This window comes from Talpa occidentalis, unplaced genomic scaffold, assembly GCF_014898055.3.
Source record: "Talpa occidentalis isolate TD23 unplaced genomic scaffold, MPIMG_talOcc4v2.1 talOcc4.9, whole genome shotgun sequence".
NCBI classification, from domain to species: domain Eukaryota; kingdom Metazoa; phylum Chordata; class Mammalia; order Eulipotyphla; family Talpidae; genus Talpa; species Talpa occidentalis.
This window is the reverse complement of record NW_023605305.1, coordinates 39451123-39595301: the sequence shown is the minus strand read 5'-3', so window position 1 is coordinate 39595301 and position 144179 is coordinate 39451123.

The window sequence follows — 144179 nt, the reverse complement described above, 5'->3', positions numbered from 1 at the left end:
ATCAGGACTTAGAATGGGTGGAATGAGAGAAATGGAGGCTTGGAGGCACGGAAAGAGGCAGTAAGATAGCAGCCTTCCCAGGTGAGAGAACTGAGGAGCCCAGCCAGGATATCTGATAATCATCAGTTTGTCCCCTATACAAATCCTATGGAACACTATGGCCAATAATGTTGGTTAAAACAAACAGACAAGTAAGTAAAAAGGCTTTATAAATATAGGTTAACATATCTTGGCACTGTTATTTTCCTTTCTAGGGTGGATGATCTGATCTCTAACTCAAATTCTCCTCTGAAGAGCTCTAATTCTTGGTTTGAAATATCTCCCCTCCCCCTTTTTATGAATGTGCAAATGTTAAAATGCAAAGGTGAACTGAAAAGCTCTTTGTCTTCAGAGACTGAAATATATTGCCCTAATATTAGTTGGTGATATTGCTCCTGCAACAGCTCAACAGCTGTTTTCCTATTAATATATGTGCAGTTTACTTTGTTTAGCCAGGCTTATACCAAAAGATCTTACTGGAATGGAGAGTAGAGGCCTCTGGGAGAAGGAAAGAAGAAAGTCCAAAAATCTTATTTTAATGTGTGGTCAAATTGCCTATGTCCTAGAAATGACATAAACACATTTTACAGAAAACTTTACCAGCTTTTTGGAGTTGATGTGGAAGGGGTGGTATTTTTTCCTTACAAAACAATGCTCCTAAAAACTGTCCTTCACTAAGAAGAGCATGACTTTAGAAGGAAATGTCTCATAAAGTTTTGATTTTTTTTTTTTACCATAAGGCAGTCTCATTTAAATCAAGTGCTTATCGGGACCTTACTTGACATAGGTATAAGTCTAGGTACTTATTGCCCAACTCAACTTTGGTTCTAAAGATCTCAGCCAAGATTTGCAAGATATTCTTCCCCACTGATAAGAGGACGCTGTCCTCTTCTACCTCAGGCATTCACTGGTTTAATAAATATTTATTGATCTCCAAATCTAAACCAAACACTTTTCTAAATATTAGCGATATAGCAATGAACTAAAAAAGACAAAGTAATCATCAATCTAGAATCTGTTATATTTATAAAAGCAAAAAAAAAAAAAAACCCACTCAAGACAAGGGGTAAAGGCACAGGGAGGGCTATTTAGAAAGGACTGGACAGGGGAATCTTCCATGATGATGTGAAATCTGAACAGATGTCACCTGAATGAAGTGAACAGGTGAGTTCTCTGGATTTTTTTTTTAACTGTTAGGTGGTTTTATTTTTTTAATTAATTAATTATTTATATACTTATTACATCATTCTTCTTCTTCTTTTCTTTTTTTACAGTGTTTGCTTTCTTTTCTCAGGTGCAGTACCTATAGAATTTCCACCACCAATTCACCCATTCACGTCACCATAGCCGCTTGTGCTCTTCCAGGGAATGATGTTTCAGACAGAACTAAGAAGATATTCAAAGGAACTGAGGAAGGAACATACTCAGAATGTTTGAGGAACAATAGGGAAAGCAATATGTGTGGCAAACAACAACCAAAGAGAAACTGACAGGTGGTGAGTCAGATAGGAATGGGAGACTGGGTCAAAGTGGGTCAGTATTATTCTGGGTTATGTTGAAAACCATAGTGTGTCTTGGGCAGAGACATGATATTATCTAACTGATTTTTTTGAAAGATTGTTCTAGTTGCTATTTTGAGAGTGGATGGTGGTATGGCAAGGGTTGCAGCAAAGAAACCACGTAGTGGCTTTGGTTGCAATACAGGAGAGAGAAGATGGTTAGCTGAACCCTGGGGAGAGAGATTTTTTTAAAAAATGGTGAGCGAGGTCATTTGATGGTTGTATTCAAACATAGAGATGAGAGAAATTTTTGTTGGATTTGATTTAGCGCACAAGGGGGAAAATGCAAATCAAGATTGAACTCAAGTTTGGGGTCCTGAATAACTGAAAAATGTAACTATAATTTGAAAGTGGAGGAAAGCAGGGGGTATATGGGTGGGTAACATTTGGGGAGGAACACTGTTTTCCTATGTAAAGTGTGAGATGCTGATTAGATACTGGTGGAAATAAGGAGGGAATGGTTAGATACATGAAACTAGAGTTCAGGGGACAAGTCAGGATTGAAATATAAATATGAGAGTTATCAGGGTATAGAATATATTTGAAACACATGGTTAGATAAGATCACCTAGGGAGTGAATGCAGAATAAAGGAAGAATTCCAAGAAAGGAGCCCTAAGGCATTCCATTACTTAGAGGTTGGGAGTATAAAAAATAATCCAACAAAGGAACATGAGAAATAGCAGTCGGTGAGATAAGAGGAAAACCAGGAGAGGAAAGTCCCAGAGGCCAAGTAGGTAAATTATTTCTATGAGGAAGGAGATTCAGAAGCTGGCAAATAGCAGCCAGGGCTCCAAGAGTAGACATGAACAGGAAACTTTCCAGATTTGAAGGGCCATGATTCAGTTATTTCCCCTGAGGTCTGACTGTCAAAAGGGGGTTCTACTGAAAGTTACTTGCTGTTGGGCACTCATTCCCAGAGTTAGCTCAGCTCTCACTGAATAATGCAGCTCTTGTGGGTGCCTCAAGGCTGACCCTTCTAGTTTCTAGGTATTTCAAGCTCTAGAAGAATAACAAGCAACCATTTAAAAAGAAGGAATGATTGAATCAACTTCACTTACTTGAGGATTTCTCTTACCCCCTCATTTTTATTGTCATTGTTGGCATCTTCATCAACTGATCACTTTTTGGTAAGTTCTGCCTATACCATTGAACTAAGATATTTCCAGACACTGTATTAATCCTGACAACAATCTGATATTTTTGTTTCTATTTAAATACATGAATAAAGCTGAGAAGGGTGGGGAAAGTGCTTGTAAATGATGGAGATAGAACCTTAGGGTGTCTCGATCCTGATTACATCTCTCAATCACTCCTTTGGTTCCAATGTAGTGAATCCATGTACCTGGTTTATTGTCAATATTCTATTTCATTTAAAGAAATGTAGGTAATGGGAACTTATCAGGATTTTGAGGCAAATTATCTGTAATCCTTCCCCAAACCCTTATATCATCCATTTCTTAGGATAAAATTTTCTCTAATTGCAAAATTTAAAAACTCCCCCTCTTTAGATATTAACATTTTTACATGGCACTCTCGCCATTTCCACCTCCACTCCAACTTTCAGGAATTTCTCTCCTCGACTGAAGAGGGTTTTTATTTGTTTTGTGGAGGGTGGGAATGTGAGATAAGCATGTTTATAGTTTTTATTACACAAGCAACACATATTTTCTCATTGTTTATATCACTGCGCTGAAGACAGGCTTTCAATTACTTATGACTTATGGACTTGGTTGTAAACTAATTTATATTTATTTTGCAAATATATGAAAGGGAGAAGGTGATTTTTACCTATTACATCTGCTAGTTTTGGATCTCCAAAGATGTTAGGATCCATCATTTCTATCCTTGTTAAATCACTGTAGTTATAGAATATGTATGAATTTTGCATTCTATTTGGACTTTACTAATCATTTCCCTCCATCTCACATTCATAAGACAAATAATTGCACTACAGGTTATCATTTCATCAATTTGGGATTCAGGTAGTTTACCAGTTTTGGTGATAGAAAGTGAAAAAAGTGAGATTTGTGCTTTTCAACCAGTACAACTGGGCTATACTGAATTTACTTCTTACAAGATATCCATTTCACTTCTCAGTTTAACAAAAACCAGAATAATATTTTAGTAACCATGGAAATTGTATCCCACCATTATTTTTGGTTAATGCATGTTTTTTGTTCTAGTAGTAGGATTTTTATTTCATCATAAACCTTGCATTAATATTCCAGTGACTTTTTTTAGAGGCCATCCCTCAAAAACCAATAGGAACATGTTAATAACTTGATGGGGGGTTGAGCTCCAGTGAACTTCTCATCATTTCCAACAGTTCAACAAACATAAATTCAGAACTGCCTTCTTAGAATTTCCTTTTCAACATAGCAAGTACTTTTAGAAGCTAAATTTTCATTTTAAATTTCACAATAACATGACAGCAGGTTTCCAGTGCTCGATATGCCTGCTCTAAATATCACATGCTAATACCTGTGGACAGACACAAAAAGACACAAACCAGCCACAGTTCTCTGAACTAAAAAGGGAAATTCTATGAGCTAAAAGCAACACCAGGGCAGAGGCAAGTTCTAACCTATAGGACCCTTATTTTACATCCTTCTTCCGTCCTTAAATCTGTCATTTAAATCTTTTCTATATAAAATAATAAATAATCTGACACTCTATATTCATCTCCTTTCAGCTTCTTACAAAGCTAACTCCTTCTTGCCTTTCAGGTCTCTTCCTTAATTCCCTCAGATTGATACTAAAAAAAAAAAAAAAAAACACCAACAATTGATCTTCCAAGAACAAAATGAATTTGTAAGTATTAAAATGAAAAATTCATTAATGATAATCATAAATTCAGTCTTTTATAGTTTCAAGTTTTCCATAATAAGTATTACCTCTTTAATTTGAGAAAATGGACTAAGTTAATACATACTAACACCTTAGAGGAGTGCCAGACACAGAGTAAGTTCTACTTGACATCCCTCAAAAACACTGAGGGTTGGTTCCCACTATCAGTGATTCCTGTGGCTATGCAAATGTCATCTGAATACTACATCAAAGCCAGGGCACAGGAGTAGTACCACAATCATGTAGGCTCCCAAGCTTTAGGATGCAGTTGGTCACATTTGTGGGTAGTCCCCATGATAAAATTTCTTATGTTGATTTCAGTTATTTGTGGTGCTGCTCATTCATCATTATCATATCTATTATTTGTAGACTAATGAGTGGTGTATAGTGGATACTTACTCTCATTATTTTCACTAAAACAGCAATAATGACATTTAAATTGCCCTGCAGTGTACAAAGTAGCTTCATTTCTATTTTCCAAGATAACAGAAGAATTAACCACAATTTCATTTGAAAATCTATGCTCTTGCTATCATGTAAATTCAGCTATTGTCTTCATTTATTCCATTAATTTGTCAATTACCAGGCATCACACATATGGAAAGGTGAATGAAAATATGCATGGTCCCTACCCTCTTAAAGCTTATTTTATATTAGGAGACAACATTTAATTTATTATCCAACATGCAGTGGGGGAAATGTACAGTTCCAAGAGAACACAAAAGCAAACAATCAAGAAGTCTATCCCTGTCGACAGGGCAAGGTAGACTTGAGTGTTCGTAAAAGAACTATTACTAAGAGTTATTATTAACATAGCTTCTCTACCATGTCCACAGTTCAGTCTGGCTGAACTAGAATGCTGATTCCAGAATGCTGATTCCCCAGAATAAGGAGATATATATAAATATATATATATATATTTGTTTTTTAAAGATTTATTTGTTTATTTATATAAGTACTGGGTACAGTCAGAAGCTCGGGAGGGTGAGAGAATTCACCAGAGCCAGAGAGGAGAGCAGAACAGGCAGAGTGACAAAGTACACTGCTGAGGGGAACAGCAGGCGGCAGGAGAGGTCTGCGCGCCATGTGGGACCCTCACCTGGTGGCCAGGGATCGAACCAGTGCTGCAGAGCTTCGCAGCCCAGCGGTCAACCGCTGCGCCACCGGGGAGGCCCAAGAATAAGGATATTTTTATTGAAAGGAGCCTTTGTTCTAAATTCCTAAATTAGTTCTATAACATATCAGTTTATACTTTGTTTTATGAAACCTTCTATATCGTCAGAAAAAAAGATACATGTTTTGCATTCATTCCTCAGTAAGAACCACATGTTACTGTTGGGGCAGAAAAAAATAGACACAGCCAAATAGGCTGTTATGTATACAGAGTGAAATGCTTTCCAGCAGGTTAATATTTGGGGAGGGGACACATCACCCCCTGATGAACACACTCTGCTGTAGCAATAGTAGAGGGTTTTACATAAAATCAGATTCCAGTCATGTCCCCAGAGATCAGGTCATATATGAAGCTGGATATTGGGAGAAAAATCATGCAGTACATTGCCACACAACTCACCCCCTTTCACATTTTCCAATACTCTTAGCAAGTTACAGTTAATCAAACATAACTTAATCAAATTATATAAGAATGCATTTTAAAAATGAAGGCATTGGAAGTAAGATTAAAGTCCCTTTGACAACCAACCCTATATCCTTTATCATGTACCATCGAGAGAGGCAATCACTGTCATTGGTTTGATGTGTTTCTTCCAGGATCTTTTTCTCTAAATTTACATTTACATAAGTGGGTACTAATTTCTCTGATTTTGTTTCTTTACACAAATAATATTGCATTGTACGTATTTTTTGCAACTTTACCTTAATAAAGATTGTATCTTACGGATTTTAGAATACAAATAGATGTACCTCATTCATTCTCATTGTTGCAGAGTATACAAAATTGAGAGCATGACAGTTATTAATCCCCCTATTGATGGGCATTTAGGTTGTCCATGTTTTTTTTCTTTTTATAAACAATGCTGCTGTGAATATTATTGCAAATTGCTAGACCTTTTTTTAAGCAATCATAAATGGAAATAAGCTTGTGAAAACTTTTATTGTCTGTCACATTATAAATTTATTACCATGATTGTCATTGTTAAAAAAGGTCAAAAATCAGAATGGCATAAGCATTGACCAATCAGAAAAGATGCCAGGGGAGACACCAGCCAGAGGTGTTCAGTATGTTGTACTTGCTTCGTTTGCCCAAATGCCTGTACTGAGATTGGGTTTTCAGTGCTGGCATTCAAGAAACATTTTTATCCTCTCACATATTTTCTTCACATCATATTTGGCTAACAGTGGTGTTCATGTAAGGCCAAAAATACGTTAAGTCAAAGACTGTGCGTGTGTGAGTGTGTGTGTGTGCATGTATGTGTGTGTGTGTTCACAGAACTTCATTCATTAGAGATCATATAAAAATAAACACTGATTATTTTTAAGAAATGGTATAAGTTAAGTTAAATATCTAAAAGAAAGTAAATGTTAAGCATCTTTAAAGGACGATTTTTAAAAGAATGTGGCATGCAAAGATGAGTTGGTATAGATCTCATAAATATTAACTATTTTCTAAACATTCTAGTCCTAACGTTATGTACAGTTTGATCAGGAAATAATTTCTCAATTATTCAAACTTTTGTGCAAACTTTTTCTAGAATTTCAATGCTTCTTATATGTTGGGTCAGTTCTCCTCCAAAGTGTCTCTAAGTTTTTAAATGTAGCTGTGTTTTCAAGTAAATATTCCTGTGACTACTCAGATTTCATATTTGCTTTAAAAACATCAAAACTTCAGTAGTCTTCTTCCTAAACACACTTCCTAAGGGTGTTTCTTTTATCCTTTCCATGACATAGAATCAGAAAAGAAGGATTAGAATTCAAAAACTGGGCCTCCTCGGTGGCGCAGTGGTTGAGCGCTGGGCTGCGAGCTGCCCGCAGCCTCTGCAGCGATGGTTTGATCCCCGGCCTCCGCGCGAGGGTCCTATATGGCGCGCAGACCTCTCCTGCTGTGCCAGCTGCTCCCCTCAGCAGTGTATTTCATCAGTCTGCCTGTTGTGTTCCCCACCCTGGCTCTGGTGAATTCTCTCACCCTCCTGCGCTTCTGACTGTACGTAGTGCTTGTATAAATAAATAAATAAATCTTTAAAAAAAAAAATTTCAAAAACCCCTTGTAAACACTTCAAAAGAATCCAAAAGAAGTCCTTCCCTGCTTAATTATTAAAAAAAAAAAAAAGAAGACTATCTCTTTAGTTTTTCTTTTAGAATAAAAGGAAATGGGAATAGCACTATGTATTGAAGTCTATAAAACATGTTTGCATCCACCAAATGGAAGTTCTTAGCAAAGTAAAATAATATATCACAGGACATCATTTCCTTTAGAATACTCTAGCGATGGTGCCTACACTGACATGTGGAACTACTCTTGCCGAAACTTTCATGCCATGAGAAAAATTTAAAATAAATGAGGATTTTCAAAAATGACTATTTAAGAGCAACCAAGAGAAAAGATTATGGGTCAATCATGTTTTCCCTGCTCTTTACCCCATTCACACAGAAATATAATTGTTTTGTACTTTATGACACAAAAGCAAATCAAAACCATGTACATCCGAAGTGTTCACAGTAAAGGGATCTTAGGAAGCAATTTCCAACCCTATGATTTTAGAATCTATTAAACCTCTTGTTCTTATAATTATCTTCACATTTTCTCCATTACTTTACATAGATAGCAGAATAAAGAAGCTGCAATTTTGATTACAGGATTGTTTTAATCTCATTACTTCTTCATATCCACTTTTTCTCTTTAATTTCTAATTTGAAACATATTAAAATAATAAAAAAATTTCAATGATTCTAACACTAATTATTTGACAGGTCTAAGATCCTAATCTCTCAAACATCTTACTTATTTCAAGGAAGCACATACAATTTTAAGCATCAAGACAAAAATTAATTTTAATTTATTCTGTAAATGAAGAGCATTATATTTAATTTGATAACACATCAGTCTATTCAAACTGAATTTGAAGGGGAGAAGTAGTACACTTCTGGAAACTTAAATCTGAAGTTGCTTACTCTATGCTGTACTGATGAATCTGATGTTTTTTCCTACATTTCTTGTTGGTATTTATTCTGCAAGGTATGAGACAGGTGTGTTCATTGGTGACACATAATTCTGATCCAGGAACCATATTAGTTTTTGGATATAAAGAAAAAAAAAGAACTCTGGCTTAAGATGCTTACAATGTAATAAAATACAGCATGACATGAAGACATATAGGAATGACATGTTAGTGGAATATGATACATAGCAATGACTTCTTACCTCCAAGGGACACCTTGGGAAGGACATCAAAGGAGTAACAGTTTATTAGAATGAGTAGAAATTATAATGAGTAGATTTCAAGATATATTGTCTATTAACTCAATAGCCAGCTATTAAATACCATTTTGAGTATTGTTTTGCCTGCATAGATGTTTACAATACCCTCCTTAGTATTTGGAAAGCTGTCTGTACAGGAGGCTGCCACCAGGGGCAAAATGCAAGCTAAGAAAATGTCTACTTTCCTACACCTTCCCTCAACACCTGCTCTCCCTTTAGCGAAAAAGCTGTGATTTAAGCTATATTATATATACATAATAGTGTGCAAAAATAAATCACTTTCAATTTATGTTTGTATATTACGAGTTTTGTGTATATATGTGCATGTACGTTTTTGTTATTAAGCCAAACTCTAGTAATAGGCATTCAGATAGACATACAAATTAAAGTTCAGGTATTAAAAACAGGAATAAAAGAATCTCCAACAAACAATTTGACATTGTTAACTCAATTTAAAACAGAAAATTTGCATATAATAATGGGGTCAAATATAAGTAGAACGTACATTATCCCTCATATTTGATGAGAAAGTGACTTGCTAAGACTGCAGCATTTCACAAAGGAAGTTCTGTGAAGTTCAGACTTGGATTTACCTACTTTTTAATTCATGAATTCTTTAGCATGTTCCATTATTTTATAAACAAATTCCTAGTTCTATACTATTATAGGTGAAGGTAAAAGTAAAGAATATAATGTAGAGGAAGGTATGTTCCAATTCCTAACATTAACAGCACTTCGGTAATTTCTCTAAAATCAAAGGCTCAATATATCTTCCAACATTATTTTCACAATCTATCTCCATCTGTTTCCAGATGTCTTTTGAGTCACATCTCCCCTAAATCTAAATGCTATAATTCAGGCTACTCCCTGGGGACTAGTAGGACTAGTAGAGATGGGACCCAAATGGAAGTGGAGGAAATTTCACTGTCTATTGAAGCAGCAAAGCATGAACAGGAGCTTTGGCAAAGCACTTGTAGCTCCAAAGATAATAGTCAGCTAGGTAAAGCACTTATCATCTCTTTCCTACATTGGACCAAGGTTGGAAAAGGGGAAAATAAATGCAGTCATCTTCCATCTAGAAGGATCTATGCAACTAGAAGCATCTTAATATAATCTTGAAGGGAAAATGCAAGAATGTGCATTACTACATTATTTCAATTACATTTGGCCTTTTGCTGCATTGAAAAACTAAGAATATAACTTTGCTGTTATCTGAGGTTTCTCTTTGTGAGGACACTGGAGGCTCACATCCACTGATCTGAAGAGGGAAGGTCAGTGCCTTAAAAGGAAAAATGTATAGAGGAGAGATGATGCATTGGTCACAGCTAGACAATGCTGTGACAAACTCATCCTGCTCCTACCAGTAACTGAGCATTGCAATGATTCATTCACTGATATGAAAATTCCCTTTTATTAATTAAAGAAGATTTTGAAAAGCATAAGAGAGAAACCACATGATTTGGTCCTGGTCTGACTTTGCTCTTCTCCTCTACCCCTATCATGAGGCTGCACACACATGAGATCTCAACATACTAAATTGGTTCTTACACTTTGCTTATCTACCTTCCTGAGATGCTACAATCTTAACACAGCTGGCTTTTTCTTCAATATTTAGTTTCTCCTCTATTGTCACTTTCACAAAGACTTTTCCTGAACTCTCTAAAACATCAACCAATAGACTCAAAAGACACACAGTCACTTTCTTTTTATTTTCTGTCTAGCACTTGCCTTACATCTCTCTCTCTTTTTCTCTTCCCTCTCTCTTACACATCAACCATTTATTGTCCAGTCATCTATTATCATCCAGCTATCACCTATCATCTATCTACCTATTATCCAACTGTCTATCTATCATCAAACTTTACAAAATATTTGTACTAGAATCTAAACTCTATGAAAGCCAGGACCTTTTCTATAAGTTATCTGTACTATTCCTAGCATGTAAGACAGTGTATTCCTGACATAGCAGAGCACCCCAAATTTAAAATAATTTAGAGAGTGATTATCTAGTGTTTTCTGTTTTCTATACAAGTGTTAATAACAAATTATTCTTATCTATTCCTCAAGACTTGGACAGTGGGATCTCTAGCTAAAATATTTCTGTTCACTGTCTAATAAAATTCTGCCTAGGATGCAATAAATGTATATATAATTTAAAAAATTGCATCCATTTGGGCTTTTTCATAAAACATTATCAACCTTTTCCCAAATTAATGAGTTATTAAGATTTTAGTAATGTGATGATGTATGACTCACCAAATATCTCAAAATTCTTTTTCCTTTGTTAAATAAAATCTAAGGGAAGTGACTAATTAGTCAATTTGAATGATTTCCAAATAATACCACCAGCCTGTGTTTGTCTATACTACCAAGGTGAATTATTCATTAGCATTTATGAGAAGTGCCTGAAGAACACTAGCAGTGGGAGTAAAACAACCTGGAATGGTTTTTAAATGACCTTCCAAGCAACTTGGATTAACACTGGCATTATTCTCCCTGTACAAATCGAGTTAAAATTTTCCATGTGTCAGGTCTCAGAAGAAGGCAGTGACAGAGTGCTGTCTTAGAGGAGAAACGACCTTCTGCACCTCACACAATTAGATTTTGCTCCTTTCTCTTGTATAGTGTCCGTGTGCGTCTATGAGAGAAAGAGAGAGGAGAGGGAAAATAAGAGAAAGGAAAGTCAAAAAGAGATACAAAGGAGGGAGGAAGAAGACAGGGATGAGAAAAAATATCTACTATATATATATTTATATAAAGAAAGGAAAGAGATTGAACATGAAGGAAAAAAGGAAATACAAAAAAATAAAATCTATAACAGAAAGCAGAAGTAATAAAGGGAGGCCTGAAGGGGTGGGAAAGAGGGGAGATGTAAGGAGGAAGGGAACTGTAGATAGAAATGGCAGATTCAGAGGCAGGCTTGCTTTGAGTCGGCACGCTGGGTTGCCACACTCCTGGGAGTTCTCCTAGCCATGCAGGGTCACCTGCCTTAATACTGATTAAAAGTATAAATTGCAACACAAAAAGAAAGAAACTAATTGTCATGTTTCTTCTCTCCTGTGAGGTCACATTCCCGAGTTGAAGCTGAGCATGCTGCTAGGCACACCCCTCTTGTTTAATAAAATTGTATTAACTTTATCCCTGCCCTTGATTTGTGGCTTTCTCACGTTGTGAGGAATAAATAATAAATGATTGTAAAGCACTTGTACATATGAAATGCCACATAAATGCTTAATAATAATCAGCTTAGGCCAGGAAGCCAGGGGCGTTGAATAGAAATCATTGCACACGGCCATTCTTGTTTATGTGGCTAAAATCATCCTGTGTGCTGTCTCCACTTCAAATCATCCCGCAGATTTAATTTTCACCCATTCAAGAATCCACTTCTCTGCAAACCAAACAACCTTTGTTCCTCCATTCCCACGTAATGTCATGTCTAATGGTAGACTATGGCTGCAACAACCCATCTTTGCCTTTTCATTTCAACATGATTTTTGCAACTCTCCTTCCCTCCATGTTTGCCCTTCCATATCCCCACCCGTACTATTTTGAATTATCATTCCTACTCCTTGGAGATGCCTGTTCTACTCTAGCTTTCCTTGGGAAAATAGCCACTTCCCATTCTAGGACTTCTCTGCAATTGCTTTTTGGGAGTCCACGTTGGCGATGTTGGTCATTCCTTCATGATCTTTATTCATCCATATATTTAAGCATTTATTTACTCAAAACTTATTGATGGAGGGTTATTCTTGGCATTAGAGGTATAGTGGAAAGCAAGATAGAAAGAGTTTGCATACTGTCAGGAAGATAGGCAGGGTACTCTCCCATAATTTGAAAGATATTGTGATCCCAAACAGTGAGCAAAGGGTAGTCAGAAGGTATTTAGATGGAGCTGGAGATTCTGTTAATGTCTCAGTTGATATTTTGGTTTTCAAGTATATTTAAAGTCTTTCTATGTGCTACTTAACATTTCCAAAATTCTCTTGGCTTGACCTGGTTGTGGACGAAGGGAGAGATGCAGACCCTGGAGTGCAGGGCAGGCTGGGCTCTCCTAGTCACCTAGTCACCTAGTCACCTGGAAGAGAGGGCACGCTCCATCACCATCTGCTTCACTCACTTGCAGGTGGTCGGACCCAATTCTTTAGAGCTGGCAAGAGTTACTCTTTTAGGACTTCTCTGGTGGCACAAGGGGTTAAGATGCAACCTATGAAGCTATGCAGTCACTGCAGCATGAGTTCGATCCCTGGGTAGGGAGCTACCCACATGGCACAGCAGATCTCTCCTGACTCGCCTGCTGCTCCCCTCAGCAGTGTATTTCAGTCAATCTGCCTGTTTTGTTCTACACTCTGTCTCTTGTGAATCCTCTCACCCCACCACTCCCCAAACCTCTGGCCTATACCCCAGCTCGTGTATGCATAAATAAATAAATCTTTAAAAAAATAGTTACTCTTTTACTGACACAATTGTCCCTTTTCATCTTGGAATCTCTAATTTCATGGTTTAAACTTATATTATTATATTTAATGAAAAAATACATGCCTATTGTAGAAGAAATAATAAACATAAAAATAAGCCAAAATAAATTAACTGCTATCATGCCACCTTTGAAGACCATTTTTATCATTTAGTGTATATCCTATCAGAGTCTTTGTCTTCTTATATTATATAGAATTGTGCTATAAGGTACATATCCCTCAATTCCATAGTGTTACATTTCTTAACCTAGGATTATATGATACTCTGTAAACATACGTATTGGTTTATTACCTTTTATACACAAATACATCAAAAATAACTTTATATTAAAAATGGCTTGAATTATGATTTCACATGATCCCTTCACATTCTATTACACATATGATTAATTCCAATTTTTAGATATTACATGCATTGCTGAAATAAATGTCCTAATATTACAATTACTGGGCCTCCCTGGTGGCGCAAGGGGTTAAGACGCAACCTATGAAGCTGTCTGCAGCCACTGCAGCATGAGTTCAATCCCCAGCCAGGAAGTTGACCCACATGACACAGCAGACCTCTCCTGACTTGCTCACTGCTCCCCTCAGCAGTGTATTTCAGTCAATCTGCCTTTTCTGTTCCCCACTCTGTCTCTGGTGAATCCTCTCAACCCCCACCTCTGGCCTGTACCCCAGTTCTTGTATGTATAAATAAATAAATCTTTAAAAAAATAAAATTAGAATTACAGTGTAGAGGTATATCCCTGCATGAAAGTTTTTGTTACATTGCCAAATTGCACTCCAGAGAGACTGAACTGGCTGCCACTCGTATCTCCAATCTATCAGTCTCCTACCCACATTCCTTATCCTCACTTATCCCCACATAAACCTATGGTCAAAATAAAGTAGTTGTAAAGAAGAGGCATTTGAAGCTAAACACTTTTAATTTTTCCTCTATTTTCTCTTTTGTTCCCTTGTGGTATAAGAATTTGTGGGCCTTGGGTTTTCAAACAGGTGGAGAAGGCTGTAGGGTGTATAATTGCTTTTGGTGAAACCATCAACGTCCACGTTTAGTTCTTCCTGCTCCACTTCCTCCAATTCAATTAGGCTGTTCTTACCAGGGGGAGAATTTTCAAAGCATCAGATGAAGTGTTACCTCATGATTAATAATTCATGACAAGAAATGAAGATTGAGAAAGGTAATAATGCCCTCCAAGCTGTTTTTCTCCACCACTCCCTTGTTCTCATTCACATAAAAAGCTGTGTCTCAATTGTTAAAACAAACATACAAAGTTCCACAGCTCCATAAACCAAAGATCCAAAGCAGGAATTCATAAACTGTCTTAAGTCTTAAGCCTCCTCAATAATCTCACGAACACTATCAACTCTATGCTAGTGGGAGAAAAAAGGAGAGCAGAACACTGTAGCATGCCCAGATACCAAGCTTCTAATTCCCATGGGTCAGGCACCCCTGAAAGATCATCCAGGTCCTCCCTAAGTCTTGTGTCAAATAAGCAGCCAAAAATGCAGGGAAATCTCAAAAGGAATAAAAAGTAAGGTGGCCACAAAGTTTTGTGCACCTTGCCTTCCACTTTCTGTGCCTAAATTTACAATGAAACAAAGAAATTTCTTCATTTGTGATTCATTTTGTTTTTTAGGTATTTTGTAAGGGGAGTAGAGAGAGATGAATATCAGAAGAGCAGATTTTGGTAAATGCATGTTACAGGACAAATCAAATAGGGGTAAGGGTGGAGACATGATTGATGTTTAGATCTATTTGTAAGGCTGCAGTTTTCTCTTGCCAAATGCTATGAGCCATAAAGTGTCCAAGGCAGTAGGTCACACCTACTGCTTCATGCTCTACTACTTGGCATTCCTCTAAGTTCTTCCTCAATTGTCATATCTCCACAGGCCATAACAAGGGACAACAGTCAGTAGCAATTCAATTTCGACCTCCATCTGCTGGCAATAAGAACATAAGGGGGAAATTAATGTACATTCACACACTTGTCATTATAATAGCCCAAATTTGTTTTTATAGTATGACTTTCTTCCAAGGAAATCAAAAAACAATTTACATTTAAATTCCTAAACAGCATCTCACCTGGTAAATGGCTAAAATAACCATTTCCATTTTTTGAAGGCACAGAGATGCTAAAAATTTGTCAAAGGTCACATAGCATTCATTTTCAAGGTGAAGTACAGTTATCAAAATCTTGGAAACCATTGTGGCATTCCTTAGAAGTTTGTTATGTGTAAACCAGAAAGCAGGTTATTTTAACAGTTAATCAGATTGTATAGACTGAAATATTTGCATTCTACTAACAAATACAGTATTTTTTCATTCATTTCTTTACCTTTATTCTCTTCCCAAAACCAAACATAACTCACATTTTTCCTTTTAACAGCTCTGTGATCATAGACAAATTTCTTTATCTCCCTCTGCCACCACTTCTTCCTCTGTAAAATGGAAGTAATAATAGAGCCAACTCATAGATTTGTTGTGAGAATTAAATTGAAGAATCTTAGAAGATTCCTCCCATTTATTCAAGAAACACATATATCATAGTTTGATATTTTTTATAAGACTGGCAAAAGATGAATACAATGAATTAGTATTGCTTAAAGGAAAAAGGGTTGGTCATAACAATAAATAGCATATCTTTTTATTTTTTTTTTTTAAAGATTTATTTATTTATTTATGTAAGTGCTGGGTACAGTCAGAAGCATGGGAGGGTGAGAGAATTCACCAGAGACAGAGTGGAGAGCAGAACGGGCAGACGGACGAAGTATACTGCTGAGGGGAGCAGCGTGCCGCAGGAGAGGTATGCGTGCCATGTGGGACACTTGCCCAGCAGCAGGGGATCAAACTGGCACTGCAGAGGCTGCCGGCAGCTTCGCAACCCAGCGCTCAACCGCTGGGCCACTGGGGAGGCCCAATAGCATATCTTTTTAATGTATATCATCTTGAAAGAGCTTCCATTTCCAATGGCACACTTGGATAGGTAGTTCAAAAATTCAAGGATATAGCTACACTACTGGACAAATTATCTTGTGGACAGTCATCCATTCCCATGGATAAAGGAAACAGTCATAGCCAAGGTCACAGACAGTCCAAAGAAATTATCTTGCCAAACATCCAAGCAATTGGAGGTGCCTTGCGGAACTATTCAAGAGATAACTATGAATACATGACTTTCAATTATATAAGACATAAGTTCTTGAAAGCTTATCAGAGGATGAGCCTGACCCATATGATGAAAAATAATGTGCTATAAATAAATGCAAAAAAAAAAAAGAAAAGCAATGTACTGAATATATCAAGGTCATTGAATAAATTATGTATTCCAATATTAATAATTTTTTGGGCATATTTGCCTGTTTCCAGGTTTTGCCAACTTATAGTATTGCTTATTAAATATTTGCTATTATTGTATATTACTTATTTATTTATTTATTAAGATTTATTTATTTATTTATTTATTTATTTATTTATTTATTTATTTATACAAGCACTGGGTACAGTCAGAAGCGCAGGAGGGCGAGAGAATTCACCAGAGCCAGAACGGGGAGCAGAGCAGGCAGAAGGACCGAAGTGCACTGCTGAGGGGAGCAGCGGGCGGCAGGAGAAGACTGCGCGCCATGCAGGACCCTCCTCCACTGGCCGGGGAGCAGCCAGGGATCGAACCGGCGCTGCAGAGGCTGTGGGCAGCTTCGCAACCCAGCACTCAACAGCTCAACCACTGCGCCACCGGGGAGGCCCTATTGTATATTATTTAGAAAAAATAAAAAAGGTGTTCCACAATACACTATGCTTTCACTTTTTATATAATCATATATGACACCAGCAAATAAGGGTGGAGAAATCACTAGCTAGCACTAATGATTCCACCATATATAGTCACTGTCCCCTATTAATTTCTTTACCTTCATTAGCTTATCAATATGCCTTAATCCTATAAAAATGTCATCAGTGAAATCTGCCTACATGTGTTTCTTAGTCCTAGTTGCATATAATAAAAATTGAAATTTGAAATCTGAATATTTTTTCTCCTTCCTACTGTCATTATCCTTCTCATAAAGAGGCATTAATCTTAAAGTTAACTTTGATTTATGAAAACATTATATCTAGGAGCTGAAAATAAGTATATAAATAAGGACAACATCATAATACACAATAACAATAGCTAGTTCTGATAGTTTGTGTTGTGCTATCACGTGATCTAGTGATAGATCACTCATGAACAATTTGATTAAAGCAATTATGAGAATATTAAATGAGGAAAGTTTGAAAAACCTGTCTTTCCTTGTGCTTATCCTAATAAAGACATAGAGAACTTTCCAAACAGAAGATAAATATATAGTATAGAGTTTAAATAATACATAGCATGTTGTCATGTCCAATGAACCTGCTTCACCAGATACTTCAGGTTGATCTTAATTCTCTAGCATAGGGTGCTCAAGTGTGATATAGCCTGCCCAAAGGGGAAATCCAAGACATATATGTTGTTAAAATGCTAATGAGTCTCAATGTCAACAGTTGCAATCATGTGTAAAGAGGCAAGTGTCTCAAGAGCATCATCAGTGTCATAGAGCAGAGACTTCAGATAGGACCCTTCAAAGGGAAACCAAGTTTGAAAAAAAATGAAATACTTCATCATATTGCCATTTGTCAAGGGATGTCTGATTTTTGCCTGCCACCCAACAGAGGCTGAAGATTAGAGGCTAGAGCAAGGCTATTGCTATTTATGTATAACCACTGGAATCTTGTATTTTATATGATATGCAAATGATACTACAAATGGTATGAATAGGAGACCTAGGAAGAATCAGAGTACATGGAAACCAGAATGGACAAAATGCAGACATGATGACCAAAGACACTTAAAATTCATTAAAATAGGTTGAGTAACACCAAAGAATTTTATAAAAGGATCAACTCTAGTAGTGTCTAGTGTCTACAGGTGCTATTCTTAGTCTTAAACTAAGTACAATTTTATTCATGACTCAATTGAATAAATAGAATGAAAAATTATTAAATTCACTGTAGCACAAAACTGAAAGGGTGAGATAATATTTTTAAAGACAGAAATTCAGTATGGAAAAAATTGGGATGAAATTTTGATTTAAAAATGGTGAGTAGAAAGGCTTTGAATATGAGTTAGATTTCCAGCTTGAAAGAAAAGACATTCTAAAATGAATTTAATTTCAGAGTTAAAAAATAAGATTATTTACAAAAGTGTGAATAAGCATAAAAGAAACCAAAAAGGATTGCCAAATATCCCAGAGAATAATAAATGCTCAACTATTCCCTCTACCTCTGAGGTTATGAGAGAAGCTGAGTATGAGATAACTGATGTACAGAAGAATGTCTGGAGAGAATCATCAAAGTGAGAGGAGACTGCAGGGAGGGACAAGAGAAATAAACACTCTAATCTCATTTTCCTCCCTCATTCCAATCCCCTAACATTTACCAAACTCAACCGAATTTCAGAGATGTGATTCCTGGGCTAGACGCAGAAATCTTTATTGGTTTACAAATATGATTAATAATTTAGATACTATCCAAAGTTTGAGAATCACTAAAGTGCAGTGTAAAACTGTGTCTTGCTTTACTCCAAAGATCCGAATTTTTTTTTATGTAAAGGAACATATAATAAACATTTTTGGCTTTGGGTGTATAGTCTCTGAAACAACTACTTAATTCTGCCTTGTAGTATGAAAGCAGTTTAAGCAAATGGGCATGGCTACACTAGGTCTCCAGCAGGCTGAATTTAGCCCACAATCTATAGTTTGCCTGTTCTTGATCTACTGTGTGAGAGTCAAATAACCCATGCAGTGTTGTGTTCTTTAAAGTTCTTGCTTTTGAAAAGACAGACTTCCCAAATACCTTCTGATAGTTGATGGCTGGTGTATATACATATGTAAGTGTGTGTGTGTGTGTGTGTGTGTGTATGTGTGTATGTATATATATTCATCATATACTTAGAGTGTAAATATACTATTATAAAACTTAAAAGGTTTTAAAATATACCAATAATTTTACACTTACTATTGATAGAGTTTACAGGCCTGGGAAATTGTTTCATACCCTCAGTCACACGAAGTGAAATTTGGCAAAAGTATCTAAAAAGGGTAGGTCAACCAAAGAAGTAAGCCTACTGAAGTATTACAGAGAATGTTAGAAATTTTGTTTATACTTTCATCAAATTTGTTTGAAATTTTTATATTCAAATATTCAGTGTTGTGCTTTAAGAATTTGTACTGAAGTATATGCAAATATTTGCAAATTACATAAAGTATTAAGTTTTTTGGGGGAAGCAGCCTGGAAAAGTAAGGACTTCTAAAAATCCATCCTACCATAAAAAAAGGGGAAATCAATAATCAATTGTTAAGTAATCCTTATAGAGCTCCTGAATTTAAGCAAAATATTACCACTATGCAATAGAATTAAAGAAATACTTTATTATTTAAAATGTTTAACTTTCAACAAAAAATTACCTGATACATGAAGAAACAGGAAGGTTTGTGCAATTTATAATAATTTTAAAACATCAACAGAACTATTTCTGAGCAACCAAGCTATTTGACTAATTAACAAAAATTTTAAATCAGATACACATACGTTCAAAGAAAGAAATGAAATAACATTTGAAAAAAGCTAAAAGAAAGTATGACAACAATGCCACACCAAATAAAATATATGAGCAAAGGGAATAAAAATTACCAAATTGAATAGAAATACTAGAGATGTAAGGGATGATAATTAAAATATTCACTAGAAAGGAGCTGCAGTAGATGAGAGAGAAAGAGAGAGAGAGACAAAGAGACAGAGAGACAGAAAGACAGAGAGAGAGAATCATCATTTACAAGGAATCTTCAGTAAGAGTTACAGCTGACTTATCAGAAACCAGAAAGGCTAAGCGAAAGTTGGTTTATATAGTCAATGTTCTGAGAGAAAAGAATGTAAACCAAGAATTCTATAACCAGTAAAATTATCTTTTAAAAGCTATTCCAAGATAAACAAAACTGTGGAAATTAATTGTTGGCAGATATGTCCTATGAGAAATGCTACAGGGAACCCTTCACACTAAATATATATACATATATATATATATATATATATATATATATATACACACATACACACACACGACAATAACTTCCATCTACCTGAAGAAATAAAAAGCAAATATATTGTTGCTTATAATTTGTTCTTTTTCTTTAAAAAATCTGCATACAAAGATGTACTTACAAACAAAGATGTCATTTGTGTGTTAATAAAGCACAGAAAAGTGGGAAAGAAATTGGACAATATTGGATCTAAATTTTTTGATACTATTGAAATTATCTGGTACCATTCTGAGATAGATTGTCATAAATTAAGATGTTAATTGTAACCCCAAAGAAATTCAACAAATAAATGGTATAATCTACAAACTTCAACATAATCAAATTAAATAATGAAAATTCAAATTTAATGTATCAAAATGCATTGGGTGCAGCTAAATCAACTCTTAAAGAAAACTTATAGCTTAAATGCTTATATTAGAGATGATCTAAAAAATGGCCTAAGTTAAACTGATCAAGAAAAATAATACCAAAAATTACCAATAGGATGAAAAATGTATTGTTGTCACTATATATCTTAGTCTTAGTGTAATATATACACGTGTTGACTCTCAATGATGAACATCTGAAACTTACAAAATGCTATAATGCAATGTTGCTGCAATAAAATAAATAAGTACATATTTTTCAAAGGATAATAAAACAATAGTATGAACAATTTCTTACCAAAAAGTGTTTTGACAACTTATATGAAATAAGCAAATCCTGGGAAATAGAGGGACAGTTGGCATTAAACAAAATTGAAAATATCTTACATTTAATAAGTAAATTCATCTCCGAAAGTTTTCATAAAGAAAACTCCAGGAAGAAAGAGTTTTATTTGTAAATTCCATCAGACATATAAAGAGAAATAATAGCAAATTTACACAAAGGTTTATAGTAATTAGAGAAAGACGGAATCGTTGCTAATTCACTTTATGAAGCAAAGTATAATCCTAATGCTGATATCTGATTTGGACATTATGAAAAAGAAAAAAAAATTACAGATGAATATCCTTTGTGGACTTAGATATAAAAATACTTATGAAATACTTATGAAAATATAATTGACTCAAGTTGCAGGCTTATTCAAAATAGCCCAAATCAGAAATAGTCAGATGTCCATAAATAGGAAGATAAATCAACTCTGATATATTTTATAATAAAATATTACTCAGCAATAAAAAGGAAATAACTGTTGAAACCTATGTCATGGGTGAATATCAAAAACATTATGCTTTCTAAGAGAAATACATGCTGTGTGGTTCTATTCATTTGGAGTTCGAAAACCAGCAAAACTAACCTGTGATGGAAAAAATAAGAACAATGTTGACCTCTGAGGACATCAAGGGGAATGAGGGACTGAGAAGTCCCTGAGAGAACTTTGCTATATTTATGTTCTATATCTCAATAGAGACTATAATCACACAGCATTTGTCAAAATCTACTGCATGTTCATTTGAGATTTATACATTTCACTGTAAATAAATTTCACATTGAAACGTGCAAAAATATTGAACCCTAGTTAATATATAGATTCAAAATTATTTAGGGATAAAGGAAAATTTGTAATTTTGGAAAATGAAGGTGGGTTGTTGAATACGTAGACATGTGATAAATGGCTACATATGTCACGAAACTAGTGTAGTAAAATGTTAATTTCAAACATACAGCAAAGACTACTATTTGCTTAAGTCTTTCAATTTACTTATATTTGATATTTTTCATAGTAAAATGATGGAAAATAGTTTGAAATTCCACAGTTTAGATTGTGGGAAATTATTCCTTTAGGGATTTAAAAGACCAAGAATCTATAGAATGAATCTTAATATAACTATGGTACTATGTTTGAAAATTATATTAAGTGAAACTATGAATGGAGAATGGTTCTGAGGGAATTTCTAAACTTCTTTTCCAGTGTGTCAACTAAGAACTGGTTTCCATTCAGTGACTTTATTTTTGTCATTTAACTCTTTCATCTGTTAGATCTTTGGGTGACAAATTCAGGTTATTTCTCTTTCTGCTACAGCATCACAAACTTCCTCTAAACAAATGTCCATTTTTAAAAATAACAAAAGCAAAACATTCTGGCCTAAGTTTCCACTAGCTGCTCAAAGTCCCACAAGCAACTTGCTAAGTCATTAACAATTCTTTGTTTGTTTTTCAAATTGGACTCCACTACAAAAAGTAAATGGATAAACAAATAAACAAACTAATAAAGGAAAAGAACAAATTAATAGATACATATAATTCAGCGAAAGCCAACAATCCGGCCCTTTTAGAAATCAACTGCCCCCAGTGTCCATGAGCAGTTGGGTAATATATCAGCATCTTGACCTGTTGTATACAAATGAGTCTAGTGCTTACATCCTGGCTGTCCTCAAATCCATAAGCTAAACTGAAATCATCTTGCTCAAAGTTAAGTAAACACAAAATGTCAACATGTAACTTATTAAAAAAAAACATGTAGTATAGAAGTATAAATTCAACCCATGATTAGATTTAGACCATCACAAAAAAAGTCAATAGCTGTTTTTTTGTTTTTATTGTAATATGAAAAGACATTGCTGTATTTTATCTTAGCATTTTCTAGCACCTGACACAAAACAAATTTAGATACTGTTTGAATGGATGAATGAGTTTCTCTTATTAAAAAAGATGACTTTAAGATGATATGAAAATGAGTATAAACAGATTAAATCACTGTTGAAATATGGAAGTCACTAATTGATACTGCAGAAAATAAAATAAGCAATTCAAAGGACAACCTTAATTCATATTTGTAAAGTGAGAAAAAGTGAACAGAAATTTAAAATTGGAGACAGATATAATAAACTTTCCATATTTTATAAAAGACTTTAAAATTAAAATGAAAAATGTCATTAAAAGTAAATTAATAAAAGAGGATTTATACTTATAAATATCCTGGCATTTAAGATATTTAAAATATACTTAAATTTGGGGTCTCCCTGGTGGCCGGGGTTAAGTCTCAGTGCTATTATGCTAGCTCCAGCCACTGCAGCCCAAGTTTGACCCCTAGCCAGGGAGCTAACCCACATATGGTGCAGCAGACCTCTCCTGTCTCTCCTGCTGCTCCCCTCAGCAGTGCATTTCAGTAGATCCACCTATTCTGCTCCCCACTCTGTCTCTGGTGAATCCTCTCACCATTTCTGGCCTACACCCCAGTTCTTGTATGCATAAATAAATAAAAATTTTAAAAATCTTAAAAATATATACTTAAATTTAAAAAGAATCAATAGCATTTAATAACATATAAAATATTACATATATTTACATATCGTATATTGTCCTTTTTTTCTCTATTAGAATGTAAGTTCCAAGAAAGCTAGAAGTTTTGAATTTTGGTTCATAACCCCAACACTAAAAATACTATATGAGTAAATATGCAATTAATATCTATTGAACAAATTTACTAATTTTTAATTAATTTTAAAACTCTAAGCTGGATTGAGAGACCATGATGATGGCATGTTGATCAGTGGAGAGTCAAGAATATTTTCAACAAAGAAATTAAAACAAAATTGATCTCTAAAACAAGAAATTAAAAGAAAATTGATCTTTTAAAGTAATATAGTTGAAAAAACCTTTTTATTGTGCCTAAAATTCTACTAATAATAAGCTGCCTGTTGTGGACAAAGATAACAGGAACAAATGTCAAGTTTTAGCAAACTCTAAAAAATCTTAGTTCATAAAAATTGCTTAATGGGGCCTCCCCAGTGGCACAAGGTGTTAAGTCTCAGCACTATCAAGTTATCGGCAGCCATTCACTGCAGCATGAGTGTGATCCCAGGCCAGGGAGCTAACCCACATGGTGCAACAGACCTCTCCTGTCTTGCCCACTACTCCCCTCAGCAGTGTATTTCAGTAGATACGCCTGTTCTGCTCCCACTATGTCTCTGGTGAATCCTCTCACCCCACCTCATCTCTGGCCTACACCCCAGCACTTGTATGCATAAATAAAATAAATCTTAAAAAAATTACTTAATGAATTGATTTGGATAACTGAAAATTTATCAAAATTAAACTCAGGAAAGAGAAAGAAGGCCATTAAAAACTGACTGGTAATTTTGAAGTTAATCAAAGTGACAGAACTATATGAATCACAGGACAATCAGCATGGAGAAAAAGAGTTGATGCTGAATAGTCTGGTGTATTGAAATCCAATAAGTGGAGTACTCAATGTAAAATTAATCTAGAACAAAGAATAAAAATGCATATATGTACACACTATGTATAGTGTGTATATTATATGTATGTGTGTATATACTCATTTATATACATATAGTATAGGTTTATATATAGAGAGAGGTGGATGGATGGATGGATGGATGGATGGATGGATGGACAGATAGCAGACAGTGTTAGAGTGACTGCTAGAGTGACAATGCGTGTGTGATTACTTTTACTTTTGGAATACTCAATCAAAGCTTTAGAAGGTGGATAAAAAGACAGAAAAGGTGCAGAGGGAAGAGGATGGTAGAATTCTCTGAACCCCATTAGCAGCTTTCTTTCTTCTGATGTGAAAGGTGTCAAGCAATGTGGAAATATCTTGTCAGGTCTATTTTCTCTTTTATTCCAAATCCACTAGTGCCTTTTGTTTTCTACTGAGTGTCTAATAACAGTTGTTTTTTTTTTTCCCTTTCTGTCCAGATTTCTCAAAATGGCGCTTATTTGAGTTGTATCTGTTAAGAATTTTCCTTGTTACTGAGCTAGGGTTTCATTGAGAAGCAATATCCAAAGCACTTTAACAGTGCAAGCAGTATGTTTAGGAGGTAATCTCAGGGAGTATTAATGAGTGGGGGAGAAAGATTGGAGGGAAAAATAGTGTAAGGGTGCATTGGGACAGTAATTGGGAACCAATTTCAGTCAAAACGTTCTGAGGAACATAAAAAATAACATAGAATTAAAGGAGAATGATCAGAAACATTTATCTATAATCTTTGATTCCTAGTGGTTAGAAAAATGCCCCTGGGGCCATTAACACCTGGGCACCTCCTAGTTTCACAGGATGGTTGTTCATACCAGCTTCTGTAAATGAGAAGGCAAGGCAGAAAATGAAAGACATGGCTTCACTGGGTCTTCATTTGAGCAAGATACTGTCAGCAAGACAAGGTGGATGGGCTCAAGGAGTATTTATGGCAAATATGACTGAAAATAGAGGTGAGACAGAAGGGCTGTTATTTAGGACATAAGGAGGAGCCTGATAATGCTTTGATAGGTCTTCTGTTATCTACAAGTTATATACCGCATGATTAATTCCCCTGTACTCTACTTTTCCTAGTTTGTCCCCTCCAATCCCCCTTCTCCTTCCACTAGTGTCAAACCTACATTTAAGTCTTAAGACTCCTGCTGGCTTATTTAGCTCCTTCCCCTTTATCTTTTTTGGGGGACACAGAAAAATCCCTAATAATTCCCTTGCACTTATAATTCTGTTTTGCTACTGCTTACCTAAGGACCTTAACCAACAGAAAAGAAAATACAATTCAGACAGATTACTTCAGCGGCTGGCTGGAAAATGAATTGAACATATGAGGAGGCAGGGAGATCAATAGAATGCCTTTCCTGAAAGTGGGTTTTAAAATAGTTGTTTAGGGCCTCCCTGGTGGCGCAAGGGGTTAAGATGCAACCTATGAAGCTATCTGCAGCCTCTGCAGCATGAGTTTAATCCCCAGCCAGCCAGAGAGCAGCCCACATGGCACAGCAGACCTCTCCTGACTCTCCCACTGCTCTCCTCAGCAGTGTATTTCAGTCAGTCTGCCTGTTCTGTTCCCCACTCTTTCTCTGGTGAATCCTCTCTCACCCCCCACACCTCTGGCCTATACCCCAGTTCTTGTATGCATAAATAAATAAATCTTTAAAAATAAAATAAAATAGTTGCTTATCAAACTTAGAAATACTTAAATTTCTAAATTTTCATGGCTTAAAAACAAATTTCTAAAAAAAAAATGTGGGACATGCATAAAACTAGTAAAGAGACCAAATCCACTAGGCACAAGAGGCAAGAGTGAAGTAGCTAACACTAAGAATGACTTTAGTAGTTGAAGGACTGCTATATAAATAGGCAGCTGGCATCATTGCACTAGGATCAATACATAAAAATTGTAAGGAGACACGCTTGCTAAAAGATAAACTTTAACAATATATTTACAGAACAAATGGCCCCTTTGTGAAATATTCAAAGACTTGACCATTTTGGAAGGGATGGTCACAGAAGCACTGGGTAGATGACGAGAGTCTAATAATTTGAGATAGTTCTAATGCTCGGTTTGCTGAATTTATAGCAACTTGAGTAACACAGAAGAATGTACTCTTACATCTCCTATTTCTTTAATTTTCTTTTTCCTAAGATCATTTGTGGATGCGTGGTGATGTCAACAGGACAAGCCTGCAAGAAAGCACAGTCTCTGAATACGCCTGTTTACTGTGTCTCAGGAAGGGCATAAATCCATATCTCAGTGGAGAAGAACATATGGCACCCAAAGAAAGGAGGAAAATATATTGGTTTGAAAACAACTAATTAAGGCTGGTGACTGGACCAGAAATATCTTCCACCTTTACACTAAAACATTTCAAATTAGTTTCTAATTGATATAAAGTAGGAAACTTAAAAATAGCCTCATTTCTCCTGGATTTGCTTTTGGTGCTACTGCTGTGAAAATCATGGCCCAGACAAAAATGCCTCAGAACATATTGGCATATCCTTGCTAAGTTTTATTAACGCATCTTTAAAGTTCAGCGCACACGTCTTTTATGCCTGATTCATAGGTCCTCTTATATTTCTCAAAACCACATGAAGCTAAAAGTAAATACCTATTAATCCAAACTCAAGTTCTTCTAAATAAGACATAAATGTTGCCAAATTAGTCAATGAGCTGATATTTATTCGAAGTCCTCAATATGGTGAGATTGTGGACAAGTATTTGATACCTCAGACAACGACATCATCTTCTGCAGTTACCCAACCTGGAAAACTCAGTCATATTTAATTCCTATCTCTTCCTGTCACCATAACTAATCTGATATTTCAAAACCTCATCTACTTTCCAACCTTACCAACACTTTTCCAATTCAGGGTTTTATCACTTTCTCTCTGGATTATTAAAATAGCTTACCTGAACGTCCTGTGCCTCAACTATTACCTTACCAGTCAACCATACAGATTATTACAGAAATTACCTCACTCTTGCATTTGAAAACCTTGAGTGGCTTCCTAGTACTTCACAATGAAAGTAAATTTCCACAAAGTCCACCTGTAAAATGAGGGCTTGGACTATTTTATTTTGAATTTCCTTCTACCTCTGACATGGATTTATGCCTCTCAGTAAATGCTGACCAAATGATAAGCAAATCTTAGACTTTTCTGAAATCATTGAATTAATTTTAATATTTGTGCCTGATAATAAATAAATAAATATAGATAGATATCAGGCCAATGTGAAAGAATGTTCAAAAACACTGAAAGTATATTAGAAATAAATTGTTTTTAATATGTCACTTTGCAGACATTTTAAAAAGAACAATATTAGTAAAACTTAATTAGTTTCAGAGATACTAAATACTTCAAGTTACTGATACTTCAAGTTTCTTAATTTCCATCTCCCTTTTTTAAATACATAAATTCTTTAAAAATCAAAATTCTGTGGTATATAGTGTTTGTTACTTATTTACAATAATTATTTTATGTCATTAAACATTTTGAAAAAATGTGTTTATAGTGAATATATAATTTAGCTTCAATAATTCTGTTATTCTCTTAAACATTAATTAATTAATCCTTAATTATATCCCTCATATTGCCTAAGTAGATTTCTAGAAATGAGATTCTGTGATAGAAAGAATAGTTTTAATGGTCTTGCATTTAATAACATTTTTTCCAGAAAGTATACTAACCATGTAAGAAAATGTTCATATTTCTAACATCCCACCAGCATCGTGTATTTTTAATAGCTTCTTTTTTGCATTTTTAAAATGATTTAATCTTCATTACTAAGAGAATTGAACATTTTTTTTTTCTTATGGATATTTTCCATTTGTTTTGCTTCTATTGTAAAAGTTCTATTCATGTACTTGGCCCGTTTTTCCACAGGGGTATGAAATAACACATATTTTGTCAGCAGGTTTCAACACATTTGGGAAAAAGATATATTCATGGAATGTGCCTTTGAACCTGCATTCAAAAGAACTCAGACAGAGGTTAGTGGTGAATAAAGCAATTGCTTTTGCTTAATGACACAGGTGGGGAAAGAGTTTGTAGAACATGTTTTTCTAGAAAATAAAATGTCTGTGACTCACAATGTAGGTGTAAGTACAAATCAGCTTCAAAAGTGCTTTCATAGAAGAAACTGCTGGAAACATAGTATAAATATCTGCCTTTTGTATCACAACATTTCTTTAGAAGGGTATATATAATAGTTCTTTCAAGACTAAATTTAGGAGTTGATGATTTAGGAGTGAAATATCAGAGAAACTAGAAACTTCAGAGTCATCCTTGACATGTCCCCTAGTCAATTGGTAACCAATTCCTGTTCATTCTTCCTGAGTGTTAATCCGATCGAGCCCCCTGCATCTGTCCCCTTTGCCACTGTTTCAATCAGAGCCTTGTCACATCTCACCATGACTGTTGCAGCAGCTTCCTAGTGTGGAAAATCACTCCCAATTAGTATCCAGTCTTAGAGTTCTATTAGAGCTCTATCAAATGCTAAGTATTTTTTTCTCTTTAAAGAAGTAGTAAAAGCTCATCAGAAAATAAAATGTAACTGATAAAAAAGCTAAAAGGAAATAATTGTATCCATGCTCCTATCAAACCCTCAAGGTAAAAACTAAAATTCTTGCATATATTTTTCGGTCTCTCCCCTTAAAAATGAAATCATCCTGCACGTGTTTGTAATATCTGTAATGCACAGAAAAATTTATTTATGAATACGTTCTTAGGTTCTTAAACATTTTTCTGCAACATATTTTTTATTTTTTTAAAGATTTATTTATTTATACAAGAACTGGGGTATAGTCAGAGGCACGGGAGGGTGAGAGAATTCACCAGAGACAGAGTGGGGAGCAGAACAGGCATACGGACCAAAGACACTACTGAGGGGAGCAGCGGGTGAGACAGGAGAGGTCTGCTGTGCCATGTGAATTCTCCCTGGCCTGCCGGTAATCGAACCAGTGCTGCAGAGGCTGTTGAAAGCTTCAAAGCACGGCACGGCTCTCAACCCACTGCACCACCGGGGAGGCCCCTGCAACATAATTTTTAAGTAACTGCATAATGTACTATTTTATGGAGATTCAATTCTCTTCTAATATTTGCTATCACAAGTAATGCTGCAGTAAAATTCTTTGTAGTTTTATCTTCTCTTTGAATAGTTTAAAGCATACTACTTTATTATTAATTCTACCCAGTGTTTCTGATATTTAGTCTTCTTTCCTTGTAAGTGCACTGTTCTTCCTTTCTGGAAGATAGTAGAATTTACTCTTTGTCTTTGATAGTCCCTCTATGAACTTTGCCTTATTTCTCATTGGGTGTTTTGTGAGGCTTTCTTCTCAAAAAAATCTGGGACCACTATTCTGTATCATGTCTTTAAATATTTCATTCTCTCCACTTTTCTTTTTCCTGAGGAAAAAACTCTTAGTTTTTCTGTTTTCTACCTCTTCACTCTTCCCTGCTCCCTTCTGAAAATTTCTCAGTTTTATCTTTACTTATTTCTGATCTAGTTCCCATTAACACTAGTATTTTTTATCATATTTATTTAGATTATTCATATACCTATTCTAAAATTTGACTTTCTGAAGATATATGTTATACAGTTTGATATGTGGTCTTTTTTTTATTTATGTGGTTTTTTTTTAAGATTTAGTTTTTATTTCTACAATAGCTGGGGTATAGCCCAAAGGCACGGGAGGGTGAGAGGATTCACCAGAGACAGACCTGGGAGCAGAACAGGCAGACAGACCAAAAACACTGCTCAGGGGAGCAGCGGGCACAACAGGAGAGGTCTGCTGCACCATGTGGGAATCTCCCTGGCCAGCTGGGAAACTTATTTTATTTGTACAAGAGCTGGGGTACAGGCCAGAGGCATGGGAGGGTGACAGGATTCACTGCAGACAGAGCGGCGAACAGAATAAGCAAATTGACTGAAATACACTGCTGATGGGAGCAGCAGGCAAGACAGAAGAGGTCTGATGTGCCATGTGGGTATCTCCCTGGCTGGCCAGGAATTGAACCCACGCTGCAGAGGCTGTGGACAACTTCACAGCACTGAGCTCAACCCGCTGCACGACTGGGGAGGCCCTTGATATGTGGTCTTTTAAAAAGATCAACTCATTGTTATCTCCATCCAGGAGTCTGCGTTCTCTGTGTCAGCTGCTCAGTCTGGTAGACTATGGACTAGAAGGGCCCAGACACCAAAGTCTCAGTTCAGTCAGGCCAGGCAAGTTTAAAGGGAAGGAGAAATATGAACCCTGAGCCAATGTGTAACCACTGCTGACCACTCCCTTTTACTGCACCACCTCCGCTGCCCCTCCCCAGGCAAATACCCTGGGTAGGCATATCCAACTAACAATGATAGGAGGCAGATCCCCAATGTGGCAGTCTACCAACTGTGGGGTTGAGTGGGGATGGGTAGATAAATGGGTGTGTGAAGATAGCTGATGGACATAGCTTACTCACTTCAATTCTTCACACCCCAGAGACTTTTGCTATGCCACCGTGATGCTATTTCCTAGACCCAGACAATCTGGGGGTCATTAGCGAAACAGTGGACTTTAATGGTCCCAAGACTGTGGAAAAAAGGTCCGAACAAAAATTAAACCTTTCTTCTCCAGTTTATGTAATCTCTGCCATATCCAGTTATATTACATGTGTCTCCTGTTATATATGCTCACCCTCTGCCTTGTCTTGCCACTACTATAGGCTAAAAAGTCAATAGTCCTTTGTGTTCCCATGGATTTCTCACAATTTTATGTTTGTTCCAAGAGTCTGTTTCCCATTTCTCTTCATGACTCTACAATTGATTTGGCAGGCAAATCCAAATAGCCCTTAGAGTTTGTCATCTTAGTAGGAACCAGAAGTCCATATCAAAATCTTTATTCATGTTTATGCTGATTCCCTTAGGATAACACCTACAAATAGGAATGCTATGATACACTGTACCTAAAAACCTAAGGCTTTTGATATATTTGCCAAAATGCCCAGAGTTATAAACAGGAAAAAAAATGCTTAAATAAACTTCTGTCTTTACAAATAGGCTGTTATAAACCTATGTATGTTATAGCCAACCATGTGGGTTAGCTTATCATGTGATGAACCCAGCTCTTTCCTACATTTATTTTGTCTTTGTTTCTTAGAATAGGGTTGCCTTTATTCTTTGCTGGACTTAAGCTCAAATGTCACCTATTGTACAAATCCCTCTCCACATTTCCCAGAGTTAGTCTCTCATTTTTTTGGTTCTTTTGTAGTATTTTATTCATATTTACATTAAAGCACAGTGTGTATTAATTATTTACTTTTGTACCTGTATGCACCCCTAAATTGTGAAGTCTTTTGGACAGAGACTCTATCTTATTTACCTTTTTATTGTTGGAAACTTGTCTCTGGCACCATGTTAGGTGATCAATCAAAGTTTGCAGAACCAATGAAAGCATTTTTAAATAATAAATAGAATCTGAAATAAATGTGAAAAAAACATTGTTTAAGCACTATCATTCAGCATTCAAAACAACTTGTCTTATGTCTACTTTGTAGGTGAGAAACCTGAACTTCAGAGAGGAAAACAGCTTGCCCATTGTGGAACTGGGACTTGAATCTCTATCTAATTCCAGTATCAAGGATCAAGAGAACATAGCACAAATCCCTGAAGGGGAGAAGATATGGGGTGAGCAGGTTCCCATTCATCAGATTAAGTCAAGACATAACCAGTAGGATCTTATGGCTCTTGCTGTTTCTGTGTTTTGATGAATGTAGGTGGAAAAAATCAGAAAGATTATTCAATAAAGGGGCTCATTTTTTTTCTTTGTGAAGTCACCTAATAGACTCCATTATTTAAGACACATTACCTTCACCATTCAGTTATTTCAAAATAAACCTGAAACTTAGAAGGATAAAATTATGTCAATTGTAAGGAATAACCTAAGTAGTTTCTTTGTATAATCACCTTGTTGAAGAACTATTAAAAGAACAGATTTGAAAACATTGATCAGCTACAATATGCCATGCTCCATACCTGTGCATAACAGTCCCACCTGAGGATGCTCCAAAATTTCTAGAATCTTTTATTACTATTTCCTGATAAGGGGTTGGAATAGCAAGTTAAGGTGGTGCTGAAAGAGGCAAATGAGCATTACTTAAGGCACTGGGCTAAGCTTTTTGACTATATCCTAGTTAGCTTGCACAGTTATCTGGAGAAATCTCAAGCATATAATTAATGACCAATATGATGAATTCACATACTGATTTTACTGTCTTTATGAAAAACTCTACAGGTGCAGACAGGGAACACAAGTTGAAATGACATAATTTTGATGTCTCTATTAGATATATATGGTTGAAGGTTGACTATATGATATTAAATAGCTCTGCAAGGTCAAATTTTCAACTGTCTTCTTCATCTACTGGCTGGCAGTCAACCAGGCTGAAGAGGTGGAATGGATCACCCATGCCCCGATCCGCTCTGACATGCTCTTGTTATTCCAGGCATGGAGACACAGTCCAAGGTAAATGTCACTGATATGTATTCCCCTAAAGCTGAATAAAAACAAAAGCAGAGCTTATTGATTTTTTAAAATTAATTTCTTTCTGCCAGACTTCATTTAGGCCCATTGCCTACTTTCTTTTAGAACACCTGGACAAGCAAAAAGTTCCATGGCTGACTTTGAATATGTGAAAACTAAACTATAAGGAGTTGACTCCTTTTTCTTTCTTTCTTTTTTTTTTTTTTTGTCATTCAATACAAAGGGACAGAGATCTTCAAGAATGGCATGTGGATAACTCAGATTGCTGAGGAGTAAGTAAGTGATCCAGGAAAATGTGCCAGAGGTACAAGGACTGTAACCATATTCTGATAGTTAAAAGATTTTTATTGTTGGAAGAGCTTTGTTTTGTCAACAGATTTCTATATCCACCTATGCTCTGCAATTGGTCATTTTATTAAATATGTTTTTTCACAAAAGCTTACCAAAGGATTCTTAAATATGAGAGGTAGAATTCTATCATCTTGGAGTTCCTTGTCAAAGAATATAATTTAATACAAAAGCCTGAATGAATGGGTTCCAACATGCATTCTTACCACTGAGAGACTTCCATAAGAATTAAATACTTAAGATTCTATGGAAATATTTAGTTGCATATTTTGAGCTAGGAACAAAAGTTTTGCAGATCCTAACTGTTACAGATACCAAGTGTGTCTCAACATGAAAGTAAGTATAAAGGGTTATTAAGAAAGAAAATAATTGCAATAAAAAGCCACAGTCATGTTTACTTTTTTCAATAGGCATCATAAAATTAACCTTTTGAGCCCTCTCTCTCCCTGTTACAGAAAGGAACAGCTCCTTATTAGGAACAATGAAAATGAAATTTAACAGGTACAGCTCATGTTGTTTTGGAATATGGGAAGATGTGATTTAGGTCTGCTCATGAACAAATGACCTTGGAAATAATACAATTCTTCTAACTCCTTGGTCATGACCCTGAGAATGGAAAATAAACTGAATCATATGCAACTGGATAGACTGAACATGATGATTTACAGCATGCATATTATATGATTGAGTATGCAACTTCATTCAAGTCAGGGTATTTTATTTTACTAAAGAGTTGGATCTCCATCTCTCATACACACACACACACACACACACACACACACACACACACCCTGTTTTCAATAACTGAGATACAAAATTCAAAATTAAAGCCCATTGCACAATACCGTAAAGATGACCCAGGTCTGGTTGCTATGCAGACATCCCCATTGCTGTACAAACGTATGGTAGACCGGAATTGTTTTGTGCTAGGGAACAGATAAATGACATGGATTGAAATTATGGTAAATTTAAATTGATGGCCTAATTAGTATTATCTCTTTTTGTATTCATTGTAAGAAAAATTATCCAGGAGGAACTCATTTTGCATTAATGTTGATATAAAGTGCAATTCTCCACGATTTTCATTGTAATATGGCATTAATTAATGCATCATTATTTTAAAGTGTTAATTAAATTGTTACAGAAAGGGACATCTGCAGTGGTTCAGAAAGGAAATCACATGAACAATTAGTTTTGTATAGGTCTGAAGCGCAGAATCCGAGATCACATGCATGGCAGTGGCATGAAGGCCAAGGTAGATGATAGACAGGAAGAGCTCTTTCCTGCCCTGTTCAGTGCACTGTGGAATACACGACCATTTCTCATACCTTTTTCATTGTGTTTATGTGAAGAATGGATATAGAACACTGGATATTTTTTCCATTCTAGGATAGAAGGAACATCATCAGAACTATGGTTTTTTACTTGATTTTTCTGGGAGCTTGGCATTAGTCACAGATCATTTCCATGTCAGTAAAAAGAATAATGGCCCCTTTTTTGTAATGTTATCTACAGATCTCAGAAATAGAACACTAGAGAAGACTAAGTTAATATTTCTACTGGTAATAAACTCCATACAAAACTGTGACAAATCAAAGGGGAGATAATCTGTAGTAATTCCTTACGCAGTGGACCATCATTGTTAAGGCATCTGGAAGTCATTAAATGCTATCATGGTTTAACATATATAATTCCAAGGAATTTCCACCATGATTTCATAAATCAAGGGATAGTGGCGATCAGATAGCAATGTGGGTTGGTAATTCAATGGAACTTGGGATTTGCAGGGACTACATACAGCAGGTCTTAAACACTCTGTCATGATGGTGTCACAGAACACAGAAATCTAGGGAATCTTATTCTGTCATCAACATTATCCTACACTTGACTCTGTGGGGCTATACTAAATGAACATTTTTGATCAAGAACTGTAATCCAAGATCACCATGGGAATAGAAAAAGATACAATAACATCCTGCCATGTAGAATAATGAAGCCCTTAAGTTGGTTATACATTTTTCTGGATTCCAACTAAATACTAAGGTTGCAACTTTTCCTTAAGCAGCCACAATGAAGAAGCTCTAATTTCTTAAGTTCTGTGAACTTTCCCTTGCCTAAAACCTTGTTTTATGCTCAAATAAGGCAGAAGCCAATTTCTACAATCAAGTTAAAGTTAAACCTTTCCTCTTTTCATCAAATGATAAGTTGGACAGAAAGGACCAGAATGACGCCATATTATTTTGACAGTTTATATGAAGATCATTTACTCCCTTTCTTGAGAAGATACAAACCCACTACAGATGGAGGTCTTTCTTTGGTCTTTTGTTCAGCTGGTAGCCCGGAACCAGCATCACTCAATGAATATTAATTAATTGATTGATGCACTTAATAAGGATTTGTTTCTATAAGTTTAAAAGGTTCTCTTTGGAAGTGATGGGTTTTACACAAGGCTAATATTACCAAACACATGGTGAAAACACTTCCATTGCCTATCCATGATAATCACTAGATGCCTATAAAACAAGCAGCTTGAAAATCAAGTCCAAAGGCAACCAAAGAGGATGGTTTGGTTTGTTGGGGGGAGTGGAGTCTCTTAATGTAGAAATATGTTTTTTTTGCGGGGGGAGGGAAGCAAAGGGAGGGCAAAAGTAGAATGAGAGTACCAGTGAAGTACTGAAGCCCCAATCCCTCCCCTGGGGATTATGTTGATTGATCTACAGAGAGGGAATTTACTTTGTCCTCTGAAGTTTAAATTTTCTTAAGATGAGCCTTCATCTCTCACTTAGGATTTTTCAGTCTCCCCAAAGTTTCCTGAAGTCAGGGTAAGCTTTCAATAAAATACTTCAAGCTAATTCTGGTTCTGCATTCCTGTTTTGTTCAAATTATTTCAGCTTATGGATTGTCACAAGGTGCTTTTATGTGATAGTCTACTATAGTTTGGACTCCCTACTTCCCAAAACATTCACCTGGGGATAAGCAAGAGCTTCCATTACAACACAGCAAAAATAATGCAACCTAATATGACGCATGCCTGCTCTCAAACCTCATCTTCCAGCCTCACTAGCCCCTAGAATTTCTCTATTATCACCTTCTTCTTATTATTCACCCCTCTTTCTCTTGCCATACCCCAAACTCTCATTGTCTCTGTTCTTCAATGAACAACAGCCCCAAATTACTAACTTCTTTGGCAGGGCAGTTTAGCTACCACTTTGTTTCACTGTCTATTTTCATACCATCCCTTGAGGCCTCAGTCTCCAAACCAAAGTGGGTCTGGCAAGTTAATTTTGCCAAACAAAAGACTTTTTAGTCTTTCTCAGGTAACAGAAGAAGTAGTATTTAGTTCTGGTTTTAAATAAGTTTTTTTGTTGTTGTTGTTGAGTTTGTCATCTCACAGTTCCAATAGTTACTCTGGGCTTTCTAGAATATGATGGTCTCTTTGTTAACAAAGCTTTAGCCCTTCATATCAGATGCCAATTCCTTCTGGGCAAGAAGCATGTGTCTTGTTTCCATTGTAGGAGTTTGTAAATGCCAACTAGAATCCTCTGCCCACTATGGGCACGAGATAAATGCTGTTGAGGAGTGAGAGCTAACAGAAAGTCAAAGAGATGATGAGGAAAGCACTTCTAGGTGGAAAGTTTGCATGTGGGAAAGAAAATATGTGGAGTAATTGAACCATCTTCCCAGAAATAAAGAAACTTCAGAAAGGACACAAAACTAGCTTTAATTTTTAAGCATAAGATGTTCTATATTTCTTGCTCTAAATTTAGTGCCATGGCATTCAGTTAAAACCACCTCGTGTCCAATAATATACTTCCTAGTCTGCCCTGAGGTCTTCAGGAAGCATTTTATCTTTCATATAATTGCCAGGGTGAATCCCTAGTTATAACATACTATACAGCATATAAAATAATTGTTGCAACTGAACCCATCACATAAATATTAGTGATTGAAGAGATCGGTGGGAATAAATCAATGTGGGTGACATATTTAATAAACTTTGTATAAACATTGTTTGCAACAGCTATAAATAAAATTGTCTTTAGGAATTTTACATATTGCACATCCCTCTATTCATGGAGAGGCAGAGGCATGATTTCTAGCTGCACTAAATGACAAGCAATGCCTTTTTGAACCTGCTCAGACCAAACAGGCAGACAGAGCCAGGGAGTGTGTCCATGCCAGGTTGGCCTGTGACAAAGCTTGCTCCATGGTCCAAGCCCCCACATCACTCATTTGACAGTGGAACACTGCTCAGTCTGAGGAGAACTTGAAGCAACATGCTTCTTCTTTCCTTCTTTTTACAAAGAAACAGCTACACCATAAATAAAGCATGATGGAGATGGCATTTTAAATTCACACAGATTTTGGCATAAATAAATAAAAGGGATTTTGTTCAAATTCTGTCATCCTATATGCCATTTTAAAATTATCTTTCCCTACCAGTTCCTCATATTCGACTACACTGTGAGAGTCCTACTGGCTCCCTCCAGTGGCTGACTGAGCTCCCAGGAAAGTGCGGGGTATCTCCTAAGGCCATGCACCTAGTGGTTCAATGTGGAGTCACTTACTTCTGAGAAGATGCTTTCAAATCCCTTTGGGAATGCTCCCTCAGAACAGGCAATGCCCTACCAGGCAAGGTTTAAAGTAGGTATTGATTTTAATTAATATGCCTCATAATCTCCCATCCACATTGGCATATCTCACTGTTCCCATTTTACGGATGAAAAGCACCTGCCAGAAGCAGCAAAGGGCATACCGAGGTCTCCTGTCTGAGCAGAGGACCAGGCAGAGAGCCTGCCTGGGGGTTTTGTCTTAGCTGAGAACATAACCTTATGCATTCTCTGCCTTTTTATTGTTAGATTCCTAAGGATGACAAATTGTGGAAATATTTAGGTTCCTTTTTGGAAGAGGTCAGACATAATACAGTGTATCTTCAGCTTTAAGCTTAATGAAATGTCACATGCCCATTTGGAAATTCAGGTATGAACTATGAGTCTTACATTGTTTGAAATTTACAACTTTCACATTTATTTTTATTAGTAATATTTTAGTTGCTCAATATATTTCCCTGGCATTAATGGAAAAAACATGGTGTCTTCAAGCAGCCAAAATAATCTCTCTAAATTCCCACTGAGTTTAAGCAAAGGCCACACAATTTAATGGCTAAGGGCGCTGCTATAGATTGCCAGTGTGCTGGGTTCAAATCCTGTTAAATTGGACTCTAAAATTCATCTAAACTGTGTTTTCATTATGCCATTGTTTTTGATTCTTAATAACTCACATTAACCTCCTTTTACTCAAGGGAAAAAAAAAAGGGAAATTCAAAAAAAAAAAAGGCAGGAAAAAGAGCAGATGAATTAGAGAATGATCTGGAGCCTTTTAAAGTGCAGCCTGAGAACTGGGTGTGTAACACAGATGATCAAGAGGAGACTTAATTAGGGCTCAACTGCTCAGGTTCATAGTTCTTGGGTCTTTATAAAAGCTAAGAACAAAGCTAAATCATGTGTAATTTGCCATTATTTTCCCAGATAGCTCTTCCTAAAATGTTATTTTTCACTTGCCTTTTCATTTTTTTTTATCTTGAGAGCATGGTATCAGACCTTGTATATACTGCTTGCCACTTGCCTGCTGTCAGAGAGAGAAGTGACAACACTTGTCACTACCAATCTCTTCCTGTCTGTTCTCATCTGAGCAATACACACAGCCTGATTTCCAGGTGTTTGCTGAAACTCCGAGTTATGTAACATGTCTTTGCTGTGTTCAGAACTGAAAAAAGCAGCACCACAGGGAGAATAAATTCTTAACTTTCTAAGAACACTGTGCATAATATGAATTTGAGCTCAATTCCACATTATTGAAGGGATTACATTGGGGACAGACTGAGTAGGCAAATCTGAGAAAATTCACAGATTCAGTAGCACTGGTCAAGTAGCATTGATAAGAAATTTAACAAGCTTTTTAAAAGTTGATGCAAGATGGGTACATATATAGTTGAAGAATTTAACCACTACTAAAAGCACCTTACTCCCCAGCTCACATACCATCCCAAAGCAACTACATTTTCAATGTTTTTAACTGTGTCTGCTTCTATGCAGCTATATTGTGATTTATCATTTTAAATATTTAGCAATTTTAAATATCACACACACACAAACACAACTTCTTTCTCCCCTTACCTAATCCTTACAGCAGATTTATATCAATATGGAGTAAAATTCTATATATAATTGTATTATTAAGTAGCTGACTTTGCTTATATTTATTTTCTTGTGCAACTTCTTAATTTTTAAAATTAATAATTACATTAGTTCTTCTTTTGCATGGCATCTTTTATTCTTTAATTTAATATTTAATTATTGACTCACTCCCCAAAGTATACCTTTCTTAAAATGAATTTTTATTGAGACATCATGGGTTTATAACATTAAATAAGTTTCAGATATACAGTATTATGATACAGCAGTTGTATGCACTAAATAGATTCCAGCAAATCAGCATGCAATTGACTTCCTTGCTGGTTTCATCACACCAAACACCACTCTACCCCCTGGTAACCATCAATATTTTTCTTTATATGTAAGAGTTTGCTTTTGTTTGTTTCCCTGCTTTATTTCTTTATATTCTACATATGAGTGAAGTCATACAATATTTGTCTTTGTCCCTCTGACATTTCACTTAGCATAATATCCTCAAGCTCCATTCATGTTGTTGTAAAAGGCAAGATTTCATCTTTTTTTTTTTTTTTAATAACTGAGTAGTGTTCCATCCTTCTAAGTACAACTTCTCAGTCAAATCTCAACAGGAATATAACTTTTACCTCACCAAACCTCCTAGTGTTCTATATTTCCTGGTTTCAGTCTAGACTGGCAACTTCTAGTCCTGCTGCATAGTAATTAACTTCTATTTTTCCCATTGAGTCAGCCTAGACATTACCTTATTCTTTCTCTAACATTATATTTATTTAACAGCCATATTTTGGTGTAGGACATTCTCAAGCAGCTTCCATAGAAAAGGTAAGAATTCTTTTCTCCCCCTCAGACATTGAAAGTTATTGTTCAAATCTTCTTGCTAGCAAGATTACAGTGTAGAAGTTCAATGTATCTCTTTATGGCTAGTATTTCAACATTTCATCCCAATTCACTTGGGTGTGGTCTTTCATTCAATCACTTGTCAAGTACACAGAAGATCTTCTCATTTTGAAATTACGTTCTTCAGGATTTTTTTTTTTTTTTGAAAATTTCTTGTATTCTTTTAAGAACAATGCCCCTGTCATTATTTTCTTTGTTCTCTTTCTAGAATGACTAATGATATGTTAGACTTGATTTTTAGCTCCTCAAATTTTCTTTTTCACCCTTTCCTCCACTCATGCCTTCTTATTTTTGTTCTTTCTGGGATTTTTTTTTTACTGCATTTTCTAAGACTTTTATTAAAATTGTAGCTGTGAGACATTAACTTTAAGAACACTTTATTTTCATGGAAGTTGCATTTCTTCATAGCATACTGTTGCTGATTCATTGGTGAAACTCATAGTTCTCTGTCCATAGGTATGTATCAAAGAGTGAGGGGTTTGATGGAAACTGTTAGTGCAACTATGAAAAAATAAATGCCACTTGCCTAGTTAGCTGCTTCTCTGGGCCATAGAACTTTATTTTTTAATATTTATTTTTATTTATTTGTGCATACAAGAACCGAGGTATAGGCCAGAGGTACTGTGAGTGAGAGGATTCACCAGAGACAGAGTGGGAGCAGAAGAGGCAGATCTACTGAAATACACTGCTTAAGGGAGCAGCAGGCAAGACAGGAGAGGTCTGCCGTACCATGTGGGTTAGCTCCTTGGCAGGAGATGGAACTTATGCCGCAGAAGCTGGTGACAGCTTAATAGCATTGAGACTTTAACTCCTGCACCACCAGGGAGGCCCCGGGGCCATACAACTTTTATTATCTTTAAGTCCCAGTGGTTTAATTTTACTGAAGGAACATTCTCAAATCTACCTGCTGCTACTAGCATTTGGAGTTGGGCATAAAATAGACCAGATATGGTGGTGTCTCATTATTCAGTAGGAGATATTCCCTTAGTCCCAAACTTTGCAGTTCCCACTACATCTCCATTTTAATCTGTGCTTAATATCACTAAATCTTCTCCATGGACATTGTTTTGATGGTTTTAATAAAATAAAAACATGTTCTGTTATTATAGGTGTTTTAGCTCTGGCTTAACCATTTGCATTAGAACTACTATAATGAGTTATCATTCGTTCATCCTTCATTTAGCAAATAGTGAGTGGTATTTTACTTTTTTGGGCATCTACAGATTTGTTTTTTCATGCTTCTCCTCCCCACTAAAGTAAGCATGTGATGTTTAATATAGGGATGTTTTTCATTTGCATTTATGGGCTTAGACAATATATAGTATAATTAAAAACCTGGGGTTTAGAACAAGAGAAACCTTGCTTGACCTGTATTTACAACCTGTGTGATGTTAGACAAGCTTTTTGCATCCTAAAGTTCTTACCATTAAAGAAAGTTAAGTACTCTGAAGGTTTTCTTCTCAGCTGTTATGTGATAATATAATATTTCTTCCAGGTATAAGAATTACATGACTTATCACATGTAAATTGTCTAGCATTGAAACATGCATCAATTCTGCTCGTTGCTTGGAATCTTGGTAAGTCAGTGTATCAGTTAGGATTGTTTAGCTTTATATTGTGAATAATAATATTTAGACTCAATTCCAATGAAGTTGGGAGTCTAGAGAGTGCACACATATGTGTAAATCAACAAACTGTCAGACCTTGCTACTGTCACCATTTCTTCCTCCAGTGGAACGAAAAGTGAGGTTGCCTAGAGGTTATATAGGGGGGATGTTAGCCTTAAATTTGGGAAATGCACCTTGACCTTGCCATGAACACAGTCTCCAATCTGTCCTCCCTTCTGTTGTTTCTGAATAAATCCTGTTTGTTATCAGAATTACTGATTATTTTTAATTGAGGTCAGTAATATGAAGGAGAACCTAACACAACTGAGGCTTAAATGACCTGTAGAAAGCCAGTGCTTTTGGTGGCAGGAACTTAGTTTCTGTCTAGCTCTCTATTTACAACACTTAAAAAGTGTGTGTGTGTGTGTGTGGGGATTCCCATTATTTGGATGTAAAATTGATGACATGTGTATGAAGTGTAGCAAAGCATTTGTATATAAAAAACTACACTAACTAAAAAGAAGTTCAATTAGTCAGATTACTCATTACCAATTATTTGACTAAGACTAAAAATACAGGATGTTTATCATAGGCATGAAGACTGCACTCACTAAAAATCTGACAGTAAATTCTGACTCACCTATAAATATTTAGAGTGAATACTAGCAACTTGGCAATTGAAATCGTACCTCTAGTAACAAATTCCCTGCTATTACATTTTAGGGGAGGCAACACAACTTTCTAAGGCTTATTCTCACCCACCCCCGCCACCATTGCACATATTCTCAATCTATCAGCTGGATAGAGATGGTAATCATCATCACCATCATCATCACCATCATCATCACCATCATCATCACTCCACATACTCTACACCAGGTAATTTGTTCAGACAATTCCATTCATCTTGGCTGCATTAACATCAGTTAACATTGGATTTTTCCCTGATCTTAAAAGCGACTTAGTTTCTGTTTAAATTGGTAATAACCTCAGTAAATTCTACATCTAACATTTGTAAGCATTTCATTGTTCTTTCAGTATCTTCCCTTTAGGCCTGGCAGAAATATTAAATTCCTTCTAAGACAAAATTATGATAACTTGATGATTAAAAATGTTTTACCTTTCCCACTAAATCGTCTCTAATAATTATCTGGAATGCTATAATTATTATCTTTGAAACAGTAAGCAAAAGAATTTGCTAAAAATATCTCAGACTACTTTTCTGTTTTTTGCTTATTTCTCTGGTACTTTTTTTTTTCCCAAAATACTTCCAGAATCTATGGGAGTCAAATAATTTATTAGTATGTGCCAATTCCTCTTTCTACCAAAATTGCAAAATGCAAGATTTTCCCACCTGCCTAATGAACTGCATTGATTAAGGAAGGGGTATAATTTTGTACCCCACATCATGATAGAGATGGCTTATTGCTTCTCCAAAAAGAAGGTCCAAACAATCTGAGAAGTCCAAGTAGTTTTGCCCTGTAAATCAGTCTATCTCTGATGGGTCTGTATTCTCTTCTCCAAAAGAGGAACAGATAGCAAAGAATATTCCATATGTAAGATGGTGTCCAGTTCAGAATTGGGTTTCTTCTGAAATTCTGTCCAAATGAATCATAGGTTAATTTTGTTATACTAAAATTTCCTTTGTGTACTAGTGTACTAGTGGTCATGAAAATGTTTTATAGCCAAATATACATTACCCATGAAACGATGATTGCTAAACACAAAATCTAAGAAAGATGCATATTGGGCAGCATCAGAAAGGACAGCTAATTCATCAAGAGCCAGGCATAGAAGTCTACATTCACTTTTCCACTAAGCTTGTCTGCTTCATCTAGTGCCAACAATTCAATCCTCTGAACAGATGATATATTGAATAAAGGATTTTTTTCAAATTCATGGAGTGCTTCAGTTCTCATCTTTACAATGTATCATTTGCTACAAGGATACATTCCATCATTTTAGAGTCAGATGGATTATAGTGCCAAGTCCATATTCTAGAGGTGCTAAGGTAAAAACCATATTCTCCTGTTGAATGTCCTCAGGACAATGGTTATGTTTTGGAACCAAGTTACTACATATCCTGGGATTTCTGGAAGCTCTCTTACACACACAAAAAAAAACTGAAGACGCCATTCTTCAAGAGCTTTTAACTTTCTATTATTTGACAATTATTATTAATATGATAAAGATACAATAGACTTATAATTGGGCAGGAAAAAATAATTTAAATAATTACATCTGGGAAAATCAACTCTGTATTCACAAAATTTTTTATTGGGAAGACCCAACAGAATTTACTCTTCTTGGTATATTAATCGATAGGAATCTATAGGACTATATTAGGTAGTCACATTCTATACTGGAAATTTATTTCCCAGAGGTCTAAACTTTTTGGTGACCTATTTCTAGAGGCCAGTCAACATTTCCCATATTTAGCAAGTACATTTTTCTCTTCTCTGCACCAAATTAAAAGAATTATCATCTCTGGTTCCTAAGGAAAGTTCATAGTTAGCAGAAAAGTTAGAACTTGCTCTTTTGTCCTCTCCACAAGCAGTAAGAACTGAACACTGTGGTCCAAAAGGAAGCCTAGTGACTGATACAAGTTACATCTAAGTGAAGCAATCTTGCCATTTGCACAGTGATGACTCTAGTTCTTTTCTGAGGTGTGTGTCTTACACAGAAGATGCTGTACATCTATTGCACAGGTTAATAACAAATCAGGGAAGACTAAGATTACACCGAGCAGGAGGCAAGGATTTGACAGCGTGATGTCTCTAAGTGAGAGATGTTGAAGGCTGAAGCCAATGTGAAGGGAACTGAGATGTTCACATTGTTTTGCATGTCACTGTTCAGATCAAGCTCCTTTATATGTGTTGAGAGAGTAATAATCTCCATTCTCCTAAACATCTTTCATAAAATAATGACCCATGAATGAAGATGACCTCTATTGACTCTTTCCTGCACCATAATTCCAAGTTCCACATGCTTATCAGGTCTGATGCACTAGGCCTTATATGTGAAAAGAGCAGAATTGTGTGATGGCTGCTCTCAGTGGTTTACAATCTGTCGACAGAAGAGTTTGGGGGAGAAGTATCTCAAGAGCAATATATGCCACTACAAATAAGGATCCAAACACAGGACACAGAGATGTCTGCCAGTTGGTTAGTGACCAGATCTCTGGTCACTCAAACAGTATCCGGCAAATTGTAGGCAGCCTACAGGTATTTTTGAATGAATAAACTACTTCGCACACTGAGTACTCCAGTCAAGAGTAGACATTTCAAAACAGAATAGGCACGCTCTCAAAAGATTACACACTCTATGATTTCACTGACATAATATTCTTGAAATGACAAAATTATAGAAGTGGAGGACAGATTAGTGAGTAGCAGAAGTTGGGGGGGAGGTTAGAAAGGTGACTGTGATCATATTAGGGCAGCATAAGGGATCTTGTGATGGGTCTGCTGATAGGTCCTGTCTCTTTATTGTGGTGCTAGTCACAAGACTGCATACACATAATAAACCTGCATATAATTAAACACAGAAAAGAATGCATATGAAACCGTTGACATCTAAATTAGTCTGATGGCATATATAAATGGCAAATATTCCTACTTGTGGTTTTATACTATAGTTATGAAAAGTGATATAATTGAGGAAAACTGGGTAAAGGGTATATAAGATCGCCTGCATTTTTTATAATTTTATGTGAATTTATGATTATTGCAACCTTAAAAGTTTAGAATAAATATTAAAAAAGAAAACCTGAAAAGCTCATTGAAGAAGGGTTCATGAAGAAGTGAGATAGGGTTTGGATAGGAAAAGGACAGTGTGTGAATGATGGGGAAAGTGGGCTGGAAAGCAGGCTTATGAGAACCTCCAAGGGAACAGAGGTCCATAGTATTATGGAAGAAACTGGTGGCATGGCTTAGCAATTTTGTGACATGATTTCTATTACAGAAAAAATAAATTTTGAAGTTCAACCTTCTTTACTCCGTAGGCCAGTTCCCAAACTCTGCATCAGGACATCAAACTACCTAATCTTTGAATACAGAGCTCCTCATTTATATCACGAAGGGAAAGATACCTACTTTGTAGAGATGTAAGGATTAGTTGAGCATACGTATACAAGTGTCTACCCTAGATTTTGGCATGTAGTACTATTTGGCAAATATAAATCCCTTTCCTTTGTTCTTGGACACACTCCTGCAGGTAAGCCACAGGTTCTTGGGTCAAGTTCCAGTAAGATTACTGCATATCCTTAACACTTCTCAGAACTGGGGAAGCTGAAGAGGATAATGGAGGAGTAGAGATATGTAACCTCTCGGTCCTTAGCTGCAGTCTAAGCCCAGTTTGGAGAGCACTTGAGCAGGAGATAGAAGAGTCCTAAATTTCTGCCCTGAGAAGACATGCCTGGGCTGGGCTGGGCTGGCAAAGGGAGAGACCATGTTCAGAGCAGTCTGTCACCACCAGCAGCCCAGGAAACAGTTGCCTTCTGACTTTGCAACTTCTGCTTCTGCCGGACAAGGCAAAGAAACAAAGCCAGATGTCTTCTGGGCAGTGACGGCAGGGTCCATGCTGAGCCCAGGCAGCCCTTTGCTCCTTGGACACCTGCACACGGTCAGCCAGGAGGAGTGCTGCTGGGGAAACCAGCTGGCCCCGCAAAGATAATCCCTCCAGAGACAACTGCAGCAGCCACAAGAACAAAACTGAAAACTTTTAAAATAAAATGTTTGCTCACATACCAACAATTTTCTTAAATCTACATTGAAAATTAGTACCAATTTGGAGACAGATGAAACATCTAAAATAATAACTTTCCAAGGAGTGTTTCTCCCTCATTTCCTCTAATTTCAAAATTCAAAATGATTACCATTTTGAAATCTTGGTTTGTGTGTGTGTGTGTGTATGTGAGAGTGTGTTGGGGTGTGTGTGTGTGTGTGTGTGTGTTTTGTCTACAGTATTAGTACATTTTCTGCTATTTTCCTCCAAAGAAAAACAGATTGGAGAGATGAAAGCCTCGGCTGACAATATATAGTTTTGTAAATACAGCATGTAACAGTACAAGCATCCGGCAACTGGCATTAGCTGTGACAATATGAACTCCATGGCTGAGTGGTATAGGGCGTATTTTGAGTTACTGCTGTACAGCATGCCACTGATGTACTGGGATCGTGTTTATTGAGATGTACAGTGAAATCTAAGGAGCTGATCACATGCCAGAAAAGAATCTAAATTGACTCCTTCAAATTTCTGCTGCTTTCAGGTAATAAAAACCTAACACACTGGACTCTAAACAAAATCTCTGTCAAAATGGACAGTTAGTTTGAGATCCAGTCAGAAACATCAGGCTGGGAAAATAAGTCAACATTTTTTTGTTACAGCAGAAGTGTTTTTTTTTTTTTTTTTTGTTTTGTGCATTCTGTGTTTCTTGGTGCAGTTCTGTTTGTTTTCTGGGTTTGCTGCTATTGATACATCAGGCATCCAATCATGGAAAACAATGTTCGTGTCACTAAAGTGGCCTCCAGGCAACCAGTCTATCTACATTGGGGTTAAACATCGGTGTGAAGATGTGACAGCACACCCTATAAAAGGTATTATTGAGTAATATAGACTTTCTGTAATAACCAAACAGTAAAGAATATAGCTTTTTAAAGGTCTCCCCATGGCTGATCTCATGACTCAAAGATAAGACACTGTGCTGCAAGCTAAGTAATAAAATCTGGTGGATACTCTGGGCTAGCTTGTGACAAATCATATCAAAGTATTATTAAAGAAAGAACTCGAGACCCAAGACTATTATTGATTCTTGACAGAATTTCTTATAAATAAAGTGTTGCAATCAGGTCCTGGACTTGCCAAGGTCCTGGTAGAATTCTTCCTATTATAGGGGAGGCTGCAAAATAGTAACGCTCCATTAGTAGAAGCCGAAAGCCTCTGTGTGCAGCCCCACAAGTATGGGTCATGGCCAAAAGAGAGGCAGGGAGAACACAATTTCCAAAGACCTTTTAAGGCACTCTTTGCTGATCCCTTTTTTGAAATGGGTAAAGCTGCCTCTGAGCTTCGCCACGAAGTAGCCTGTGCCCTGACTGTGTTAGCAGAAAGAATCTGTGACCCTTCAGAGCACTAAGGACACACCTCCATTAGTGTCCATATTCTTACAGGGAAGAGGCTGATACAGTCAACTGAAATGACAGGGTGATAAATATAAAACCACTATCATCAATAAGACTGGAATGTAAAAGCACTTAGTTTCAGCCTAAGTAACTCACAGAAAGTTTGGTTTCTAGAACCAATGCGTCATCCATCACTACTCTACCTTCTGTTGACAAAGTAATTGTAAGATATCTAGAATGGAGGCTCAATACGAACTGACATTTTTGAAAGGAGGAATTGTGTGCTGTACTTACTCATTAAATGTATTTTTCCTCTACTAAAGATGTTTCCTTTTTTAGTTTATGTATGAATAACTTTAACTAAAGTTCCCTTGACACCTTGACTTTGCTCTGAATAGCACCTATGTTCATTAACATAAAACCTGAAAGAAAATAATTTTAATGTAGTTTTTTTAACACTTCAAAAGCCTCTAACAAATTGATCGAGCACAATTATGCATTCTAAAGGGAATTATAAAGAGATCACAGAAGGTTGAAAAGTTCTAGTTAATTTTTTTTAAAAACTTTGGGGTGAAAAAGAAAAGAAAAATAGGTAGTTCGTGGGAAACTCTGATGCACCCTGAATAAAGGTAAACTCAGAATTTTCAGGTGTTTTATTTTCCTATAAATGCAGCATTCACAGAAAAAAAAAAGGAACAGGAACCCACAACAAGATAAGGCCCAGCTAATTTGACAGAAATTACACTTTATAAAAGTGTATGAACTATGGAATCAGACAGACCTGGGGTGGCATTTCTGCTCTGCCACTTGCTACCTGCATGATGATGAGAATGTTATTTTTTTCTGTAAGACTCAGTTTCCATATTTGTAGCCAATGTGAAAATTAATACAGTTTTTTAAGAGCACTTAAAGTTTTGCTTCACACACAAAAAGTATTTAATAATTCCCATCGTCATTCTAAGCAAATCTTGATATGAACAGTTTTCCCTTTCTTAAACCTACAGAATTGCTCAGAAAAACTAATTATCTTCATTAAAGTTCCATGGTAAGAATAGGACAATTTTTTTCCTAAGATGGGCATATCAACTCAGGTAGAAATTCTTACCCCTGTTGCGCTACCCGCATTTTGGGAATTTCTTTGCTCCATTTATTGCCCTCAATCTTATTGTTGTTTGCAAAGTTCAGTTAAATCCTACCGTCTCCAAGGAGCCATTCCAGAGTCTTCCAAGCAGATTCCCAATATTCAAGCCAAATATTATTCAACTTAATTTCCACTATATTTTTGAGTTCCTGGGGGACAGCAACAGTCCTTGATTTGCCTTTGTACACCAAGGTACATAGCTCTGGTCTTTGGTGAAGGTAAACATGCAAGAAACGCGCATTAAATGTCTATCGGTGTGCTGTCTTATAAAACCAGGCTGAGGGTGAACTCCCAGGACTTGGAACAAAATCATTAAGCAACAGAACTGAGACCCTAACCTTTCTGCATTTTGCAAAATGCAATCATTGTGATGACAAGGCAGAGCTGCTGAAATTCAGGCAGTTGATCAAAACTATTTAGGGAGCCCCAAAGCAACCTAAGTAAGGGATATGCAAAAGAAATAAAAAGCTGTGCACAAACCTTTGAGAAACTTACTATCTCACTAAGAAAATATACATGAAGAGGGTGTTAAAAACACACCACCACCATATGTAGGTTATAAATCTTACCCTGCCAGGCAATAAACCAGCGGATATGTTCCTGGTTGCCCCAAGCCGTTATAATCAGCTAAAGCACAGAGAGTGTATCAGTAAAACTGTATTGTGCCTGTTGCTCTGCATGAGGCTAGATTTATATTTAGTTGGAAAGTTCAGAATGCCTGGGCAAGTCTTCTTTGTTTCAAATGACAGCACTTCCTCATTGGTTAATTGTTTGAGCTCCGGAGACAGCCTTGGTCAGCTGGTTGGACTTTTCCTATACTCTCTATCTCATTGGCCCCATAGATGAAAGCTACAAGGACATAAAGGAGAATAGGGGAAAGGAGCTAGGAGGGGTCGAAGAGTTAAATGACTATTCAGAAATTTGTTAAGAATTATGAAATGGGGAAGCAGTGAAAGGGTTGATATCCTATGATATCATGTGTCTGAAGGTGGGCCAGGGAATTGCAGATCGTAAGTGTGATTTGATCTTATAATAGTAATAGTTTACCTGGTACCTCATATGCGCACCCATATACTCCCCAAAGTTCTCCACTACAGGTTTTATAATCTGTGTTTTAGAGCAAGAAAACCAAGATTCTGGGATGTTAAGTGATTTGTCCAAGGAAAGATAGAGAACACTTGAATTCAGAACTGGACCTTATTCTTCTGACTTCAAAGTCATTTATCTTTCAAAGACATCCTTCTCATTATGAAATAGTTCTCAAAGCAGGGCAAAAATTGCTTTTCAGAAATCAAATTCAGGGCCTACCTTTCACCTGTACACAGATTAGAGTCACCAGTAAGTTCACTCTCCTTCCTTTTCACTAGGTTAAAGCAAATGGCTTTAACGAGAATCCAATATCTGTATGTCATTTGCCCCAAAGAGAGAACTTGATTCTTCACCTTGATGCTTCCTCTGCCCCAATGCAAAATTTGAAAGACAAAAGTCAAATACTCTTTTGCTGTTTAGGATGCTCTGTTTTTGCCTTCTGCAGCAGCATTTGGGTCCCAGGAGCACCAGAACCCATTTATTTTCCATCTGTTTCTTGCTGTCCTAATGCAGTTTTATTGCACCCCAGAAGGCCTTCTTTCTCTCAATTACAAAGGAGAGAACCTCTCAAAGATATAGGATGTATCAGAAACTTTACAGGTAGCAAGGAGGATAAACATATGCAAGAGTCCAGAAACACAGATAACTGATCTGGTAGTCTTCTGGACACACATTGGCCTGATTCACTCAAGGAGATGTATCCAGGAGTCACTTCTCTGGGATGGAAGTTGACTTTATCATTCAGGGAGTGAAACTTAAGGTACTACTAAGGAATGGGAAAGGCATACAAATTGATGGGAGGGCAGAGTTTCATGCATGCTGTTAAAATGTAAAGATGAACTTAGAATATTGTGGGATTGCAGAGAACTCAGAAGCTTGGAGAATCAATTTTCTCCCTGAGGATGGCCTCAGACTTATCCCACTGAAGCAAGAAAATCTAAAACCCATTATTTTGTGCCATTGACTGGCTGCTCCTGGGGAAAGATTCCCTTATGAAATTCTGGAAGGTTTTTCCCTAGAGCCATACTAGGTTTAATGGCTCCTGTTTGGATCCAATTAGGACAGGCTTGGGAAAATGGGAGAATACGGAATCAGCAGGGGTGGGGACATGCAATAGAGGGCAAAGGAGACTCATTCATAGCTTTTCAAGTATCTGGAAACAGTGCACGCTCATGTCTTCCCACTCCTAATTGTTATGAGACCCAATTATTCCACCTATTAAGGTTTTAATGTGGCACCAATAAGTCAAAACCGGTTTAACAACTAAGAATTATAGTTGGTATAAAATGTTTGAATTTGGGCTAATAATACATACTAAGTTATTAGACAGATGAGATTTAAAATGTATAAGGTAAGAAACTGGGTCCATAATGGACACATTAATGGGCCACTAAACTGACTTTAAAGGCTCTGGCAGACACAGTCAAGACACCAAATATATAACAACTCCATCAATCTTGAACTTCTCCATCATGTCACCTAATAGAATCTCAAACGCTATTATTAGCACACTGATAAATGCTTATTATCTATTACCCATGTGTGCTGTCTTTTGAATAAGAAGACAAGTGCAGGCATCTGCTACTTTGTTGACTTGGGTCATGTTCCTTTATCTTGATGCTAATGCTAAATTTATGTTTCCAGACTATTTAAAGAAACATGAACTCCCTTCTAATTAAAAAATAAAACTTTTGCGGTCAAAATGACCACAGATCTGATTGAATAATATACCCAGAACAGCTTGAGAAAAGACCATTCAGAAGAGCTTCTGTGCTACTGAGCTGATCAGTATCTTAGAGACTAGACCTAAATCACCAAGGACCATGATCATTCATTTATTCATCAAATCTTTTTTAAGGAGGATGTTGTTTTATTTTCTGAGAATATGGTAACAAATAAAATAGATATGATAATGTGCTCATGGTTGTTAAGGTCTTGTGGGAGAGGCAACCAAAAAATAGTTAACTATAAAAACAATTACCATGCTAGACCTATGGAAAGATAGAGTTTAATAATACTTTTCTGGGTGATGGCAGTGTATCAGAAAATCCTAAGTAGAATTTACTCAACTAAGAATTGGAATAAAAGGCTGTATACAAAGGGGCCTAATATGGAAAAAGACTCTTCTAGTCAACAAAAGGAAAGGAAAATGAATAATAGAGTTCATTTCAAGGACTTAGGGTTTTTTTTGTCCTATAAGTAATGGGAGATCATTGAAGAGAATGAAGCAAGGAAACCATGTGGTTAAATCTATCAGTAAGTTTTTGGAAATACTATTATTACTGCTATATGGAAAATGGATTGAAGGGATCAAGAAAGACAGCTAGAAGTGTAATTTGGAAGCAATTTCAGTGATCCATGGATGAGATGATCAGGGTCTAGGTCAAGATCAGAATGCTGACAGTGAAATAAAGAACACTGGAAGGAATCAAGATCCATTTTGAAAGGAGGATCAATAAGACCTGTAATGTATAGAATATAGGTATGGAGAGAGAGAGGCAGGTGTCAAAAATGACCCCTAGACTTCTGGCATAAGGGACTGGATTGATAGAGTTGTTATTTAACCACACTTATAGTAGAAGCATAAATCCTTAAGAAAATTCTATTAAAAGAACATCAATCCCTTGACTATTGCCATAGCTTAATTTTCCAGAAGCATCATTGATGGAAAACTAAGTTAAGAAAGAGATAACACTTCCAAGGCAGCCAAAATAGATATCATAAAATGCATGAGATAAAATAGTGAACTTTAATATAGAAAAGCTGCTTAAACACTCAATTGAAAACACCTTTTACTCTTCTTTGAAGCCTAATATATTGGACTTTCTCCTAGAGTACTAGGGGTGGCCATAGAAATAATGACACATCATAATATACATAAATAAATTAATGACTCCGCAAAGTAAGTAGAAACATCCCCAAAAGTACGGTAATAAAACAAGAGTATATAATGTGCAATGTAAATAAATATAGGAAATGGGGAATTTTTTATTGTTTGGAATTTTTTATTGTTTTTATATGTGCCCAAGAAGGATACTCTTCCTCTCATTCATTAAAACAAATTCTAGTTTTGATTTTATTTCTTCCTTTTCATTTTGTCCATTTCAACCCCCTCTCCTTTTCTTTGTCCGTCTTATCTTAACTCTGTACTTTTTGTATGGAAACTGCAAAATTGTACTTTCCATATTGATAATTAGATCTATGAAAAAAAGCACAGTGAAGCTTGTGGAGAGTTTCTCAAAAGTCAGCAAATACACAAAGGAAGATTGTAAGAACCTTGCTGAATTCCCATGGAAGAATCTCTAGACTATGATCTAAAAAACATACAGAATTCTTATTTATTTTTGTATCCCCAGCTTATAGCACAAAAGGAAAATGGTTTTAAAGGTTCTTTAGTGATTGAGTATGATGAATATATATCATTATATATAATGATAATATTGAATCATTGGAAATGGTGGTGGGGTCGATATGGCAGACAGTTGCAAAGGTGGTAGGTGGGATAACAACTTATACAAAAATGAAAAAGAAAGGCTTTAAAGAAAATATTAGGCTCTTCTCATTGTTAGGACAAAGTATTTTTTTTTTCATCTTACATCATCAAAGGATATGTAGCCTCTCTTTCCTTTGGCATTTAACTTAATTTGATATTTTTCTTATTGCACAAATAATATTACAACAAATTGATATAAAAAGAAAACATGAACCCAAGTCCCTAGAAATTGAACAAATCAAATTAAACTTCCATTTATGTTTTTTCTAGTCCTTGTATACACACACACATAAATTGAGTAGTATCTGAAAAGAGATAATCATAATATATATATAAACAATTTTGTTCTTTTTTGTGATAAGTTGTGTGCATAATTTTCACATTTATGATTTTAATGACTCATTAAAACTCCATCAGTTTAAAAATGATCTGAATGTCTCAGCATTTCAAAAAATTACATTAAGAATGAAAATATATCAAAAGGCATACATCAAAATCTTTTAATTAATTTGCTCATCCATTTATTCAACAAATATTTATTGAGTGCTAATCATGTGTCAGATACTTTTGTAGAACCTGGGTGCAGAGTGGGAATAAAAGTTCTCTTATAGCAAGAAGATTGCTGTTCTCATAGCGGTTACAATCTGAGATGGGAGGTGGTATTTCCAGGGAACCACAGATTCAATTCTTGCGTTGAAAAGCATGAGCTTTGTATCATGAAGGAATGTCTATAAAACAGCTGGAACTTTTCATGCCTCCACTCCCACAATAGTACAGAGTAGCATTTGTCTTCATTTTAAATACTTAAGAATTTATTTCTAAATAAAATGTTTGATTAACCTCAGAGGGTCCTTATAGTGGGGCGAGGAAATAAAGAAAAGAGACTAGAGCTGCTGATAACTCTAGATCCACACAATAGTCCAAAGCATGGACAGAGTTGGAGGATTGGGAGGAAAGACCACTCCAGGCTGACACACAATGAGTTAAAGAAATCATTTTACTCTAGTGCCAGAGGAAAATCTTCCTCCCGGTGACATTGTCAGGAGTACTGAACCCACTTGCCTGTTTCCTGCCCACACACTACAATAAGAGAGCTTGATTTTCAGAACCTCTCTGTTGGCTTTACCAAGAATAGGAGGGGTCTTTTGGTAAATCAAGTAAAGGAGTAACTACAAAAAAAAAAAAACAAAAACAAAAACAAAAACACCTGCCATCAACCTACACTAACTGCCATATCCTCATTTACCTAATAGCTAATGAGGCAATAGCTAATGAGGACTAACCAACAACATAAAAGAAGATTTTTAAAAGCAGACAAGAGAACAAATGAAATAGAGCTGGTATAGAGCTGGTATAGGTAGAAGGAACCTTTAAAATATCTAATTGGTGTCCTGGGAGATATTCAAGAACATATTACATCCCTGAACGTAATTAGACCACCCTGAAAAAGGAATAATCAGGAAGTAAGACAGATTTTTCATATATAAGACCTCAAAAATTAATGAAAAAAATCAATAGAAGAATTCAATAATGAATGAACATAAGTGAAAATTAATTTGGGTGATATGGAAGATAAAAGTTGAGAAAAATTTCTCAGAACTAAGTAATAACGATATGGAAATCATAAGAGAATGTGAAAGACATGAAAGATTAATCCAGAATAGACCAAAATAATAAATTAGAAGTCCTAAGGGAGATAACATTTTGTTCTTCCCCACAGATGAGACAAAATCCAATAAATTATTGAGGAAAATTTATCTGAACAAAAGGCATAATTTACTATGCAAACTTAAACAGACTTAGACGCATTTTCATAAAATTTCAGAACTGAAGAGCAGTGAGAAGTCCTAAGAAGTCCTCGATCAGGGGGTTGGGCTAGATAGATTTTCTATAGAGCATCAACAATCAGCTTGGAATCTTACCATTAAGTCAGGAGTTGAAAGCTAGCAGGCAACTATCATTCTATTGGAGAGTTCACTCAAACTTTCCAAAAAACAATTTTGAGAACGTTTTCCAGCAAATCATAAAGGATCATGAAAAGCAAAAGACACAGAATTGAAGCATAAAAGTACTAATTTAAAGCAAAGTAAAGATAAGATAATTTTGCAGTCAGCCTAGTAAGTTATGGGTAAAAGTTAGTGAGTAAAGAATGTTTTCAATAAGCAAGTCAATTCTATTATAAATCACGGGGCTCAGAAATTGATAAGATAAAATAAGATAGGGGCCTCCCCGGTGGCGCAGCGGTTGAGCGCTGGGTTGCAAAGCCTCTGCGGCCTCTGCGGCGCCGGTTTGATCCCCGGCTGCTCCCCAGCCACCGCAGGAGGGTCCCACATGGCGCGCAGACCTCTCCTGCCGCCCGCTGCTCCCCTCAGCAGTGTACTTCGGTCCTTCTGCCTGCTCTGCTCCCCGCTCTGGCTCTGGTGAATTCTCTCACCCTCCCGCGCTTCTGACTGTACCCAGTGCATGTATAAACAAACAAACAAACAAATAAATAAATAAATAAAAATTCATGCCTAAAAAAAAAAAAAAAAAAAAAAGATAAAATAAGATAAAATCATTTGTCTTTTCCTTCTGTCAATAAGGAAAATAAAGTCATTTAGCAATTCCAGGATAAAACAGATGCAGTAAAAGAAATAGTCCACACAATATTATAAAGACATACAGATGGCCACCAGGCACATAGGAAAAAATGTTCAATATCTCTTATTGTCAGGGAAATGAAAATCAACTACAATGAGATACCACCTCACACCTGTGAGAATGGCCCAACAGACCAGAAACAACAAGTACTGGTGAGGATGTAGAGAAAAAGGAACCTTCTTACACTGTTGGTGGGAATGTAGACTGGTCTTGCCCCATGGAAAACAATATGGAGATGTCTCAAAAGACTACAAATGGATCTGCCACATGACCCAGCAATTTCACTCCTGGGTATCTATCTGAAAAATATAAGAATGCTAAGTCAAAGGGAAATATAAACTCCCTTCTTCACTGCAGCACTATTTCCAACACTAAGCTGTGGAAACAACCTAAGTGCCCAAATACAGATGAGTGGATCAAGAAGATGTGGTATATATACACAATGGAATACTACTCAGCTATCAAAAAGATAAACTCATGTAATTTGTGACAACATGAATGGAGCTAAAAAGGATTATGCTACATGAAGTAAGTCAGAAGGAGAAATACAAATACCAGATGGTGTAACTTATATATGGAGTATATATATGGAGTATAGAGAAACCTCTTATATATGGAGTATAGAGAAACCTCAAAAAAAAAAAACATAAAACATAACAGCAAAAAATAAAATAAAACCAAGTTATTATCTACAAAAGATGACCAGGAATGATAAACCTTCACTATGTAGTGATAAATAGCTTCGTCAGGTTCAAACTATTAAGTAAGCTCATCTTCAAGTCAACAGTAGAAAAATACAAGAGAACATGCTAACATGAAAAATAAATTTAATGATGTGAAATACATAGAAATTCTGAAACTCCAGTTCAGACTGGAAACTAGAAAGAGATGAAAATAAAATGCAACACATGATCCTGAATACAATCCTGGAGAACAAAAAAAAAAGAAACATTTTTGAGAGAACTGGAAAATTTTCAATAAAGAATTATTCATTTCAATGAATGGTAATAATAAAGTATAAGAAGTCCAAAATGAAAAAGTAAAACTTTTTTATTTTATATAATTCTTTGTCTTTTATCATCTTTGCACAATGTATGCATTTTCATTTTGGTTATATTCCCCATACAATTGCACCCGGCCCCCTTATTTTGACTCTAGTCCATCCTTTCCTTGCCCCTTCATCCTCCTACCCCGTAGTGTGTCTCTGGTTTATAGTTGCTTGTTGATTTTGATTTGAAAAAGTAAAACTTAAGTGTCAGATAAAGAAAAGGCTAGAAAGCACAAGTCTTCAGTGTCCTCAAGGAAAAAATTCCAAGAAAAAGAAGCATGCTGAGTATAAAAATGAAATTGACAACACAAATCAGTAGGCTAGCTAATTTTCTCACTTGTTTAGTGAGTACTCAAAAGTCGACTACATGATGGAATAACAGAGGCTTAAATATATTATTTATTTATAAATATAAATGTTAAAAGTACTAACAACATAACTAATAAAGTTGAGAGATAAGAAGTCCATCAAAATATTGTTTTAAAGTTTAGCATTAATACACACAATCCATAGTTGATAAATGAAGAAATACATATGTGTTTGTGTGTCTGTGTGTTAGATTTGTATAGAATTTGTTAGAATTTGTTCATCCACTATTTGTTCATGGTGGATGAACTGGACTCTTATGACAGCCTTGTTATATTGTTCATTTTCAGAAGATGACTTGGGAAAATAGGCTCAATAATAAATGATAAAAGGGTTCATAACTGTCATTCAACTTTTTGTCCAATTTCACCAGGAGGAGATTGTCCCTGGGATGTGTGTGTGTGTTATCCTGATTTTTATTCACATGAGAAACAGGAACTGACAAGTTGCCCAGTTCTGATGCAATGAGCAGCAAAGAAGAACCCCCTTAAGAAGAGGAAATAACTGGTGACTAGAAATCTTAAAAGGAAAATTAACTATCTTGGGAAACATACATATACTCTGGAAAAATTTACACAGTCTTGATTTTTGGTAATCTTCTCTGGATATGGCAAAGAAGGAAGAATCTTCCTAGGGTCTTTCAAATTTCAGTCACCCTTCTCCTCCTTTGGGACTTAAGTTTGTTAGTTAGGTCATTTTTTGTTTTTATCCACATGTATTTAACAGATTTTGAGAAAAGATTTTATTTGAGACAACCAGTTGTATTCATCAATCAAATTCAATATTGATCTACTCTGGATAATTTTTATGACACTTAAAGAAAATCCAAGTCTGCTATTAGGATCCTCTCTCTTAAGAATATTTGACAAAGAAAAGTTTAAAAAGACACTCTGCTCAGGGCCCAGGACCTCGTGAATTAGGCACATGTTACCCTACCTGAGCTGTTTGGGGCTCTGATCTCTCTTGCTATTCCATGTGGCATCAATGTGCAGCCATGTGACAGCAGAGAGAGGACCCTGTGAGCTGTGTGACCTTTGATACTATGACGCTCCAAGTCTGATTTTCCTAACTGGCAAATTGTATATATTGGAGCTAGTTAAACATAACCTACCCACTTCAGTTGGTCAGATTTTCTTTCTTTTGCTCTTGTCTAACATGGAGTATATTGATGGTGTAGGATTTCAAAAGATTAGGCAACTCCTTGCTTTTCCTGCTCCCAGATCAATGAGGTTTTTCAAATTGACTACACCAAAGAGACAGAATTTAAGTTTCCTTACTAAACCATAGCATCACAGCTCCAATTTAGGATCTTTGAGGTTAGCTATTTCCATAATTAGACACATTTGGTGGTTCCTCTTTCCACCCTTTATACCCAAGACTTTCATTTTGTATTATTTCTAAGTGTGACTCTCTCTATAGACAATGGTTTGAAAAGTTGTCTCTTTGAATTACTGGTCACTCTGATGCTTTGTCAGCTTGCATCATCAGTAAGCTGTCATTAGATGCCTAATAAATTATTATAATTCCTTTATGAAAATTATTTGAAGTATCAACTAGTGATGAATATATCCAGAGAAAATCACATTTTGCTTAAATTGAGTTTATGACTAGATATAGGAAATACATCTTTTGTGACAGGCAGATCTCCCAATCAAATGAAGAATTTGTCTCATTTCCTTAGTCATTCAGAACTATGAATTTCATATTATTTAATTTTCTACATATTTTTCCATTATTAAATAACTTAAAATTAAGCACAAGAAAGTTAGTGGTCTATTGCTTTTATTCACTACACTGAAGCACTGAAGAGAGCACTGAAAATACAAATTATTTTAGAAGACCAATTAAAAGATCTAAGTATCTTAATTCTGCCCAACACTGATTAATTTTATACAATGCATCTTTTTAAAATAATTTATGAAACACAGAAGGTTAGTTTAGGGGTTCATGTGTGTATATGTTTCAAATAAATATGTGATCATTTTTATATTTATGAGAATGCATTAATATATAAAATCTTACTTTTGGATCTGCACATTTATTGAACAAATAATCCCAAGAGTCCTCTGGGACTCAGTCTACAATTCTCTTCTTTTTCTATAGCACTCCCTCAGTGATCCTATCTGTTCTTCTCACTATAAATATTGCCTCTAGCTCTTGGTTTCCTAATTCTTGCCCCAATTAGTCCACCGTGCATGCATCTAAATATCTAATCAACTTTACATGTGGAGGCTGAATAGTAACTTCAAACTTAACATTTACAAATAAACTTAAACGTCTAGATTCCACCTCCAACTATTCCTTATGATATTCCCCATGTCTGCACATGTCACCAACATTCACCCAGAGGCTAACAATTAAACCTCATATTTAGCCTGGACTTCTCTCACTCTCCTTCTCTCCATGTTCATTTCATTGATATATCCTGCCAGACACACACTTAATGAGGTATTTCTCAAATGGACCATTTCTTACCATAACTGCATATTCCATCAAATCATTTGACCTCACGGTAGCTTTCGCTTCCTAACTTGAGATTTCCACTTGTATAGTATTTAGTTGACTCTTCATACAGCAGCTTTGTGATCTTTTCAATATTAACCATATATTGGTATCTTCCCATACTTCTTGGATTATGTAAAATGAAACCCCAAATCTTAACCATGACTTACAAGATTTTCTGTGAACTGGTCTCTACCTTTCTGATTTTTTTTTTTTTTTGACAGTCATTCTACTAAACCCTTCCTAGGCTAGTTTTATTCCTTAATGCATACTTGCTCTCCCTAGACTCAGGGTGATTAGGGTGAAAAATTTGTCAGCTGATCTGATGTTTCATTAAGTCTAGTGTTAGGAGGCCCTGAGCACAATATTTCATTTAAGTAAGCCAGAAGAGATTTGATAGGCCACCCTTCCTAACGCTGGTCCTTGGCATAGTCTCTATTAGCAGCATATGTAGCGAACCAAATTTTTATTTAGTATTTGGGGAAATATGAAGAATGACCAAAAATGTTCTGTCATTTTTATTTCTAACTGCAGTTTAACTAATGCCCCCTCTTCTAAGTGGCATGCAGGCCACCTGCAAGGGCATAGCTATGGGTTGTTCACTTCCTCTAGTCACAGGTGGCAGTGAAGGGGCCACATGATGCCACCTACTCTGCCAGCCATGTGGTGTAATGGATTCTAAGCCCAAGCATGGGATATGCTTACAAACACCAAATTTCCAGTAAGGGTTACTGAGAAATTATATTTTAAGTGAAATGAGAGAAATTATATTTCAAATATTGAGCAGAATATGAGACTAAGTAGTTCTCTTGTAGAGCATATAAAATATAAGCCAAACTATTTACAATAGGCAAGATATGGAAATAATCTAAATGCCCCAGAACAGATGACTGGATCAAAAAATGTGGTACATATACACAATGGAATATTACTCAGCAATCAAAAAGATAAACTCATGTCATTTGTGGCAATATGAATGGATCTGGAAGGGATTATTCTAAGTGAAGTGAGCCCAAGGAGAAAGATAAATACTGGATGATTCCACTTACACATGGAATTTAGAGAAACAAAACAAAGGCTCAGGAAAAGGCAAACTATAAGTCTGATCCTTGAAAGCAGACCATAGATCTGAGACCCTGAGGAGAGGGAGAGGGGGAGAGTAGAGGACAAATGGGAAGGAGAGCATAGTGTTGAGAGGTAGAGGACTGTTGGCACTTTGGTGGTGGGAAAACTATGGTGACCATGCCTGAGGGGAGAGAAAACCTATACTGTGAAAAAATAAACAAGGAGGTTTAAAAAAACATACTGAAGAGACGAAAGAGGAATTAAATATGAAAAAATATATAAGTGGAATATCCTTACTAAAAAGATTAGGTAATTGACATAGTTTTCATTTAATTTCTGAGAAAACATTTTAATTTGTGAAATAAATTAAGTCCTCAGCTAACCTTATCAATAAGTTCAATTCTAGTGGAATGATGTAAAATAAAACCAATTTTACCTTCAGCAAATTAATACCAACAAGTGTTAAATTCCTAAAATATATTTCTGGTCACAAATATCACCAAACTTCTAACTAAAAACCTAAAATACTTCTGATATTAACCAATAATTTACAATTATTCATTCATTTTCCAACCATTCTAGTTTAGGGTATTGGGTAACTAGACTTTCATGGCAATGCAAGATATAAGGCAGGAACCAAGCCTGGACAGAGTGGTTTCCATTGGCACTGTTAGTATTTTTTTGTTATTGTTAATATTGTTATATTAACATTTACTGCTTACTTTTTGAATCATAAATGATATCACTGACATGTGAGAACTATCACACATTTTTTTTTGAAGATTTTTATTTATTTATTTATACAAGCACTGGGTACAGTCAGAAGTGCGGGAGGGTGAGAGAATTCACCAGAGCCGGAGTGGGGAACAGAACAGGCAGACTGACAAAATAAAACTGCTGAGGGGAGCAGCGGGCATGGCAGGAGAGGTCTGCGTGCCATGCGGGACCCTGCCCGGAGGCCGGGGATCGAACTGGCGCTGCAAAAGCTGCGGGCAGCTTCGCAGCCCAGCGCTCAACCGCTGCACCACCAGGGGAGGCCCAACATGTGAAAACTAAAAGATACAAATCTATGTCTGTGATGCTATGAAGCATCAGTATCTATTTCAAAAGTTAGTGATTATTTTATTTTATTTTTTAAAAGATTTATTTATTTTTATACTAGAGCTGGGGTATAGTCCAGAGGCGCAGGAGGGTGAGAGGAGTCACCAGAGACAGAGCAGGGAGCAGAACAGGCAGATGACAGAAATACACTGCTGAGGGGAGCAGTGGGTGTGACAGGACAGGTCTGCGGCACCATGTGAGATTCTCGCTGGCCGGTTGGGCTCGAACCCACACTGCCGAGATTGTGAAAAGTTTTACAGCATGGCACTCAACAGCTGCGCCACTGGGGAGGCCCAGTGATTATTTTAAAGCCTGAGCCCCAAACAGATGATTTAACAGATACAACTTGCATATCTATGTTTATGAGTCCATCAGAAGCATGTCTTTTCATTTAGATCAAAGCATTATATTTTTAATTCATTATGCTTATTTTCTTTTTTTATTTTTATTTAAGATTTATTTATTTATGTATACAAGAAAGGGGTGCAGGCCAGAGATGTGGGGGGGGTGAGAGGATTCATCAGAGATAGAGTGGGGAGCAGAACAGGCAGATATACTGAAATACACTGCTGAGTGGAGCAGCCTGCAAAGCAGGAGAGGTCTGCTTCACCGCATGTGGGTTATCTCCCCGGCCAGGGATTGAACTCATGTTGCAGTGACTGGTGATCTCTTACCAGTACTGTCTTTAACCCCTGTGCCACCAGGGAGGCCCTTTTTTTTTTAAAGATTTATTTATGTAAGCATACAAGAACTAGATACAGGCCAGAGGTGGGGGCGGGGATGAGAGGATTCACCAGAGACAGAGTGGGGAACAGAACAGGCAGATCAACTGAAATACACTGCTGAGGGGGGCAGCAGGCAAGTCAGGAGAGGTCTGCTGCACCATGTGGGTAGCTCCCTGGTAGGGGATCAAATTTGTGCTGCAGAGGCTGTGGACAGCTTCATAGGTTGCATCTTAACCCCTTATGCCACCAGGGAGGCCCCCTTTTTTTTTTTTTTTTGAAGATATATTTATCGTGTATAAGAACTAGGGTGTAGTGTAGAGGTGCAGAAGGTGAGAGGGTTCACCAGAGACAGAGTGGGGAGCAGAACAGGAGGATTTACTGAAATACACTGCTAAAGGGAACAGTAGGTGAGACAGGAGAGGTCTGCTGCACTATGTGGGTAGCTCCCTGGCTGGAGATTAAATTTAGGCTGCAGTGGTGATAGCACTGAGACTTAACCCTTAGGTCACCAGGAATGCCCTCATTATGCTTATTTGCAATGCATGTTTTAATTAAGGAAAAGTGAAGCCATCACTGTTAATATATTGGGGTAATTAACAGAAGAGGGATGCCAGTTTCCTATCAGTGTCCTTGGATGCTTCAGATAGAAAAATCAATTAAGATTAATAAAGGTTCAATTTTCTTCATACAATTCATGGAGTCAAAGCAAACCTTTAGAAGTTTATTTTGCTAAAGATGAAACATTTGCAGATATTAAATGCCACTATAAAATCAATTTAAGAGTAAAACATTGAAGCCACAATCATTTGTCTTGTTGTAATAATAAAAAAATATGAATTTAGTTGAGCACAGTATCATATTAAAAATATGTGCAAAGAAGACTGTAGAACTGGTATATACTAGGAATTGAGTGTAATGTACATATAATTCATAATTATATCCAAATAAGCTGCAATATTGCACTGAAAATAGAAGCTATAGTTGTAAACACACATATACACACTTAAATGAACAACAAAATGTGATCACGCCAATGTTGAATACAAAAAAAAAAACTTCAATGTGCAATTAAGCATTGTGTGTTTGTTATTCATCATCAAATGGGTGTTACAAATATTTATACTTTTATGGAAACTTTTTTTAAATCGACCTTCTTATCTCATAAAGATAAAATACATTTTTATAAATGATCCAAAAGTATGATTGTACAAAATTAATCAAAAATCTTTAATCACATTGTTTAACAAATAGAGCAGCAACAGACTTCAGTTGTTGAATATTCTAGCAAATTGCAATTATGAGGATAAAATGTGCAAATAAGATGATAAAATTATTCTTACAAAAAAGCAAGGGAGGAACCACACAAATGAAACAATGAGAATTCAAATATTATATAAAATTCAATTCTTACATTTTATAGTAGTCCTTGGGAAAGCTCAATATTTGAGATTATTATGATTTTTTTACTAGATAAATCTATATTATATACTGAAAAAGAATGAAATTGAGAATATTTGAGATTTTATAGCATCTATACTGGCAACACAGTTAAAAAATCATAGAGATAACTTATTTGAAGAGTTTTGTCTGTAAAAATATTTGTCAAAGAAAAACTCACTAGATAGTTGCAAAATGATAGTATCTATGAAAATATTTGGCCTGCAATATTTACATATTTCAATATAAAAAACAGACTTGAGAGCATTCATTTTGTGGAATATATTTTAATATGCTAGTACCTCAACATTTATGGAGAAAGCACTTTTCTCATTTCAAAGTATTGCAGTATAGACAGAAAAAAAAATAATTAAAAATTAACTATAAAAGATTTCAAATTTGTTAACCTTACAATACAACTTGGAATAAGATTGTAGAAATTTTAGGAAAATAAAAATAAGTAGACCGTACTGAAAAAAACTGTAATCTTCTAAAAATATCTTGTATTAGTAAGAATTTGCCACAAAAAATAAAACCAATATAATGGATGGATGGACAGACAGAAGGACAGATAGATAAGAGGCATAGATGTAACTAAAGCTGGAAATAGAGTTGTAGATATATATGAAAATAAACTTATAAGGAATTGCCTCACATGATGATGAAGGTTAAGTTCTACCATCAGCCAAATGCAAGTAGGAGGCCCCCGAGACATCAGGGCTGTAGTTCCCATTCAAATACAGGAGAAGATTGATGTCCCAGTTTTAAAACAGACAGACAGATTGAATCCCTCACTATGGTTTAGGTTGTTGTTTTATCAGAACTCCAACAGGTTGGATGAGGCTCACCCACGTTGAGAAGAGCAATCATTTTACTCAGTCTACTGAATCAAATACAGAAACAATATGAGGTTCAACGAAATATCTGGGTAGTCAATATGTGGCAAAGTCAAGTTGACACCAAAAATTACAGTGCCATGCATTGTTATGGTAGCCGTGACTAAGAAATAGATTAAAGTATGTGACTATAAATTTAGAATAATTATGTTATTTTTAAATGTTCAGTTAATGTTTATATTTTTATTATTTAATGTTTAAATAATCAACATCAATGCATTTTTTTCTCTTGACTTTCTAGATTCAAGAACCATATCAACTATTTTTCCCCTCTGTTTTTATTTGAAATCCTTGGACTTGGATCCTCTGTCACTTCAAGTCAATGAATCTTAACATCGTACTTAATAGGGTTATTTTGAAGAGATGGGAAGATAATGTTTGTGAAGCATAGCTTCACATACATAGTTATAATACATAACACACCATAAATTTTCCATAATGGTAGCTATTCTTATATATTTGGCAAGATAAATTCCAACAGAGATGTGCCCAAAATGCCAAGGTAACATCAAGTCCCTAACAATATAATCTATGCAATTTGGATAACAGCTCATACGGCCCTTACTCATTCAACTTTTTATCAATTATTTGCTACTTTCTCTGATTATACTGCCCCCAGTTATAGTAATAATCTATATTTATGATAAACAGTTTGAAACCACTAGTTGGAGGAGTAAATGGAGAAGTTTATCATCTTTGTAGTATAATTTATGACCCACCTAGAATACCTACTATTCAAATATATTTTCTGAATTATATGTGAATTTCCACTCTTTTTTGACCATTGCCTCCTCTAAATTTCCTAGATTTTGATACAAATGCTTGTGCAAAGGGAACTATTATAGTAATTAGACACATAGTCTTTCATCCAACTTAGCCACTTAGCAGTGGCTAAGTTCAGAGCGTGGTCATGGCCAATACTACCCTAAAAAATAAATTCTGACCTTTATGATATTTATAATCTGACAGGGTTAACAGAAAATAAAGAGAATATTTTTAATTAAATTAGTATGTTAGAAGAAAATAAGTGTTATGGGAAAAACAAAAATATATAGATTATATTATAGTGGATCAAGATTAAAGATGTAGTGGTTGGATTTTAGTATTAAATAAGATAGTAGGGAGCCTGATAGACATTTAAACAAAGAAGGAGATATATAGAAGGAAGTGTCCCAAACAGAGAAAACTGCAGGAAGCACGTAACTGTCATGTTAGAGGAGTAATATGGAGACCTGTATAGTTGACTGAAGTGAGTAAAAGCTAGAATAGAGGTGATGATGTCGCAAGTCTTTGAATTCTACTCTGAGTGAAATGAGCTAATTTACAAAGTTCTCTTCTTCCTGGCAAGGTAGCACCCTACGCTTAATAAAAGGCAAAAGATTTATGTGATCTGAAGAGAAACTAGAATATCACACCCTATACTTAAGAGAGAATTGGAAGTCTGGGATAAGACGTAAAAGGCAGGGAGCTCATATTGATGGTAAATGATGTAATAAAAATTTGTCCTTTTCTCTAGGAACACTTTTATGAATAGGATACACTTAAGCAAAATGCACTGAAATAAAACAAAGGGATTCTAGCTGGAGGAAGAGAGATGGAAAGTTCTTAACAGACAAGTGACAGAACATCAAAGTCTTGGACTGTATTATCTGACTGAAAGAGGCACAGGGCATTTCCATGGTAGCCTTTGTAAAGAGTGATTGATTTTCATCACCTTAAGCTGGTGTACCTTCCACACTGCCAGGAGGCTAATGGAGAGAGGACTAGATGCATTGTTTTTTAATACACGGTCCAGGAACCCAGGGACCACCAGCTTATTATCAGTTGGGGATAACTGTGAAAATTCAGACCCCTGGACCCTCCCCAGGTACACTGGATTTTGCTGTCCAGGTGATTTTTTTATGCATCTCAGAACACTAAATAGAAAGACTTCTTAAGGGTTCTCTACATTTCTACAGACAGAGTACCCATGCCAGGCCCCCAAAATGTTCATACCAGTGTGTTCTGTTTACTGTTTTCTCTTTTTTTTTAGATTTATTTTTATTTATGGAAAATGTTTACGGGTGTAGGCCAGAGGTGCAGGGGGTTTGAGAAGATTCACCAGAGACACAGTGGTGAGCGGAATAGGTGGATTTACTGAAATACACTGCTGAGGGGGGCAGCGGGCGAGACGGCAGAGGTCTGCTGTGCCATGTGAGTCAGCTCCCTGGCCGGGATCAAACTCGTGGTGCAGTGGCTGGTAATAGCTTGATAGTGCTGAGACTTTAACCCCTGCACCAACCGGGAGGCTCCTGTTTACAGTTTTCAAGGTCACAGATCTTTAGACAGGATGAAAAGGTTAGATTTGAGAAAATGCCTTAAGATCTTGCCGCAGGGAAGAAAATGACATATAAATGTTTAAATCATGGTTCATTCTATAACTGTACAATCATCAAAAATGTGTATTTTTTACTGGGCATAGGTCACCTTTTCATACTGACGCTTAAATCTGAGGGAATATTAATTCCTCTGAATGTGCAGTTGTTGATTATAATGATTTGAGCCAAAGAGAAGTAATGATGACTAAATACCTGAGATCTATTGCCTTGTTAACTATGCTAACAGCCAATGACAACATAATCTAAAGAGATTTACTATTTGGCTTTAGAAGAAGTATCAAGCTAAAAGTATAATTAAAGCATTTATTAACCTGCCAAGTTGCAAGGGTCGGTTAAAACTTATGGTGTCTGAAGAGTGGCAACAACTTGCTTCCCATTTTGTCTGATGCCCACCTTGCTCCATGGAATATCCCCGCCTACTCTATAGAAACTGAAGAAATGGGCTCACTAATTTTCTTTAATTTCTAGTGTAAGCTCCAAAAAAACTTGAAAAAAATCCTCTACTGCAAAGCCAGTAATTATTGAAATTTTCTAATTACCCCATCTGAGACCTTTCTTTACACTGGGTTGATACAGACGGTCTCTTGATTTTTTTTTTAAAGGTCAAATTACCTTACTGCAGTGTCTTCTGGTGATGGGCCAAATGAGACGAGCTTAATTTAATATATCTGTGCTGCTTTTCTTTCCATCCAAAGGGGCATCCATCATGGGCTTCTCATTCTGACTGATATTGATCAGGTAATTGCCTTCAGCTTGTCAAACTATCATGATTTTTATAAGAATGAGTCTTTTCTAGAAGAAAGTAGACTCGGAGTGAGATAACAAAGATTTTGATTAGAAGTTTGCCCAAAAGCAAGTCAAAGCAGAAAGCAAGAATGAAGGGGTGAGACCGGAGCCGGTTGAAGGCAGAGGCTGAAGGGAGAGTAGAGATAGTGCTGCTTCCTTCTGAAATGTAACAGTGTGAATGGTCCACTTGGTAAAATACAGAGAAAAATCCCAGCCCACTGCATAACACAAATCAGTGCAAGCCAGTTTTGACAGTAGCCAACTGAATGTTGGCTACACAGACAAACAACAGCTTGATATAATTTTCTTTCTCAGGATTAAGGTGGATACTATTCTTACAGCTCAGGACCACCATTTTTCATTCTTTGCTAGTCTAATATAAACAGATGTTAGCCAAAAAAATAAAAGGAAAAATCTTCTGCCAGGAAAGGATATCCTCCAGGAAATTATCTAATGTTGATCTGGGGAAATGTCTTTTAATGTGGCTGACATTCCAAAACGAGGGACATCCCTGGAGAAAGACATTTCCTTCAAAACACACTTAAACTTACACAGGTAAGAGACAATTCAGTTTCCTGTTTTATGTGAAATAGAGCAAGGTTACCAAAGCTCACGTGAAGAGTCTAGAAAGTTCAAGGGAGTCCACATCTAGGGTACCATTATCATTAACAACTGTGTTCCAGGTAGTCCTAGAATGTATCAAGACAGCAGGGAAGAGCTGTCCTGAGGCAAGAGCTTCATATAATCACCCCCATCCCTACAGATATTCAAGACAAGCTTGATGTCCTTCAATTGAGCCTGCTTACAAAGAATGCAGCTTTGTCACCATGAGAAAATGCATCAAGAAATAGTCCTTAAAACACAAGTTCCTTCATTGCAGCTACTTTAAAGCAATTGATTCTTTACACAGGTGCCTTTTCAGATACCCATTGGCCTTCAGCCCCTCTTAGATTTGCAGGCCTTGCCCCCAAACAAATAAATACTCATTTAAAAATACACCCATGACCCACATTAAACCTAATATTGGTATTTTTTAAGTGTTTGCAAATTTACTTTCGAAATTATTTGGCTACATGCAACTGATTTGATTCACAATTTGTTATGAATTCTCGGCAATCATCATGCATAGTTGGAAATTTTACAAAGTAAGAATATCTAAACCTACGAATTGTTTTCAAATGCGGGGAAGTTTTAATGAATACTAAATTTAACAATTAATTAAGTTGGCATAATATCACATCATGTAGATATTTAATAGAACATTCATTAAAATCCATTCTGCAATTTTCTTTTTGTATTTTGAAGCCAATTTCTTTGAGCAAAATGCTTAATCTTATCTCACATCTTGGATGAATATTTGTTTCAATCTTGGTTCTTTCAATGAGAGCAACGTGAATATTATGAAAAATATTGGTTTTGGGATCTTTATAATAGATTGGCTGCCAGATTTTGCAAAGTTTCCAACTTCCAAAGAAAATCTCATACTGCAACTCATCTACTATTGAGGGACAGAAATACTCCAAACAACTGGACAACTCTTGTGCTAGTTACCTGGTACAGGATATTGTATTACCCTCAGAAAGTATAACCCAATGACAAGTATGACTCAGGACTCGACCTATTATCTACTTATCTGTTCCCTAGAGGAAAATCATTATAACAAGTTTAAGTTACTAAGGAAGAAAAAGAAGATGCAGGGAAAATAAAGAAAATGAAAAGTGTTTTTTTTTTTTTCTTTTCTGCATTTCAAGATTTCCCTTTCTACTTTGATAGCTTTCCTTGACACTCTTACCTGGGCATCAGAAGAATGACCAGTGGCATATTAGGCTCAGTAAACACACATAGATTCAGCAGATCAAAGATCTATTCTGTGTGTCCCTTCACTTTCCAAGTCCACCTTCCCACAGGAATACACCAATTACTGACTTGGTTGTGTGTGTGCATGTCTGCATGTGTACTGAGTATCTGTACATGCATGAACAGTCAAATGTACGGTCACAAATGGGTGCTCCCAGTGTTCTATTAAAAATCACCATTTCTGGATGACAGTGAGGCTATAAACCTTGCATAAAGCTGGCCACAGACCTCCACATCCTGCTTCTTCTCCTTTCCTGGCTCCTGCCTCAAACAAACCCTCAGGGTTATTAAAAGCAAATGTCACTCACTGGAGTTGTGCAATCTTAGTTACTGAACACTGTCTATCTGTGAATCCAGATAAACACAACTCAGGGTGAGTAGTGTTTATTTTATTTTGTACATATTTCTTGTATTTATAGACATCAGAATTTTTTCTGTCAAGTTCTTTGGTAAGATATGTGTGTATGTGTGTATGAATGTGTGTATGTGTGTGTAGTGTGTATATGTTTGTTGAATTGCCTAACCAATTTAACATATCTATCTTTTCCCATTTTTAGAACAACATTTATGAAAAGGATAAACCCTCCATTGAGCTATTTTCTTTCTTAAATCATGAGTGGAATGTGCCTTTTGGCTCTTCCCTGTATAAATAATGTGTAAAATAATCAAGGCACCATCATGACCTGACAGCTCAGGCCTTTGATGAATAGGGCTTTATGTGGGATTATCATATGACATTTCCAAACTAAATTATATTTATGAGTCATATAGAGTACTATTGCATTATCATCCCTCAATGTGGAGTTTGTACATTTTGCAAGAACGGAAGAAAGCAAGGGACCTGAAATTGGATGTCCTTATATTTTTTAACATGAAATTTAAAAAAGAAAGAGAAGCCATCATTTAACATTCCTCCAAATGCTCATTTAAGGTTTCTGAACTTTGTAAGGAATCTTATGCCCAATGTTGTCTCTTAGGTTCTATTACTTCATATACCAAAATCCACATATTCAGAAATCCTTAGAAAACAGTCAATCTAACATTCCCTCTTTGTACACTAGGGAATTGTGCAGAAGTAGAAATACCATTCAGAAATCCCAACACTTGAACACTTTCCCTTCTAATCTCTCTAGCTTGTCTAGACAGTCAGCTACACAGACAAGAGTTTGTCAAAACATCAAGGCTACAATACCATAAGCAAACTGTTCACATAACACTAGGTTATACAAGGACATGTTTATATATATGCTATTTCAGTCATTTGGAAGATATTATACCATTTGAGTCTGATAATATTGTTTATTGGTTAAATTCAAATTAGGTTTTCTCCCTTTGAATATGATATTACTTTAAGTTTCTGAGGAAAGATCCATAAAGAAAGATGGATATAGTCAGACATTGCATTTCTTAAGTCAGAGCCCTCAGAGTGAAGTGACATGTGTCTTTTTGGATACCTCTTGTTTTCCTTCCAGTAGCCTGCAGCCTCTACAGCCATGTCTGCCATCTCCATCCCTAATCTACTTGACACTTGGTACATTAGGGAATTCACCATCACCTCAAGGAATGTATGGATTTGTATTAAGTTGTATGCATTGGATTTTGTGTATCATATCACATTTTAATGCTCAAGTCTCCTTGTGGACCATTATTCTGTAAAGAGAAGGCTATCCAATCAACTGCACATTTGATAATGTTAAAATTCCAACAGGGAAGATCAGTGCATAATGTAGTCATAAAACTTTGTCACTAATACTACTAACATACTACAACAATCACTCACAAAGTCATGAGTCACGAGACAAAGTGCAATACAGATGTGGAACTACTGGTTTATGATGCAACATAAAGGGGTATCTTCTGCCCAAGCCCACTCCATATAAATTTATAGTCAACTGATCTCATAGCTGATCCACATGAAATTGTTGTATCGTTACAGCAAAAGAATTTGATATTACTTTGTACTAATTAATACAAAGTAAAAATCAACATCAATAAGCAACTATAAACCAGAGACACACTATGGGGCAGAGGGGCAGGGAGAGGAATGACTAGGGTCAAAATAAGGGGTGGGGGGTGCAATTGTATGGGGAATATAACCAAAATGAAAATGCATACATTGTGCAAAAATGAAAAATGATGTATTATATAAAATAAAATATTAAAAAAAAGAATTTGACCTTAAACAAAATAAAATATATTGGAAGATAGTCCTTATCAACCCAAAGAAGACTAGATTTCTAAAGCAGGATAATTAATCTTTCAAGTGGATATTTTTAAAAGTCCTTTCAGTGACCTAAACAAAATTCTTATCAAATTGCCAAAACTTTTTCTTTAGTCCCTTCAGGGTGGGCTAATATTCCAAGAAGAAAGATGATCATAAAACAAAATACTGATAAATATGTTGTAACTTCACTCCTTCATAAATATCAGCATTGACATTTCTAAATTTTCAAAGGTCTTTTTACTGATTCAGAAAGTCACACTGCTTCACTCCAAATGGGATAATTACCAAACAAGAAGTCCACTGTAACCACACACAAAAGGAATAAAACACACACTACAAAAACTTGAAGAAATTAAAAAAAAAAAAACTAGTCACATTTTCTTCAACCTTTTATATACTTCTCCTAAATAAGCAAAATAACAAGTCTTGGTAAATGCTTCTCCAGTTCACTGGAAATGAAGGAGCAAAATTTTGTTAAGTGATGAGGCTCCAATCTTATTAGACTTAACGTTAATATCTCAGATTATTTTTGTTAAACAGTCAAACTAAATGATCTACATTATATCCACACCATTTACACAGCAATAACTGTAACTTGCCAAATGCTGAATTTCACCCGAACCAGTTCAGAGTATTGATATTCATCCAGGGAAACTCTCTGTCATCAATTATTTTCAGAGAATTAAAACTATTTAGGATACAGAACCAAGGCTCTCTTCACAATAATTTTTGAAACTAACAAAATTCAATCTCCTCAACATGGACTGCAGCTAACAGAAAACTCTGTCACGTTCAAGATCATATGCAGATGCAAATCTCTCCCTCTTTAATGAAATAATGATCCCCTATTTTCTACAGTTTCATTGACAAATAATAAGAAAGATGTCTAAACGGGTGTGGCAGGGTGGGGGTTAAATCGGATTGTAATTAGATTGCAGTATGCATGGTCATGTGGTTAATAGTAAATTTTCCTTGATTAACTGGTCCTGTTTGTTAAGAGCTCCTATTAACATTAGTGCTCTCCGTGTTGGCTGTAGAGACACACCATGGACCAGTGCAAAATTAATGAAGGCAGGTACGCATGCTGATTAGAATGTGGCAGTTTAATAAACTCTTCCAACATTAAATTATTTAATGCATTCATGCTCATGCAGGCTATTCGATGGTCAGCTTGACCACCTATGTGTTAATATTGGGAATTGAAATGCAGAGAGTGGAAGAGATATAGTGGTGTATGAGGTAATTAGCTCTCATGTCTGATAAATGGGGCAATACCTATGTGTGCGCATGTTTTAGCACACCACAAATGGTGCTTTCATTAGCTGGAATCTTCTGTGGAAATTTTTATAAATGTTTAGTTTGAATTTTGCACCATAAACAGTGTGTCTGATAGCTATAGTCACTATCAATTGAATATTTGAGACAAATTTTAAGTCAGCTATAAAGTAAGCAGTCTTGTTAAAATAAATGGGTCACAAAAATTAGATGGGAAGCTTATCAACAAACATATTCAATCTGGATATAATCTCTGCCTATCATATAGAAAATACCTTATATAAATATAAATGATTTCAATATAGAAATGCAAATATCTATTAGATTTTGAGCAAAATAATAAGCCCTTACATTTGTACACTGCTCTATAGTTTATACAATGGTTGCACATGTGTTAATCCTAGTTATCGCCATTTTAGGTGAATGGTGTTTGCTAAAAAGTGACCGATCAGAGCCTTAAAATCTCATTTCTTGTAACTCAAAGGCCAGAGATGTTAGCACAATTCCACAGCTGCCTGTAAGTCTAGTATTTATGAGAATAAACTACCATTTATAAAACAAGTTAATTTTTCACTAAGTGAGCATTCCAGTAATTTAGCCTCTTGGAGAGCAGACTGCTACCTATAGTAGAAACATAAAAGAAGAATTTTTGATATTTTTAACAAAAGTTTTAAATGACTTACATTTCCCTAGATCCCAAGATCTAGGGCATTCACATGAACTGTCATAGTGCTTATGTGGAACCAAGTATGCTAACTCAAAACAATTCAGACTCTGGACCTCAGAGAAAGTGAGAAAGCATGAACTACATCATTGCTGAGGTCACCAATAAGTCTAGGTTGACTGAACCATGGGACCACCCACTGTGAAAGAGCCCGGCAAGAAGGCTGGACTGAGTTTCTCTGTGTGGGGCTTCAATGTTTTTGCCATTTCTGTCTTCTATTCTCCCATTCTTAGGATGCCTACTAAAATAAAGAGAACATGATTCTTGCTGTAACAAACAAAGGAGAGTAGGAAAGAAGCCTGGTAAGACTAATACGTAGATGTTTTCAGACTCTGATTTTTCAGCAGTTAGCTAAACTGTTTGGGCCTAAATTTTTGCAGATATCATTGAGGGGATTGGAGAAAGTGAACCTCTAAGTTCCTCAAAGTATCATTTTTGCACACCCTCTAAGGATGAAAAAGTGGTGAAATTCTCTAGCAGACAGAAAGTACCACCTCTGAATAGCATACTCTGCAATTCCCCTTCTCCTGGGGATCTGAATGGCTAATTTGGGCGTTTGGCTGGCCTCTGATTTTTCTATGGACCTTAGCCAACCTAGAGGGTTGACTGAATTTCTGCTTTGTTTTTGGTTTTTGTTTTTTTGCTTTTTGTCTCTGGCTGGCTTCAGAGGATGCTGGTCTTATGAATTAATATTGTCCTCTTGGTAAGCTATTACAACATTGGTTGCAGTATTATTGGTGCTTGTCCTTATTGCTTCCCTTTGACAATGTGGACAGTTACTGATGTCTGGCACTTGTTATGGCTGGCTGAAGCTACGTGAATATTGTAACTTACTCTTGGCTTCCCACAACATGACCATGATGTCCATGAATTCTGACAGCTGTCTAAAGGATGTAAGAATTACCACTCCTTCATTTGTAGTTGTGGTATGTGCTGAGAAACTGGGTCTTATTTTCCTCTGGGTCTAGCAAATATTGTGTACAAATAAAAGAGTAAATAACTTCTACTTATGGAAAATCATTGTATTCTATTCACTTAAATTATCTATCTCAAAGAAAAAGTAACTCAAACCAGGTTTAGTCTTTGAAAATAGATAGCTCATACCAGCCTGTCTTTGCTTCTTACTTTCAATACTTTGGCATCTCTGAAAACCAAGTGTGAGAAAGCATTTTTACTGACTACCTGAAATGGGAAAAGCCTACTCCCAAAAGAAATGGAGCTCACACTCGACATGCATGATGAGGTCAAAACAGCAATAATAATTAAACATTGGTAATGGTATGGCTGGAAGGCAGGGTAGTCACAATGTGGTAAATATAGAAATCCATGTTGGATATTGTGCAATTCTTCTAAATGTCCTTATAGCCTTGGGTAACTTTCTCAGCCATGTCATTATTTTTGCATCATCTGCTATGTATATTTACTATTTTCCATGTATTTAGAGTTCAGTTAACCCTCATGAAAACTCAGTGAGATAGGCATAATGATTACCTTTGTCTTACATGTTACAGTCTCAGAAAATTTTACTAATGTGCCAATGATAATAGAGGCAGAGGCAAGATTCAAATCCAGAGTCTTTCTTACTGCTTCTAACTCCTACAAATGGTACTTCTAAACCTGCACAATCTATTATGGCAGCTATTGGCCACTTGTAGCTATTGAGCAGTTGAGATGTGTCTAGACTGAATTCAGGTGTACTACAAGGGTAAAATATCCCAGATTTGAAGACTTAGTATGAAAATAAGAATATAAAGTATCTTATCAGTGGCTTTATTATATTGATTATATTTTGAAATGACAAAGTATTGACTATTTGGAGTTAAATAAAATATATTACTAAAATTAATTTCACCTGTTCTTTTTACTATTCAATCTGCCTACTAAAAGAAATACATACATATATGTGTGTGCATGTATGTATTTTTTTTTTGATTGATGAATGCAGATTCTTCATTCAAGTGGCTTTAATTTTCTTTGTTTTCCATATATTCCATCACGAGACTATTTCACTTGTATTAACAATACCAAAGGAGGTGGAAGACCACCACTCCAACCAAAACACAATGCTCTCAGCACTGTCACCTCACCACATGCTTTATGTGTACAACCTGATGCGGAATTTAGAAAGCTGTCCATCAACAATCACTATAAACTCAAGTTAGCTGATTTACTCCACTTGCCATGGAACTTTGATTTGTAATAGCAAAACATATCGGACTCTTTTAAACATTAGGAATTCCTTGCCAATTGTTGGTGAAGCATCAGCTTCAACAATATATGATTATTACTCTGTGTGGAGGTATTTAAGAGCAGACATCACGTACTATTCATTATTTTGTAAAAGACCCCAGTTCAAGGCTCTTTAGAGAATATGATTGTGGTAGACAGAGACTCTGACCTACACAAGACCAATGAAGTTGAATCTGCTTGGAGAGAGAAAAAGTAATCCCTCATGAAGTCTGAGAAAACAGCTCATTTTATTCATAATTCTACAAATATCAGAGAACCAACATTACCAATCAAAACACAAGTAGACCATTTTCACACAGAAGCTTCCCTAGGAAGGAAAAATAGTCAAAATCAAGTTTTCTGTAAGTATTTGTTGCTGTCTCACCAAATTTATCTTCTAAATGAGATTAATAAGCCAATAAGGGTCATGAGGTCCATGCAGTTTTCAAGAGAAAACTCTTAAATCCTCTCAGAGGAGCTACATCAAAAGCAGGGTCCATGAATTATACTCTTAAGTATTTACACCCTCATGAGGAGGAGATAACACATATGAGAAGCCACAAAGTAAAGGGTTGTTCATGTTAATGAACATGGGTAGGAGTTAATTAAATCCACTGGACTTAAGCACAGCATATAAGACTAAGGCTGAGACAGGAAGATGGGGGAGGGAGGTATTAAACCTCTACTTGGAGTTTCAATTTGATTTGAGAGGCCATTGCATGCTATTTTTTTTTAAATAATTGATTACATAGAGAAATCCAAGTTTTATCATTTTGTGAAACAGTAAAAACAACAACAATGGACCTTTAGTGTTTTGTTTTGGTTTGTTTTTTTCACTTCACCTCTGGCTAAAAACTAGCTGAATTTTTAAAACCAAATTTGGCAGGCACTTGACAGCATGCTTTCAGAATGAGGTTTTAAAGATTAGACTATGGAGCAATCTGTGAACATTAATGGAGCTCACAGGGCAGGCTCCCCTCACACAATAGAATCATCATGTCCATTTCTCCAAATGTGTATCCTGGGTTCTAAGCAAAAAGAATGCAAAGAGCTATTCTTATTCTTTTTCCTCTTCTTGGTGTTCTAAGAACATCTTTTAAATTTTTCTGTAACACATCTAATTCCTCTCTAGTACATTTTGCTGGCTTTGGTGTTCAATTTAATTTAAATCAGCAGAATAATCCAAGTGAATCTAGGTTGCTGTAATGTTACATTAAGAAGACCTGATCCATTTGCAGGTACACCCAAATTCATTAACATTTACTCAATAGGCTTCCAGCAGGTGACTTTATGAGAGGAAACAGATGCATCTGAATGTCACCTTACCACACATGTGAGTATTAATAGACTTTCTGTCCATACACTACTGTTGCATCCCCTTCACAGGGAATATGGATAATGGCATCAGTTAACTTATTTTCAAATGCACAGATTTATTCAGAAGTGTTCTCTGAGAGGGTTTGACAATTAAAGAAATCCAAATTTTACACAGGTGCATTGGGGATTGACCTCAATGGCTTTATAAGTGCTAATTACTAAGCCTAAATGCAGCATGGCTCAGAGGGCTAAACCACAGAGAGGGCAGTCAGAAGTTGTGGGTTCTAATCCCCACGCCAGTATTATGACCTAAGGCAAGACTTCCTAGGACAGAAAAGTAAAAATATGTGGCCCAGTTGTCTGACTCCTGCACCAGAGCAAGAAAACTAGTTGAAAACCTGTAGCCTCTGTATGTTTTAAAGAAATGCAACCCTTTTCCAAAAGGAACTTTTATAGTCAAGCTATCCAGGCTAGACAAACCTAAAACAATAAGCACAGAAATAAAGGAAAATGAGGAAATGCTGATAAAAAATAGATGCAGAGGTGATACCTTAAGCCCAGAAAATGGAGAGTCCATATGGGCCCACTAGGCCCACAGACACATCCAAAGAGCCATTGTGATGGAGTAGAAAGAACATCAAAAGGGAGTCACAGGAACCTGGTGATGAACAGCATATCTCTGAGGCATGGCTTACCACCTGTATATAATAGGAATAATAGCACCCATCCTGTAAATTTGCAAAACTGCTGTGGGGAAAACAAATGAAATCATGAGTATGAAAATGTTTTAAACACTATAAGGTCAAGAGTGTTATAGAAATTGTTATATATAATCAGGTGTAGGGGCAGGATGAGCCACAGTGCAGGTTTTCTAATCCAGCAGACCGGGTAAAGGAGGAGAGAGTCCTGGAGCCCTCGGTGGCTTTTCAGGCTTTTATTGGGATTTAACAGGTATACAGCAGGCAGGGGTGCTGGGGGGCCAAGAGGCTGGCAGGTCTCCCAGCCCCCAGCAAGTTTTTACTCTGTCTGGGCTCTCTGGTAAGCTCTGCTTCTCTGTTCTGCTTCTCGGCTTCTCGGCTTCTCGGCTTCTCGGCTTCTCGGCTTCTCGGCTTCTCGGCTTCTCGGCTTCTCGGCTTCTCGGCTTCTCGGCTTCTCGGCTTCTCGGCTTCTCGGCTTCTCGGCTTCCTCTTCTCTTGGCTTCTGCTGGCGTCCCCGTGATGCTGCCCTTATAAACTCAGTCTCTCAGCCCAGGTGTAGCCACTTCAGGTGCCCGCCATCAGGCATACTTTCAGGACCACAGGGTTCCCTTATCTATCCTAATGGCAGGAGGGCAGAAAAGCCTGATCCTTTTTACCTTACCCTACATCAGGTTACCAGAAAGAAGTGAAATGAAATCTTTCCAAAATATGCTCACTGTGTGTGGGGGTGACAGGTGGGATGAGCCAAGGTGGTTGGTTAGATTGCTGGAAACTAGATCGTTGGTGTGAGCATGGCATGTGATAATCAGATGTTAAAGTGTGAAGCTGGACACCTGAAACATACAGTGTTATAAATCGTTACATCAATTTTTTAAAGGAGACTTTTGAAACAGCATGTTTGGTCTTAGATTTAATATGCTTGGGGATAGCTGGAATAAGCCTCTGAAGATTGCCACCACACTGAGGGCATAATGCAGCTGCTGTCTGTCTGTCTGTCTGTCTGTCTGTACAGAGTGTTCCTGGTCAGGAGGGAAAACAGTACTGCAATTAGCCAGCCCCATAAGGAAATAAAACAAGCACCATATTAAAGTCAGAGGACAAGAAGAAAGAGAAGAATTAAAGGAAGTATTTCAAATGATGCTAGAGAATGAACAGCATTGCCTGGAGTTCAGCCATACTCTATCAGTTCCTACAGGCTACAGTTGCTCTTAGCTTTGTGTATCTTCTCTCCTCGCTTCGCCTGCTCTTCCATTTCCATTCCCTGACTTCTCATCCTCATTCTGCCCTCAGCTCCACTCCTCCCCCTTTTCTCCTTACCCCCCACTTAAATACATAAATACCTGGGCTCTTGATCACCATTTTCTCACATCTTCTTCCCAATTTCCAAACAAATTCCAATCTTTGCCTTAACACATGTTCTTTCTTTTTTTTTTTTTTTTTACTTTATTTTATTTTTTTTTTTTTTTAGATTTATTTATTTATCCATACAAGTACTGGGTACAGTCAGAAGCGCGGGAAGGTGAGAGAATTCACCATTGCCAGAGCAGGGAACAGAACAGGCAGACTGAGGAAGTACACTGCTGAAGGGAGCAGCGGGCGGCAGGAGAGGCCTGCACGCCATGTGGGATCCTCGCGTGGTGGCTGGGGATCGAACCGGTGCTGCAGAGGCTGCGGGCAGCTTCGCACCCCAGCGCTCAACCACTGTGCCACCAGGGGAGGCCCCACATGTTCTTTCTAATCTGTGTCAGTGTGGGGCCAGCAAGGCACAGGGCAAGTCCTCTATGGATCTGGGAAGACAGGTAAAGGAGAATCCTGGAGCCCTCAGCAGCTTTTTCAGGCTTTTAATGATCTTACTATGCCACTTGTAGTGCAGCAACCAGATGCAGGGCAGGCAGGGGGTGCAGGGGACAGGGGCAAAAGACTGGCAGGCCTCCTAGCCTGGGTGAATCTTTATTCTTCTTGGGATCTGTCTGGCATTGTCTCAGGGTCTTTTCCTCTTGTAGCCATTCCACCACTGTCTGCACATGGTCCTCTGTCCTACTGTCCTCTGCCCCAGCCTTCTGTGATGCCACCCTTTTATGCTCAGCCTCAAGGCTCAGGTGTGCCCATTTACACATGCCCACACCATACTCTAGTTGTGGGCACCATTAAGCATGCATGCCCAGGGCCCATGTTGCCAAGCACCTCCTGCATTCAAGGCTACAGGTGATAGCCACAGAGGCCAACACTGCAAAAACCTGAGCAATCTTCATTTACCCTACAGTCAGTCTGCTTTTACTTTGTTCCGTCATTCTTTGCTTTTCCATTAGCCTGAACAGCAGAAAAAGGTCCAAAGACAGAGAACACAGAACAGGATCTGACTTATAAGGTGAGAGAAGAAAGACTAAAATACCACTACAGAAAGACAAAAGGATGGTATACAAAGATCTATGGGAATGATAATCCTCAACATTAGTGTTTACCATATACTAGACATTGTTTCAAGAACTATGCTTTTCTTAATTCCTTTAATTCTTCCACCCCCTATGTAATAGGCACTGTTATTTTCCTCATTTCACAGAAGAAGGCAATGAAACCCACAGAGGAAATCCAATTTGCCCTAAGTCACAAAGTTTTAGGTCCATACTCAGGAGCCTGTATTCAGACACTAGAGGGGATGGATGTGTGCTTAGGGAAATAAATCAGTGTTCAAAATATTAAAGTGAGTTTTGTAAGGCTCACTTTACAAAGCAGGGAGGGGACTAGAATTTCATGGATAGAGAGGATGATGTCTATAACGTCTGCCAAAGGTGTCATAGTCATTCCTGAGTAACTATCACAAACCCATGACAAGGTACAATGTCCAAAGTCAGTGTCCAAACATTGCTTTAGGCAACGTTTTCTCAAATGCTGGATTTGTAGGGTGAGTCATTTTTGAGACATTAAATTTGTATTGGCTACCAATTTCATTAAATTCAGGAAATAGGAAAGTTGAATGAAGCAGAATGAAAACCAAACTAAACTCAATGAAGTCTCATATATTAAATTTAGTTCACACCCCCCAAATTATTACAGATGTGGGAAGAGCCTGCTAATCTGGGTAGCAGAGTATCACACACTCCCAAGCAGGTGCGTGGAAATCGTGGTCTTTTTCACCAGGGCAGCAGGAAAGGGGATATGCCATCTCTTTCGACTTTTTTTTTTTTTTTTAAAGATTTATTTATTTATTTATACAAGCACTGGGTACAATCAGAAGTGCAGGAGGGTGAGAGAATTCACCAGAGCGGGGAACAGGACAGGCAGACGGATGAAATGCACTGCTGAGGGGAGCAGCGGGCATGGCAGGAGAGATCTGCATGCCATGTGGGACCCTCGCCGGTGGCGGCCAGGGATCGAACTGGCACTGCAGAGGCTGCGGGCAGCTTCACAGCCCAGTGCTCAACCACTACGCAACCAGGGGAGGCCCCTCTTTCGACTTTTGCAATGATCCCTACCCAACCATGTCTATGTTTGATAAGATTCAAAAGCAATATGAATGTGTTCCACAAGTTCAAGTAATCTTTTTTTTAATAATTGCAATTCTTTGTTTTTCTTAAATTATCCAATCTTTTCTCTTCTTGGTGCCATGGTGGCTTTACTCTATCTGATAGTGAGTTTAACTAAAAGACATTGTTTTCATGTATTTCTGCTTTAGAAGAAATTCCTCAGGTACATTCCTGAGTCTCGTAATTGACTGTTATTAGTATTAATAGAAATTACGCAGTCAAATCCCACTGCCATGCACTGAAAATTTACCCCTCAGGATCAAGCCTCAGTAATAATTTGAATGTGTTGAAATGTAATTTCCAGTTCACAGACCTCTCAAAGAGGCAAAACAGATATGGAAGTTTAGGTTTGAAATAATAGAAAGGAAACCTCCTGGTTTATGCTGCTTGGAATTAGAAATGTATAATAAGCAATCATTTCTCCAAAATGCACCAATGCATTTGCTGTAATTTATAGGATTAGATTGATACAGGACAAGCAACTGATAAGGGGTTCTTAATAGTGGATCCTACCCCTGTACTTCTTCAAATGAAGGGTACCTCTAGATGCATTTCTTTCTGCTAGAGTCACTTCTGTTGCCTTCAAATCTCTGTAATACATATTATTTGAATATCTGGAAAATGTATTATTGCCTTGTAAGTAGGTTGTGAAAATTACCAGCCCACACAAATTTTATCAATGTTTCACGCTAGGTTTTACTCCTGATGCAAAATAGAAGAAATTGTCCTTCTTTCCTTTTCATGAGATATAATTTGTTACTTACCTTGGAAGGAAAAAAAATTAAGTCTGCTGATAAACAACTATTGATATGTATTTTAAAACATGGGAAAATGGTTTAAAAAAAGTAATCTAGACTTTCCTGACTCTGTTTAGACAGAAAACACAGTTTCATTTTGCATGTATTCTCTGCATCAGTCTGCTTTCTTCCAAAAAACTGCAAAGGGAACCGTCCCATCTATTTTACTTCTCTATGTTAGTGTCTTCCATAGCTTTAAACTTGATTCAACAATCATTCCACACCAAATGATATATCATGGCGTGAAATGGTCCATACCTTTCAATAAAATAAAATACGAAATAATTTTTAAATTTCAGGAGAACAGAAATGGATCTATTTGAAATTGTTTCTGAAACAAAATTTGATTTTTGTCCATAGTGCATGAAAAGCAATTAAATAGTCAGGAAAACTTTTTGATATTATACAGCCCTTTTGACAGTGGGTTAGACCTAGACTTTTAAAACCTAGTATACTAAAATTATATCAATTTGTTTAGTTAAAAGATAGAATATTTTCTGAATGTTTGCTTTCAGTACAACCCGAAGTGGGATGCATAGCAGTAAAACATACTATATACTATTTTACTAATGTGCTTAATGGGAAGAATGTTTATTATATTATAATCAATGTGCATTTGAAAATTGATGTGTGAGAGGTTTCAGCAATATCTGCATTTTGAAACGTTCAACAAATCCCAATCTCCAAATCTTTAAACAAATCTACTGTGAAGTAATGCATTTCTCCTATTAAGAAACTGCAGTGATTTTATTAATGCATCCTGGTAACCAGAAGCTAGGTCAAAATATCTTGAAACAATGGCACATTTCACATGTTTCCTGAAAAATTCAAAAATGGTGCAAATCATCAAGGGGTGGGCCTACAGAAAATACTATGCACAAAAGCAATTTGGAGTAGAATATAATTTCGTTTTTAATGTGCTTATCCTCATCTGGAAAAACTATTCTATTTTCATATCAACATTAAAATTTTTAGTGGACTTTACTGAATATTAAATTTATAAAGGTCTTTTTTCTTCTAAGAACTCTGAGAAACACTTTCATTCTGTACAAGGAGTTACCATTTATAATTATGGTGATTTGCATTTACAGAGTATGATTACCTAAAAGACCAGGGTGCTCTACCTCTTCTAAAGTGATTGTTATTTCAGAAAACTGCTCCCTGAAACTTCACATTGAATGGATTTTATATTCTATCAACATTTCCAAGAACAGTATGGTATCTAAAGAGCCCAGGAGTGAAGTGAAAGCACTCCTATCAACGATACTTTTGAAAATGAAATATGTTTTTCAGATTTCTTGAAACAGAAATCAGCATTGAGGCAAGTTGATTGCTCTATTTGCTTCTAATGAATTGGAGGAGGTGAACTCTGATGGAGCAAGGGACACCAGGACACAGTGCTAGAAATGATCTTTTGAGCTGAATGGAAAGTAAATTCCATTGCACAACTCTGAAACAGCTACATTTTTTTCAAAAAGTGATGGACCAATTTAGTTCAACCAGTCTCTTTTTGGACTTTCCTCTTGATATCTATGAGTAGTCTCCATATTTTGTTCTACTTTACTGTACTACTAAACATTTCTGTCCTGCATGCTCTGTGTAAAGAACTCAGCACAGACTTCACACCAATCTCCTCCTGGCTATCTTGTCTTCCTTGACCATACCTTGGACTTGGAGCCTTGATACTTTGCAAAGGGAGGACCTAGGCTAAGAGCATTGTCATTCCCTATCATAATCCTACCTTCTTCCACGACCCAATTCAGACCTCTCAGTTGGAGTTCTCATTTTGTCTCCTAACATGTTAAACACACACACACAAACACACACACACATACACACATAGGGCATATATATACACACACACACACACACTCACATATACACACATATACACTTGGTACATGCTTACTAAGTATTTTCTGAATGAATGTCGTATCACATGTTATTTTACCATGCACGTCACTCATCAACATACTGTGTGTCAATGCCATATCTTTGCCACAACATTATACGTTCCTAAAAGAGGTAGGAAATATATTTTTTTAAAGATTTATTTTATTTATACAAAAACCAGGGTACAGGCCAGATGCACGGGAGGGTGAGAGGATTCACCGGAGACAGATCAGGAAACAGAACAGGCAGACTGACGAAATACACTGCTGAGGGGAGCAGTGGGTGAGACAGGAGAGGTCTACCATGCCATGTGGGATTCTCGCCAGCCGATAGGGATCTAACCAGCACTGCAGAGGCTGCAGACAGCTTCACAGCGCTGTGCTCAAAAGCCTGTTTGTTTAGTTAAAAGATATTGCCCAACAATATCTTTTATGTTTTCAGTGTGGCAGAGTCTTTTTATACCATAAGAAGTCAGTATTTTTTTTCATAGAAAAGTAAGAGAATATTAGAAAATATGAAGACTCTTGACCATAAAATTTCCTCACATTTTAAAGGATAGGCACACTTGGAGAACAACACTATAAGACTAAATAAATCTCAACTAAAGAGGGATCTCAAAGATTTCATTAAAATAGACGTTGAAAATAAAATCATATTAAACAACCAAATTCAATAAGCAGCACTATAAATCTTTCAAAAAGGGAATCTTTGAAGGATACTAACAAATGACATACATAAATAAAGAAAAGGCAAACTCATGTTTAAAAGGTTTACAATGTAATAGTTTTGACTCAAAATGTAATCTACCCCTCTCTTCCTTTGATCGGCTGGAATAAAAAAAATTAAGTCATGGATATTAAACATAATTCCCCTAATTTCAAAGAGTCTTTCATATGAGAAACTTAAAACATATTAAAAGTCTTATCTGGTAGTTAGATCATTTGCTATGGTTACGTTGAATCTAGCAGCAGGGAAGCCGGAAGGTATAGAAAGTCTGAAGTCACACAGTGTCAGTAATAACAGAAAAATGTATGCCTTCCAAATCCTTGACTCATTCTCTGGCCATGAGTTACATTTTCCACACTCATATGAGGAAACATAATGAGAAACATTATTTTGAAAGAGCTACTAGTAACCACCCAATATAAAGTTTTCTAGAATTCACCTTTCTTTTCCATTCCCTCTGCCATTGCACTAACTTATTGGTAGATTATTGATTTCCACAGCCTCCACAGGACTTTCCAATTCCAGGAGCAAATGTCCCTCTTACACTGTGGACTCATTTCCCCAAATGATGCAGCTCAAGGATACTACTTTTCTCAACCTCATTCTCTATTCCTATAAAATTTGATCACGCCTACCACACCAACCTTGTTTTCCTACCATTAAACATTTTAATAGGTAAAATATTTTTCTAGTTGGATCAAGTAAATTAATCTTGGCTTTTAACATCTATCTGGAGAGTATAAAAGCTCACCAAAATGCCAGGCACAAAATAGATGTTCAATATACACATATGCCAGTTAATTAAATAATAGAAGAGATTTCTTTTTTCAAAAAAGTGCTTATAGGGCCTACCTGGTGGTGCAAGAGGTTAGTCTCAGCACTATGAAGCTATAGGCAGCCACTGCAACAGGAGTTCAATCCCGGCCAGGGAGTTAATCACATGGTGCAGCAGAACTCTCCTGTCTTACCCACTGCTCCCTCAGCAGTGCATTTCAGAAGATCCACCTGTTCTGCTCCTCACTCTGTCTCTGGTCAATCCTCTCAGACACACCCCCACCTCTAGCCTGTACCCCAGTTCTTGTATGCATAAACAATCTTTTTTTAAAAAGTGCTTATAAATTACTGATGAACTGATGCATGGCCTAACACTGTTTTGTAGCATTACAATCTAACCCTCTAAATGTAAATAATAAACTCAATAATTCTTGGAAAAAGTCAACAACAGACACACCTTTCCCTTTCCCATCAAAATCTCTGTGCTCTAAAACACTCCCTTAACAAGATTGCCTGATTTCATTCATTCTCAGACAGCATTTTAAAGACACTTCCATATTTAGAGGTATTGAATTCATTTGAATATCAAAAGCCTAAAACCAGCATATGCCTTCCTCTAAGCCCTTCAGCAGGATAGACACAACAGCTATCAATTTAAGAACATCTGGATCTCTCATACCTGCCTGATAGATGCAAAATGTTCTATGCAAGGACTTTAAGAAAATATGTAAGAAAAGAAACAAAGCTAGCCAACTGGCTTACCATAGAACAAAGAACACAGCTGATTTTTCCACAATGGAGAGGAATTGAGACTATTCTCCAACTATTTCCCAATGCCACTACTTGGAAGGCACACATATGGGAAGTGAGTTTATATCTATCTTGAGTATCTGCTGTACAGGTTTTCCTAAATTTCACTTCCTGTTTAATTTCAATCTTAGTGGGCACACAAGCAAATGTTTCACCGTGGATCCTTTCTTATTCTCCCTTCAGGTGATTATCTCCTTTGCAGTTTGGCAGTGATGAAACCACCAGCTACAACTGGGCACCTCATGGGTCACTATCTAGATTCCCCATCCAGCTCTAACTGCATCTAGCAAGGAGACAGCATTGTAAATCAATTACCATAAGACTACTTTTTAGGCAAAGAACAAGAGAAAATGCACCATTCTTAATAAACTCATTGTTAGCGATGCAAACTCCTGGCCGGTATTGCTGTTCCTTGACCAAGATTCACAATGGCACATGTACACAACTGACATTTTGCCTGAGCATGCATCTCTGGCCAGTGATAATTAACCTGAAGGTAAAGAACCAGTCATTTTCTTAATACAACAAGGCACCTCTTTCAAAGTTGGGGCTCTTCCTGTTTTAATAATCAAAAGGAAAAGACCTTTGGTACTTAATATTTAAACAAAATGTTTAATATTTACACAGTAAAGTTCTTCTTCTGATATTAAACCAGCATTAAAGCAGGGATGGAAATTGGTTTATAATCTCTGACACTAGGCCTGGAGCCTTGTGGTGTAGTAAACAATGTCACTCTTCAGATGGGCACCACCTGCAATGGGTTCAGAAATGTCAACTGTAATTAAACATTTTATTTCAAGGATAATTCATAGGTTATGTACATGGAGGACTGCTTTCCGCCATGAGAAATTTCAAAGTACTGGGCTGTGTAAATAAGTAGAGGTCTTTTTTTTTTATTGCGTGTTTTTTAAAAAGCACATGCAAACTGCCTGAGACCCAATTATTACTATTCTTAAACATATGCTTCATATTTTGCAAAGATTTCTAAAATCAATTTCATGAAGCTTGACTGGTAATCATCTGTCTCTACCCTACTAAATATTTTCTCTAGTAACAAGTAAGAATACTGCAGAGGGGAAAAAAGGGATATGATTTGCTACAAGTTAACGTGGTAAATTGATGCAAGGTTGCAACTGCCTCTCATCTGTCCTAAATTTCTCCTTTGGATTTTAATATTAACTTATGACTTCAATAAAAACTTTAAAAGGTCAACATGACCATAACACGTTATAAGCTGTTACCTCAATAATTAATTAATTAATCAATTAACTAAATATATGATCATTCAAAAAGGGATGACAAGTTATTCAAAGACATGGGGGTCATCTAGCATCTACAAAGATGTTTCTAATCCTAATGAGAATTTAAAGTGGAATTATTCCATTAAGAAGCAGGCACACTCATGTGTGTATGTGGGTGTGGGTGTATGTATGTCAAAGAGGGAGGAAGCAATTCTCCATTCTTTCCACATCAATAAAAATTCATTCACTGTTCCTTGGTAGCAATTTGATAAAAGCTAACATAATAACTCAGAGATTAAAATACATCTTCACTGGCCCTCCACGCTAATGTTCTACATAATTTTTCTCAAAACAAGATTTAAGGGGAAAGATCTTAAGTAAAACTGCTACTAAAAGAATGGGAAAATCTGGGTAAAATTAATAATTCTCTTTTGCAGTTAATACATTCCATTATAAAGACTATTCTGATTAGTTAAGGTAACAAGGAAAAAGGACGTTCATCTGGGTCTCACTCACTCTTTCTCTCTGTTCTTTCTGAGTGACCTCATAGTCAGATTATTTTATGACGTACTGTCATCCACCAAAAAGAAGGCCTTATCTATCCAAACAAGCTTAAATTCAAGGTGAAGAGGAGTTTAATCAGAATGAAGAGCCCACTTCTACCAGGTGGGCACCCTGCAGAGAGGCCTGGCACTGAGCAATGAAGCCACATCCATTCTAAGATAAAATGCTAGTTCTTTGTCATTGGCAAATATTTGTTGTTAATAACAAAAGGCAACAGATATAAATCCTTCTAAATTACTATTCCAAAGTGAGTGTGATATGGATATTTGTTTGAGTGCAAATTGTGCTTTCTTAAATTAATAACCTTTTCTTTTGGAAATACGATTACTATAAAAGATATTAAAAAACACAGGAGAAGGAAGTGACACGTTAAGAGAAAAATGCTATAAATCATTTAAAATTGGCTGATTAAAATTAGATCACAACTTAAAAGCTGAAATATAAGGAAAAAAGCTTGCAGGAAACATGACAACAGTGTGTTTGGATGGTAGGGTTATAAGTAATGATTTTCCTATGTCCCAAATTTCTGTAATGTGATCATGACTTTAATTATTCAAAATCTATGTCCAATAACCAGATGATTACCTTAGGCAAGTACAAAGTCCACAGTGTACTTGTTCACTGAATCATGATAATGATTTGGAGAAGAAATTTGGTGAAAGCCTGGATTAAACACAATTTTTAATTTCTTTGCCTCCACATCTATCAACAACATGGAACATCCAAGAAGCGTGCTGGAAATATAAAACGAAAAGGAGGACACAGTATCAGATGGTCAGGGGATCTGGACATGGAGCGTCTTTTAAACTAACTCCAGATCCCAAATATTAAAGGTTTCCTTTCTTTCTGCTAAAATGCTGCTGCCCTGGCTGGTATATAGAAAAGAGAAGCTTTCTAAGATCAGCTTTAACCAATCCTGAGGCCACAGTTTTGGTTACTGTAGGGGCAGGAATGGGCACTGAGCAGGTTATCTATGATCCAGCTGACAGGGTAAAGGAGGAGTCAGAGTCCTCAGTGGCTTTTGCAGGTCTTTTATTTAGATTTCCCAGGCATATGGCAGGCAGGGGTGCTGGGGAGCCCGGAGGCTGGCAGTCCTCCCAGCCCCCAGCAAATCCTCACTCTATCTGGGCTCTCTCTGGTGTTCTCTCTGCTTCTCTTCTTCTTCTCTCGGCCTCTGTTCATTCTTGGCTTCTGCTGGCGTCCCCATGACACTGCCCTTATAAACTCAGTCTCTCAGCCTAGGTGTACCCACTTCAGGTGCCCGCCATCACCATGCTTTCAGGACCACAGGGTTCCCTCATCTATCCTAATGGCAGGAGGGCAGAAAAGCCTGATACTTTTTCCTTACCCTACAGTCACTCCTACAGTTATTGTAAAGTGAATTTATAAGTTAGACAATGTATTTTAGCTGAACGAGCATCCCCTGGATATGAGCTAACATAGATGTGAAATTCATAATGCATTTTCAAACTTAGGAAGGAGAAAGGACATGCCCAAGGCCTCAAAGGTGCTAAATGACAGAACTGGTTAAAACAACACAAATGATCGATTTGATGGCTCCATGAATTTCTTTATTCAAGCCATATGCATACACACGCACGCCATTTGTCTCAAACAATTAATTAACATTTGCGAACATTTTTCATGTTGCTTAGCAAAATCTGTTCCCCTTTCCCCAACACATTTCCCCACTGCGTCTCCCAACCACCATTTCTTCCCCGTAAAAAAGTCCATGGTTGCAATGGACCTGCTACCGTGACAATATCCAAAGGCTTCCATGTGATAAACCCCATTAACCAGCCGCCAGTCTTTAGGGGTGAGCTTGAGACATTTTGCATAAAGAACCAAGGTAAAGGGCATGGCAGCCACGGTAGAGTAATTAGAAAAAATATTCTTCCCCTGGAGACTTCCCCTTTGCCCATTGAGTCGGAAAAGGCTTAGGAGGAAGAGTCCTAACGCACTGCACCTGATCAAATAATAAGAATTCATTTAGAACAAATACAGTATTAAAAGCTAATTTTTTCACTACAAAATTAATTGATTAACTTTTCTTTCTACAAATATATTACTAAAACTTTCTCACTGTACAAACTCTCCAAAAAATTAATGGTTTTGTTTTGAAAATTAATTTAGATATTAAAAAATTATATTTTCCACCAAGATCTCAGTTACTCAGATTAAATATTAACCAAAAGCTGTCTTCTGCTTAAATAGAATTTAGCCTTTGAAGTGTTTTTATTAATCTCTTCTGATGTAGGTGCTTGAAATTCTATGAAAGTGCGGCTGCTACCCGTTCTGTGCATCACTTACTGTAATTTATTTTCAGAACATAATTCTATTTATAAATGAAAATCCTATTAAAAGAAGACAAGAAAAATTAGTCCTAGACTTTGCATTGGTAGAGTAGAAACAAAATGAGCGGCCTAACCTGAAGTGACATTTACAAATTACCTGTTAATTTAAACCGGGTTGAGGGATGACAGAATTTAGTCAGACTGACAGGAAGTACCGAAGGAATGACAGTTGGGTCTGGAGTGGCCATAAAGCTCTCACTGCTGGCACATTTATCTGTGCTCCTCTCCTACCCCAGCACCTCCCCAAAAGCTTCCTGCCTAGTAAATAATATATTTGTAAAAATATTTACATTTTTGGCAGATCGGTGAGTAAAGGTTTGACACAGCTGGAGGCTCTCCTCCTTTGTTGAAGGGGAGGGAATCATTTACTAGAAAAGGCTTCTTCTAGCACTGGGTGTGTGAGTGACTCCTCGGCTAGCAGCACCACCCCAACTATTTGGGCACAAATGCCAGTTGTTTTTGTTTTTCTCATCCTCATAAGCGTGAGGGCCCAACAAGGCAGAAACAAGTGAACATTTCTATGTGGGCATAGAAGTGCAGCCTGGCTCTAACTCTCCACCTCAAGGTTTCAGAGAACAAAATGAAACATCCAAAACTATCTTGTCAATAAAACTGAAAACTAATGATCTTTTAAGAGGAAGCCAGAGAAGGGGTAAAGATTGCTTTAGGCTTGGGTTGTTTTAGTTCAGTTTAAAGTACTATCAGCCAGATTAAGTGATTGTAGACATGGTGCTATTGAAAATGATAGTAATTGTTAAGGATATAGCAATTAAAACTTATTTTTATAAAACATGCATTCCACATTCTACTTGCAAAGAGGTTCATGTTTCTATCTGGTGGGCATATCCTCAGTGGTACTAATAAAAGCTATGTATGTGCAGAGTGGAGACACACACAAGCACACACACTACACGAACCACACAGCACATACATAGTTGATCTAGTAGTTTGGTTTTTCATGAACAAAACCTCTTCTATCTTAAAAACAAAAACTGTTCTTTATCTTTTAGGTAGGCAACCTTCTTTGCTTTCATAAATAAATGACGATAAATACATTTAAGTAAAACTAGAAATAAAAAATAAAAATACATTTAAATAAAATTAAAATGATAAAACAAAAAAGGAAACCATCTTTGTAGTCTTAAAATAACAACAATGTAAACACCCTGGTGTCTGCATCCTGGTTAAGACACCCGTTCTCTTTTTCCTTCTTTAAATAGACTTCTCCATTTGAGAATTCAGCAAATTTTAGGGAACTGTTCCACTATTTCTTTTTGTTTACCCATTCTGGAATTCTATGGACTGTGCAGGGATAATTCTGTAACATAAAAGTAATTGCTGTGAATTATTCACACCATGATTCTCAGAATCTTCACACAACTTGCAGCAACTATTCTGGGCTGGAAAATTATTGGGTGTAGGCCTCCTCTAAACAAATGTCTCTATATTTGGGGTAAGGGTGCCTACCAGACACTATGGACCATGCATATTTCATATGTTACCAGTGTAAGGAAGCATTTTATCTTGAAAGTTTGATTCAGTGTTCCTAATTTTGTATTGTTTGTTACCTAGCTATGAGGGATAATTCAATTCCTTAGTATACTAGGATACCCATAATAAATATATGAATCATTAGTATTTCTTATACAAAACTAAATGATGAGGCTAAAATATTAAATATTGACGAAAAGCTTGAAATCTGAGATTCTGACGAAGAGTCTTGGAAAAACAAATCTCTTTCCATGTATTTTTCCAGTCTGGCTGAAAGAGAGACTGTCCTGTTTTAAAGTCCTTTCCATGCAAGTTTCCTAAGTTCTGATTCTCCAGTCATTTAAAGTCAACACCAGATTACCAAGGGAAAGTTTTCAATTCTTCTTCTATCCTTCCACCCCAGATATGCCACACACTTTATCCCGGTACCATCAACTAAAAGAAAGAAAATCAAAGGCTCCCTGTTCTTTATGGCCCATAAAGAAACACTTTTTATTATTTTTTTTATTTTTTGAAAAAGATTTATTTATTTATGCATACAAGAGCTGGGATACAGGCCAGAGATGCAGGGGGTGAGAGGATTCACCAGAGACAGTGGGGAACAGAACAGGCAGATTGACCAAAGTACACTGCTGAGGGGAGCAGAAGGCGAGTCAGGAGAGCTCTGCTACGACATATGGGTTGCTCCCTGGCTGGCCGGGGATTGAACTCATGCTGCAAAGGCTGTGGATTGCTTCATAAGTGCGGTGCTTAACCCCTTGCACCACCAGGGAGGCCCAAGAAACACCTTTTATATTAAATGCTACTTTTGAATCTTTCTTCAATCTGAGTTTAGAGATAAATTATAAATTATCTGTGTCTTAGACTCCTCTGTCACACAGCTGTCAAGAAGCATATGCCTATTTAGAGAATCCTGGGTATTTCTACCAGATTTATGAAATGTTGTTTTGCTCCAAGATTGATATCCACGTCCTTATTCAGTATATCAAGGGCATATGATAATGATAGCGATCAATGTTATTTTAACAACTGCACAAAGGCCAGAGTGTCAAGGCAATCACTTCATTAGACAACAGACTATTGATTATTAACTACAGACTGACTTAAATCGAAATATCTGTATAATCTCCCCATGCCAAAAATTATCAGGGGCCTACCAGATTACATAATGTCAACTACTATGAAACTTCCTCAAACTAAACAGAGAGTAGGAACATTTCAAAGAGCATTTTACAAAGAGCTATTTCTCCTTTGTGTGCTCTGCTATCCTCCCTTCTAAAACTGAAATAATTTTAGACTTGCAACATGACTTATGTCCTGACCTTATGATGTAACTGATTATTAGAAATGGAGGGGAAAGGCGATGAAAACACTGTTGAGATTTTGGATGGGAGTAGAGGGGAGAAAAAGTAAGTAAGAGGTTACATGTGTAAAGGGAAATAATTAAGGACTATTTATGCCCCATCGTACTCTAATCTTCCTATTTCTGCCTTTTTAAAAATAGTAAATGCTTTCTAAATATGGCAGGACTAGAGAAAGCTACATATTTCCCTCTCCCTGTTAAGAGATGTATTATTATTTAGTTAGCTCCAATCCTTTTTTACATGCAAATTTATCAGTCGTCCATTCTCTTTGCCCTAAGCTATGAGCTATGAAATTGTACAATCTCATTGCAGGTGTTAAAGAGGCTCTCTATCCTGGAGTCATATATTTGGACTCTAAGGCAATTTCCCCATCATGTGTGCTTTAATTGGACCATGCTTCCTAATCAGCATAATTTCCCCCTTGACCAACCCTCTATGTGCATACACTTAGAAAAAAAGAAATGGGTTAAAGGGAGGGCATTGCAAAAAAAAAAAAAACAGCCTGTTCAAAACAGTGATTTGAACACTTCCTAATGGAGCTCTAAAAACTCATCCTAAGTAAAGCAAATGGCATGAGGCATGTGGAAAACTGATTAGTGAGGACCAAAGCAGACATTTATTGCCCAGAGGTAGAAAGTCCACTAATCTTCCTGTTAAACCTCTGTTTTCATTTCCTTCTCAACTAACCTTACTCTGGACCAAATTCATCACCTGTCTTAAGCCTCCAATTGCTACTGAAATCAAAGAAGCCAAGAGAACAGTGAACGGAACCTCATGGGAATTTATTCCCCTCCCCCCCACCCAGTCCTCCTTGCATTCCCAAAGATCATTTTGAAGTCTGAAATGTCAGGGCCTTGGCCCTTTGCAATTTTCACATTTTTCTCTTTTCAGAGGCAGCTGTAGGAGCCCCACAACATGGTTCTGAAACCAGCACCAGTGGTCCCATGAAAGAGAAATGGAACTGACTACAGTGAATTGTTGAGCACACAGAAATAAAATCTACCACTAATTACAACGTGAGGATGTAGTGGGACCCTTCAATATTATGAGATTTTGTTCCAGGCCAAGCAAGTTTGATGGTGCTACACTAAGGTGGAGCCCTTTTTTAAGTGAGAGACCCTAAATATGCAAATCTTTAAAAACACCATATCAAAGCAAGAGCAATATGAGTAACAAAATAAATAATATTGGATTGTAGCCCAAAGTATAAAATAAATATATGTGTCAGTTCATAAGGCTATAAATAAATAAAGGAATAAATAAATGAGAAGAGGAGAAAATCTTTCTCAAAGAAGAATTTTGAATAATTTATGTAGACATTCTCCCAGTTTTCCTTAGTGCCTTCCAAACGCTGTCTACCCACCTTCCCTGCCCTTGAACAGGACTGAATTTAGTGACTTTTTTCCAAAGAGAAATGTCTGCTACAGGGCAGTAGGAGTAAGCTTATAGTGGAGAAATGTGCCAAATATTTCCTGGCCAGATGACCAAGACTAATATCACCAATGATTAGTCATATTGAGAACATGTATCCCCTGATACAACTAATGTGAAGGGCACCTGGCACCTGTCTACTATTCATCCCTAAAACTTATAAGCCTAGTCTCATCAGAAGAAACACATCAGAAGAAAACCCAAATTAAGGGACATCCTATAAAATAGCTGACCAGTAATCCTAAAGAAAAGACTAATTAACTGTCACAGACCAAAGGAGATTAGTATGTGATGTTTAACTGAAATTTGATGATATGAATTTGATCTTGGAACAGAAAAAGAATTCATGGAAAAACTAGTGAAATCTGAAAAAAATCTGGAGTTTAACTATAGTAATACACTAATGTGAGTCTCTTAACTGTGACAAATGAATTATGTAAAATGTGAACAATTAAGGAAGGCAGGTGAAGGGTATATGGGAGTTCTTTTACTCTCTTTGCAACTTTACTATAAATCTAAAATCATGCCAAACTTAATATTCACTTAATAAATCCAAAAATATCCCTATAATGACCAGCCTAGAATATTTTTGTTGTAAAAGATATAAAAATATAAAAGAATGGAATGAGAAAGGATAATCTATATAAAACAGAGCAAGATAAAAATATACATATACACACACACGTACACAAGATGTACATGCATGTACATATGCATGTAAGATACAGACACAGAGAAAATCAAAAAATACATAGACATAAAAATAGGACAATTACTGTCACTGCCATTGTACTATTTACTCATTCATTTCCTTTTTCATTTAGTCGTTTACTATTTTGCAAGAGTAACCGTGACCAGTGAGCATTTGCTATGGGCTGGGAACCCAAACCTGGGCAAGATAACTATGAACCTTATCCCTAGGAGTTCTTCTATAAGTTCATTCCTTTATGCTCAAAGGTTTTTAAATCTTCAAGAATTCCACGTATCTGTCAGAAGATTTTTATTTTTTTTCCAAGTAAAATTCTTGAGTTCCAGACCAAAATATACCACATATTAATTAAGTGGCTCTAAGCAAAATTCTGAACATCTACCTGTGTCTTGGTTTCCTGGTCTGAAAACTATGGGCCATAACATTACTACCTCCCAAAGCTGCTATAAGAGTAAAATAAATCCTCACATGTTAGAAAATGCAATTCAAATGTCACCTATAAATCAAAGATCATTAACAAGGACCACTGTGAATAGCAACCATACTAGAATGAGGAATCAGAAAGAAGGATTGAGTTCTGACTTTGGAGATGGGAAGATACCAAGAATAAGACTTCTCCAGTTAATAATCTTGCCTGGAGTCAGCTATGGAAATGAATATGTATAAGTCCGGAAGAATATCAGAAAAATAATGTTGTAAAGTAAGTAAAAGTCACTTATTACTATCCCCATAGAAGGATGAAGAGTCTGGGTCAAAATTCCAAACTGAGTAACACATGAAAAGTAAAAATTTAATCTCTTTGAGACTGAGATGTTGCTGCAAAGGTTTTGCCATTTAGCACATTCTTTGTGCTTATGTCCACCTGATCAGGACTCAGGCACAAAAACTGTTCTTCTATTTATCAATGACTGTGATTGGGAGATTTATGCATATTGTTTTGCTAAATGGGATGCTGTATATCATGTACTAGTTAATGCAATAAAGCCTTGCCACCTGCTCAGTTTTGTCTCTCTAACCCCACACCACTGGTTATCCATGAAAGACTTCCAATGCAAGCTCAATGCTTATCCTCACTATATTCTCTTCCCCTGTTGCATGATACAATTAAATTATAATGTATACTTGTATTTTAATGTTATATTTATAACTTTACATATGTATGCCTAAAGGCTTTAGCAGGAGTTACATTTTTATATCTTGGGAAAAAATACATATTCAAAACATCAGTTTTTGAAAAGCAAGAAAATTTCTTTAGTAGTTTTCTTCTTTTTATAAGACGAGCAAAGTCAAAGTTTTCCCTGGGCTACATTATGAAGTACTGGATCAATATGAAAAGTTTTTGCTTTTATTGAAATGATTCTGATGGTTCTTCTAGCTGTTTGTTGTTTTTTGTGCATTTGGCATATAGGTGACAGTCTGTATCAACTCAATTATTTCAAGTCCATGACTACTTACCTAGCTCTAAGTTCTTGAGATAAAAAAAATGAATGAGTTCCAGTCCTCAAAGAATTTTCTATATAGTAAATATGGAATACAAGACAAATAAATATGGGAAAAAATAATGATCATGCTTACATATAGGTTATTACTGAGTTCTAGGTGGTGTTGGGGAGTCATACGGAAAAATCATGGAAAGGAGAAGAAATCCTTCTCCTCAAGAATCTGGATCCTCAAGAATATGTGTGTGTTTAATAGAACAAGAAGAGTAAGAAGGATATATCTAATCAGAGAGAATAATATGCACAGTGAGAACGATCACAGGAGACTCACAATACTAGGCATTCAAGAGGGCAAGACCAGAGATGATGAGGCGACATATGTTTGAGAGCTTTTGAAGGTCCTTATATTCCAAATCAAGGAGTTGAGGGTTTTTAATTTACAGGCTATGTAATATATCAGAGAGCCTTATGGAGGACGGGGAATTTTGGAAGTGCAAAGATCATGACTAAGAATAGAACATTCAAGAAAGGAGTAGTGAAATCATCCAGCCTAGTTAAATAGTATTTTTAGAAAGTAGTTGTCAATTCACCACACAAATTTAATTCAGTTTTACAAATCTGGATTGACGGATAGAATGGTTTGTATCAGTCAGTACCTAATCAGGAAAACAGAGACCACTCTAGTCATTTCTTACAGAAGTGGATTCAACACAGAGAACTAGATACTTAAAATCTATTGGAAAGACAAGGGGAGGAAAGGTTAGGAAGCCATTATTACCACTTAGGAAGTCAGGAAATGCATAAATTTAGGGATACTGACACTGATGACCTCATCTGCCTCCAACCCCAGAATGGTGCTGAGGATTACAGGACATCTCCAGAAACCTCTGGCAAAACCCTATCTTTTGCCAGAAGGCTGCCCAGAAGCGAAAGTGGTTTCTGATTCCCTTTTTCCTTCCATCTCTTGCAAAAATGTCTTTTATTTAATCTATAGCAGAATTCTCTTGGCAGAAATTCTGAGAGATTTAATTCTTATGCTTTGGGCCCTTTACAATACTGGTAGTGCAGAGAAGATGGCTAAAGATACCAAGTTGCCAACAAAATATCTGGCACATTGTGCAAAAAAAGTAAAAAAATCTAGGACAGATATTATTTAAATGTCATTGATAGTAATTTTTTCAGTTTTCAGATACACTGGGAAAGCAAAACCAGAAATTAAAAACTAGAGTACTGGCTTCCAATAATTGCCGGACACTGCTCTAACCTTTTCAAATTCCTCAAAGTCCCCCCACAATTCAGGTGTACAAAAAATCAGTGAGTTGAATCCTATGACACCCTCACCAGGCCTTCCAAATATAGATACAAACTAATTCAGTCTCAGAAATTACTCATGATGATCAAAAGGCTCTTGAAGATTTGAGAGACAAGGAAAATAACCAGTTTTGCCATATTGATATAGGATTAGACACCTAAGAATAAAGTCTCATATGAGAATGATGGTGAATTCATATGAAATTTTTGTGCATTCTCAAACACATAGAAAAGATCCATCAAATATCACAGTTCTGACCATCTACACAAATATACATACAAATACACTCAGGATTGTATATCCCTCAGTTGCTTCCCCTTGTTCACTGGTTCGAGGGATAAAGTCCAGACTTTAAATGAAGTCTGTCAGGTGCTTCAAGTGTGGTCCTTGATTATCTCTCCAAGTTCATCTCACACCCTTTTCCTCACTTTGAGTTCTGAATCCTCTCTGGTCTTTTTCAGTCCCTTGCACAGAACCTTCTCATCTGCGAGGGATGTCCTTGCCCCCACCTCCTCTCCTGCCTCCTCCCATTAATCTCTCAAGTGTCAGTTTACATGCCTCTTCCCTTGGGGGTCCCCTTGGCTCATCAGTCTAAGGTCCCCATTATTTTCCCCCACATTATGTCCTATGCTTTTTCTACACAGAATTTACCTAGTGTAATCACATAATTATGTGCATAATTTATTGTTAATTATTTGTTGTATTTCTGTCTCTTCTAGTAAATTTTATATAAGCTATGACCTCCATTTGTCTTGTTTGTAATTGTATCTTCAGGGTCTAGCACAGTGTCTGTCATAGTGGACACTCAATAACTATTTGTCAGAAGAAAGAAAATGAGGGGAGGGGGAAGCAAGGGAGGGAGGGAGGAAAAACACCTTTGGCCCCTGTCCTTTTGCACAATGGTTACTCTCCTGTCAACAAATTTGGGGGGTTATGCATTTCACCTTAAGCTATAAGAACAGTTCTGACCATCTAGAAACTGGTAAGTTCTTTCATTTCAACTCTTGTAATGTATAAGGTGAATCAGGACACCTTAACTTCTTTTCTTAGGCCAATTGAAATCTCAGTCTTTGGGGAAAATCCTTGAAAAGTAAATCACTGCCTTGGGAATGGATTTTGTATTTGAGAGAGAATGACAAATTTCAACAAAAGAGAAACAACAAAAAGTCACATCCATGGGATGAGCACCAGGGGTCTGGCAACTAAGCCAGGAATGAGAAAGCTTTTTCAGCAGCCACAACACCCACTTTACTTGCAACTTCTGATCTGTGGCAGCTGCATCTTTGGAGTGGCAGTTAACCAAAAATGGGTGAAATTAGCAGGAAAACACACTTATTTGCATGCTAAAATAGGCCAAGGGATGGGGGAAGGGAGAAACAGTTTGCTCCAAAATTACTGTAGAACGTAGCCAGAAGAAGTTGGGCTGCTTCTCTTCAAATGTGTTGTCAATAGGTAATTGTCAGACAACTTGTGCTTTTACAAGGAAGCTAAATCAAAGACCCAAATGCAAAATCCAGCACTCAGGGACACCATTTGGATTTTTAATGCTCCCTTGGGAACCTAGAGCCCTTAAAGCAATGAATGGATTACAATGAAGCATAAATACAGTATTTTCATTTCTGACAGATATAATCTTGTTCTAAAATGGCCCATTATATATAGGAAAATGATAACCATTTTTAGCAGCCCAACATTTAAATTTCAAGAGTTAAGAACCCCTCTGCTTGGATAAACTCATAAACATATGAAAATTAATTTTGCATTATTCTTTGAAACTTCACACTTACAAGGCAAGTGGCAAAATTGACACTGTCTTTCTGTTATTCTGTCAACTTAAAAGGAAAGAACACAATTAGTGATGTGGCAATTTTTCCATTCCTTTTTCTGCCCCTCAACAGCTGAATGGCATCATTGTGCAGTAGAGACTTAAACAGCAGAGATGTTGATGATCGATGCTTTGAACAATCTCACAAATCAGGTTCAATTGCCAAGTTTAGGAATTTGTGGATGGGAGAAAACATGAACACACAAACACGAACACACACACATACACAGCAGCTAACAAGCAAGCTATTCAGAAATTGCCAGGACAGAGTTGAAACACAGAGGTGGAAAGCAGGGGCTCAAACTGCCTATATCTGCATCTCTGGCTCTGATGCTTACCAATAAATAGCACAACTCTGAACAAGTCATGTATTTATCCTTCCACACCTCCGTTTTCTCATTTGTAAAATAGGAATATTATCTCCCCAAAGATTGTTGAGGCTTAACCTAGAAAACGTGAAGTGACTAAGAAAGGCTGCTGAAGCATAGAAAAGCACAGATAAATGGTACTATTATAATGATGACCCCTTCTGAGAAGTGTGCTAAAACCTGGACTCTTCCTCCAAAATAAGCATATTTATAAGTATCTTTGAGTATCTTCATTCATTGCTAGGTACCTGATAACTTTAATAAGCATGCCCCAAATGATAATAACTCTGTGTTTACGATGTTGAGTCACACATAGGCGTTCATCTAAGGCAGTTTCTTTAAAGGGTCAGAGAGTAAATAAGCTTTGCAACCACTCAAATCTGTTGTAGCATGAAAGTAGTTATAATAGACAATACTTACTGAATAAGCATGATTGTGTTCCAATACAACTTTATTTGCAAAAACAGGAGGTGGGCTAGATTAGGCCCCTGGGATGTAGTTACCTACTCCTTATCTAATGGATTCTTCAATAAGAAATCTTTACATGAATAGTTGCCTAAATAAAAAGAATTAGAAAAGTAAGATTGAAATTGCCTTAATTATTGAACCCAGTGCTTTGCAAAGCATTCTGTACATGTGAGTGAAGTCCTTCCTGGCATCACACTTAAATACTCCTGAGACACTGAGGAAAAACCATTTCATCGCCACCTTGCAAAGAAAATTTCAGACTGATACCAACTTACTTGTTAATGACAATAATCCACAAGCTAATAAATCTTTATTCTATAGCAGTCAATTTCCAAATGAGTTATGGATTATCTCAGGAATGGTAAAGTCCAACAGTACCACTTTCAGAAGATTTTTACATCCAGCTGACTTCCCGTCTCCACTGGCACCTTCATGGTCCCAGGCACCTTCGTATCCCATCTTATTTATAGGTATAGCTCTGAACTGCTCTCTATTTATGTGTGTGTGTGTGTTTTATTTTATTTTGTATAATTCTTACATCATTTTTCATTTTTGCACAATGTATGCATTTTCACTTTGCTCTCTATTTTTTACCTTCACTCCTTACATCCATCCTCAACTTAGCAGCCAGGGCACTCCTTATAAAAGGTGTCAGATTATGTTACTCCTCTGCTTAAAATTCTTCAATGACTCCCCATCTCAGAGTAAAAAACAAATTTCTGATAGTGGTCACTCAGGCCCTCTGAGCGGGCCCTTATCTTTGGACACATTCCTACTACTGTCATCCTTTGCTTACTCAGAGTTTCCTGCCACCAGGGTTTTGTATTGACTCTTTCCTAGGTCACACAGTTTAACTATCCTCACCCTCAGGTCTTTGCTCAAATACTACCTTCCCAGTGAGCTCACCTGACACTCCTATTTCAAATTGCACTCCACTTGTTACCCTCCTTAATACCGCTTTTCTGCTGTATTTATTTATTTACTACTTATTTTGTCTGTTTTCACTCACTAGAATGAGACCGAAAGTAATTCAGGACTTTTGTCCACATCTCTGTCTCCAGTCCATAAAATAATGGTCACCATATAGCAGACACATCAAAAATATTGGATAAGAAAATGCTCTGTTAGACCCTTCCATGTACAAAATATGGTTATAAGTGTTTTAAAATTGTCATTTGCTCTAATTCTCACAAACATGAGAGTAGAAGCTATTAGAATTGACATTCTCAGGGGGGTGGGGGGGAAGGGGAGGGATTGAGGTCAAAATAAGGGGGTTGCAATTGTATGGGGAATACAAAAATAAAATTTATTAAAATTAAAAAAAAAAAGAATTGACATTCTCAAATAAGGAAACTGAGGCATTGAAAATGTCAAACAGATTAACCAAAATGGCAAGTAGTGGAGGCAAGCACTTGAATGTAGGCCATTCAGCCCCAACCTTTATGCTCCCAACCTCCACACTCCACTCTTTTTATGTATTTCTCACTTTTCCTTAAGTGAAGAACTCTGATTATCCTAGTTTTATAGGAGGGGTAGGAGAGGGAAGAGTGAGCAAACCTTAGTGACATTAAGTAGCTTGTCCAGGGTCACAAAGCCTGTAAACTGAGACTAAGATTCTAACTTACTCTTGCCAATCTCAAAAATCTCAAATATGTATTACATTTGTGAATGCTATGAGATGCAATACACTTTGACAAAGGAAGACTAATAAAATTTTACAAATATGTACCCATATTGATGGGCTTGAAGCAATCATCCAGAAATCCCTTGTCTAACATCTCACCAAATATGGCCAATCCTCTAGAGCTTCTTCTAGAGCTAAGGGCGTTGTCGTACAACCTCAGTAAACCTGATAAAGACATTGCCATCATCTCCACAGCAATAAAGACAAAAAAGGAAATAATGGTCAACACCCACAAAAGAGATGACACATTTGCCTGATTGAAAGGGATGATAAAACTAAGGATTTCTGTTTCAAATTTGATTAATTAGCTCATTCTGTTGCTCCCAGAATGGATGACAACCACCTCAAGTTCAAATATGTACAATTTGGGTTTCAAGAAGGACTCCTAGATGATGACAATGTGCATGTGAAAATTAGTGACTCCTTTTGGAATACAAATGAAAGCAGACACCACCACTGAGTGTGTGTTGAATTCAGGGCCTCTTTTACAGGAAGGGAAGAGTAAACAGAGATCAGGAACTGGAGCAATGGTGGAACCAGACACCTGGTCAGTAACAAGGAAGGACTATGCAAACCCAAACAAAGGTGACAAATACACACAGGAAATGTTGTTTTGATTTCAGGAAAGCAAGAAATAGAAGGGACCATCTGGAAATTCTAATTTTTAAAAAGACATGAATAAATACAAATGCTTTATTTTCTATTTTATGAAAAATGTTAGGTACATAAGGAGACTGTAAATACTAAGGATGTGCTCTTGCTTGCATTTTAAAGCAGTTAAAATTGCAATGATGCATCTAGAGGTATCACAGAAAACCTGGAATTTTAATAATTTGGAGAGGGCTTCTGATGCCCAAAGGCAAGGGGAGGGATTAGATTCTTGATATCCAGTTCTCATCACACCAGGAATCTCATATTAATGTTTGTTAGGAAAAGGAATCCACCATAATTCCTGCAGCCTTAATGTTGAACAGAAATGTCAATATGTTTTATTCAACCTTTTATTTCTCTTCATAAGGTAAAATCTGGCTTATATATCTCAGTGCATAATAACCCTCAAAAAAAAGTCTAACAAAAGACATATATATATATTTACATTTTATAATTATTTGATAATTACTAAGTTTCCATCATTATCCAGAATGCACAAGAACAACTACACATAGTACTTTATGTTTATCCATGTCTATGTATAGGTGTAAATAGAGACATACATATGTCTATATACACGCAAAATATTTCAAAAATTCTCTAAAGGTTAAGGAAATAAATATTGTAAGAAAAATCTAATATGATTTAAAATGTTACATGTGAAAGAATATTTAAGCAGTTTCCACTGTGTCTAGATATATACAGTCTGCACACAATCAGGACATGTATAATAAAAGCCAATCACAAAATCTCAGAAACTAGACAATGATGAATAGAAATAATTTGATTAGAGAATGTAACCTTTGAGGCCAGAAAAACTACATAAAATTCTGGAAGCTGAACACAATACTTGGGAGTTGGAAAGGAGGGGAAGAAATGAGATTTTAAAATATTTTACTTAAGTTTCATAATTCAGAATGTTGCTCTGGAACTGCTCAGAAAACATGGGCCCATCTTTAGTATTATCTGTGGCCACAGCCGTGCATGCAGGTATGCATGCGCATGTATACATGTGCGCACATTCTCTCTCTCACTCTCTCTCTCTCTCTCTCTCTCTCTCTCTTGCGCGTACACGCACACACACACACACACACACTACACACCCTTAAATGGAATTTGTCACTATAGGATATTTAACAGCCAGACTTGCTGCATTTAAAATGTATGGAATTTATTTTTAAACCAGCCATATCTGAATTCAATGCCTTATATTTTGAGTTTTAATTCCAATCATGCTAATTTTAAGTCACAAACATATATCTGCCGGTAATGAAGGTTGTTTAATTAGGTCCAGATAAAATAGCTCCAATTCTGTTTCTGATCCACCTGTCAAAGCAAATCAGTCTTTTACATGGCTAAAAAAAAAACAAATTAGACTAGCTGATGACTTTTTGAATATTCAAGTAGACACACCGAGGATAAATCCAAACAGAACTTGTGACTGAACAAAAGCCTGAAACGTGACCTCAAAGATGAAGATATCTTATTCTGCCAAAAGCAGATTTGCAAGCTGGATCCTCCCAGTATTATGAAGTCAAGGACAGGGTGTTAAGAAGAAGTAATGAGAAGGATAACAAAAACGGAACAAGCACCACAAGAAATCAAATCTGCTACAGCTTAGGGCAACATACCAGCTCAATGCAGTGTAAAATAAATACAAACAATACTGAAAATGGTGACAGAAAGGGTCAGCTTAACAGTTTGTAAGCCAAGGAAATTCCAGAACAAGAGAATGCTAACGGATGGAGAATACACCACTCAGAGTTACATATAAATAATCCTCCAGGCTACTAAGATAGAAAAAAAAAAAAACTGTCTGTCTTACAAGTCTAGTATGAATAGTTTTAGATTTAGATTATTGTAGTCTTGTAGATCTAGTTACATGCAATAAAAACACTATATATTTGGGTTTTTGAAATGGCCATAGAGGCCATGGGATTAGGAAGGTTTAAGGTGGGAGGTCATAGAGCAAAGGAAAGAATAACCAGAAATCTAAGACATTGGAACCTGACCGGTATTTCTTCCAAATAAACCCCTCAAAACATTGACTCTTCTCTTGGTTGACTCTGAGATAAGAGATGGAGCCAACAGACAAGACTTTGTGACTATCTTCTAATACCTCACTATTGCATTCAAAATAGGCTCATATTCAACATTTTCATTTCCAAATTGTTTTAAACAAGAGGCACACAGATAAGAAAAATAATCTTTATGTGAACATTTCTTAAGAGTAAAATACAGATATAAGTTCTTATGATAGTACACTAGTATATATTATACTACTACTTATTATACATAATACTGTGTGAGCTGAGCTACCTATACAATTCAATGAGAAAAAGATTAAAAAAAGGATATCCATTTGGAATAAAATGAATCTCCATTCTTTTTTTTTTTTTTAATAGAGGCATGATTATTTGTTTGCTGGTTGTTTGTTCGTTTTGTTTATACATGCACTGGGTACAGTCAGAAGCGCGGGAGGGTGAGAGAATTCACCAGAGCCAGAGCGGGGAGCAGAGCAGGCAGAAGGACCAAAGTACACTGCTGAGGGGAGCAGCGGGCGGCAGGAGAGGTCTGCGCGCCATGTGGGACCCTCCTCCGGTGGCCGGGGAGCAGCCGGGGATCGAACCGGCGCTGCAGAGGCCGCGGGCAGCTTCGCAACCCAGCGCTCAACCGCTGCGCCACCGGGGAGGCCCTGAATCTCCATTCTTAACGCACAAAATGAACTCAAAATGGATACTAGATCTAAATATAAAATAAGAAACTTCAAAATATCTAGACAAGCATAGGAAACAATCTTTTTTTGTGGTAGGTAAAGATTTCTCAGATTAAGACACAAACATGTAAATCACAGAAGGGAAGACTGATACACTGGATTTGGGATTAAAGGTCTTTGCTCTAGGGCTTCCCGGTGGCACAGGTGGTTGAGCACAGCTCTGTGAAGCTATCTGCAGCCTCTGCAGCGCTGGTTCGATACTGGCCGGCGAGGGTCCCACATGGCACAGCAGACCTCTCCTGTCTCGCCCGCTGCTCTCTTCAGCAGTGTATTTTAGTCATTCTGCCTGTTCTGTTCCCCACTCTGTCTCTAGTGAATCCTCTCACCCTCCCACATGTCTGGCCTGTACCATGGTTCTTGTATAAATCAATCAATCTTTAAAAAAAAAAGTCTTTGCTCTATAAGATACAAGATACATACTAAAAATAATTGCTGTATCTTTATTTGACAAAGAAGAAGAAAAACAGCCCCATTTTAAAAATTTGCCAAGCAAATTAAACAAACACATCACAAAGGATGATATACAAATGGCTAATAAGTACATGGACAGAGATTTACCAGCACTTAGTGATTTATCGTCACTAAGTCATTTACAGGGAAACATAAATTCAAACCACAATGAGATAGTGCTATGTATACTTCAGAGTAGTTAAAATTCTAAAGATGCAAAACAACTGGAATTCTCATGTATTGTTGGCATAAAGTGGTACAAATACTTAGAAAACAGTTTGACAGTTTCTTATAAAGTTAAAAATACATTTACCATATGACCCAGAAAATCTGTCCAAATACATTTCAACTCTGATTTCAGCCATTCCTGGAAGTTACTTGATCCAGAAACCAGAAAGAATCTCTATCAACTCCTGGGAAGGAATACAAGGCAATATTTGGAGGGGATGAAAGAAAATGTTTTCTATCTATTGATTGCGCTGATAGTTATTAAGGGTGTTAAGATTGCAAATCTTAAATGGGTCTTAAAATGGGTAAATTTTATTATGTATAAATTATACCTCAATAAAGTTGATTTTAATAATATTAGCCTTTAAAAATGCTAGAAAACACCTATTTGGACCCTCTTCTCTTATAGATTGAAAATGAAGACCAAGGAATTTTAGCCAGTTTTGGTCAAACTGCAAGTAGAGCAAATTGAAGTTGGACCAAAATCTCAACACTGTCTCTGTACAATTGTTCCCTTTTTACTGAACTACAAAACTAATTTAAGTGGAGTTCAGTCTAAGAGGCTTAGAGATTAGGAATTTTAATTCCTTAAAATTTAACAGATTTTGTAAGGAGGAAAAGGATGATGATTTTGCTTCTACAAATTTTATTCACTATTTTCCAAGAAATAGATCTTAATCTTCAATCACTGTTCCTCACTCTAATCCATTTATTCTGATTAACCCCCAACCCCATGCTCCAAGGACCATATGTAACCCACACCTTAGATAATCATTGTCCTATATGGTCCCCATCTGCCATCAACCAGCCATGTGTGACTACTGGAAAAGTACTTGGTTCCAACTGAGGTGTGCAAACTGGTGGTTTGGTGGAGAATGCATAGAATATCTCCACATATGGAAGAACAAAAATGGAACCACAACATTTAAAACAAGAACCTTAGGGTCTCCCTGGTGGCACAGGGGGCTGAGAAGCAACCTACGAAGCTGTCCACAGCCTCTGCAGCACGAGTTTGATCCCCCGGCCGGCCAGGGAGCTGGCCACGTGGCACAGCAGACCTCTCCTGACTCGCCTGCTGCTCCCCTCAGCAATGTGATTTGGTTAGTCTGCCTGTTCTATTCCCCACTATGTCTCTGGTGGGTCCTCTCACCCCCCCACCTCTGGCCTGTGCTCCAGCTCTTGTGTGCATAAATGGATAAATCTTAAAAGAAATAAATAAAACAAGAATCTTAAATTGAGATGTGCTGTAAACATCAAACACAATCTATCACATCCTCTTTTTTGTAAAAGGAAAAAAATGTGAAATAATCATTAATAAATTTTACATTGACTAGATATTGAAATGATTTTATTTAGGATATATAGTGACTGAAATGTATTTTCACATTAATTTCACCTGCTTTTATTTTTAACATCTTTAGAAAAAAATTAGTTCATATGTATCTTGCATTTTTGGTTAGCATTATATATATTCTAGACAGTGCTGATTTAGGCAATTATCCTATCTATGACCTTCACCACATGGACCCATTTTTTAGAAAAGCACATGCCAGGTTATAGCAGAACTGACTTACTTAACTGAATAAGTTATCATATCTTAGCCCAGTTTGTGTTGGGGTATCTATCACTTGCAACTGGAAGTGCCTCACGTATTATCATTCCTAAACTGAGTGTAAATCAAAATATCAAGCTACCTTGCATATACCACTGTACAGTTCTCAGATACTTTCACAGCCATTATCTTCTTTTATTTTACAAGGGCCTAGTTAGTATTACAAGGAATCTAGGGTTCAAAGAGGGTAAATGAGGTTCCCAAGGTCAAGACAAGAAATGAACAGAAGTGAGTTGCCAAATTCAGCTGTCTGGATTCTAGACCCTTATTCTTCCCACTTTTGTAACATATTCTGATGACCCACCTCTAATATTACCCTTTGAAGTTAAAGGCAACAGAATTCAATGTAAAGGGAGGTGATTTTCCATTTTGTCCAAGAATTAATTCATCTATACATTAACAACCTAACCTAATTAATAATTCACTTACAAACAAAAATAACATGCTGCTGATGAGATTAATATGCATCCCAAATTTTATCAGATTATATAAAGTGCGTGGTGACTACTTTCAATACTGTCATAGAAACACTGTTTTTCACTCAAGGAATAGAAAGCAAGAGATGGGATTTGGTTTGATGACCAAGGTTTGGGGGAAATTTTCTGATAACATAAAAGGCAGAAGGTTGGATAATAAAGGGTTTATATCTATTCAGAGTTGTCTGATGAAGAGTCAGACTGTGTCTACTGGATCCAAGAATGCCACCAGGAAGATAATCCTGCACTGGAGAGGACAGGGCACATTGCATTTATGGTCTCCAAACTTCCCAGATTGCTTATTTGGTTTTTTAAGATGTCCTGTCTCAGAAATAAATATTTCCTAGAAATCTAACTTAAAAAGGTATATTTTTACTATAAATAAATAAATTCTACATTTTTGATTGTGTATTAATTCAAGCAAATTCCTTGGAACATGATTGCCCTGTAAAAGGCAATAACACTAACACTTTGAATATGTAATTCAGAGTACCCAGCCTCAGCTCAATACAAAGAGGCACACGCACTATAAACAATGACGGTGGAATACTTTCTGGTGGGTGACACAGTCCCAGATTTACCAAAATGATTCTGATTTCAAAATCCCTTATAATTATCCCAAGAGTAAACAACTTATGCACTGATTAAAATATATATGCTGGTTTTAAATGACAAAAATTTAAGTTTTATGTACCTAAACTCAAATACTTATCCTCAGGGAGCCTGCAATCTAATTGTGGAATTGAGAAAAATGCAGATACTAAAAGAACAGAATGAATAGGCATTTACAATCAATGCCTAAAGATAAGCCTATCTTCTGAGCAAGCACCAACAGTTGCCCAGATTGTCCTATTCTCTTTAGGCTGAACCCAGGGTGCTCACAGTGGGGAGGGGAAGGGAAGAGAGGCACATTGCAGGGGTAGGTTGGATATTGCCTAGCAGGGATCTGGGCAAATGGAGATGTTACTTAACCTCTCTGTGGCTCAGTCACCCACTCCATCTGTATAATAAATCCAGGGATGTTATGGAAATTAAATGTGTACATGGGGACACTTAAAATAATTCCAGGTACACAATAAGGACCTTGCCAACCACAGCATCATGGCATCAACTCTCATGACCACATTTTTTACCAGTAGTACTTATTTAACTTCCCACCATAAGAAAACAAAGACTCATTTGTTGCTCCATTCAAAACAAAACAAAAAAACTTTACTTTGTTTTCCTCTGGCATCTGAAAGTCCAAGTATTTTGGGGTACTGAAATTTCTGAGGCTGAATGATATTAGTTTTGTACTCTGTTCCCATGTGGTGGATGGAGAGCAGCAAATGCACAAAGTTATGAGCTAGTAATTTTACTCCCAGTGTGTCTTGAAAGCTTCCTTTCCAACTCAGTTTTCACCAATGAAAGTTGCTGTATAAGCAAAACATATTATTAGTATTAATAAAAATATTTCAGCCATGCTGCTTCTTGCATCATATGTAATTCATTAGCAGGGGTTCGTGGCTGAGGCAAATTTGCATGTCAAATAATGTCTTATGGGTCTTTAGAACATAATACTCACTGGGTGTCATGATGAGACACTTCCTCCTCACCCCACCCCCACCCCACTGGCCCAGGAAGACAAAGCTTTTGAGGTCCTTTCTTTTTCATATGTCCTGTAATAATGGTTAGTTTCTACTTCTTGTTCAGCAGTCCTGCAGACCCAGGAAGTTTAGGTGCTTCTGGAAAGGGCAGATGTTGTTCATGGAAATAGGATTTATAATGATATTAACCCAAAACAAGAAATTGAATATAAAAAGGTTAATGAAAGGTTTCAGTCATGATTACAAGTGACCATATCAATCAAAAGTCAAAGAAATGTCCATCTTACAATTAAAATATCCCAATGCATTGTGATTTATCACTATTGCCATATTGCAGCAGCAGTCCACGATTACTCATATGAATCACCTCAATGAACTAAATTCTGAGATTCACTTTTCGTCATACAAGGTGATGTTATTAAAAGTGATAAAAAGATTTTTTTCTGATGTTCTGATTTAAATTAATGTTGTTTAAAAAGATCTCTTAGGTAGAAATTATAGGGAAAATGCTAAGCAGGAAACTAGTGATTATTTAAAAAGAGGAGATTTTATGGGTGGATATAAATACCTCCTATTCAAATACCTAATAGTGTTTTCGCAAAGGTTTATGGAAAGGAGAATAAATTGGACCGTATGTTTGGTATGCATCCATTCATTCATCAGTCAATACTTATTGAGGGGCTACTATGTGCCAGCTGGGCCCCAGAGCTACAGCAACAGTGGTCCCCAACCTTGGAGTGCCATAGGGAAGAATGTTTGCACTGGTAATCGCTAAAGTGGAGAATATCATGAAAGTCATAGTGCAGAACCACAAAGATTGGGGTGGGAGGATTAAAAAGGGGTGTTTCTACTGAGACCTAAAGGATAAAAAGGAGGAAATGGACAGGTCGGACAGAGAAGATAGCTTATACAATCGATCACGGCTGGATTGCCTGGACCTGGCACATCGTAGATAAACGATAAATATTTATGGAATAGATTAATGCCGATCGTTCTATTTCCAGAGGCTCCTGGCTTCTTATACTCAGAGTCGTGCCCTAGAGATTGATGGGCCCCAGGATAAGGCTGATTTGGCCTCCTCCTTTTCTTATACATAGTCCTACACAGATAAAACCTGATTAAGATGAAACTGCCAGATGGGGGATGGGGAGAGGGTTTAAGAAAAAACAAAAGGTGTCATAAAAGAGCAACAGAGAATCCACTGGAGGAGAAGAGGCCGGTGGAGAAGAAAGCCCATGGTGTTGGCAATAGCCGCTCCACAGCCCCCAACCTGATGTTGGGGTTTGGAAGCTGAGTTGTTTGGAGGTTGGGAGTTTTGTGTTCCCATTAGAAGGTGTGCCCCTTCTCAGGGATACCTGATTCTTCACCTATTTTTTTTCCCTTCCCTCCTTTCCAAAAGCCAGGATCTTGGGCAGTTACTCTACTGGTCCATGTAGCAGAGGCTGGTTTATATACCATTCTCCACTCATGAACAAATGAGCTACTGGACCTTGTATCGTACTTGCTGTGTGTCATTGTAGAGCTCACACACTGCACAATGGCTCTGTCAAGGGTGGTGAGTAGCTGCTGAAAAAAGTTCCACTCTACTTGCTAAAGGCAGTGCCTGGCATGGGGCTGTTACCTCACAGAGGTGGCATCTTCCCCTGATTTGTTCACCTGCAAAGGATGTCTTTTTAAAATTCCCACAGGGCACCTTATAAACCTACTAACTCTTTGTTCCTCTGTATTCCACTTCCCCTTGGATTATAGGAGACACAGATATTAGTTTTATATTTGGAAGTAATATTTTTACTCCCCACGCCAGTAAGAAAAACCAAAAGACTACATCAGCAAAATGGAAAAAGTGGGTGGAGCAATTCTGGGTTTGGGATGATGTTATCCAAATGGAGATGTTTGTGGTCTTGGGTGCAAGGTTATAATTTGCTCTGCTAAAATGCCCCTGTGTAAGCAATAGAGTCAGGGCACTTTAAGTTAAAGTACTTCCCTGGGTCTAGATTTCAGGGTGGAAACAAACAGGCCTGAGATTCTGTACCTTTCCTTTAGACAAATTGCATATAGAAGAAATGGGAACATTATAGCCTTTTTCTATCATGAAAATATGGATAAAAATTACTCAACTGTATGAATATAAGATAGAGAATAAAAGTGTTTCTTAATGTGTATGACTTTAACATCAGAAAACTGTGTATCAAGACTGAGTTATCATATGTCATATTTCATCCCTACTTTAGTGTTTTAAGAGTATATTCAAATATTTTATCCCATTTGAACTGCATAATAATCTTATGAAGGTAGACAGGCCAAACACTTTCACATTCATTTCATATCCAAATGAAATAGTTCCTGGCAAAAGTCGCCCAAACTCACCTGGAAGCCAGACAAGAAATCAGCAGTCTGACCCCTATGGCAGCACTTCTTTTACCAAAAATGCAAATTGGAAAATGAAGTTTTATGTCACTCACATGTGTGAGTTTGTGAGGTCACAGGATTGCTGTGACAATTCTTGACAGGACTATTTTTGCTATAAATTATTACAAGTATCCAACCCAAGAAAACCTGGGGGCTGAGCAGTACCGACAACATGTGGCAGTTAATTGAACATATAATCAGGGACTGCACTACCGTGGCGGCTCTGGATTATATCAACAGGCATAATGATGTTACTAAAATTATGCACCCACAATTATCCCTCAAAGGTAGGTGATAAATGAATTAACTAAGTACTAGAAGCACAAACCTTCAAATATTTAGAAATTGACTACTATAAAGTGTACAGGGACCACATCAGATCAGAGAGGAGGCACCGTAGGCAATTATTATATTCTTTATCCATAACAATAATTTAGTAAAATATTGACATGAATGCTCCATGTAGTTGATGCATTAAAAAAAAGTGTATTAGAAAAAGGGAAGTGTTTCTATGGTGGCCCTAGCAAAAGGGACACGGGGAGAATTCAAAAAGCTTCAAAGTAAAGCAGAAATAATTTTTCAGGCATCACAAATAATTTTTTTAAGTGAAAAGTATTTTATGTACCAGCACCAGTTCATGATATCTTAGTACCAGAAGCTTGATGAGGGTTAACCAACCTTCAAAAGATGGAATCTTTTAAAGAGTTGGAGAGTATAGGGGTTAAGTGCCAAGAGGCTGGCAAGCAAGCCCATGCCCAGGACATCTTGGTGAATGATTCTGGAGCACCTCACATGCAGAGGTAGGAAAGCCGATTTTGGAACCAGAAAAGAGCTCAGTGGTTGGACATTCCTGACTTGCAATCCCCACACCAGGGTCTCGCTAGCACTGCATGCAAGGGGAGTATTTAATTTCTGTTTAGTTTCAGTTTCTTATTTACAAAATGGAATATTTTTGCCCCAATCCCATTGGTTTCTTGTGAAAACTAAATAAATGAATGTGAAGGTCTAGTCCGGTTCTGACACAGAGTGAGTACTCAGTGACCAAGGTCACTGTCATCATCATTACTGGGTCTCAGGTCACTATAGTGTGCATATGCTGTAAGTGCCTAGGAAAGCCTGACTTTTCTAAAGGCACTAATCAGGTGCGTTACTAGATCTGTCTCCATCAGTATCTATACTCTCGTGTTTTATAGAGATACACATGGTTGTCGGCCTCTGGCCCTCCTTGGTTTGTTTATAGCATTTTTATGGGAGGGCTATCCGTCAAAATAAATGGGAAAGTGACCAAGATCAGCCATTGTAGCAGTTCTGGTTCAATATTTGATGGCCATGGAGGTTTAAAATTAATCACATAAATGAGATAGAGAACCACCTCTGCATTGTGCTTGTCCATACTGACCAGGTTCCCATTACCATAGATAATTGAGAACTGACTGCATTTATTCCCAAAGACTTCCTTAAAATGGAAAGATCTCTGTGGCATCTATAAGATTCAATTAGAGGACCTTTATAAGCACACATCTAGTTGAACCAAATGAGAGATAAATTAACCTATAAACAGCATGCTCTTTCTTGTGGAATCCTCTAATGGCCTGATTTAGGATATCAGCAGATGGGAGGTCAGTGCCCAGTGCTTTCAGAGTTCAACCCATTCATTACAATCAGGTTCACGATGCCACAAAGAGGTTCTAATGAAATACACTCCAGTAAACCTCAGAGGGGGCAGCTCATGCATGCATCAGGCATGAGTTTAAGGCAGCAGACAGACTGTGATTTTGTATTTCAAGACAGGTAGGGGGTCCAAACAGAGCCACTGCACATTTATTAAGTTGTATTCTTTCAGGGGAGAAACTCTTGCCGAGACATCTTACCTGTAAGCTCCTTTAAGCTTTTAGCCGAAATGCTCTAGTTCACATACAAAGAAAATTGCACTGTTTGTCACTAGTCAATGTCCTCTAACATCAGGGCTTTAGTGGGAAAAGAGACACATTAAAAAGGTACCTGATCTCTGTATCCTTCCTTATGCCAGCTGAGAGTGCTTTCTCTGTGCCCTTTCTTCTCAAATCTGAAGCGGGTTAAAAATTTAAATATCTTGAATCCTGCCATTTGAGACAGCTCCAAATAATGTATAATATGTGTCTATATTTTTTAAAATAAAGTACTCCAGAGATGTGAAAAAAAATCTGGCTTTGTGGCCATGTCCATTAACAGCTTTATAAACTGTCTGTAAACCAAATTAAGAACATCACAGCAAGAAAGCATCTATTTTTCACATTTATGTACAACATTGCAGGGCGACTTGCTGGTTTAGAAACACCCAGTTTTACATGGTGCTAGCAGTGATGGCTATGACTGCGCTTTCCGTGTGCTATGCAGATGATCCTGGGCCATGACCAGCTGGGAATGTAAATGATTTGTAGATAGAGGAAGCCTTGATCTCCTGCTTCCCCTGAAGACCCAGGCTGAGAGGTGCTCTTAGCGATAAGTCGGCTTCTGAACTGACATTAGTACTTCAGTAAATGAATTCCCTCAGACAGAAGTTTCTAGTGGCTCCATTTTATACTAAGTTTCAACACATAGTGATTAGTTCTACAGTGTAGTTTACAAAATATTTTCCTCCTATTTTGTTACTAATGGTTTGTTTTTTTTCCCATATAAGCATATTTAGATGCCTACTCTTACATTTCATCTCAGCTAATCAAAATCATTATTTAGTCTTGGATATTTTTTCATTATGCCTGCAGTTTACCCAGGTAAGTCAGCTGATTCAAGCTAATAATATCCAAGTTACAAAAATTAAAATCTGAAATTTTGGCACTTCATAACCTCCATTTTAGTATCACTTAATGGCCTGCTTTTCTGAAAAAATCTTTGTTGGTGCCTATTAATTATTTTCTTTTTATATGATTTCTATCATTAATCAATTTTATATCTTTTTCTATTGCCTTTAAAAGACAAACTATAGTAACAAGCATTCTTCCTGCTAATAATAGCGGTAGTAATAATAATATATTAATAATATCTACCCCTCCACCATGTCTTCACTATCACCCCCTTGATTACTGTTGGCTTCACCCCAGGAAAAGTTCCTTATTGCATATAGATTCTCTTATATTCCTTTCATTATAAGATTGTAACATGGTGCTCAATGGCTCCTTCCTCTATGTTGCACAAAATTCTTCAGAAATATTAAATGCTTGTTCATGCTGTTCACTTAATCAGGTGTTTCCTCCCCTTCTTTCATCAAAAACTTAGGCATTTATTATGAAGCAGTCTTCTAATAAATATATCTTTGACAATCATTATATGTCAAGTACAATCTACTTGGAATGATTTTCATAGGAACTCTTTCTGAAATTATCTTAATACTTTCCAAAATATCTATTCTTTTAATTCCTCTAGAAATCAGGGACCTCAACTATAGGGCCCATTGTATATTTGGCACTTAGAACATTTTCTGATGCCTATTTGGTGCCAATAACTATTTGTTGAATGAGCAAATATAATGTTACAGAAGAAAGCAACTTTGGAAAAACCTAACAGGTCAGGATAAGGAATTTGAATGTTATTCTAAGAGCAATGGATAGTCTTAGAGAGATATTGAAAGAGGAAGTGCCACAATAGAAATGATACAATTTCACGTTAAGAAAATTCTTCTGACTGGATGTAGGAGACAGTGGGAGACTAAAGACAAGAGATCAATTCAGAAGAAAAAGTGAGTCACGGAAGGGGCAGTTATGATGGATGTAAAATGGCACACAGATATTTAATGGATGGTTATTAAGGAGCATTTGGCCAAAACACTGTTAAATAACAAAAGAAAAACAAGCTCTTAGATTATGAAGACAAAACAATGGTTACCAAAAGGGAATGGGTAAGCAGATTAAAGGGATCAATGTATGGTGAAATGGAAACTGGACTTGAGGAAGTGACCATAATGTGATATCTATGTGATATTTACAGGTGTTGAAATACAGTTTGTTTGTACATATATACATATATACACATATTTATATACACACTTACATATATATACACTTACATACATATATACATACACACACACACACAGAAAACTTGAATGTCAGAGAATCATAATGAACCTTTTTCCACTCTCTCAGGACTTCAAACTAATGATGGTAAATCCAAAGAGTCAAGTAGAAGTCATTCAGAAATTAAACTGTTTATAGTGCCTTTTTATATTTCCCCCTCCATGAGAATCTACAAAATGTATAGATAGATTTATGGAACTGTTAGAAACTGAAAATGGAAATGTTTGGTGTTTTCTCCAGCCAGTTTGGAGGAAGACAATGAGTTAGAGTACAAAACTAAATACAACCAGCAGCATTTGCTGAAGCAAGTGGTGAACTGATTCTGAGGTCTTCAGTTCTCTCAAACAGGCTTCCAGAAAGATGGAAACTTTCAAGATGACTAGAGGGAAAGTAAGGACTAACATCCATGAAGAGGAAGGGAGAATCTTTAAAGCACAAGAACTGGGACACACATGGTTACTGAGAATGAGATTTTTTTTTTAAATCTCTTCATTAATTATGTTTTCTGTGGGCAGTCTTTTTCTAATTTCACTATTGCATCTTCAATGTCATGTATAGAATGTGGCATAAAATATTTCATGAAAAGTGGATGTAGGGTAATGATGACAAGTAAAGTTGATGAGGAATTGCTGGTCTTATTTGTTAGGTGAAGCATCTCTATACTCAGTAGGTAAAGGTTTTTGAAAGGGTAGTGGGACAGAGAAAGAGTGATACATGCAAAGCAGCGATAAGAATTATCTGAACTTGAAGACGAATTGATGTGGGAATAGAGAGAAGGTAAGGCGTCCAAGATAAATACAATATTTGAAACTGGTACAACTGGAAGACAGTAGAATAAATGGGTTCAAAAAGAGGAAACAGCTCTGAGCCACTATGAGGTTGAATTCATCCAAATCTTGGGTCAGTGGCCAATGGCAAAGCAAAGGAGGTAATAGAACAATGCAGGCTTTCCAAATCATAAATTAAAAGGCAAAAAAAAAGATGAGACAGATTCAGTCACCAGAAAGCAAACTTAGTTCTAAGTTCTCAAAATTAGAAAGAAACTCAAGATGATGTCAGTAGAAAATAGATTTAGGGCTCATAATGATGACAATAGCTAACATTTATAAAGAGTACTTTGTGCTGGCACTATGTGATTTTTGTCTTTATATAGTCACATATTTTGATACCATTGGTTTGATCTCTATTTTACAGATGAGAAAATCAAGACAAAAAAAGGTTAAATTACTTGCCCAAGGTTGCATAGTGCAATGCCAAAATCTATATCCATAATCATCTATGCATGCTAACCATCCATCCATCCATCCATCCATGCTGCTCCAGTTTATCAATCAGAACAGTTCACACCTGGAAAGTCAGGTCTCCAACAGAAAGAGTATAACTTGTGGTCAGTAAGCAACATCACATGGTCCTCCCTCTACTATAGCACTGGCAACCTCTGCAAGGTCAATCAACCACCTTCTAGACCTACACTAACAGCCACAGAGATACGAATCTTTCAATCCCAAACAGATATTTTGTCATGATGAATTTTGAAAAATATGAAGGTTACTGATAAAAGAACACAGTACACATGGAATATACTAATAGAGACTCTCAAATACTGCATAATTTAATTGGAGCTATGATTTACATCTTTCTTAAATTTCATATCAATTTCCTAAGTTTTTACATTTCACAATTGAACTGCTTTCTAGTATTCCACTATCTTGCCATGCAAACTTATATATGATTCCATCTATTTTTACTGTTTAAAATGTATATATATGTAAATTATTATTCATTGGATCCTTTTGCATCTGAGATATAAATGCTGAATCAATGTGGGAAACATCAAGTGTCTGTTTTAACCTGAGTTGATTATATCTAAATATAAAATATAAATTAGCATTTTATTTTTGGTTATATTTATTGTTGTATTATATCATGCATTAATTAAAAACATATGTGTTTTAAAAACACCTAATTTACAATTCATGTGTCTATATCACCATAAGGTCAAAATTTGTAAAGACTAAAAGATTTACACTAAATTTTAACAGAATGTAATATATCCTTATTGATTATTTTTTAGATTTATTATTGATTTTAGCTCAGTATTAAAAGTCTAAAAAATAGAAAATAAGCAGGTTCCAAGATGTCTATGTCTTGTAACATTGCCAAACATCATTTTTCTAGTCTATTGATGTGATTGACGTGTGGATATGATTCAGGGGGGAAGCCATTATTAATAGGAAGAAAAGTTATGACTATTGAATCATGACACTTTGCTGTTTTAAGTAATTTGCTGGCTCTGTGTTCTCAAAAAGAACATCATTGAAATGTAGAATAGGTTAAAGAGTCTGCACCTTTTTTAAAAAAATCAAAACACTAATGGAATGAGACATTGAGATTTAAAATAAAATAAATACCAGAGGTGGAGAGTGTCAGGACCGCTACAACACCAAATCAAACTGTGTTCCCAGACACCTATTACCACTCCTTCCCCACCAGCCCCCACTCCTGGTTACGGGAATCTGAACCTTCCTCAGTTGCCACACAAATGAAAATTATGTCCACATGATAGACCATGAATTATCAATGAAATTTCAGTCGGTGAAATATGACTACTTGCAAAATTTGAGACACAGAATTCTCTGAAATGCAAGGAGAGACTTTAATGGGAGATATCTCATAATTTACTTGAGTGGTTCTTTTGTTCAATTGTAGAAATGTTTAAAATACAGAACTAAAAAGAGAAAGATCTCAGCTCTAACTGTATTTTGACCCATCAAATTGGCCTTTTCCCCTCTTTCAGAGGCTTTGTAATGCATCCCTCCTCTATTTTAACCTTAGAAATAATTGGGTGCTCTTGTACATAAAGGAAGTTGATGAGGAGGATGAACACAACCTGGCAAATTCATCATTATGATTAGGGGAAAAATAATTGACAATATTCTACAATTGATGCATCATCTTAGGAATCTAAGTATTCAGTCTCTGAAATGTATTTGGAATCCATCCTACTATTAAATCCATAATTTAAGTTCTCAACATTTATTGCCTGAACTTAAAATTGACCCCAAGTTGGGATTTTGCTCTGTGTTTTCCACACATGAAACTACCACATTGCTAACAGAATTTTCTTTCTAAAGCATAGTTCTAATTATGTCATTTACACCTCCTAAACCTTTGATGACATCCATTTGTCTCCCAGATAAAATTTAAAACCCTATATAATGATCTTCTGTCTCCCTCTCCAATCTTATCTTTTTCCACTCTCCCTCAAGCTTTGATCATCCTGTGTTATTTGATAACCCCTAAACTTGCACACACCATCATGCTCCTGAATCTCTGCTCAAGATGTTTCCTTTATCTAGAATGTTCTTCCTCCTATTTTTCACCTGATGAAATCTTACTCCTCTTTCAATGTCCAAGTCAAAAGTTTCCTTCTTTGTGAAGACCTCTAACTACCAGCATCCCCGGAGAAATAATATCTTTCTTCTGTCTTCCCAGAACACTATCAAATCATGCGCACTTCTGCTATTTGTGATAGAGTCAAATTACTTTATTTCCCCAAGAGACATTTAGGTTTTTATAAAATTGTGCCTTATTTATCTTTGTGTTTCCAGGACTGAACACATAAGTGCTCCATAATTATTTGTTAAGTTTACTTAGAAGAAGGAAGGTTATACTCTTATTTCCTATAAGTTTAAGACACATACCATAAAATACCTAGGTATTCAGTATCCCCTGGCTAAGTAATAATTGAAGAAAATGTTCTCAATTTGCATAAGATCTAATCCCTATAACTGTAATAATGTTACAGACACAATAGGAACACTTATAAATAAAATAATATACACATTTATTCAATGGGATTTGTTAGGCACGATATGCAAGACTTTCTAGTAAACAAATATTAAATAAGTATTACAGATAAATATTTTTAAAAATTCAGAAGAAAACAAGCTTAATATAAATTGGATCAGTTGAAAAATACTTGCATAGTGAAGCAGTGACATGGACTTGGAATAAGATTAATACTCAAAAAGGAGTAAGTAAATTATATATGATAAAGCAGAATAGGTGACAGGGGAAGCATGAAGTATATTTGGCCAAAAAGTAACACATATTTATGACTATATTTGTAGCTTCACTAGATATTTAGCTGGAGATTAGGTTTGAGAAAACAAAAATAAACTGTAGGAGATGGATCTTATTTTAACAACAGTGAGGAGAAATGGAAAGGTAGAGCGAAGAGCCTATTATGCACGGCTATTGCAAAAAGCAAACAGAAAGAAAAAAAAATTACAACAGACTTTTCTTTAGAAATATAAAATAGGATGAGCTCAAAGGAATGAGAAAAAAGCATTGGATGATAGCAAGGAAATAAAAAAAACTTCCAAGTAATAAAAAAAAAAAAATGGTCTGGGTTCAAGCTCACAAGTCTAATATACATACTTGCACTTAAATCCCAGCTCTACCACTTAGTAGTCATGTGAATTTAATGAAAGTCAATTTATGCCTCAGTTTTCTCAATTCTAAGAGGGGAATGGTATATGTTATATGATGCTCTGTCTACCTACCTACCTACCTACCTACCTACCTGCCTAGATAATGCATACTAGGCAAATAGAAGTAAATGTAAGGGCCTCCCTGGTGGCGCAAGGAGTTAAGCACAGCACTATGAAGCTATCTGCAGCCTCTGCAGCATGAGTTCGATCCCTAGCCAGCCAGGGAGCTACCCACATGGTGTAGCAGACCTCTCTTTTTTCACCCGCTGCTCCCCGCAGCAGTGTATTTTGGTCAATCTGCCTGTTCTGTTCCCCACTCTGTCTCTGGTGAATCCTCTCACTTCCCCCCTCAACACCTCTGGCCTGAACCCCAGTTCTTGTATGCATAAATAAAAAAATCTTAAAAAAAAGAAGTAAATGTAAGGCAAATAGTAAAGGGTCAAGTGTGACTCCATAATTTAAAATCTATATTCCTGAGGAAATTATAATGTCATGGACAAACAGGAAAACTGAATACAAATATAGTTTGAGAGATGATGACAGTTTGGTTTTGGACATGTTGAACCTCAGATGACAGTGAACTTTAAAGTATAGGCACTCATGAGTGGCTGAAGACCTAGTGCCAAGCCACAAGAGAAAGAGCAAATTAGAGACATAGAAGTTGATCATTTATTCACTTAATTCAATAAGTATATAGTGTTCAATAAGTATATAGTGTGTACTTCCTCCAGTCCAACCACTATGCTAGAGACTGGGAGGAAACTGATGTGAAAACTGAACACAAATGCTGTACTCATGCAGTAAAAAGTCTATTGAAAACCCAATAATCACACAGTTACAGGCTATGGTAGTAATATAAAGTAATAACCATTCCTCTGGACATCATATTAGATGCTATTAACATGGCTAACATAGCCAATGCAAAGTGCAAAGAATGATCTGGAGAAACCAAACTCTGGGGTATGGTTTGTATTCAAATTATTAGAAAATATAGTACAACCTGTGATCAAGTCCAAGAAGGATAAGTCAGACAGGTAGGAAGCAAACCAGAGCATGACAAGATTGTGAAGTCACAGGAGAAGGAACATGCTCAAAATATGAAGTCATGTAGGAAGGCCATGGAACAGGAAGAGAAAGTAAAAACACTGGATTCAACAGTTAGAAAAACACTGAATAGCTTTGAAAGTACTTCTTCAGAACTGCATAGAAACATGCATTGGGTAAGGAAAATGCTGGTAGAAATAACATGCAAGTATATAAATGCTTGGATCAGATATTGAAGAAGTCCAATCTAACAAAATTAATAAAGTAAATGAAGAATGAGAGTATTAGTGCCCTCTGGACAGCATATTTTGAAAAACAGGAGGAGATACAAAATAGAGCTTAAATTACTTGGTAGCTTACCAATGAACTCCTCATTTTTTTTAAATTTTATTTTCTTACACTACTGTTCTCCCTTCAGGTAGTCCCCATACTTGCCCCACCACCATAGCCCCCATGAACCCTCACTGTATTCCCTATACTCATCCCTCTCCTCTTTTGACCCATCCTCCCTCAAATCTATGATCAGCTTATAAGTTGTGCCTTTTCCCTGACCCTTTGTTCTGTTTTCCTACATTCCACCTACCTATGTGAAACCATTCTGTATTTTTCTTTTTCCTTCTGACATACTTTGCTTAGCATAATCCCTTCTAGCTCCATTCACATTGCTGCAAATGACATGAGTTTATCTTTTTGATCACTGAGTAGTATTCCATTGCGTATACATACTACATCTTCTTGATCCACTCATCTATTTTGAGGCAATTAGTTGTTTCCAGTCTTAAGTGTTTCTTCAAGGTAAAACATACCACACTTAGGGTTCCTCCCCCCACTTAATATTTTATGACTTTTAGTGGTTTAATCTTCAGTGAAACAAGTAGGTTAAGACTTCTAACTATGCTAAGTAAACATTAAAAGTTGCTGCTGTTGCATTCTATGAAGCCAACATTCCACTAATACCAAAACTGAACAAGGACAACACACAAAAAGAAAACTACAGGCCAATCTCCCTAATGAACACTGATGCAAAAATCCTCAATAAAATTTTAGCTATCAGAATCCAACAATGTATCCATAAGATAATTCACTACCACCAAGTAGGATTCATTCCAGGAACACAAGGATGGTTCAACATCTGAAAATCAATCAACGTTATCCAACATATCAACAAAAAGAAATATAAAAACCATATGATAATATCAATAGATGCTGAGAAAGCTTTCAACAAAGTGCAACACCCATTCATGTTAAAAGCCCTTGAAATTCTTGGGATACAAGGAACATACCTCAACATCATAAAGGCCATATATGACAAGCCAACAGCCAGTATCATTCTAAATGGTGAAAAGCTGAAAGCATTTCCATTAAGATCTGGAACAAGACAAGGATGTCCACTCTCACCACTGCTTTTCCATATAATACTGGAAGTCCTAGCCAGAGCAATAAGACAAGAGAAAGACATACAAGGAATCCAAATAGGAAAAGAAGAAGTCAAACTATCACTATTTGCAGATGATATGATAATATACATAGAGAACCCCAAAACCTCCACAGAAAAACTAATTCAACTCATCAATCAGTTCAGTAAAGTGGCAGGATACAAAATCAACATGCAAAAGTCAGTAGCCTTCCTATACATAAACAATAAATCTGAAGAAGAAGAAATAAAAAAAAAATCACTTTTATTATCAAAACAAAAAAAATCAAATACTTGGGAATAAATCTAACAAAAGAGGTAAAGGACCTATACAAAGAAAACTATAAAACACTGTTAAAAGACATAGAAGAAGACACAAAGAAATGGAAAGACATCCCCTGCTCATGGATTGGAAGAATAAACATTATTAAAATGGCCATCCTACCAAAAGCAATATACAGATTCAATGCTATTCCAATCAAAATTTCAATGTCATTCTTCAAAGAAATAGAACAATTATTGATGAAATTCATATGGAATCACCAAAACCCCGAATAGCCAAAGCTCTCCTGAAAAAAACAGAAGAGAATGGAGGCATCACATGCCCAGACTTCAAACTATACTACAAAGCCATAATCATCAAAACTGCATGGTACTGGAACAAGAACAGACACACAGACCAATGGAATTGAATAGAAAATCCAGAAATAAACCCACAGATTTATGGTCAACTAATCTTTGACAAAGGAGCAAAGACTATGCATTGGAGCAAAGAAAGTTTGTTCAATAAATGGTGCTGGGAAAACTGGGTCACTACATGCAAAAGAATGAAGCTTGACCACTACCTCACACCATACACAAAAATCAACTCAAAATGGATTAAAGAACTAGACATAAGACCTGAAACCATAAAATATATAGAAGGAAATATAGGCGAAACACTACATGATATGCACATCAAAGACATATTTACAGACACATCACCCAAAGCAGTGATAGTGAAGGCAAAGATAAACAGCTGGGACTACATCAAATTAAAGAGCTTCTGCACAGCAAAATAGACAGTAACAAAAACAAAGAGAAACCCCACTGACTGGGAGAACATTTTTGCACACAACACTAATGATAAAGGACTGATCACAAAAATCTACAAAGAGCTGATGAGACTCAACAAAAACAAAGAAAATAATCCTGTCAAAAAATGGGCAGAAGAGCTAAAAAGAAACTTCTCTGAAGAGGAAATGCAAATGGCCAACCGGCATATGAAAAAATGTTCAACATAACCTGTAATCAGGGAAATGCAAATCAAAACTACCATGAGATACCATCTTACACCAGTGAAAATGGCACATATTAAAAAAAACTAGCAACAACAAATGTTGGCGAGGTTGTGAAGAAAAAGGAACTCTCCTGCACTGTTGGTGGGAGTGCAAACTGGTCCAACCACTATGGAGAGCTGTGTGGAGATTTCTTGACCTATTAAACATAGAGCTTCCATATGATCCAGCAATTCCACTCCTAGGTATTTACCCAAAGGACACAGAAACATCAATTTCAAAGAGCACCTGCACCCCTATGTTTATAGCAGCACTGTTTGCAATAGCTAAGCTTTGGAAACAACCCAAATGCCCAAAAATAGATGACTGGATCAAGAAGATGTGGTTCATATACACCACGGAATATTACTCAAGCATTCAAAAAAGATAAACACATGCAATTTGCAGCAACATGGATGGTGCTGGAAGGGATCATGCTCAGCGAAATAAGCCAGAAAGAAAAAGAAAAATACCGGATGCTCTCACTCATAGCAGGAATCTAGAAAACTAAATAAGGGACCAGGAAAAAGAATAACTATAAGAAAGTAAAAATCAAAATCAACAAACAACTATGAACCAGAGACACTCTATGGGAGGTGGGCGGTGGGGAGGGGAGGGATTGGGGTCAAAATAAGAGGGTTGCAATTGTATGGGGAATATAAAAATAAAATTTATAATTAAAAAAAAAGTTGATGCTGTTGGTTTGGATAACTTAGGAAATAAGAGCCAACATTGACATGAATATGTTCTAGGATTTGTTCTGTCTCACCAATTACCAAGCTATCTAAAATGAAGTGATGCAACTGCAAGATGAGAGAACAAGTTGTTCTTAATCACCAATGCTGCATAAAATTCAGCTACTATAGAGAAAAGCACTACTTAGAAAACCATTAGGATGCCTTAGTTATACCCAACTCCTTTGATTTACCCTATTGAAGCAAAGATCATCATGCTAAACATGTGGTCACACAGACAAAAAGCATCAAAACCAGTGTAGTCAACCCAATCAATACATCTGACCTGTGGTCTCAATGATCTATGAAGAAGCAGCCAAGTATGGGTGGTTGTAAAAGAAATGATTCCAAAATCAAATTTGTTGAGTACTGTATTATTTGACTCACATCTGAAAGAATTTAAAAAGAAAAAGAAATGGGAATGAAAATGCAGAAACAATCTCCTTTCAACAGAAAAGGGGGAGACCCTTTTTTTTTGGTCTTGTTTAGAACAATTTTATGGAAATGTTTACTATTTTAATCCAGGTTTCCTTTGTAGTCTCAGAGTATATCAACTCCTGCAGCCATTCCTCCTCAATGAGGACTCATTTTTACACATCACATCCTGACTTTATTGTAAATGTTATGCAAACTCAGAGCTCTCAAATAAAACATACAAATGAACCTTTCAAATTTTTTGCAGTCTTCTTTTCAGAAGTGGGATGGCCTGAGGTTAAACATTCATTAGCACAAGAATGAGCCTGAGGAAGATGGGTCTCTCACAGAGTTGTTAGACCAGCCAGTAGCTGCCATGTCCATGGAGTCATTTCACTGGGAAGCTTATGGTAATGACACTAAGTTAAAATTTCTACTGATATATAAATTCCCACTCAAACACTAGAGCAGCAATTATTTTCCCTAAATTGAAAAATAATAAGCATTTTCACTGCATTTCATGTGTCCAAAATTATTTGATCCATAAGCAACAACCATTTTAGTCTCTCAAATGATCCAAATCTGTGAACACAAACTGAATGTAGAAAAAGAGGAGCTCAGCAGATAAAACACTGTTACCCTCATCACCTTGTAGCACCATGATTAAGAATACAGGTTCTGGAATCAGACCATCTGAGTTTAAACACAGTTGTGTCACTTAATTTTTTTGCCAAATTACTGAAATTCTCTTCCCCAAATTTGGCATTTGCAAAATATGGATAATGATTGTACTTATCTCATGAAGTTGCTGAAACAATAAATTACACTTAGAACAGTGTAAGGCATATACAAATACTCAAAGTTTGCTAATATAATAAATAATAAATTTATTCCATTTATTCAACAGTCAATATATTTTGAACACATTTTAAAAAATTATTTTAGTTATGGGTCTCTAGATGAATAAACCAGGGTTACTTTTTCAGGAAGCTTTTGTTTTAAGGAATGAATTTTGATTCCAGGAGGTAGAGGCAGAGGTACTTGGATTTTCTATCTAAAATCCCACCATATGTGCAGAAATCACATTTGTTGGCTACTGTTTTCATGTGTATTATCCTTACAACTTAATGAGCTTTGAACTTCCTGGGTGCAAAACCTGTGCAGTGTTACAGAGCCCACGCTCAGATGGGCCCCTGCTTGGCTGTTGTCCCAGTCATCATGAAATCCTTAATCGTTTTTGCACAAGAGATCCCACCTTTACACTTTGCACTGGGCATGCAATTATAAAGCTGGCCCTGACTGTGAGCATGATTTTTTTTCAACTCTATATCCCCAGAAACCATGCTAAAATCTTGATAAATTTTCCTGAAGCAATGGCATGAACAAATGAACGAATAATTTGCATGCACAAATGAATGAGTCTGAAAACAATCAACAAGTGAAACAGTAAAACCCAAATTACATTTCTTATTCCCTTAAAGGAATCAGAGGGCCAAGTCAGAATCCCACCAAGGAAGTCATGCCGAAGCATCTCCAGAAATGCTAACCTTCTGCTGGCACTAGCAGAGAGCATCATTCTATTGGGGTTCAACCATGGAACCCCCACCAGTGTTAATGGGCATTGGCAAAGGGAACTGATGGCAGACCTGAGTAAGGCCTGCAGTATTCATTTTGATAACTGGATTCAGTCACATTTACTCCTTAAAGGTTATTAGTTATTTTAAATAATTTTGTTAAATGCTCAAGAGGGAAAATGAAGACATATTAATAAACACACAATTATACAGGTTAGAGCAACAATGCAGTGCTGGTCATTCAGGAACCTTGTGCTAATTTTAATTAGCTGCTTTCCCTTGCTTTCAAATGTAATTAAAGGAGCTTAGTTGTGCTCAGTGATGCAAGCCACCTTATTTAATCACTAACATTATTTCCCTGAACTATTAATGATTTTCAAAACGCTTGTTTATGCAGAATTAGAACAGTAATTACCTTACCAGTTAATTTTGTACCTTCACATTTCACACCTAGCTCAAACGTCATTCATTTACCACGGCTTCTCTGTCAAAACAAAGAAATGCTTGTTCTAAATGTGCTTCTGAGTGCCAAATTGAAAGCCAAGTTTTGTAACACTAATAAAGTAGCTCCCAAGTGAAACAGGTGTAGTAATTTAGACCCTTCCTGTCTCGAGCTTGCACGTACATGCTATGTCTTTTCTTTATTAGCTTTAAAATGAGAGCTCGGTGTGCAAAATAAGCTATTTAATTCAGACTTGTGGAGCAGAATATAATCTTTAATTTAAACTAGTGCAGTAAAAAGAGGCCTTTAATTTTAACTGGCATGTGCGTGTGAATTTGAATTAATAATCCAGAAAATTGAAACTGTTTTGCCGCTGTTGCTGGATATTGACTGTTCTTCACATGCCCTTAGTTTCACTCACTCGATTTCTCTCCCAAACCATGGCTAGTGTGTTCTGTCCCATCTTTTTTCCCTTATGATGTAGCTACTTTACGCCAGAGTGTTCTGAAAAAGAAAGTTGCAGCTGACTGAACTTTCTTCACCAAAAAAAAAAAAGCACTTTAATAAAGGAATACTAAATCTGAATTAATATAGTTTACAAAAAGAATGTAATCGGTATATTCATTATATCTACTTAAGACGTAATTCAAGTGCACTCTGAATTCATGCCTGATTGAATTCAGATAGGAAGATGATCTACCCACATACCAAGTGACAAAACCTCACTGAATCCAACAGCACCAATTTTTGCTCTGAGACCTGTTCTCACAGCAAATGCAACTTTTTAGAAAATACTGGTAACAACAATTACACTTATGATGCTATACTAATTATGATTCAGCTAGAACTCAATCCTATCCATCCCTCATGGTCTTTGCATAAAGATTACCTATCCAGGAAGCCTCTGGGTGTAACGCTAACCCTCAATGAGCTCTCCTTCCCTGCATCCAGAAACACTGAATATGTGCACCACATAATTAGTTATCACTATATATTAATTCCTCTGTTAATGCAGGACATTTGTAACTGATAACACACTCTGCTGAAAAAACATTTCCCAGATTCTCAACATAATGAGCTGGGGCCATGTCTCTTTACTTACTGTTTGCATGTGGCTTAATAAATTTCCAAGGTGGAAATTAATACTGGAGATAGAAATGTGCATTCCAAAATGCCAAATTGGAGGCATTTTACCAAAAAAAAAAAATGCACTGAATTAAAAGAATTCTGGCAAACATAAAATATGCATTTTAGGGCAGAGAAAAGGATTAGGATTAGGAAAGGTTACAGATTATATCTGATACACAGACTAGAAAGAGAAGAAAAGGCAAAAGCAGAAGAGGCAGGAAAGCTCCAGCAGGCTGCTATATCTAGGATCAAAAACACTGAGTGCAGAGTCCTAAGAGAGCTGATGATGAGCACACAGAGATTTTCACCCCCAACAAGCAGCATTCATCAGGCCTTCAGCAGGAGGAGCTGAGCCCCCTTCTAGAGAGGAGAGAGCCCTTCTGCAGGAGAGACCATGATGGAATCCCAATGGTCCCACTATCCGCCAAGCCAAATATAGATAGATGATAGATAAATAGACAGCCAGCCAGAAATAGATATGCATTTATGTAAATGTCTATACCATTTTGCTAGTTCATGAAGCTCTTTTAATAGAAGGCAAAGCTTTTCATTAATTAAAGCTTAAATGTAAATTGCTAGAAGGCAATCTTCTGTGAAGGTAAGACTCATTCACACCAGAGCGCAACAGTCAACATGGGCACATAACAATTCCATGTGATTTCAGATGGATGATTACAGAAGACACCGCAGCACCAATGTGTTATTGTCCAGAAGTCAACCATTTCTATTTCTGTTTCATGCATACGTTGTTATAAAGACACCCCACTCCTAGCAGATTTTTAGACCAAGATATAACTATGTTATTATCTGAAACAACTTTTGTTTCTAATAATTTGGCCCTTTCTCCCCAAACTAGGTTTTACTATGGAGAGCAAGCTCCTTGAATGTAGGACCCATGTTGTATATACCTATTTTTTTTTCTTTAGAGGCAAGTACTGTGCTCAATATAAAACAAAATTTCATAATACATTTAGATGCATAAGTTGAATCATTGCTAAACAAAAGCTACACTATACCAAACTTTCTAGCCTGCTAAAGTCCCTGTGAACACAGTCCAGCACAGGGGATCTCCTTAGTTTGTTCCATGGTCATACACTGGGTCTATAATCTCATTTAGCCAGCACCAGTGAATACTTCCCTGGTACCAAGCATCATTGTACCTGAGCTCTGAAAAAACACATTTGTGAAATCTTGGTCCTGCCCCTAGTGAGGGGCATTTTGTGAACAAAATAGGTTAAACATAACATAAAACGACTCACATGGGGTGGGGGGTGAAGGGGAGAAACTTAATTCCTTCAAATATCTCTAATGATACTTGGCATATTTGTATTTAGTTCCAGGTTGTGGTTTTAATCTTTATGGCTAGGTTGTTCTACAAGATGACAGAGGGTCTTTTCAGTTCTGAACTCTTGAATAGATTTTCCTCAAGTGAAACTGGAATATATTCTAATATAAATCTATTTCCTACTGTTAAAATTTCCATGACCATGAAAAAAATTCATCTTAAATTTCTTTTGAAAGATTTTTATGAACCTAAATAATTAAACTAATGTTTAGCTTTCCCTTGTCTAGAATAAAATATTTCTGAATAATATTCTAGAATACAATAGTAGTCTTTTCTCATACAGCCCATTTACCATTCTTTAATAGGAAATCCTCTAATAAGAGTAAACTTTGTAGCTATAATTGAAAGGAACCTTAAAGTTACTTTCTTTTTATTTCTCTGTATTTTCTCTTTTGTTTCTCTTCTTTCTTTCCTTCCATTCTCTGTCCCTTGCTTCCTACAAGCATATGGTTTTCATAGACATTCAACATAGAATATAAAGTCTGATAAAACCAATTCCTGCCCTTAAGAATCTTATAGCTCTGTCAGAATGATAGTGTAAATGTGTTACTAAGGTAACCAAAAATAAAGTACTTGAGAGTTCAGAGTGAGTAAAAATGAATAATCAAAAACAGATTGATGTAAGGGGAAGTGAATAGGTATAATTTCCACAGGAAGAAGAGTTGAGGAAATGCATTATAAGAAAAGAAACCATGTAACTTGAAACAGAGAGATAAAAAATATTGGTATGCTTAGGGAATTCCAAATAATCATCATCATTGGGTGGAGGCAATAGGATACCAAATCACTGCAATAAAAGATAAGACTAGAAAAATAAGTTGAAGTCAGAGGCTGGGTATGCTCACAGGTCATGCAACAGTCATTGGACTTCAGTCTCTAAGCAATATAGAGTCACCGAAGACTTTTGAGAAGAGTAAAATATAAAGAAAACAAACCAGTTTCCTAGCTTTAAGTAGAATAAAGAATGAACTCTGAGGGGCCTCCCTGGTAGTGCAAGCAGTTAAGTTTCAGCACTATGAAACTATCCGCAGCCACTGCAGCACAAGTTCAATTGCCAGGGAGGTGACCCACATGGCGCAGCAGACCTCTCCTGTCTCACCCTCTGCTCCCCTCAGCAGTGTATTTCATTAGATCTATCTGTTCTGTTCCCTACTCTGTCTCTGGTGAATCCTCTCAGCCCCATGCCACACCCCTGGCCTGCACCCAAGTTCTGGTATGCATAAATAAATAAATCAAAAAAAAAAAAAAAAGAATGAACTTCGAAACTAGTTGCAAACAGTTTAAGTTCTAGATATTTCACTGGCTAATTACCTAAACACATAAACCTCTCTTAAACCTCTCACCCTAGCTTCAGTTTCCCTGTTTGTAGAATGGGATAATGAAACCTCCCTCAATGATAAGTCAAGGAAGTGAACTGTTCAACTGTCATAAAATGCCTGAGTCTGGTATACAGGATATTCTCAACAAGTGCTGTTTCCCATACCCCTTCCTGTATTTCCTGTTCACATTAGGAACAACTCATTCATTTTGACACCTCACCTCTCCTTTCCTACACAACCAGTAGACAAATCCTGCCACTTCTATCTCTGTGCTAGTTTTGTACCTATACATTTCTTGACTTTATTCTGTGCTCTACCCTGTTTCAGACCATCAGTTCTATTTGTTTTGAGCTACTTCTTTAGCCTTCCTTCATCCAGATTTAGACCACTTCCAGATTCTCTATCTCGCAGCCCACCTTACTGACCAACAACATGGATTTGTCTTTTTATAGTACTTCTCACCATTACCTTACCATATTTCTGATTAGTCTTTAGAATTCAGACTGAACTACTTAGTTTCAGAGTCAGGATACTATCATTACAGCTCCAGATATATCCTCTTTAATATAAGCTACCATTATTCCTATACTTCAGTTAAATAAATCAAATGTCTTATTTCTTATATTTCTCTGTGCATCCTGACCCCATGCCTTTGCTTATGCTATTCCACCGGAATCTGTTCCTCCTACCACACATCACTGAACTATGAAGGTATCTGATTTGCTGTGGAAGACACTAAGGAAAATTAGAAAGAATCCTTGATACACTAAAGTAACCAATGCTGGGGCCACCCAACCTCAGGACTTCTTAGTATAGACACATGAATTAATAAATTCATTTCTGGTTTAAAACAGTTGGGTTGGATTATTTCATGACTAGAAATTAAAACTATCCCATATGATAATGTGGCTACTCCCTAATAAGCTCATAATTTAGCATTATAATGTAGTAAACAATAACTTGTAAGTAACTATGGATATGTTTTTTTTTTTTATAGAGGCATGTTTTATTATTTATTTGTTTGTTTGTTTGTTTTACATGCAGTACAGTCAGAAGCGCGGAAGGTGAGAGAATTCACCAGAGCCAGAGCCAGCAGAAGAGTACACTGCTCATGTGGGATCCTCCAGTGATCGAACCGCAGAGGCTGCGGGCAGCTCGCAACCCAGCGCTCAACCGCTGCGCCACGGGAGGCCCTAACTATGGATATGTTTTTAGATAAAAATAAAGTTCATCTCCCAGCAGAATTCATGCCTCCAGGCTCTGGGGTCCTAAGGAACTAGAATTTTTGAATCATTATGCTCCAAAGGCCACAGAAATACCAAAGACTTCAGAAATAATCACGAAATTTAGCCATATTCCAAATTTACCATTAATACCACCCACTAGCCTAGAAATTAGTCCTACCTCTCCCCTAAAAATATATGAAGACAAGACAGAAAACACCTCTGGGCCTCCTTTCCTGCACACACTTCATGCTATACCAGCCATGCTTTTTGTGCCTGCTTTTTCTGTTGCTGGTCTACCAGGAGATTTTTCCTCCATGGCTATAAAAATCATTTCAGAAAATTTTACATGTTCTAATTTTAGAATTTATAAACAATCCATTTCTTGTCCAAAACTTAAACTTTTTTTTTTAAAATGCACCATTTTCCTTCTTGAGAATGATAGGCTAAATCCTCAAGGGCTCAGCAGGAGACAGTGTGATACCAATCACAGCCCTCAGTCTAGAAATGGATCAGTCCCTCTCTGCACCCTGGCACAGGGGCACTTCTTGGAGCATTACCCTGAAAAAGCTAATGTAAACAAATTTTCCACTTATTATTTTGTCCTAAAGTCTGGCAGGTCTAGTTTCCAAATTTCTTTCCTCACATTTCCAAGGAACTTCAAAAACTAAGACTTTGATATCATAGACTTCCTCTGGTGGGTGATCCATCCTGAACCTTGTGATCTTCACATGTCCAGTTACATTACCAACTTTTTTTTTTTTTAAAGATTTATTTATTTATTTATACAAGCACTGGGTACAGTCAGAAGCGCGAGAGGTTGAGAGAATTCACCAGAGCTAGAGCGGGGAACAGAACAGGCAGACTGACGAAGTACACTGCTGAGGGGAGCAGCAGGCGGCAGGAGAGGTCTGCACGCCATGTGGGATCCCCGCCAGTGGCCAGGAATGAACCAGCACTGCAGAGGCTGCGGGCAGCTTTGCAGCCCAGAGCTCAACCACTGCGCCACCAGGGGAGGTCCACATTACCAACTTTTTACATCATAGTGTCTGAGTGCAAGCTTGATCTTCCTCTAAAATGACAAGTTTCTTGCCAACAGATTTCTTATCTTTCATCTTTGTTACCCTAGTTTCCTGACCATAACAGATTTACTATCATTAATGAAGGAATATATAGTAGCTATATACAGAATAGGATGAATGGGGAGGAGGTTAAAGCTAGGAAGTCTACTTACATGGCAATAATACAGACAAGAGGAAGTACCTACCCTAAGCCAATGGTAGTGGAAATGGATACATGCAATAGATTCAAGAGATAGTACAGGGGTAAATAATTTATAGCGCAGATAATTCAGAGATTTTTGTTTGTTTGTTTATTTGTTTATTTATTTATTTACACAAGCACTGGGTACAGTCAGAAGCACGGGAGGGTGAGAGAATTCACTAGAGCCAGAGCAGGGAGCAGAGCAGGCAGAAGGACCGAAGTACACTGCTGAGGGGAGCAGCGGGCGGCAGGAGAGGTCTGCGCGCCATGCGGGACCCTCCTCCGGTGGCCGGGGAGCAGCCGGGGATCGAACTGGCGCTGCAGAGGCTGCGGGCAGCTTCGCAACCCAGCGCTCAACCGCTGCGCCACCGGGGAGGCCCCAGAGATTTTTTTTGAGATTTATTTATTTATGCATCCAAGAGCTGGGGTACAGGTCAGAGATGCGGGGGGGTGAGAGGATTCACCAGAGACAGAGTGGGGAACAGAACAGGCAGACTGACTGAAATACACTGCTGAGGGGAGCAGCGAGCAAGACATGGGAGGTCTGCTGTGCTATGTGGGTTGCTCCCTGGCTGGTCGGAGATCAAACTCGTGCTACAGAGGCTGTGGATTGCTTCATAGTGTGGTGCTTAACCCCTTGTGCCACCAGGAAGGCCCAATTCAGAGATTTTTTTATGAACTGGATATGAGATTAAGAAAGGAAGACAAACCAACCTAATTATGGAATATTGAGGAAAAAAGGCTAGGAAATAGCATTAAACAGTTATAAAGGAATGGAAGAGCTGATGTAGAAATGGGAACTAGAAGAAATGACATAGTTTCTCTACACTTTGTTAGTTAAATCAACAACATGAAACATAACCTGCTACTAGATATTCAAGTGATGGTCAAAGACTTCAGAGTATTGCTCTGAAAATATTTCCTCTAAAAGATTGCTGCCAAAGTCTAAGGTTCTCTATTCCCTGAGAACTTGGCTAGCCTATTGCCCAGATCCCCCTGAATCTTGGGGTGGCTACATGACTGATGTCACCAACAGGCCATGAATAGGAGTGAAATGTGCCACCTCTAGATTTAGTCCTTGAGACTGCCATGCTTTCTCAATACTCCCCCCCCTTCAGTGTTCTCCTCTTCGATAGTGAGGAGCTCCCACAATGACTGTGTCTCAACTATGAAGATGATGATAGGCTCTGAGGGATGGTAAATCAATGTGATGGAAAATCTGGATCCCAGGATGTGGAGCAGATCCCCCTAATGACCCAGAATGCTTGCTTTGGATCATTACATCAAAGGAAAATGAATTTCTTGAGCCTGCTGAATTATGATTGGGTCATTCTGTTATGCATTCCATGAATTTACACAAATACTCTGTTTTATTTGTTTGGGTTTCCTATGGATTTAAAATGAAACACCCATTCCTGAGGCTAAGGAGAGCCCCACTTTCTCTAAACTATTTACTCGTTAAGATGACATAAAAAATACAGGTTACCTTAAAGCAACCTAAAGGTTAGTGGTTACTTGAGCTATACAAGCTTAAAAGAAACTTACCCCAGCTCTGAGTATCAGAAAAAAACTCAGTATCTCAAAAAAAATCTCAGTATCAGTCAGAAAGCTTGCATATACACACAGACATATATTATAAAGTCAAATGCCTTCCCCTCTTTGCTGTGGTTGCTAGAAAAATCAGAGACATATTTGTGGCATGAAAGCAAATGTACTGGCAAATCCATAGGATTGTGCACACACGGTTTGTGAACTGGTCACTGGCTTTCATTTGCTTACTCATCTTTTCTCTCTTCCCAGATTATCTCAACTGTAAACTGCCTTCAGGAAGGCAAAAGAGATGAAGTCATTTTAAATCATGTCAGGAATAAAAGGGAATAGATTAGAGAGAGAGAGAGAGACATACATACATACATATATACATATATATACACATACAAACATGCATTTTCAAGGACCCATTTCCTTAACAATGAAGTTTTGGGATTTTTTTTTTTTTTTTGCAGAAGCTATAAAACTCCATGAGGCAATGTGTACTGTTCCATAGGTGATTTCATAGCAGCACCATTTGGATAATCTAACTTATAGCCTGCAATTTTCTGCTTTTACATGCAAGAATATATTTATTAAGTTATTTATAGATTTTTGACATATAATTTACTATTCTAAATACTCATTTCTTGATCTTTGCTCTTTATCTCAGACATCCACTTAGTATAGCACATATTATTCAACTGTCATAATAAAAGAGGCAAAATGAAAACACTGTTTTAATTTTGTACAGAATTATGTTTTAGTAACTCCTTCCTGCCTTTTGGTTAAATTATTTATATGTAGAAATTAAATAAATCTTTTTCATAAGACTTTTAACAAAATTTGAATGGGCTTTTCTGCAATGGTTTCCACCTCCTACAAGTTTAATGATACCATATCAGGGAAATTATATAATCACTGAAAAGATTCTAGAACGTAGCACAGTAGTTATGTTGCACCTATTCAAAAGTGATACGAAAGGTCAATTCCATTTAAGATTTCAAATATATATGCCAATTTTAAAGCTGCCAAACACCTTCTATATAATCATGAACACTTTATGTGTAACAGCGACAGCGTTAGTTTTAGAAAAATATATATTGAACTTTAGACTAAATATATTTAATATTAGAATATATTATGTATTTTAAAGGGTTTATGAAATTTAAGGTAACAAAAAAAATTTCCAATACTTCTACAATGCCCAAGATTCATGGTCTCTAAGCAACCAAGGAGCACATGGTTGCACAGGGTCTAGCCTGCCCTTCTAGCGCCGTTATGTGTTTGGTTGATGATTTATTCAAACCCAGTTTCAAATCTGCTATTAGCTCCCTCATTGCTTTAATGCAATGAGTCCACCATTCATAACTGTCAAGGACCAATTCATTGGGACTGGGAATTTGTAGGCGTCCAAACTTGTAAAAATGTCTTTTTTCTTGTTAGTACATATAGGAGTATAAACACTATAGCTCCACCCTTTCACAGTCTCCTCTTTTTGTAAAAATTTAGAATTCATCTACCCAATTTTTAAACTAGCCTGTCAAAGGAAACATACTTGAATCACAAGTAAACACGGTTTTTTTTGATTTATTTATTTATTTTTTTGCTTGTGGTTGATAGTGATGGCCTCTGAATGCCCCTCAAGGAATCATGGCAAGTAGTATTGGCTTTTATAAAATAAAAATAAACCAAGCATATGCAATTTGGCAGGAATAAGTGACCATGTGACCAAAAACTCGAGAGCTTCAAAAAAGGTGACAGAGAAGCCACTACTCAATCTAGATTTGCTCTTTCATTTAAAAAAAATAAAGAATTCACACTACAGGAAATGAGTAAGTTACAGAATGCAGAGAGCAAAATCCCATTTATATAAAGGTAAAGATCGTTAAATTAAATACGGAATGATTAACTAAAACTTCAGGTAGTGGTTACCCCAGAGGATGTGAAGCTGACAGGATGAAGTTTGAAGAAAAACTGAGGGACTTCCCAAATTTTTGTGAGAACTTTGAAAAGAAATTCCCCAAATGAGAAAAACATTCTTTTTTGTTCAGTGGATAATGGACAAAATCTTATTCTTCTATAATTATTTTGGTAAAGAAAGCTTATTGATATTTTCTGGAAAAAAATATTATGGTATACTAGTTCAGTCAGAAAATGTCAGTCCTAATATTATGAAAGCTCAGAAAGTCTTCTCAGGAGAATTTCCTGTTGTTTTGCCTGTCTCATCAGGAATGTCGACAGAGGAATAAAATGGCACTCGATCTTCTGGACAGCTTGGTGTTTGTCTTTGGCTGTCAAGTAAAAAAAATAAATAAATAACGGCTGCAATTCCACTCATCTGGAGAAGATTAGAATACTCTGCAAATCAGAGAAAATAGAAAACGGAATAACAGAATGCTGGCTAGTCATTTTCTTCAAGTCTCTTTGGAAGAGGGCATAGTCCCACCTTGTAGCACAGAGATTAAGGAACCGCCCTTCTCAGCAGCAGAAATATGTAAGATGAAAATGTACCTGGATCTTCATTTCAAGTCATGAGGCATAAAAATTACACAACATAGAAATTCTTGATTCAAAAGGGTAAAAATTCACTTGATGCACAAATAGCATTTAATTTTTGAATGTGAAAACCTCTAGAAATCAATCATTTATTTAGATAATTGGAAGATTTTTATGTTAAAGTGCATATATAGAGAGACTGTCAATAGAAAACTCATGGCATAATTTCTAAAATTAAAACTGAATGATTTTGATACTTTTCAGATGTTTCTCTCAAAGCACATGCACCTGCTCTATGAAGAGGGTGTTTACTACTATAATTATCTAGAGACCATTTAACTTCACGGTGAAATATATATAGAATGTGTGTATGTAGATACACATGCATGTGTATACATACACAAACCTATGTTCATGTGTATACACAGAGACAAGCACATACACATACACACATAGATATAGAGAAAATTTGAATAAAAATGCATTTCTTCTAACCTAAAATTAACTTTAAAGAATTTTAAAATTGCACTTCTCCTTTAATGCCACATACTGTGCAATAAGCCCTGTATTACATCTTTCTATCAAATGAACACAGATATTCCCCAAAGAACTGGTTCAAGAAAGTGCCACAACATGGCAGCCTCTCCCATCCCCCTTTGACTTGAATTCCAATTAAGTCTAACCATGAGGGACTGGCTTTCTGCCAAGAGCACAACAAAGGGAAAGGACAATGTGAGTCTTGGGCCATGGGGAAATTAAAGGCAATAATGGAGACCAGTGCTTCTGGAATTGCCCCCGCGATCTAACCTGGGAAATGCTGAGAAGGCACTGGTGTGAAGCAATCGTGCCCTCTTAAGTTCTGATTTGTCTATGTTTCTATAATAAACCTTCAGTTTAAGGCTTTTCAGTGAAACTGAAGCACACACAGCTTAATGAAAGGACCTGATCTCCCAGATCCTGTGTTCTAATCCTGTACCCCTTCTGACGGTTATGTAACTCCACCATTCCTCAGCTCCTGTGGCCTCCTTACCTATTTGAAACCAAGTTTTCACAATAGCAAATAGATGAAGACCTATTTGTTAGCATTTTGTTAACTCCGCACATCACAATGTGAGCAAAGCTGACTCTCTGGTACTCGAATCTTGATGTAATAAAGAAACAGGACACTGGAGTTCTAATCCCAATTCTGCCATTAGTTTACCATGTGCCTCTGGACAGATTTATTCACATGTCTGAGTCTTTTTTCTCCTTTATGAAATGAGATTCCTTAACTGTTTCCAAAATGTGATCTAAAGACCCTGGAGGTCTCTGAAATCCTTGTAGGATGTTTGTAATATTGAAACTCTTACAATAAATACGAAGATGCCATTTGCCTATTTTCCTCTCATTTCCTCACAAGTGTACAGTGGAGCATTCCAGAGGCTACAAGAGGGGGCCCTTAGATTGAGGTGGCTCTAATGCCTTGGTAACTTGCACAGGAAAATCAAAACTTAAGCCAAAGTCAATGCACTGGAACATGAGAAAGTACAACTTAAGAACCACCACTAACTAATAACCTACTTGACTTTTCCAACAAGGCAACTGTTTATGCTATTATCAATCAAAAAATTGCATGGCTTTGCTTCTCTTTAAAAGCCTTGTCTCCAACTCCTGGTGGTGCAGTGTTTCTGACCACTTTTGGTTTGGCACTGCCAGAAAGGAATCAATGTATGCACCAATAAACTCATGAAAATTTTAATGTGCCTCAGTTTATCTTTTGATGCATAACATCACAACAGATTGAAGGCAGAAGTAGATATGAGTATCTAGTTATCTTCCATTAATCAAGACCTTAAAGAAATTAACAAAAAATGCAAATCAACATCACTCTTCTCATTAATAAAAATCTAATGTTTTTTCATGAAAATGTTATTTTATTCATTTGTAACATATTTATTAATATTATTTTATTAATAAATATTTGAAAACATTTCACAATAAATAATGACAAATAGGATTCACATAAATTAAAGCACTCTGGAGTCCTCAATAATTTTTAAGATTAGGCATGAAATCAGTAATTTGAGAACTGCTAGACAAAATGGCATCTGAGACCCCATCAGCATGATAATTTTCTGATATCCTAATAACATCAAATGTTATTACCTATAGTGAATAACATCAGAGAAGATCTGAAATCTTCAGTTGATCTTTACCTATATAGACATGACCTATAAAGAAATAATTGACAATTTTCTAAATTAAAATAAAATTTGGTAAATAATGAATTGTCTACAGAGAGACCCTACTAGCCCCACAATCCTCTCCTGAATAAAGAACTTACATTTAGCTATTCCTACAGTGGCTACTCTGCATTTTGAAGCCTCTATTTCTAAAATCTTTGCTCTGTTTCTCCTAGGAATTACCATCTGTCCAAAATCAGTCACTTATGGTGTGGACAGAAGGGCAGCCCATGCAGTGACTCTGTGCAAAATTCTAACCAACAGGGTTCATTATTTCCTGAATACTAAACTAGACAATCAGATCTCCACCTTGGAAGTCTTGAAGATGAGGGCAATAACCTGAAACTAGGCAGGAGGAGTTGCTTTCTCTGAGCAGCATCAACTACTGAGCAAAGTCCATGACACAAAATAAGACCAGGAGAGAAGTCATCAGTAAATACTGTGAAGAAGAAAGGAAGTGGAAACTGAGGAAAAGTAGGACAAATCAAAGCTGCCACACAAGTCTGGCATATTGCTAGGGCTGACACTGGCCTGCTGGGATGGTTTCCCAAATGATGTTTAAGATCTCCATGAGCCTACTGTTCAATTGCTAGAGAGCCTATTCTTATTTCCATGCACCTGTATAATTACAAGGGAGACTGGGGTGTCTCTCATTATTTCTAGAAAGTCTAACTAATATAGCTCAAGGTTCTATCAGGAAATTGAAATTTAAAGGGCTGAACTATGGGAACACAGTGTATTTACTAAAGAAAATACATGTACATAACCCTGGGAGGGTGACATATATGACTCTCTATGTACTACAAATGCCCGATCTTTACAGTTTTAATTTCCCTCATATTTAAAGAAATCACAAAATAAAACTGTCATTTAATATCAAGAAATTAGAAGAACCAACACTGAGACACAAAAAAAGCCAGAGGGAGGAAGAATGGGGCAAAGGTGACAAATATTAAGTATGTGACACATAAGAATTTTATTCTTGGCACACAGACCTCTCCTGCTGCGCCTGCTGCTCCCCTCAGCAGTGTACCTCGTCGGTCTGCCTGTTGTGCTTCACTGCTCTGGCTCTGGTGAATTGTCTCACCCTCTTGTGCTTCTGACTGCACCCAGTGCTTGTATAAATAAATAAATAAATCTTTAAAAAAAAAAAAGAAAGAATTTTATTCTTCAGGAAGTTGCAAGAGAATAAAAATCATAAAATAAAAAAAATAAATAAAATAAATAAAAAATCATAATAAACTGATGTGATTCATAGTCAAATGGGTTAAAAGAACCTAAGTTTCCAAACACCCTTTGATGTTCCTAAGAAATAGGAGATCTTAGATTTTCAGATGTGGTCTGACACCCCTGCTGAAATGGATCAAGAGAGTTAGGGCATCACAAATTTCACTGGTTTACCATTCACTTACTAACACATTTCTTCACCTACTTGTCCCCATATTCAATATCTTTTTGCTGAGTGCCAGGTATGTGGTTGGAGCCTTGGACAGATATGTACTTTAAAATCCTTCAGGGAACAAGAGAACAAGTATAGACCATCAGGCATTGCGAGGACACAAGTTAGAAAAAGGCATGGTCCATGCTTCAAAATGCTGACAATCTCGGAAACAAGAAAGTAAATTCTCTAGGTACAAAGCAGGGATGATATATGCTTTAAGAAGGCCACAGTCTTGCTGAGGGGTAGAGGTGAACCTCTATCTGGGGGGAGGGGAGGGTATCTTCAGGAAGGAATATGTCAACTTAGTCTTGAAAGGTGAGTAGATTTATGACAGGTGGACATTTGATAAGTGGATGAAGAAGGCAAGAGCAAAGTCACATAACAGGCATAAATGGGGCTTATTTAAAGACAGCAA